At 31.5% G+C, this 144,179-nt stretch overlaps 3 protein-coding genes and 1 long non-coding RNA gene across 8 annotated transcripts; 2 read left to right on the forward strand and 2 right to left on the reverse strand.

Annotated features, from left to right (window-relative positions):
• Nucleotides 1–4,961: 4,961 nt before the first annotated feature.
• On the forward strand, nt 4,962–29,557 carry LOC139526619 (cGMP-dependent protein kinase-like). Its single transcript, XM_071321781.1, has 16 exons — nt 4,962–5,858; nt 11,441–11,517; nt 13,120–13,234; nt 13,368–13,442; nt 14,608–14,696; nt 16,118–16,191; nt 16,693–16,769; nt 17,586–17,740; nt 20,414–20,491; nt 22,266–22,326; nt 23,410–23,470; nt 25,372–25,803; nt 26,119–26,225; nt 26,837–26,914; nt 27,999–28,133; nt 29,341–29,557. The coding sequence occupies exons 1-16, from the start codon at nt 5,355–5,357 to the stop codon at nt 29,482–29,484; spliced, it is 2,262 nt and encodes a 753-aa protein (XP_071177882.1). The 5' UTR covers nt 4,962–5,354; the 3' UTR covers nt 29,485–29,557.
• Nucleotides 29,558–32,178: 2,621 nt separating this feature from the next.
• On the forward strand, nt 32,179–56,674 carry LOC139527124 (cyclic nucleotide-binding domain-containing protein 2-like). 2 transcript variants are annotated; one of them, XM_071322400.1, is made up of 15 exons: nt 32,179–33,935; nt 40,705–40,822; nt 42,501–42,575; nt 44,227–44,315; nt 46,610–46,683; nt 47,368–47,444; nt 47,878–48,032; nt 48,599–48,676; nt 50,585–50,645; nt 51,275–51,335; nt 52,555–52,941; nt 53,505–53,581; nt 54,057–54,131; nt 55,109–55,255; nt 56,218–56,674. In XM_071322400.1, the coding sequence occupies exons 1-15, from the start codon at nt 33,532–33,534 to the stop codon at nt 56,362–56,364; spliced, it is 2,025 nt and encodes a 674-aa protein (XP_071178501.1). In that variant the 5' UTR covers nt 32,179–33,531; the 3' UTR covers nt 56,365–56,674. The 2 variants fall into 2 exon arrangements, with proteins under 2 accessions (XP_071178501.1, XP_071178509.1); XM_071322408.1 differs by lacking the exon at nt 32,179–33,935 and adding an exon at nt 39,803–40,071.
• Nucleotides 56,675–76,201: 19,527 nt separating this feature from the next.
• On the reverse strand, nt 76,202–77,536 carry LOC139519217 (uncharacterized). The gene is made up of 2 exons (XR_011663536.1): nt 77,280–77,536; nt 76,202–76,721 (listed from the first exon to the last, which is right to left on the reverse strand). It is a non-coding gene; the product is annotated as an uncharacterized lncRNA (long non-coding RNA).
• Nucleotides 77,537–101,927: 24,391 nt separating this feature from the next.
• LOC139526628 (centrosomal protein of 41 kDa B-like) lies at nt 101,928–132,811 on the reverse strand. Of its 4 annotated transcripts, none has more exons than XR_011665162.1 (12): nt 132,691–132,811; nt 132,533–132,596; nt 124,499–124,546; nt 112,747–112,808; nt 112,064–112,112; nt 110,839–110,995; nt 110,334–110,476; nt 108,720–108,787; nt 108,181–108,295; nt 105,722–107,834; nt 104,115–104,861; nt 101,928–102,751 (listed from the first exon to the last, which is right to left on the reverse strand). XR_011665162.1 is itself a non-coding variant. In XM_071321791.1 (12 exons), the coding sequence occupies exons 1-11, from the start codon at nt 132,772–132,774 to the stop codon at nt 104,147–104,149; spliced, it is 1,098 nt and encodes a 365-aa protein (XP_071177892.1). In that variant the 5' UTR covers nt 132,775–132,810; the 3' UTR covers nt 101,928–102,751; nt 104,115–104,146. The 4 variants fall into 4 exon arrangements, 2 of the variants coding, with proteins under 2 accessions (XP_071177892.1, XP_071177898.1); XM_071321791.1 differs by having other exon boundaries at nt 104,115–104,268; nt 107,649–107,834; nt 132,691–132,810; XR_011665163.1 differs by lacking the exons at nt 124,499–124,546; nt 132,533–132,596; nt 132,691–132,811 and adding an exon at nt 118,336–118,730.
• Nucleotides 132,812–144,179: the final 11,368 nt, after the last annotated feature.

Consider the following 144,179-nt stretch of genomic DNA (forward strand, 5'->3'; position numbering starts at 1 on the left):
AACAACGAGCACCTAAAATTAATTTACGACAGTACACAAATACAGCATAACAGAATTATAAACTGCGTCACACGAATGCATAAACGCCACAAAAAGTGAAGTATTTCATAGAAGTTGAATAAAAAATCATCAAAGATACCAGTCTTGTAATATGAGCAGTCAACATAGGTTGGCTGTATATGTGCATGTGATATACAACCGCTGACTATATTATCTTTAACCCCTGCCAATCACTTAAATATTCTTTTTGAAATGTTATACTCGTTGTGGGACGATTATGAACATAAACTCAGGTCTCCAAATATCTTCTACAAAAACATACAAGTCATTGAACTTGTTCTCATTGGTTGATAAAAAAAAAATGTATGATTTCAACAACACTATTTTGAAAGGTAACAATTTTACTCCATAGCTGCTTAACATTCCTTTCATAGGATGAATTTTTAAAAGCCTTTTACAAAATTGAAAACAAAAGTTATAATATGCCACATGTGGAGCAGGATCTGCATACCTTTCAGTAGCACCTGTGGTCAACCCCAGTTTTTGGTGGAGTTCGTGTTGCTCAATCGCATTGTTTTGTTTTGTGTACTATTGTTTGTCTGTTAGTCATTTTCTCTTTTATCCGGGACGTTGTCAGTTTATTTTCGACTTAAAAGTTAGAATGTCCCTCTGGTATTTTTCGCCTCTTTGTTATGAAAAACTTTGGATTCAGATTACAGAATATATACAACAGTAGTGTTGACTTGGTATAATACCGATATAATGAATATACGTTGAGTTGATCGGCAGAATAACGCATTTTACCACGTTACTAGTTTCATGATTTGCCTTTATCCAGATATAACTTGTTTAAGTATTAAGCTGTAAATAGATACTACAGCCACAAGGAAGAGATACACGTGCCTTGATTTCACAAATAATATATAAATGTAGGGTAACTGCAAATACCGTCAGTATGAGGCATTCCATGGAAACATATGACTGCGCTTATCCAATAAAACAATGTTATTTTTCAGAAGCGAATAAAGCTTAAACGTTCGTAATATACTGTGATTATAATTGTGTACGCCAGATGCGCTTTTCGTCTACATTCATCAGTGCCGCTCGAATAAAAAAAAGTAAAATTATCAAATAATGTTGGTATACCCGTAATTCCGACTTGTTTTGTCAAATACAGCTACGGTAATCAATCCCTGGGGTTAGAAAATGCTTAGTTTTCATTTTATGCCTTAATGTAAGTTTTTGAGATTTGACTTGATAATCCGTCAGTATATGTGTTGTTGTTCTGTGTGTTGCATTCTGTGTCTACTTATATATTATTTGTTTGTTCGATCTCTGTGATGAATGTTCTTGCATGTGTTTTGTGTTGCATTTTTGTCACGTAGTTTGTCATTTTATCGATGTTTTTTTTTAATATTGTCATAAAGCGTGAGGTTTGGCTAACCATTAAACCAGGTTCGACCCACTATTTTTTCTTGAAATGTCTTTAACCAAGTCAGGAATAAGGCAGTTAGTATCAAATAGTTCGTTTTTATTATGCGTGTTGCATGGTACGTCTGTGTTTTTGTTGAACTTCAGTGTTCATATTCTACATTTGTTTCCCTCTTATGGTTGATAGGTTTCCCTCGGTTTTAGTTTGTAACCCGGATTTGTTTTCTCTCATCCGATTGACGACTTTTGAACAACGATATACTACTGTTCCCTTTATTCAGTATAACATAATTGTATTTGAACTATAATATATATCATAAGAACCATAGTAAGGTATACATGTTTGTTAGAGAAAACAAGACCTGAGTGCTCAGTCTTATTTTCACGATCAACTGATAAAATGTAAGTTATCGTGATCCGGTCAGTTTCTCAGTTGCTACGTAAATAAGTCAAATTCATGTTTTGTATAGAATCATTTGTATGTGTTCTATTCTGTCTGGACGTGTCACCTGACTTTAATAGCATGATTGTTTACTTTTACAAATTGTGACTTGGATGGAAAGTTGTCTCTTTTGGCATTCATACCACATCTTCTTATATCTATATTTAAGTTAGTACATAATCTTTTATTCAATTCTTCCTAAAAAATATATCATGTGCATAATTGCATAATATATAGGCTTGCACTAACACTTCTCTCAAAATTTCATTGAAATTTATACTATCTTATGCATGTGTTACATTTCATAGTTCAAACAAAATTAGAAGATATACGTTTTGAGTAAGTACCATTTTCTTTATATATTGAAAAACACACAAAAACGGTTTAAGGCTTCACAAGGAAACGATTAATATTGCTAGCCTACTTATGTCTCTATTGGACAGAAATTACATCCTTAAACAAGTAATACTGTAATACATTAGTATTCAAATGACATTCGGGAGATCAGTTTGACATTCGTTATCTCTCGGTATTGTTTAATGTATTCTATATAGATATCAATTTTCAAATTTAACCTTTTTGTTCCGCCTTCAGGGATTTTATGTTTAAAGCCTTCACATCGCATTTCAATAGAGACATCAAAGATAAAAGTTTTAATCACATATTGAGTTTCCTGTGTCATAAACAATGGTTAATATAAGGTGTGATTCAGTATTTTGTTTACATAAGATGTCGTATCAAGTGAGTAATGTGAGAAAATAGACGTTTTTAACTTTTAATTATTAAGCTGAGTTGTTTCTAAATAACCATAGATTTGTGTCCTAATATGAAAGCAGTAGAAGATACCTAAGGGATAGTCAAATCACAAGTAGGAAATTTACTCACAATGCCATATATATATAAGAAAAAAAGACAAAAAGACAGACAAGTCTACAAAATACAACAGTGTAGAAAACTAAAGACTACCAATTCGGCAGTATAGCTCAAGTTAACCCATGCACGTCAAGTGGCAAAAGTGTATCGCATATTTAGGACGAAACCAAATGAACAATAAATGAAAAAAGGTTGTTTTTTAAACTTTGTTGAATAAAAGGAGATGCGTAAAATCTTAGCTGTCAGTTGAAAAAGAGAATGTTGAATATTTACAGAGGTTTTGCATTGTAACAGGCCACCTTCGCACTACAAAAAGAATTGTCGCAATGGTTTTTTAACCGAGAAGAGAAGGTGACACTTTATCTACGTGAAGTACATCCTTATATATAAACCGAAGTGGACAGCGTGTTCATACATACAACACAATAATACGGACACACTCTTCTATGTTTTCAATGTATTTGCTTTCTTTTAAAATGGTTCACATAGAGCTGTGTCTCTTATTCATTTTCCGGGCAATGTACCTCATAACTATTTAGAGAATATTGAACTGTATTCTAACTGTAACTGTTTTGAATATTATTGTATACGTCCTCTAAGAATCATTTCGATCGTTTTTGTTTTTTCGTGGCTTCGATCTTTCTGTTTGAGGTTAAAAATAAAGGCTACAACGGTATTTAAGTTTAGATAAAAATGGTTAAAATGTTTTGTTAATGTAAAAGCAAGTAGCGTAGTGGTGGTGACAGCAATTATTTTTTAAATGACAATTTGTGTTTTAAAGAAATTTTTATATTCTAATGGCCTTCCTTTGGTTTAATTCAACTTAAATTAGTATGAAATCTAATCCTAATTAGGCGTATCTATAACGGATCGTCTAGTATCAAGTCAGGTTGACTTTTTGTAAGCGAATTACAATTTTTGTATGTCTCAGACAAATTATAATTTTAATTTGAAATATTTTTCCTGATAAGATTTCAAATTCCTATGAAGGTTTATAATTGCGGTTTTCTGTAACTTATCTATAATAGTTAAATATATTTTAAATATGTTTCCGAAATTTGTTAGGTTGTTCTTTATAAAAATACGGAGATGTGGTATGATTGTCAATGAGACAATTAAGTAGAGTTCAAATAAAATGGATGCAAGCTAATTATTGTTATAGCGGAAGTGTTCCTGTTGTCTATTTTACCGGTTGTTTTAGTGCATATGCTCCTGTTGTCTATTTTACCGGTTGTTTTGGTGCATGCGTTCCTGTTGTCTCTTATACCGGTTGATTAGTGCATGGGGTGTGCCTGTTGTCTTTTAAACCAGTGGTGTTTGTGTGTGTTCCTATATCGGTTGCTTTAGTGCATGCGTTCCTGATGTTTATTAAAATGGTTGTTTTAATGCATATGCTTTTGTTGTCTATTTTATCGGTTGTTTTAGTGTATGTGTTCCGTTTGTCATTTAAACCGGTTGTTTAAGTGCATGTGTTCCTGTTGTCTATTATACCGGTTGTTTTATTGCATGAATTACTGTTGTCTATCATACCGGTTGTATAAGTGCATGTGGTCCTATTTATTATATCGGTTGTTTTAGTCCATGTGTTCCTGTTGTCTATTATACCGGTGAATTTAGTGCTTGTTTTCCTGTTTATTATATCGGTTGTTTTAGTGTATGTGTTCCTCACAACGAACAGCAAGCTATAAAGGGCCCCAAACATTACTAGTGTTTGTATTTTCAAGTATCGTAGACTATCTAAATTACAACACACACATTAATAATTCCTAACAAACCTGGTTTCTAGCCTTCTATACGATAACACTCCGTTGGTTATGTACTTTATAAATGAAATATTTTAAAGTCGGAAAAAAATGTTAAATAAACTGAACATTATGTAAAACTATATAGCAATCATTTTCTTTATCATTCGACCCAATTTGTCAGAATATAATATTAAAATATTGTTACAAATGATATGCTTGTTAAAGGTTTTCATTGGAAATTATATTTTGAAATAAAGCATTTAAATCCTAAATATAAAGATTTGCACAAAAATTTATAATTGTTTGGATTAGTCAATTACAATGTCAGATCAAGATATGTGGACTAAATTAAAAGTAATAAGTTTTAATATATAATTAAGGTTTCGACCTTGGTAGAATTTACATGAGAAAATTGTCTAAGATTTCACCTGTTAATATGTAATTTGATCAAACGGTACACATTCGGATTTATCTAATGATCGATCCTTGCGCTACTATCATTCCGAAATATTGACATAACTAAATCTCAACAGTGATACAAACGTGCCATTTTATATCATTTGATATTGTACTGTCTTTTTATTTCGTTAAAAGTAGAGAGATATATGTATATATACACATATAGGTAGTATAGTACTAACTCCACTGAAGGTGTTACATTAGTGGACATTTTAAAATATAATGGTTTTTAAGGACTTACAATATTTTTAATTCAAAGAAGAGGGAGAAATGTTAATTAAAAGTAAGTCGATCTTGAAACTGTCATTTTGAATTATGATAAGTATGAAAGCAAATATATGAAGGTCTATATTTGAATAAGAAAACTTACTGTTTGTTAAAAGAGAAGCCAAAGAGCAAATAAAATGTCAAATTTAGAAGTAAAGAAAGGAAATTGTGTTTACAAACGGGTATCGTTTGACCGGGATTGGCCCGAGCAATACAATAATCAGAACAACAGAAGTCGACAATCTGTTAGGAGAAGTGTTAGTGATGATAGAAGTTACAGAAGTGGGAGTTTCCCTGATGGGTCAACACCTATAGGTCGTCGATCTAGATACTCAGAGAGTGACAGCACTGTAGATACTTCCCAGTCTAGAGGAAAACGTAAGAATCTTAGAACCACAAGAAGTGACGCAGAATTAGTCAAAAAAGATTTCCAGGCTCAAAGAAAAAGGAGCCACTGGGATTTACTGAATGATAAATTAAACGGAGGAGGCGGAATAGATAAATTTAGTGAGACTAAGAATAAGTGGGATTTTCTTCAAGGAAAAGTACACTTTGTTGGTGTTTTAAGACGTATAATGTCTAGGGATTTGATGGAAAATAGAAAACAGAGGCTTGCAAAGCAAAAACAGGATGCTGCTCAGGTCAGTTCGATTAAAGGCTAATAAATATTATAAATACAAGCAGAGTGAAAATGATTAAAATTAGGAAACATAGTTTATATAATTTTAGAAAAGATTTTTAATAATATCAATAGATATAGGAGGATGAATATTTGTTCCTTTTCAAATAACTTTTTTTTTCTTAAATGGTCTATAAATTTGATATTTATATACTCTTCATGTGATAAAATACCATTCAAAGAACATCTAACTTAAACAGTTTGATTACAATGAATCATAGTGGTTGACAGCAGCCTTCTAGGAGAATTTTGTGGAGTTAAGATATTAGTTCGAAGCCTGCACTTAGCAGGTGCGTTCGATTTCAATCTCGATTAAGTAAGAGTTCCAGTTTTCATGGCGAAGGTCGGTAATTCTCTCAAAGCAATCCGGCTTCCTCCAGAAATAAAAGCTGGTGGCCACCGTATATAGCCGTTATTGCTGAAAGTGGCGTTAAACACCAACAATAAATTAATCAAAATCAATGACTGTCTTACACGTATGAAGTTTGATGTGTATTATAACGTGCATACAAATAGTCCAAATAATGATTTACAAAAACCCTTAAAGAAAACTAATAATTGATGTTGGCATATCATAGGTTTGTGTGTAAGTTTCATGCTAATGTGTATTAACTACATAAATTGTCATTTCGATAAAATTTAGTTGTCCAGAGGAGTAAATTGGTGTTAATAATATGTTGTGGGTATTTTCAAATCAACATAGTCCCTTTAAATTTGACAGAGAATTGTCAAGCATACTTTGAACAAGCAGCAATCTGTCAATATTTATTTAAATAATAATTATTTACCATGCAGGGACCCTTTTAAATTCTTGACGTGATGAAGTGTCCATTGCAATAAATACTTTCCTTGAAGTCGTTTGTACCTCAATTATAAATATGTTTGAGTGAAACAGTATAATTCAATAATCTCTCTCAAGGCCTCCTCTAATGTTAAATTGGTGAATCAAACTCTACAATTTTCTTTCAATTCAAAAACGTTAACATTTAACCCACACCTCGATATTGTTCGTTATGCTTATATGCTGTAATGCAATTGATAATTGTAGCAAGACTATATATTTTGGATCTTATCTGATTAAACTTGAGAGGGAATTTGTAGAACTTAATTTTTATGTTCCATACGTTTGTCCACTTTGATGATAAAACTAAAGAGTATATACAAACGTACTAACATTAGTTCTGGTATCATGGCTAAACAAGTGGAACATGATTGTGTGATATCTAAATGCTAGGATTTTTTTGTATTTTTTTGGAATTTGGTGTTGATAATAGGTATTTACCTTTATTCAAAACAGTTCTAGACTTAGTCTGTTTTAAGAGCCTGACATATCAAATTGACAATATAAATTAAGGAGATGTGATATGATTGCCATTTAGACAACTAGCCACCAAATGAAGATGATAACAATCTTACTTTTTTTCAAAAAATCTATATATTGGTTTTTAACCTTATGTATTTAAAAAGAGTGGTTTCCGTGTGTTGATGATAATTTAGTAACGGTGTTAACAAATGACAATAATACATAGGGACTTTACTTTTATTTTATGATAATGAAATCAAAAGCAACGCTCGTTGCGTTCATGAAACCACGACAACACATTTTGAAAACTATTCTGCTCTAACTATCTTTACATTATAAAGCAAAAAGCAAAGAAAACAAATTACTAGCAAATTTTGTTATTATTTTGAGCAATAAAAAGAGAACCATAAGCCTTCACTCATGGCCATAATGTTTCATGAAAACCATTTTGAATTCAACTACCCCGGTATAACAAATACTAAAAACTATAGACATTATAATAAGTGTTTAGTTTCATTTCCGTAGATATTGTTGACAAATTTGATGTCATCTCTTTATGAGTGTCGTTCATGTAGAATTCTATAGCACAAAAAATAACAAATCAGAGAATCGACAGCAATCGGAAACATTCAAGAAGAAGAATTCTATTATTTTTACATTATATTAAAATTTCATTAATATTTAACAAGCAAATTTGATTTATTTTACATTTTATAGAGTTATCTGTTTTTATATAATTGAAGTGCCATATTTCAATTACACAATTCAGACAAAATATTGTACAATACAAACTTGAAAGAAAAAAAAATGTAATTAACCTTTGTATTTTGCTAAATTTTTATAAAATTTAGTTAAGAGAATGGTATTTTATTTGGTTCTACTTAAAATTAGACTGGTTATAACTATACAATATTGCAAGAAAAGATATTTATGCGTACGTGTAATACATAGCCAATTAATCTCAGTTTATATTCAATATAGTTTTTTTTAACTGACACAATGATAGCATTTTTTCATTCATTTCCCCAAATTACTTTTAATATTTTCAAAATAATAATACAATGTATACTATATATACTAGTATATAAGGTTAACGAGCTTGTTTTCGAGCTACACGTTGTAAATTTTGACACATTTTGTAATGCTTACACAGAAATGGGCATTACTGGTTAAACAGAAAGAAAATTAACTATTAGAATCTGGAAATGAACTATTCAAAACCCGTTTAAGGAAAATTTTGTTCTCTTACAATCATTTAGATCGGATTGATAGCTGTTTCATGCTTTCATATTAGATACAACCGTGTTCAAAGGTCCTACTTTCCTTTAGAGAGATAAACAAATCTCATTCTAGCGATCAAGCCCTGTTTAGGAAATTACGGCTTGTTATTTCTTAGCCATGAAAATTTGTCAAATTGTCTGTTGAATATTTATAAACATGTAAAACCGTCCAGCCCACAGCATATTTTCGACTTTCTTATTAATTATAGCCATGAAATCTTGTCAAGTTGTCTTTTGGATTTTAATAAACATTTGAAAAACCGTCCACAATCTATTTTCGACTTTCTTGTTAATTCTTCTACAAACAAGTACTTCTTTTTAGAATATTTAACATTAAGCCAGCCTTTCGTAAATAGTATTTGCTATTCATAGCCCAACTTTAGAAAAATCCATCGCCTTTGTAAATACAAATAAACTGTCTTTAAATATACCCTTTTGCAAATACCAATTATTTAAAACAAAGTTGAAAGCTTCCTGTTTTTGAATAGTTTACAAAAATATTGATTAACATATAGGAAACTCAACGATATTTTATTTATTTTACTAAATTGTTTGCTTGTATATATATAAACAGCAGATATGATTAATGTAATTTAAGTGGACATATAATACAAACCAAGTATAATGGGTGTGCCATTGATTTGTCTTCAAAGTATACTCATTCTAAAATAAGACAGACGGTTTTTCGCAATGATAGAACAGAGATATTTGATTTCAGTAGGGTTTTTTTCGTATTGTGGAAAGCCATATGGTTGCCTATAATTGCTTAAATCCACTTTATTTGAAATTCGGCGGATAGCTTGTTACATTACTAGTTAATTTGTACAAAAACTACGGGACGGATTTATCGTGCTATCCCACAAACCATGTTATATCCGAAAGGAAACAAATTACCCTAGTAAAACACAGAATTCTAACACCGAGTCGACCATCCCTTTTCTTTCACTTAATTCCTGCGTTTTAGGGGGCAGATCCAGAGTATGTAGAAACGAAGTGTATAATTCTTTACAGCTGTATACAATTTACCGAAAAAAGGACGATTTTCTTTAAAACAATGATAAATTTTCCAAGCAAACCGATAATATGAGGCAACACACCCTAGCACAATACTTTTGCAGATGAATAAATCTTGAATTTTAGTTGATTTGATATCTTATTCTATAAATGACATCACATTTTTCATGAAATTTGTTTTTGTTTCATATTTTGTTCGTAAACAAATAATATTGACTTGTTTTTTTATCAATTAGAATGATGTTTCACAGTTTTTAAAGTTAACATCTTATAAACAAACCAAATAAGTATGTACAAGGATGCCTAGGTTCATTTGATTTGATTTATTCTTAAATTTGCAATGGTTAAACATACATGTACTCCAAAATCCCTAGACAATAAGAAAAAATGTCCCCCTTGAAACTTTAAGAAAACATCTATTCAAAGTGTTATAACTAAATTCTCCGAGCGAAATTTTAAATTTCAAAAAATAATAAAAATTTTATCCCTCTTTTCAACTATCAGATATTATTGTATCGAGGACAACTTTGAGTATCTAATCCCAGGTTCCAAGTGCTATTTGTCCTTGATATAAACATTTATTTTCTTTGATCGGTGTCCTTAATATTTATTTTGACATTTGTGATCGCATTAAGAACATTTCCATTGGAAATTTAAGAACACAATCAAATTAAAATGCACCTATGCAACCTTGTAAATTTTTGAGTGGTATAATTTCAACAGATCTGGAACGAAAAAGTATTCAAGTGTTTTCAAGAAACGTTATTTAAACAGTTTCAATTTTTTTTTAACTTTTTTATGGTTTGATGTTTCTCAAATTATATGTAATTTGAAATGAAAAATCACAGCAGTTGTCATTTTTAAATACAAATTATTAAAAAGATAACGACTTATATAATATATTAAAATTTTAATAAAGATATAATGCAATGTTTCTACAATTCGTTCCTTGGTTCAAGTGACACTTTACACAATGTAGTACGTTTGGATTTCAAATGTAAATATTAGAATGAATGAAATATCTATTACAATCATAACATGAACATTATGTAAGCAAATAAGTAAAAAAGATTTTATCAGATAAATTCGAGTCTTAAGTATTGATCATCTGTGATATACATTGACACTCAATATGCAATAATAAACTTTAATTTCGTTAAAGTACTGGGACTATTTGATAGGATTCTCTGCGACAACGTTTACAGGCATTTCAGATGATACATGTATCTATGATGTTCATTGACAAACATTATACATTTAGAAAACGGTACTGTCAACAATAATATCAGTTGAAATGTATCAGGATATGGGGAATTAAAATTGATTAGACCAGAGAAAGTACTAGTGATTTTGACTAGCTATGTAAAAGAAAGGGGACTTCTTATTTCTTTAAATTCATTTCTAATATATGTTCTATCAAAGTCTTGTGTCCAGTTAGTACTTGTAACATTTGTTGAAGTGTTTATGATTCCTGGTAACTTCTCCGAACAGTAATTCATTTTTTTTAAATCTCTGTACATGTGCAGTTTCAATGACTCTCAGTAGTCGGCTTTCTCCATTTCTATAAGGCAGAGCGGACTTGTGATTTTCTAATCTTTCTTTAGGTTAAAGATTGGACTTTTGGATCAAATGCATTTCTGGCATGAAAAATTCACTTTCAAACTTCTGGGTTTTTGATTCCAGGGTGTACAAATGTATTTTATTCTATTGTAAAAAGGTTATTTTTTATCAGACAGACAGCACTTGTATTTCGACAAAAGAATGAAAAAAGTTTCAACCTTTATTATTCAAGGTTATAGGTCCAACGTATAAAACCGATCATTTTATTTTATCATTAGGACAACTGGAACCAAAAATTGTATATACATTTTACCAGGATAGAACATTCATCATGATTCAGTTAACGAGTTATCTATAAAAAGTTAAGTCTTTCTATATCTTTTTCAGGCTTGTCTCCATTTATTTCGACTTGCTGGTAAAATGACAGTTTACTGTATACGTCTGATGAATATGCATAGCCTCAGGTCAGTTGAGTAGAAGTACTGAACTCTCTCGTTATTTTTTGTTGAACAAGATATATGAAGGCACATTGAAACTGGGTATATCATCGGATGTTTTAGTGATAAATATGAGAAGAAGGACACGGATGTAAAAATAATCCTCAAAAAGACCAAAAGAAAATGGTGCTAATTACTACAGATCTCCGTAAGGCCTTCAACAATGAGTAAATCAATACTAGTATAGAAAGTTACAAAAATCCCAGGGATGACAAAATGAAACTATACCAGGGTAAATCTACGACCTTAATTATGCTAAAACAATAAACAAAAACAATTTTGGCAGATATCAATCAAAGCCAGTGTGCATCGATTGCTGCATAAAACCTAAATATATTTCTTGTCATTTATTATTATTTTTTAATAAAATTCCGAATGGTTTATAAAGTATTCGAAGCAAACTAAATTTTTTAAATACAGGACAAGGCATTCACAATACACTCAAGTTGGAACGCATTGAAGAACCAAAGTTCTCTTAACTTTCAATTGACCCAATCTCTATCTCATTTTCATTGTATTTTCCGTGACAAAACAACAGCAAATGATATTTCTCAATAAATACATTAAAAGTATATAATAATTTTCCACTAAATGGGACAATAGAAAATAAATAGCATACAAATCACTAACATCTAATCCTTCTCCTAAAAATGCAGACATTCACTCAAAGACAAACAGTACTCATTCGTGGGATGTTTAATTGCGATTAACATTTCTTTTTTTGCCTTTCTAGACCATTAAGGTAAAACACACTTTTAAATATTTTTCTGTGTAAAATCGAAACATCGATGATTGAACTAATATGTGTCTGTATATTTCCGACGCCCCGATAAAAATAATGTAATTGTTATCCAGTGTTTACTCTTTTCCTTATAACCTTAAAGACACCGACGAACTTATATGGACAAAGGGGTAGGTTCAGTAAGACCCCTTTTTGGCCCCAAAATATAGCAGTTTTACAAAATTGTTAAAATGTAAACCTTTAGTTATTTTTTGGACAGTAGAATGCTTCTGCTACATAAATATGGGCTGTTTTTGACAATACAATGCACATATATCCGGTACTAGCACCATTAAGTCATGCTAAATTACTGAAATCCTCATAATTCTAGCATTTTAGTTAAATTTTAGACGGTTTTCGTGTAAAACGAAAGTGGCCGCATTCGTGTTCATCCTTAATATTGAAATGTACGTTGTCTTTTATGATAATACATAACATATATAAAGGTTGCGGATGAACACGGATGCGGCCACTTTCATTTTTACCAAAAACCATCTGAAAAGTGACATTTTTCGGCATATTAGGTAGATTTTTCATATTTGAGCTTGAATCGGATCGTTTTTATGACTAAATCTGTTAAAATCTTTCACATAAACTAATTAATTCAAATAAAATAGACACTTAAGTGTTTAAAAAGTGGTCAAAATCTTTCGTCAGATGAACCTGAAATTTGAGGCCAAAATCAGTCCTTACCGGACCTACTCCAACATGCATTGTGGTTGTTCAGGCCATCGATATTGAGAATGTAACTTATTCCACCGTAGAATGATATTTTTTTTGCATTACAGGAATAGAGAAAATGACGACGAAGTATCACCCTTCATTAAAGGTCTACATTTCAGAGATTATGATAATCCAATAGACCTCATGTTTGATCCCTCAAAGTTTAAAGCTAATAAATCTGTAAGTATTAGGAATCAAATCTTAATATTCATAAGCTTATTGATGACAGATAAAGTTTTGAGTCTTCCAATCTTTAAATTTTATTTGTGTGGTGTTACCTGGTATTCAGCACCATCATGTTTATATATTGTAGATGCGTTTAACAGAAGAAACAAAGCGGATACTAAGTAAAGAAAGCCAAGACAGAACTACTCATGATATTTACTCTGTAAGTTTATAAATATCACATAGTATTGATCCATTTGAGAAAAATTATAAAGAATAATAAGCAAACAAATAATAATATACAAAAGAAAACAAAAGTTGAAGGAATTATTTGCCATGGACATTACTTTTCCAGTTGAAGTGCGCTGATAGAAAACATGTTTATATATTAACATGACTTGTTTTCATTCCCTATAAATGATTTTGATGCAATCATAATTGTTATGAAGCTGTAAAGAATTATGAGTTTGCCACTAGTTTCAGTGAAAGCAACATGATCATTAAATAACACAGAAGAAACACACGGCATCTTATATGTATACGAATACAACTAGATTGTTCTTATCTACGACCAATATACTCTGTTCATCTTGCTACATGTTTTAATTAGCAAAATGAAATCTACGACCACTACCGATAGGGACTCATTCAATGTTACTCTGTTTCAATGAGCAACATTGAACTGAGACCGACTACTAGTACCACATGAAGGGACTCGTTCAATCTTACTGTGTTTTGTTGAGGCACATTGAACTGAGACCGACTACTAGTACTGCATGAAGGGACTCGTTCAATCTTACTGTGTTTTGTTGAGGCACATTGAACTGAGACCGACTACTAGTACTGCATGAAGGGACTCGTTCAATCTTACTGTGTTTTGTTGAGACACATTCAGTGAAAATTGAGTCCACTTCTACTTGTAGGAACTCGATCACTTTCACTGTGTTTGATGGAGTAACATGGAATGATTTCGACTACTAACTATATTGGAACACGTCCCATCATACTGTGTCAAAACTAACAACAGTAACTTCTACTCTGATCAGCAATCTGATTGTGACTTTTGATAGTTTTGCTACCGTCGAGTATGATAAAAAGATATATAAACTCCTAGTTATGGAATGAAATGTAAAATATTCTTCTGGGTCTTACTTAATAATGAGGGGCGTAAAGGGGGGTATCTGCACGGAAGAACGCGAAATAAAATTGCCATTTCACGATGAATGAACAATTAAAAATGTCTTGCACGTTGATCTTTTTACCGATTTCACGAAACACGGTGAATAACGAACCTTTTTCACGGCTGCACGTGAAATAAAAATGGCAAAACAAGTTGCACGAAAAAACCCCTTTACCACCCTCAATAATGTTATGCTTATTTTAACTAGGCACAGATAGCTTTTAGGAACATTAGATCTATATCGGATTATCCCGCTAGGATGCAGAGGAAAATAGCAGAGGTTGGAGTATATGAAAGGTACATATTAACTTAAAAAAATGGATGACTTCGAAAGAAAATTGACGTACACTAGATAGACCTTATACGGTCAGAAATTGGTATTCATGTTTAGAATTTTTGAAGGTAAAATTAACATATGAGCAACAATCTATCTCAAAACATTATTTTATTGTAATATTTCGATCATAAATGCGCTGATTAAAGTAAATATAAAAAAGAAGATGTGGTATGATTGTCAATGAAACAACTGTCCACAAGAGAACTAATTAACAGTAAGCTATAAAAGCCCCAGAAATAACAAATGTAACAAAATTCAAACGAGACAACTAACGGCCTATAGTTTTAGTATCTTTTACAGTCTAATGTTGTTTGCGTACATTCAATTGCACCAATAAAGAATTTTACAACAAAAATTTCTGGTCATCTATCTGAAAATTAAATATGTTTGTACATTTAATAAATAACCAGACTTTTTAATCTTACACAATACATTAACATTAATGAAAGGACTTCAGACTTTTACTACTTAGAGCTAAGGATAGCCCTTGACATTGCTCTCGCAATTAAGTTTTGTTAAATGATCTATTACGTCATAGATATAGACATATTTATTCAAATTATAACAGATATGACAGATACCGTCTTGTGACATCAGCAGGATAGCATTATATAGAATTGAATAGAATGTTGTTTTTTTATGATCTCATTCGATTTTATTTTTTTTTTAATTGAAGGGTTTAAAATATGGGACTTCTTTTCTCGTTCCTTTTTTTACCTACCTATCATAACTTCATTTATCAGTGAAATGATATTGAAACGGTCATTCTCCTCCTCCAAAATCCACATAAACGTGATTTAAAAATTGATATAGCTGTATAAAATATTTTCCTGTACGGCCTTGATATTTGTGTTGTTTTCTGTATTTCTACATCAAAACGAAGCAAATCACATAAATTTAATTAAGGAGGATTGACAAGGCCTATCACTTAGTTATTATGTAGTAGGTGGCTGCTTTTTGCTTTATTTATTATAAGTTATTGTTCAGATCTAAATGGTACATTTAATATATACATCTAGTCAAGAACGAAGAATCAATCGTGTTGAAAGTTCGTTGACAATTTACTTTGTAATATTTAATTATTTTACTTTAATTGAACTTCGTCAGAAAAGAATAGTTTATGTCACAGTCTTGAATCGGTTTGTACAGCATTGATAACATAGTGTGTTCTTTTAAATACTAATTAGTCTTTAATTAGTCATATCATTTTAAAGTCCTTGGAAAAGAATAAAATGTGAAATACGAGTAGTGCGCACTACAGTTTAATATGGCTCTTTTACCCCAAACATCGCAAATTTTGTACAACACATCATTCATCAGTAATTCTATCGTAATCAATAAAAAAAACTTTAAAAAAAACCATGTATATGATTTGTTTTAGATATGAAGCCAAGAGAATCATCGTACGACAGGGTCATCCTCCATCTGCATTTTACTTCATATTATCAGGGGATGGTAAGTGCTTAAGCGTTGTAATATATAGATATGTTTGTATATAATACAATTTTAAATACTTTATATAACGAGCACCCATATTACTTGAACGATTACCTTCAAATTGCGTGACAGCGAAACACGAATCGGTGGTTAAAATTTGTTTCTTGCAATCTTTTAGTTTTTGCATTTCCATACAAGTAAAATGAGATGTGGGGGTAGATTTGGTGTTAGTTGGACGACAATCCATCAGAAATTGACATAAATGATTCACTAGACAAAAACGGACGAGCTTTAAAACGAGAAGGGAATGAATTCACACAGAGACGACAAAGTTCGAACAAATATCTTGATTTCCACATCTATGTCCCGAAATTGTCTAAACGATAAAACAGACTATTCACACCAGTAAAAAAGGATATTATTCGTTTACATGGGAACAAAAACCTAATTATATCTATATTATAAAAACTTGTTTGTTTAATTGTACATATTCAAAATCAAAATCTTACTTTATTACAGTTGTAGTTATGAAGATGGACGAAAGTAATACATATGCACGTCCAGTCCTGCATTTGTCCAAGGGAGACTCTTTTGGTGTAAGTATAAAGTAATACATATGCACGCCACTATTTAATTGTCTAGGCGAAACTCCTTTTGGTGTGTACGTTTGAAGAAATACATGTGTACGAACCGTCCTTCATTTGCCTACGGAACACTCTTTTGGTGTACGTTTGAAGTAATACATACGCACGCCCCGTCCTGCATTTGTCCAAGAGAGACTCTTTTGGTGTATGTATGAAGTAATACATATACACGTCCCGTCCTTCATTTTGATTTAAATATGTAGTTATACATATGTACGTGCCTAGCTGCATTTTCTAGGGACTCCTTTGGTGTAATATTAAGTAATGCATATCCACGTCTCGTCCTGCATTTGTCAGAGGGAAACTGTGTAAGTGTGAAGTAATATACACGCATGTAATACATATATTCACATCCTGTGATGAATTTGTCCATAAAAACTTCTTTGGTATATGTAGAAGTACTGGATTCCACAATAACCAACACACGTTCACTATTCGGTTGAAGTCAGATGAACTGACATTACATAAATAAACTCATCATAGATACCAGGATTCAACTTTTATACATATAAGACCAATATTTCGTCAAAAAAGACTCACTAGTGACGATTAAATCAAAAGAGTGAAGAAAAAAGCCCCAAAAGATACGTAGTTTGATAGCATTCAGAAATTACGTCTAATAATTTTGTTGTTTCCGTGATTTTTTTAGTGTGTTTGATAACCTAATTATATTCCCGTGTGTGATTTCTTCTGAAGAGATTATGTAGTTAAATTTTGAACCAGACTGTCCTCCTAAAATTACAATGAATAATGTTTTGATTTTTCTAGGAACTGGGAATCATACAAGGAACAAGACGAAAAGCTACCATTATATGCCGTGAACCAACAGAATTACTAAGCATTTCAAAGAAGGATTACCAAAATATATTCATGCTTGGTGGAGTTAAAAGTATAAATGATCCTGATCAAGACCAGTTTCTAAAGTATGCTAGACTACTGGACAATAGAATACACTTTCACTTTCACTTTATTGGCACGTGGTACTTGGGTTAAATGAATGCTATTTTTCAGGAAAAAACATTCGAACGTTTTTATGTTTTTTTTCTTGTTTATGATTTTTAGCTATTAGTACAGGCCGTTGAAAGAGGTTTTCTGATATCTATGAGAATATACATTCATAATTTGTCTGGTACTGCTGACACTTGAAACCCTCTGGAATTAATGATAGGGTACCAGTTCCTAGCTGGTGTTAAATTATGCCCGCGTCACACTGTCCCGATTTTTACGCCGATGGCAACACGATAATGGAAATTTTCAAAATCGGGACTGATCGTATCCAGATCGGGCTATTCGTAGTGCCATCTTTAACCATCTTTAACCATCGGCCACTTTTTCTAGCCTTCGGGGACAACTTCGGGAAGGGTTCTAAATTTTTTAACATGTTAAAAAATCCCCGAAGGTGCGTCCGATGTTGAAGGTTCGTATTGAGTTCGTATCACCATCCTCACCATCGTAATGTCACCGGGAATGCATCTTTGCACATCGTATTGCATTCGTGTTTCCATCGTTTCCATCGGGCAGTTTTGACATTGCGATGTCTACACGAATGAATCACGAAGATACCCGCAGGTCTTACGATGGCAACACGACTTCGTGAAGACCTCGTAATCCCGTCGTGTTGCCATCGAATAAGAGTACGAAGGCGACAAGATGGAACTACGACGGCAATAAATCCAGCTAAATGTAAAAGTTAATTTTCGCGCTAAAATACATTTAAAGTGCCATGCGCGATATGCACTGGTCAGTCTAATACGACAGTTAAGAAAGACGTTCACAAAATATGGAGCTCATATCATATGATTCTATGAGAACAAGAAAGGCGACAGCGTTGTTTCTATTAATTCAAATGGAACAAGAAGAGCAGCTATTACAGGCTCAGGATTTACTTTTACAAGTAAAATATTATTTTTTGTCAATTTTTCATATCAAGTGACATAATGAAAATCATAAACGCGCCTCGTACACCAACACTGCAGGTACACGTATATAGGGAAACCATTTTTTTCTGATTTTTTATGTATCGTCTGAGTTGTTGTCACACAAATGTTTACTCCATAACCATTTTGTTTTCTATATGTCATAGTTTGCCGCATTTGTTGCTTTCCCCACATCCTTCCTTTTGTCTATATTATTATGATATTCTCCTGGAAAGAGCTCTTTTTTTCTTCTTAAAAGGGATCAACGAACCCATTACCTTACCTTTAAGATAGAGCAGTAAACATGGGCATAATTATGGGTGATTATTCAGACTAGTGCACACATTTTACAGTTCAAACAAGGCAATGCCGAGCGTGGCATCCCCTCGTATATAACATATTGGGGACAAATATGGACACTATATTTGTATATGACACATGCAGAAAATTGTAAATTGAATATGCATATTTGATACATAAACTATTTTTTTAGAAATCAACCAAAACATTCAGTAACTGGAAATACCTTTAATATTGTCTTTAGAACCAGCAGGTTAAAAATGAGCAACCAATTTCCTGTGTATTATGCTATTTCAAGGAGAAAAAACAAGTCCATATGCATGACCTTGACCTTTGGTCTTGAACGTAAAAAATGTCAGATCATTACAAGGAGGAACAATATACCAAATGTGGTTAAAATCTTTTGAAGCATATTGGTTTTAGAGTGTCCACAAGGGCGATATTGCCTTGTAATACAACTGCCACTGTGACCTTGACCTTTGAACTTTAAAGTCAATAGCGCTTAAGATATTCTTAACGAGTAACACCATACCAAGTTTTGTGTATTTTGGTTCTAGAGTGTCCATAACAATTGTATCTACACGCAACTTACATGTAGTAGGCGAGGGGATAATAAACTAAGTTTTATAAGAATTAGACAAAAAGATCGATTTCCCGCCATGCATGGCAGACTTGTACAGAAACGATATGTTGTCGAAATTCTGTTCGTATCTTTTAGACATCGTATGGCCATCGCGCCATCATCGTAATCCATCGTGTAGCCTTCGTAATCCATCGTGTAGCCTTCGTGATCCATCGTGTAGGCTTCGGCTGAGATACGAAGCTTAAATACCCGTCTTCGGTTAACCTTCGTATGTCCATCTATTGCTATCGTATATAAGTTCGGCACCATCGTATAGACTTCGTTATTCATCGTACTTGCTTCGGTCACTTTTTGGTATTTTAACGAGATCGGGACCAACTTCGTACGAACTTACAATTTTCGCATTCGGGTGTCTATCGTATATAAAAATCGGGACAGTGTAACGCGGGCATTAGTAGACCTATATATAATGTTAAGTAGTTATTTCCATCTCACCAATAACAATATGAATCTGTTTGACAACAAAATACAGTTTAAAAAAAGAAGTTATGAAAGGATACATTTTGATTTATGTTTTTTTTTAATGTACGGTGATAACTTAAAACATACTTTAAAATAAGAAGCATCCTTGTTCGTCTTTTGATCTAAAGCATTATTCTAATGAAAAGAATATAAGGCATTTGACTCTCTTGTTGTACCAGTTATTTAAAATAGCATTTATAATTCAAAAATAATATATGTCTGTCTGATTAGGAATAATGTGATATTCCAATCATAAAGAATATTTCTTGTTGCAGAAGTTTGTCATTTTTACGTGGATGGCCTATAGATCTCATTAAAGAAATAAAAGATAAAACCATGTTTCACTATTATAAGTAAGTAAACATATAATTGAAAAAGAGGGACGAAAGATACCTGATGGACATTCAAACTCATAGATCGATAATAAACTGAAACCACAATTGCTACAAACAAAGAAAAAAACCCCGAGACAAATAAAATTACACATGACACAACATAGAAACTAAAGACTAAGAAAATAGGACATAGATATTTTGTACAACGAAGTGTTCATATCATATTCAATATTATGAATGAACACGAATGCGGCCACTTTCATTTTAGACGGAAACCGTCTAAAAATTAACCAAAATGCTAAAATTATGAAGATTTCAGTAATTTAGCATGACTTAATGATGCTACAAAGCGATATGTGTGCATTGTACTGTCAAAAACAGCTCATATTTATGTAGCAGAAGCATTTTACTTTCAAAAATATAGCTTAAAGATTACAGTTTCACAATTTTCTAAAACTGCTATATTTTGGGGCCAAAGAGGGGTCTTACTGACCATACTCCTTTAATTCACTATAGATTCAATGGACCATAATGATAATTGTCACAGTTTTGTTAACCGGTTTTGCTCTGAAACTGACACACAAATCTCGAGTTGGTCTTTGTGAACGAGTTACACCGGTTTGCGCGAATTCAAAAGTCGTCTATTCATGATTTTCATTGTGATATGGTAAAATTAAATTCTTGTCTTTCGATTTTGCTAATGTGCTTTGTCTGTATGCCTTTTTGTTTATCTTTGTTGATACATTTGGTTGTTTGTTGAATTTTAAACCTGATGCCTTTTGTTATCTATTATTCATGTGTTTCTTTGCCTAATTATAGTTATCAAAGGTACCAGGATTATAATTTAGTACGCCAGACGCGCGTTTCGTCTACATAAGACTCATCAGTGACGCTCATATCAAAATATTATAAAGCCAAACAAGTACAAAGTTGAAGAGCATTGGGAATCCAAAATTCCAAAAAGTTGTGCCAAATACGGCTAAGGTTATCTATTCCTGACATAAGAAAATCCTTAGTTTTTCAAAAAATTCAAAGCTTTGTAAACGGGAAATTTATAAAAAATGACCACATTATTGATATTCAGGTCAACACCGAAGTGTTGACTACTGGGCTGGTGATACTCTTGGGGACGAAACGTCCACCAGCAGTGGCATCGACCCAGTGGTGTAAATAGTTATCAAAGGTACCAGGATTATAATATAGTACACCAGACGCGCGTTTCATCTACACAAGACTCATCAGTGACGCTCATATCAAAATATTATAAAGCCAAACAAGTACAAAGTTGAAGAGCATTGGGAATCCAAAATTCAAAAAAGTTGTGCCAAATACGGCTAAGGTTATCTATTCCTGGCATCAGAAAATCCTTAGTTTTTCGAAAAAAAAGCTAGCGTTAATAAAACCAGGTTAAATCCACAATTTTCTACATGTTGTACATACTAAAAAAAAGTCTGTACCAAGTCAGGAATATGACTGTGGTTATCCATTCGTTTGATGTGTTTGAGCTTTTGATTATGTCATTTGCTTAGTAACTTTCCGTTTCGAATTTTTCTGGGAGTTCGATATTTATGTCTCACAAATCGAATATTTACACGTTGCAATGTCCCATGATGCGTTTCCCCAATGATCACTGATCGACTGGGGCAGTTCATCAAGATATTGAAAGTAGAAACTCTTCTCTTTATATTTGAATTGTTTCAAAAACTAAGTTTTGCATCTGAGTTTATACAAGGCCTTGTTGAGACAAAACGTAAAAAAACACATTTGTAAATATATTTTTTTATTTTTACAGGAGAGGTGATATAATAGCAAAGGAAACGCATTATTTTGATTGGATCATTGTTGTCAAATCTGTAAGTAAACACATTGCTATAAATGAATTGTTGAAAGTAGGTCTGCTTGAATACAAATGTTTTTGGTGTTCACTATTTACATATTTGTTCATTTGTTTGTATCTTATTCAATATTTTACGCGACTCTCAGTGTCCTTCACTTTACCAAGACGCACAATTTTTATTAGTGGCCGAGGTTTGTGTACCCGAAGAAATCATATACATTCAGTATAAAAATTGGGAAGTCTTACCAATAAAAATTTAAGTCGAATACAACTCACCACGATCAGATTTCAAACTCTCAGTTTCAAAGTAAAGAGGCTAGTAAACACTGCAGATAAACTTCTTCAGCCACTCGATCACCAAACCTCCACTATGTACGTTGTTTATAATACTGGAAACTGGGAAACTTGCTCAATAAAACTCAAGATAGCTTAACTTTAAAAAGGATAAAATATTCATAGTATCCCTGTGGTAGTACAGGTCAAATGTAAAGAAGGCAACAGTGGTATACCGCAGTTCAAAAGTCATTAATCGATGAGAGATAACAAATCCGGGTTACAAAATAAAACCATATATTAGAAATTGATATTTTATTATATGGTTAAATTAGTCTTCTATTATTTGTCTCTTTTTCTTTTTTAGCCAAGTCGTCGTCAGCTTATTTTTGATCTATGAGTTTGACTGTCCCTTTGGTATCTTATGTCCCTCGGCTTATCAAACCTAAGAGCAAGTTGTAAATGGCCCCAAAACAACTAGTGCAAAATCATTAAAAAAAAAAAAAAATAACAACGGTTTAATCTGTATAAAAAAAACCCGAGAAACACTTACGAACCACATCAACAAACGACAACCAATGAACAACTGTTGTTAGGTGGTGTAAGTCCATATAAGCATATGTTTTTCATAAAAAAATAATCTTTGAATGATGCATCAATTACAATTTACTCTAGTTTTAATGAAAAAACTTTCCTGGATTATTGCGAATCATTGAAAGCTTCCTGGTCTTTCCCTTTACTGTTTTAAAATATGCTTATGATTAATTTGAAGAATGCATTAAGTGTCTTAATATTTAATAACAAATATTCTAACCCTTCATTTCAGGGCAGTATAAGTGTACTGAAGAAACTGAAAAAAGTTTCTCCATTTGAATGGAAAAATAAAGGTACAATTTTGTTTCTTGACTGACATTCTAAATACCAGAAAATTTATAGATAACGGCATCAACTTTAACCTTAAGCTTTACTTACAAACAGATCAGTTATTTAGATACAGGTGAAAGGTCAAACATTTTAAATATTAAAGCCTTTAAGATATCATGCCGTTAAAACACACACACCTTCTTGTACAATACAAATTTGCTTTTTTTTTTGTATTTATAATGCAAAATGAGCAATAGCGCATGGTTTTCCATACCCAATAAAACTTTGTACTAAAACAATGTTTTCGGTAGATTCATCATCAAATATTTCTTTCTACATAAGAAAATGTCTGTACCAAGTCAGGAATATGACCGTTGTTCTCCATTTATTTGATGTGTTTAAGCTTTGGGTTTTTCCTTTTTCTAAGGAACTTTCCGTTTAGAATTTTCGTCGGAGTTCGTTTTTTTGTTGTTGGTTATTTTACTTTTTTGACATCTGCAAATAACAAAGTTCAACAATTATCGAAGTAATTTTTATAAGAAATTAAACAAAAGAAAAAACAGTCTATCCAAATAATTGTCTAAGAAAGTTGACTCCATTTCATTTCACATTTCTGTGTGGTTTTATTTTAAACAGCACTTAGCCGTTCTAATGTCATATAGTACGTGTACATGTTTACGAGCTCAGTGAAAACTTGTTGGCAACATATATTTTTCTAAAATGATACAAATATTCGTTTATTACGTGTACCGTTCACTTATGTTTATCATTTTGGAAATCAGCAGGTGTTCGGACTTTGTTTTGTTATACCTGTAGATAAAGTGTTGTGCTCACTTTAAAACTATTTCATTGCAACAAATCGATTTCGCGTTCTGTTTTAAAATACAAATTTCGCTTAATAATTGAGCCCATTAGGGGCATTAGAGTCGTCATTACACATCGTGTACTCATTAGTAATAATTAAGAACTCAGAACTCGCCAGGTTTTAAAAAAAAAATAAAAATCTGCTAATTAATCAATACGGTTTCCCCTGTGTTGATATTGAGGATCACATCATTAGTATACAAAGTGTATTTATTTAGCCAAAACTCATTCAAGATGTCAGGTTTATAACTTCATATGTTGATTCACTAAACAATTTAAATGATAGAGCAGCAATATGCAAAATACGCATAAGTGCTCATCCTTTAATGATTGAAAGGGGAAGACATCTTAATATTCCTAGAGAGGAAAGATACTGTCCCGTCTGTAAAAATGAGGAAATTGAGGATGAACAACATTTCTTATTAAAATGTAATAGATTTACCTCAAAGCGAGAAATATTAGAAAATAAAATAAATGTTATATTTCAAATACAACATTACTGTTGATGAAAAAATATCTCTATTGGTTAATAATAGCTCAGCATTATTACTTAGACTGTCTTCCTCTTTCATATCAGAGTGTCTAAATATAAGAAATAGTGATCTTATATGATACATCATTTCGTAACTTTTCATAATAGCATGATATGTTATCATGGAACTTTTCATTCTACCATGTCAATTATTATAGTTATATGTAATGCCATAGGTCTTAACCATTTATTGTTGATGAGTTTGTGCCAATAAAATATTTGTATTTGTATTTGTATAAATAGGGACATCAGATGCGACTTTCGTCTACATAAGACTCAATATTCATTCATTTTAAACCAGGTTCTCCTACAAAGAACACAATTGCTTTTAGATATTTTCCATTTCTTTTATTTTTTAAGAGAACGTTTCGGTCCTTTCAAATTTAAATATATTTAAATTACAATAAACCACAACAACCATTTATTTAATTACATTTCTATTATAAACACTAAATTTGGAGTCAAATACAAGTTTGATTTCTACAATTTGAAGGTTAAACTGCCATCAATAGCCTTTATTTATTTTAGTGAAAACAGAATTTGTGTCTGAAAAACAGAAAAGAGACATGGCCGATCAAAAAGATATGAATAGACGACAAGCTTTAACGGAGTTAAATATACCAACAAGAAATGCTCAGACTGATGATGAATATTTAGAAGAGTTTCCGGGAAAATATAAAATTTTTAAACATCCAATAAATGCAATTGAATATATAGACATGACTAATGGCAAATATATGGAGTCGGTACCGGAAGTGCCCAGCAACCGCTCTAGTTTTAGTTTACCGGATATTGCATCAGAAAACAAAGGAACAAAGCATAGTCGCAGCTCTTTTCAGAATATACAAACATTATATTTACCAACTCTGTCCGAAGACACAGAAGGCTCTGTAGACTATGCATATAATACTCGACAAAATAAAAAAGAAGTTGGTACCGGAAAATTATTATTGAGTACAGGTAAAGTTTACTCCTATTTAAGCCAAAGATATTTTTTTCAACTCATGTTAAACGTATATTCCCCTGATTTTTAAGTTGAATTATCATTCAAATACATTTTTCCGTTCACCATCAGTTTTACAACTGAAGACATAATCTTTGTGTATTGTTTAGAAACACAATTTATTGCCCTTTTTAAACAATTGATTTACTTGTAATCTTTAAATATTCCTATTCACCAATTTCAAATTCTACTCATTGTGTTTGTTGTTTGAAAGCTGCAAACATCATTAAAACCATAAATCTATTTAATAAAAATTATGAATACCATTCTAGATACAAGAAGAAAGGAGAGCATTATTGAGTTAGAAAGAGAAATGATTGGATTCCAGGAAGAAAAATTAACATTTAGAGATGATATAGATACTGGTATCAAACGAAAGGTAAAATACTAGACATCTATGAAAATGTAACAGTTATGTGATATTTAATAATATACTCTTTAAAAGTATCTAACAATGTTACATGCTTTTCTCTTTTTTTATATATAGATTATACCGTTGGTTTTCACGTTTGAATGGTTTTACACTAGTAATTTTGGGGCCCTTTATAGCTTGTTGTTCGGTGTGAGCCAAGGCTCCTTGTTGAAGACCGTACACTGACATATAATGTTTACTTTTATAAATTGTTATTTGGATGGAGAGTTGTCTCATTGGCACTCATACCACATCTTCCTATATCGATTGAGAGTAGATGCTCCCTGTCAATGCACCTTCATACGTTTAAAGTAGCCCTTATTTTCACTCCTATATCTATCCATAAAACTCCTTGACTGGCATTATTTCCATTAGAGATATTCTTGATCGAATTCGCCTGAAACATATGCACAAAAGCCTTCTTAATACGAATACAGTATTAGCGTGTCTTTAAATGAGTCAAAAAGGAAAAGAAAAAAACGAGGAAATATATTTATAATAGAGTACCACAATTATCATGATAATGCAATGATTCTTATGATAGAAGACTTTATATTTAGAAACTGATTATTTTTCAGGATCCAGACCATATCACAGAAGCTGATTTAAAGCCAGAATTTGTTAATATACAAACTCTAACTAAAGGTCAAGTATTTGTAAGTATGAATAATTTTGATCTTTTAAATATTAAAATAACAATTGAAATGAGCTGGGAAAAATAAAGATGATACAAAGGTTAGACCGAATTAGTCAGTCAAAACCATAACAAAAAGACAAACAACAACGTACATGGGAGTACATGCAAAACTTTAGATAGAGACTTCCGAACTCTGCTTTAAATTGTGTTTGGTCTAATCTGCCTTTCATCTAAGGTAATGCATAATCTGCCTACAAGGGAATAAGTACAGTGAGTTCATGCTTTCATTAAATAAATAAAGTTGACTTTGCCTACAATTATGTTAGTCATTCGATAATAACATGATAGGATAGTTTTAATCAAATTGATGAAAAAGCTTACTCATTCTTTTTCAAAACAAAGGGAATGTGAGATAAACCAATAACATCGGCAGAAATGAGTATTTGGCTTATTACGAAGTGCACTACACTCGAGGAAAATTGTACAAAGTATACACAAACAAAAATAAAATGTAATTAATCATTTGTTGTTTGCTTTATGAACTGTGTCAAATAACTCTTGTATAATAAGGACGACAATATGATAGAATGAAATTCAAAACAGTGTGGCTGTGGCCATTGATTGACACATTAAATCCATCCATTGACTGGGACAATTTACATGAACGTTTATCTGTAACGACCACTGTTCACGACGTACCTACGATAGACATTTAAACTGTGGGGTCACCAAAGGTTTCTTAACGCCTTTAATTATAAAATAATTAGAAAAATCAATCAGGAATAACCTTTATGTTTTGATTTATATAATTGATATAAATCAAAACATCGTGTTATTTCTGATTAATTTTTCGAATTACTTTATTAAGGTGTTGAGAACCTTTGGTGACCCCATAGTTTAAGTGTCTTTAAAAAGTACATAGTGAGCAGTGGTCTTTAAATACAAACGTTCACCTAAATTGTCCCAGTCAATGAATGAATTTAATGTGTCAATCAATGGCCACAGCCACACTGTTTTGAATTTCATTCTATCATGTACAAACTATAAGAAAGAAATATTTTTTTCGCATCGTATAAGAACACAATATTCTACTCTGGTTACAGGGATTAGCAGATTTGATATTAGAACCTCAGCCAAACTTCTGTGTTGTAAGCAATGGTGCTGACTGTATCTTGATAGATAAACATTTTTATATGCAACATACAACAGATCATCTGAAAAACAGACTTCGGAATGAGGTGAAATATCAATGTAAAAAAAGGAAGATGTGGTATTATTGCCAATGAGACAACTCTCAACAAGAGACAAAAATGAAACAAAAAATTAACAACTATAGATAAACGTTTTATCAATAGTTTGTTTTAGATGATTTAATAAAACGTTTTGTTACTGCTTGTGGACGTTTCGTCCCCGAGGGTATCACCAGCCCAGTAGTCAGCACTTCGGTGTTGACATGAATATCAATTATGTGGTAATTTTAATAAATTTCCTGATACAAAACTTTCGTAAAACTAAGGATTTTCTTGTCCCAGGAATAGATTACCTTAGCCGTATTTGGCACAACTTTTTAGAATTTTGGATCCTCAATGATCTTCAACTTTGTACTTGTTTGGCTTTATATCTATTTTGATATATGCGTCACTGATGAGTCTTACGAAGACGAAATGCGCGTCTGGCGTAATAAATTATAATCCTGGTACTTTTGATAACTTTTTGTCTCTACAACAAGAAAGTCACGTAGCCCGACATGTAAAAAACTATCGGGTCTTATTGAATGGTGAAATATGAGGCATCATGAAATTTAAACAATTATAAAGGATACATTCATCATTCAAAGTCTGTAAATTAAGCACTACATATTCACAGATGGTCACAGAATAATGCATATCTTGATCAAATGTGTTGCTTGTAGTTGCATCATTCAGTGTCCTAGTAAGTTAAAACTATAGCTAATAAAAATAAACACTTGCGTTTTAAATAAAGGCAATAGTAGTATATCGCTGTTCAATAGCCATAAATCTGAAACAAATCTTGGTCAATAAAAATACTGAGGGAAACACATCAACTTTACAAGGAACACAACGGAACAACAAAATCACTGAACTGTTACAAAAAACAAACACCAACATTCATTGAAACGACTATGTTATAACAACTACTATATTCAAGACTTGGTACTGGACATTTTTAGAAAAATGTTGGGTCAAACATGTTTTAATGGCTAGCCAACCTCCCGCTTAAATGCAATGCAACAAGAAATACTAGTTTCCGAAAGGGACAATACAAAACGATAATGAACAACAATACAACAAACAAATAAAAAATGTCGATGCAATCAGTGTCGTACAACTAATAACTGTATTTTGGATTTTTGTGTAATGCTTTTGTTAATTAAAATGCATATACATACAATATATCTTTAAAACCCAGTGTGTCTTTTTTCAGTTATGTCCCTATCCATCAGAGGAAGAGATGCAATCACGTTTACAGAATACTGTGGACTGGGAGTCTTACCGAAGTGATATTATGTTACAAACTGTCAACACTGTAAAACCTAAACGTCCAACCAAACAAGTTATTCATGTATGATACTTCATTCAAATAGTTATTCATATTTGAACTATGCCAAATCTATTTATTGTCATAAATCATTTAAACGCTTGTTATGAAATGTTAGTTTTTATTTGCCTTAGTGTCGCACAAATAAAAATTATCTCTAAAGCTATTGATATGAAGTAAAAGGGATCTGTTTATATATATCATCATAAGTTGGTTTTAATTCATATGCAAATCACTTTTTAAAAGACCGAAATTTAGCAAAAAATCCATGCCACCAACAATTAATTATTCAATTATCATAAAAGCATACTTATCATACGTTAACCAGGATATATTTACACAATATATTCTGTTTATAATTGCCTATCTCTTGTTTAAATAGTAAGATAATGGACGCTTACATTCAAATTGTCTATAGATTCTCACTAGAAAATGTTACTTTTTAACAAAAAATATAACATGCAATTATAGGAATTTGTGTTAAAAAAATTAAAGGAGCAAAAGACACCAAGAGGTCATTCAAATATTATAACACAACCAGTAACTGTTTTAATACTGTTAAAACTACAGTAAAGGATTGACAACTGCGAATATTATATTGTATAATGTAACAGCTGTATACTTTATTATCAGCCAAAATTCAACTAATTTGTTTATCCCCTTTGTAAATTATTTTTAATATATAGAGCAACGACTTCCGTATAATCAGTGTGAAACTGTCACTCTAAATCAAACTCTCTAAGGGTGTCATGGCGATTACCCAAGGACGAATTTGAAGCACAGAAATCAAAGAGCTTCTTTTACACATTAAATAAACTCGAAAGTAGTTATAAATATGCAAACCTCTCAAGCCAAGGAAACAAACAAAAACGGAGGAAATTCTTTTGAACTTCATCATAGATACCAGGATGAAAATTTAGTACGACAGATACAATCGAGTGACACTTTGTGTTCGACTGGATAAACGTTTCATGCTCAGTATGCATTACTCGCTATGATAATTACAAATCTGTCAAAATGTCACAATATGCAAAATACCATATGGTTATACCACTATACTGGTGAGTAAAGATCTAAGTCTGCAAAATATGTGGTAAGTGCGTTTAGACACCCACACATCGCATCGGTCAACCAATTTGCAATGGTAACAATAATTAACAATACATAATGGAATCAGACTAAACTATACAATGGAATTTAATGCGAGTGTCATTCAAGTGAGGGGTATAGCTAGCTTTAAAACCAAGTTCAATTCACCATTTTCCACATATTAAGAAAATGCCTGTACCAAGTCAGGAATTTGACAGCTGTTGTACCATTCGTTTGATGAGTTTGAGCTTTTGATTTTACCATAATTTTGTATACGGACTTTCCGTTTTGAATTTTCCTCGGAGTTCGGGCATTTTGTTATTTAAAAAAATTAGCCCTAACTGTTATAATGCAAAATAAAAATAGTTTTTGACGTTGATGTAGATAAAAGATATGTTATTTGAGAATATGTTATTGAATGCAAATAGTTCCTTGAATTGCGTTATAACCTCTTCAGACATTACAACTGAAATTTTTCTATTGTGTTGTTTTATTGGCGTTTTTTCAGTGAGTTGAGTTGTATTATGTGTATACTACAATCAAATCCAATATCTGTATCTTCCTGATTTTTTACAATTTTAGAACATACTTTACATTTTAAAGTATGTTTGTTTTATTTTGAAGTGTTTATGAAAGGTTCGATACCTGAACTATTATGTGACTAATTTGGTACATGCATTTTATAGATTTTCTAGTATTTGAATGTAACTGTTGTTGTTTTCGACTCATTTTATAATACCAAGAACATGATCTCGTCGTTTGAATTACTTATGTCTGAATTATAGAACACAGAGACATACCATGATGTACGCAAATATGTGGTTTATTTATTTTTTGCCTTTAAGTTACTGGTAAATCTGACACGCTTATATCAGTTTCAATGATTTCAACGTATTGTAGCTTTTCTCTGTCATCATATTCAATACTAAATATATAATTCAGAGGCTGTATAGGAATTTGAGAAAGATGTTCCTCGAAAAGTTTCGACTTGCTGTTGTAAAAGTAGACCATGTGTATAAAAATAAAATCACAAAAATACCGAACTCAGACGAAAATTCAAAACGGGAAGTTCCTAATCAAATGGAAAAATCAAAAACTCAAACGCATCAATCGAATGGATACCAACTGTCATATTCCTGCGAAAAGAAACACTTTGAAAATATCTAAAACAAACAAAGACTGGTAAAAATTTATGAAAATGCTAATATTAGAAATTTCGATGAACTTTTCCATGTACATATGTTTGTATGATTGCTAGACCTTTTGGTAATTCCTCTCACTATTAGCAAGTATGATGAACAATATAACACACCTTTTATTAAGAAGGATAGGGATGGGGTTAGTGTAATGTATAATAAATGATTAAAAGTGAATGCATTTGATGATCTCCCCCAAAGTATATGTCTTATCTTGTTGATACCAGCAAACAGATACCTCAATAGAGATTATGTAAAATACTCAACAGACTTATTCTAGAATAAAGAGTCTTCATTCAACATTCAAATGGTGAACTTGAATATAAAAATAGTTACAGAAACACATCCATGTGAAAAACGTATAATCATAGTTGAAGTGTAAATCTGTAATAGTAGCGGTAGCGTCATTTGCCAACTTGGATTAACATTGAGAATGGAAATGGGGAATGTGCCACAGAGACAACAACCCGACCATTGAGCAGACAACAGCAGAAGGTCACCAACAGGTCTTCAATGCAACGAGAAATTCCCGCACCCGGAGGCGTCCTTCAGCTGGCCCCTAAACAAATATACTAGTTCAGTGATAATGAACGCCATACTAAACTCCAAATTGTACACAAGAAACTAAAAGTTAAAATAATACAAGAAAATAAACGACAACCAAACATGAATTGACAGGAAATGTTGACCCAAGAATGCAATTCATGTGTTAAAATATTCATTCAAATAAGAAAAATTGTGTTATACTGTTAAATACAGAGTATTTTTAAATGATTACAAAAAGGAATACAGGCATATTACGTTCTTCATTTCAGTGTGAACAGTTATTTCATAAATGGTGAAATAAGGGAACTTCAAATTAACTGGTGTGATACATTAAAACAAAAATGAAATTTTATATGCTTAAAAAACGCCAAAAAACTCGTAAGTACCATTTGAGAATGGGTGGGTTCATGATAATTATTTTTATCAATAAATTATTTGAAAAAATATATATAAAATCATTGACGCATCTGATAAACTCATAAAATTCATTTTGCACGTAAAATTAAACAGGAACAATAAAAAAAAGTATCATGTTATAGACACCTGTGAACCGTGTTACTCTTTGGTAATTATTAATGAGTTAATTTAAAGATTTATGTTTTCTTAACATGTAATCTTAAGGCATTTACAAATTAAAGAATAATTTTGCTAAATCTTTTTCACGAGAATAAAAATGTGAACTTGACATTTATAATTGACACTACCTGATAGGCGATCTTATCTCTAATGAAATATACTTCGATTCACATGAAAGGCGAACCTTTAAGATATTTTCTCTTTATAGTATTGCGTACCTAATTTTCCTAATTAAACAAGTCAACACAGTGATAATTTATTCACATAATTTAACTGAAATTTTCTCTTTTTAAATTTATACTTTTACTCGTTGAATTTTGAAAGTTCTTCGAGCCAAATGAATTTTTAATGACCATAAAAAACATTTCTGTCTTTTAAATGAGAAATTCCTGTTGTTGCCCCACATTGGTATTTCATTACAATACCTTTGGTTAACAATTGTTTTAATTACATTCATTTGTAACGAAGGATAAACAAAAACGAAATCATAAACGACTGTTGGTTTTAAGTAACTATTGTCGAGTTAAAATGCACGGTAAATTAGCTTCTTTATCTGCAAAACGTAATATAAGTTACAATTCCTAACCTCCGGAACTAAAGCACATGGAAATTATAGAACAAAACATTAACTTTTTAACATTATTTGGATAATTATTTGATAAAGCGTACAATGGCAACATTGATAATGTCCAACAAGAATGATGGTGATCAATCGAAACCGTTTTCCTACAGCCTGTCTTATCTAAAGAGTGTAACAAGGAACCGGAAAAATAAAAAACCTTTAGTTGAAACTTCATCACCTTGGAAAGACAGCTTTCACAATCCCCTGGACACTTTGGAGGAACAGAGTGAAAATTCATCCAGCACCCAACCAGATGATTCACCTAGAAATCTGACTGAGTTGACCAAGAGCAAAACATATTTGGAAATAAAAGCGAAATTGATTCAAATTGCCAAATCGAGAAAGAAAACAGTGGACAATTATTATTCCCAACACTTCCGGAACAAAAGATTTCAATTAGCTGTAAGAAAAGTGATCATTTGCCTACGGTGGACAACATTTTATCTTTTGAGGTAGGTTAATCATAAGATGATGAATTAAAATCGTTACAAGTATTTAAACGTTAAGAATAAATTTAGAAATGATAAGTTTCCATTAAGCTTTATAAGTGAGGCACCACAAGTAATATAAAAATAATGCAAAGAGTAAAATGAATCGCAGGATTAATGTAGTATAATACACAAAAACAATGTATACATCTTATGTTTATATACATATTAGCATCGGCGATATTTTTGCGACGTTTAAGATCGACAGATGTTTCTGGCATCGTTGGCTAGGCTTAGAAATATACTGTATTGACATTAAAGAAGACCAGGCATATATATCGTTCTTGTAACATAAATTGGATTTTTTCCTTTGATGTTTTTATGAAATAATTTGCTTAAAAAGTGTGGTGAGGGAAAACCATGGTATATTATATGCAAATTTATGTTGTACCATACTTTGCTAATTAAATATGCAACTCGACTAGAATCCAAAGGAAAAAAGGCGGAGCTTCAGCCATGGTATAACATATTCATTTTCATGTTATTCCATGGCTGAAGCTCCACCTTTTTTTCTAAATGTATCCGCCTCTAAAATATTTAGGAAACTGTAAAACGTACTAAAAGGTCAAGATCTTCATTTGTTTTCATTTTATAAGAAAAAGCAATAAATTATGTGTACCACATTTCAAGAAACCCTTTTCAAACTACATAGCATTGTTACGAATTCCCTTAATTTTGGAAACAATTACTAAATGTTTCTTTTTTCAGTTTTGGAAAAAATAAAATATAACACTATCATTTACTTTGCGAAAATTCAATTCAAATTCGATTTAAAAAGGGGGTACCTATACAAAAAGGAATAAATATCGGCTACAAATATCTGTGAAAAAAACATGATTAGGGGACGTACACTATCTACGCCCCTGGATCCGCCACTGTTAAAATATTATTTTATCATTAAAATTGTGTTTTAATAAATAATCTAATAAAATAACGGAAGAGAAGCATTATTCAATTAGATGAAAATTCTGTAAAATATGATTAATTTGTATGATACATTGAAAACAAAACAAAAAAAAAATTCTTACCGTCATTAGAATAATCATTTAATCCTTGTCGCTGGAATCCAACATTTTTGTTTACCTCAGTCTGATGACATTATGAAATTACCTGCGCCTACAATCATACACGGGGCGCAAAACTAAAAACAAATCGGGGGAAAATCCGACATTTTCTTTACTTTCTGCAAATTCAGGGGTTCTATTACATGAAGTACACAGACGATCATACACGAAGCGCAAAAGTGACTTGCGCGAGCTTCCATTTCATTGGATAAAACTGTAACGTGATCAATTTCCAATATTAGTTGAAGGTCTTGAAGCTGTCAATCATTTTATTTATATTACAAATTTTATATACCATGTGTCTTACTCATTAACATATTTAAACAAACTCATCCTTCGGATTCGTTTGTTTAAATATGTTAACTCGTAAAAACAATGGTATATATAGTACTTAATCGAATTTCACCAGCCCATAGTCGGCAATACTTTGTTGACACAAATTATCATTAATATGCTAAACTCAACAAATGAATTGTTAACAAAACTTTTATTTTTTTTCTAAATACTAATGATTGTCTCCCCCCAACGATAGATAACCTTAACTGTATTCGGCTAATCCTTACAGAATATTTGGTTCTCAATGCCGTTCAACTTTGAACTTTGTTAAGCCTATATATCAACCTTTTAGATCGAAGCGCGCTGGTGACTTATTTTTAAACGTGACGCGCGTATGACGTACAAAACTATAAGCCTAATGTCTTTGCTAAGCTTTCACATGATATATATGACTAGATATTCAACACGTTGGCTCTTTATTAAAACGAATATATGTTTACCTGTAAGTATGTATGTGTTTCAGCTTTCAGTTGCGGTATAACGTCCCAAATTGTTCCGTTAATTGAAAACGCTTGATTTTGTTAGTTGTTCTTGACTTCATCTTTTTGAATTTGCCTTTGAGATTTTTTTTGTTATATTCTTTTCAATATACGACCCTTGCATATATCGGACTTATTATCTTCTCATACGCGCTGTATCAAGAAGTCACTACAACGCTGTATTTGATATATGTTCAACTTTATAAATCGGTATCCCCAATACAAATACAAACGTATCAGCTTTTACTTTTACTTTTGTTTTAGATAGAATTAAAATTAGCATCCCTATTATTTATGCATTGCAGAAAACTCATCAACATGTAAAACATTCGAACATGACCACCAATTTCAGATAACCTTATTTGTATTAGTAATGAATGTCCATAAATGGTAAAGATTCCAAAAGAGAGACGAAAGATACCAAAGGGACAGTCAAACTCATAAATATAAAACAAACTGACAACGCCATGGCTAAAAATGAAAAAGACAAACAGCACATATGACACAACATAGAAAACTAAAGAATAAACAACGCGAACCCCACCAAAAAACTAGGGGTGTTCTCAGGTGCTCCGGAAGGGTAAACAGATCCTGCTCCACATGTGGCACCCGTCATGTTGCTTATGTGATAACAAATCCGGTGAATATTCTAATTCGGTAGGTCACATTCCTGAAAGGGAAGGGGACTGTAGTTACGACGAAAGCAACATATCCGATATCATTTATTAAACAGTTATTCCATAACGGTCAACCAACTCGTGATGGCGTCCGTAAAATTTACGAAGGGATGATTTCATCTTCACCATTTGGAACTCTTGGTTTAATAGCTTCCTTGTCAGCAGCAAACCTCTATCAAGAAAATCATAATAGGAAACGCAAGCACGGGAATATCGTATCAATTGGGAGATATATACCCCGTTTGCAGGTGCTGCTGGAATGTTGCTACTTAGAAATGGAAAGTTCACAATTGGAAAGCTGGAATCATCTCTTTTGTCGTAGAGTTTTGTTTTCAACCGACCCTCATTGTCAATTTCTAGATGTACGTCAAGATATGAGGCCGACTTAACTGTATCTGTAGGATCCTTTGTCTCTAGCTCGATGGGATAGATTCGTTCCACATAGTCACCAAATTTTGAATTATTTAGTGAAAGAACATCATCTATAAAGCGGAAAGTAGAGTTAAAGGATATTGCTAACTTCTTGTCTTTCTTCCTAAGAAGTTCCAAGGAGGCATTTAAGGTGATACCCAACACCTTCACCAAAATTAATTTGGCTCGTTTACTTTTCAAAATTTTTTTGACAAAGTATTTACTTTGACCCTTTGACAGAAATATAAAAATTTCAAAAAATTTGAACCAACCAATTTATCAGAAAAATTACACTGGTTACATAGCAGTTTGACTAACACTAATTTTGATAATTGAGAAGCTTAATATTCCCTAACCAACACAACGTAATTAAAACGTTCAGCTGATTTTACAGAGTTATCTCCCTGTAGTGTTAGGTACCACCTTAAAAATCACAAATCAATTAAAAACACCATTTTCTAAATAAATATTGACCGACAAGCAAATAGCTCACAGAGTGATAAACATAAAATAAAAAGAATGAGCAACACGAACCTCATTTAACAATAATGGGTGAACTCAGTTGTTACCAGAATGACGATCAGTTGTGTTTCTATCTGTTGACAAAACATTTCAGATGAAATGGCATCTACCATTTGATTTGTACAATCATGTTACTAATACCTTATCTTAATACAATACCAAATTCATAAACTATTGTTCATGTTAATTCTCGAAGCCACTCACATGACTGAATATCAAAGTTTAAAATACACCAGCTGGCTTTTTTCTTGACAAGCTATATGCAATACCGTTACCGTTAGTAACATTTATTAAGAATAAAAAGACAACAAATGCAACACAGATACCAAAGTTAGTTCAATTTTACATTCCCATATTATTTTTATATCATAGGTTTTCGCATCAGCAGTTTATTACGATTTTAAATCTAATTTCTGTAAACAGATCAACATTAACAAATTTGCGAAATGCACATTTTATTTAAATATCGTGTCGTTCGAAATATAATATCCTTCATTCCTTTAATAAAAATATGCTACTTTAATAGATAAATGAATGTAGTATTATTAAATCCTGGCAGTTTAGCGCATACATGTCAATTCAATTGAAGTGTCTCTGTGGCGTCATACACATGTTGGAATTAACATATTTTACCAAAAATGACTATGTTGCACATATGTTTGTTTTACTAATTCAAACACAAGCCAATTATTAACATACAAGATTTGAACTTTCGAGGTGGAGAAAGCTGCACAAAACTGTCATATTCCTGACTTGGTACAGGCATTTTCTTATGTAGAAAAATGGTAAATTAAACCTGGGTTTAAAGCTAGCTAAACCTCTCTCTTGAATGACCGTTGCAACAAATTTCATTATATTGACAACGATGGGTGAACAAAGCACACTTTTTTAAACAACAAAAGTAATTAATTACATTTTAAAAATCAAATGCAAAATTAAAACAATTAAAAATTTTGATAATATTTAAATTGAAATAGATTAAATTTGATGATTATTAGTAAAATATTTTTGTAGTAATAACCGATGTAATTTTAAAGTCTTTTTGACTGCAAATGAGTTAAATACAGTGCTGAACTTGAATTTTAAAGATTCAATCATTTGAATGGAATAACAAATAAAGCTGCATGTCTTATCAGACTTAGTCATTAGGAGAATTCGATTACGTTTTCATTTTCTAACTATTGTGGAGTGCTTACAGTACAATAAATTTCGAAAACCGATGAAATATGAATGTAGTATTTGTTTTTTATATTCTTAACAAATAGATTATACTATGTAATTATCTATATTTTTTTGTTTTCTGGTTATTATGTTAACAAGGTTGTTGAAAAGTTATGTTACGTAATTATCGGTAAAACGTCCAATGGATAAATTCTGCCAATGACGTAAAATTGAATTTAAAAAAAGCAATTAAATTTAATCATTGAAATAATTGTTTGTTTGCCTGGTTCATCTATCAGCTGATTATCACAACCTGAGCAAATGTTATGTATACATGGGGATATGGAATATACGTCAATACACAGCAACCCAACAACATATAAAAAACATTAAAAAAATCGTTTAGAGAATATATATTTGTTTAACAAGTGTATACAGTGTGCTAAATATAAAAAAGAAGATGTGGTATGATTGTCCACAAGAGACCAAAATGACACAGACATTAACAACTATAGGTCACCATACGGCCTTCAACAATGAACAAAGCCCATACCGCATAGTCAGCTATAAAAAGCCACGATATGACAATGTAAAACAATTCAATTGAGAAAACTTACGGCTTTATTTATATAAAAAAATGAACGAAAAAAATATTTAACACATAAACAAACGACAACCATTTTCCTATTCATCTGCAAAAGAAGAAAAATGTCGCGTTTATGAAAAACTCAGTTTATAGTTGATATACATATTGGTTTTCAAGACGATAATATTGTTCTACAGTAAAACCTGATTTAAGAGACCAGTAAAGGTAGAGAACAAAAGTGGTCTCATAAGACATGGTGGTTATTTAACACAGGTTCAATCTAATAGAAATGCACTACAGATAAATTACTACAAAATTAATGGTCTCATGTCAAAGGTTTTTGCTTAATACGGTCGGTCTTTTAAGCAGGTTTGACTGTATTGAAATTAACAAATCGCGTTATTTTGCACTTTAAACGAATGATATCTATCTATATGTAAAACATAATGATAAAACTAATTACGTATTTCCTTAAGTGTTTAACAAATTACGTTTTTCCTTTTAAATGGCCATAAAGCTTCACATTTTTTGTTAATGAATATGAATAAAACGACGTCATCCGAGAAAAATCCGGTTGATAGCTAAAAATTAAGATGCAATAAAAAAAAATATCAAATAAACATGAATTTCAAAAATGACACATATTTTTATATACCTTTTAACTTCATGTAACCGTTATATGTGTGAGATATTATTAAATATTTCATATTTCCTTTATACTTCAATCACTTTATAAAATATCATTCTGGAAATGAAAACAGAAGGAACTATGTCGAATTTACACCTAGTAAAACAAAAAAAGGAAAGGGCGCTAAAAATATGTATGGAGGTTGTACTAGCTGTCCAAATGTTACATTTTAAACGGTAGGTATATTTATTTAATATTCTTATAATCAAATCTTACAACAACATGTAAATGTATCAATTCCTTCAAGACGAAAATTCTCCTAATTCCTTTCACGGATTTGGCTATAATTTTTGGACCTTTTGGATTATAGCTCTTCATCTTTTATATAAGCTTTAGATTTGAAATATTTTGGCCACGAGCATCACTGAAGAGACTTGTATTGCCGAAATGCGCATCTGGTGCAAGAAAATTAGTACCGTTAATTTTATTACTACCACTGGGTCGATGCCTCTGCTGGTGGACTATTAGTCCCCGAGGGTATCACCACCTCAGTAGCCAGTACTTCGGTACTAGCATGAAAATACGGATTTTTTGTGTTATTAAAATTTACTGTTACAAAATGATAGAAATTATTATGAATTAAGGAATATATCTCCCTCATGCAAAGCTCTGATTCCTTTCACGGATTTGGCTATACTTTTTGGACCTTTTGGATTATAGCTCTTCATCTTTTATATAAGCTTTGGATTTGAAATATTTTGGCCACGAGCATCACTGAAGAGACTTGTATTGTCGAAATGCGCATCTGGTGCAAGAAAATTGGTACCGTTAATTTTATTATCATAATTGTAACAAAATCATCATTTCAGTTCAAAGGATACAATACAAGAAGCAAAAAGGTTGTACACTGAAATGCAATTGAGAACATCAGATTTTGAAACAGTAGATCTAATGTTTGACAAATCTTCATACAAAGCCAAAACTGCTGTAAGTAAGAGTAGTAATAATTCGCATCAAAGACAACATAACCTAGTACAAATACAAAGTAAAGTGTCTCATTTTATCAAATTAATGAAAGAAACGTAACACCTCCAAAAATGTCGACTAACTATTAAGGTGTCAGACCACCAATTGAAAATCTCTATCTGTTCAATCAAATTACAAATAAAAAGTTAAAGTGTCGCATGTTATCCAATTAATAAATGTTATACATCCAAGAAAGTGTCGACTACTTACGCCATCGGCTTTCCGTAATATAATTATATAGTGTCGACTTATTTTTTAAGTATACTATATAACTTCTAATAAATAGTCGAGAAATCCTATCGTTAGCTTACCAAAATGTTTCTAGTTTGTCTACTTAAGCTTTAAACTATCGATGTACTCTAATACTATCTATCAGCTTATCGTAATACTAACAATTTTGTGTCTACTTGTAACTGCATCGCTATACTATAGTACTTTGAATCGTATGTCGACTTATAATTGTATTGGTACACCTCCAAATAAGAGTTGACAAATCTTACTGTCAGCTTATCATAAAATCTGCCATCTAGTGTCGAGTTATAACTCCTTAATATAAAATGAGAAAACAACAGAATATACTCAACATGCTTTGGTATAACGCGAATCATAAATATATTAATATCTTTTATAAAACATCATAGCAAATGACTCGTCTAGTATAGCAGTCCACCAAATTCCCTCACATGACGTCTTATAAAATCAAGAATGAGCATGGGGAATGTGACAGGGAGACAATAATCCGACCAAGGCCATCAATGGGTCTTCAACACAGCGAGAAAATCCAGTAATCGGGATGGGCTTCAGATGGCCCCTTAACAAAAAATGCGTACTAGTTCATTGAAAATAGACGTCACACTAAACTCCAAAACAAATAAATGAACTAAAATGAAAATACGTACATGATTGACAAAGGCTACATGCTCTTAACTTGGGCCGGCTCAAAATGTGTCCGATGTCAGAATATGTATAAAAGAAACTTAGCAAAATGAGAATGAAACATAAATTAACAAAAGACTACAAGCAGTTACTGACATCAGCTCCATACCTCGATTAAGCTGATTGAATGATTATGTCTTCATCATATGGAAATCAAGCACTATTCCTGATGTTAAGGGTTTAGTATCATACCGTCATGAAATATATGAAAAGAACAACCCGTATCATGCCAACCACTGATTTTAGAACCAATGTGTTCACTTCCGTTGGAAAGACCCTTGGTCGGTTTGTTGTTTCCTTGAAATATTTCTCATTTTAATTCTCAATTTTATAATGTAACGATCATTTAATTTAGTAAACGTCTTGACTAGTTTGTGATATCGAAAACCCACAATGTAATAATTTTGAGTAATACAGAGATTTCTTTTCGATAAAATCATATACGTTGTTACATACACGAGCGATTCCAATTTTTTTTTAGATATATAAACACCATAATATGGTGACAAGGGTACGGCATCATTTAGAAATTGATTGTTAACAACAGGAAATGAAAAACCATCTCTTATATCGTATATACATGTGCGACATGTCTTAATTAATATTAACCTTTATGTGATTATAAGGTTAACATTTTTAAGGAAACACAAAGTTTTGTGTGGTGTGACATATGTTAATGAATTAATTTTTATTTGATTTTCAGGTTAGAATTTCAAAGGAAACAAGAAGAATACTGATGAAATCACCACACCAGAGAACGGACGAAGAAGTATTTAGGGTAATGTTTAGCATATAATTACATTAGATGCATGTTTCATTATAATACTTTATTCTGATTGGCTAACTGCACATCACGTGTTATTCCTTAATCAATTGCATTACACAATGCAACTTTTCATTCATGATGACACGAGGTCCCACAATAAAGTGCACAGGTAAATGAAATAAAAACTTTATAAAAGGCGTGTTTTCATGATCCTATAGGTAAAAATGTAATTATAAGTATTGAATGCTTTTTTTGTAACTGTATAGGGTTGTAAAAGCGTTGACCGTGCGCACATTTTTAGTATGAGCGCTTCCGTGCTTCATACAAAATGCACTTCGGTCAACGCTTTTACACCCCAATAAATTTACAAAAAAGAGCATTCAATTCTTAAATGTTATGCAAACATTCCATTGCTAAAATGCAAGATCATTATAGATCAGTGGTGAACTTAGAGAATGTTTAACAAAAATTCGCAGCCTAGAGATGTAGCGTTAATTGCATTCCTCGATAGACATGTTTGAATATTCTATTTTTTTGTGACACAGATGTGACTCAACAGGGTCGACCGTGCAAGAACTTCAAGTCGCGAAGTAACTACGAGTTGCCTCATAATTTTGTAGTTTTTTATGGTAGTGGTTTTAAAAAGGGATCTTTTGATAAAAATTTGCATTAGATTTCAAGTACTTTTATCATTAGCACTTAATTTAGTTCCCACGATATGTCAACAAGAATAAGTATGAAATAAACATGGACTTGCTGATTTATTCATAAAAAAACTATCTATCTTATTCTAAGGTTCACAATGTAGAAGGAAAGGTGTCGCTTTATTATTACTCTGCAAGATATATCTTGAGAACTTAATTTTTTCCGTTGAGTACATGTGCATTGTATTCGTTTTCAATAAAACTTGATTTACTTCATAACACTGACGCTTGACTATACTGTATGAGACACGTGTTAATAATATAATATTTATGCGACAATGCATCATTTGAGAGTTTTTTTTAAACCGTTGACTAAAAGTTGTGTAAATATTGCTATATCAATCACCTATCCTTTGGCCTACATTTATGAAACATGCAATCATCGCATATAAATAAATAAATAGAATTATAATACTAACCTTTGTCAAAATAGTATTTTACACAAATAAATGAAATTACTTTTGAATTGGGAGATTGTTCAAATACGTATTTGAATGAGAAGAGTATTAAGTGTATCAATATTTTATGTCCATCAATTTCTCTTTTCTGGTGCATTGTAATGACACTATCGATCATCAAAGGTCACTTTGGGTTTTACAGTAGCGATACTTTTGATATGGTCATATTTAGAACAAATGTGAGATTAATAGTCAGTATAACACAGCATATACACCTGTATTGATATTGCTGGTGAATTATTTCAAAACTAAAACAAAAGAAAGACGGGCCAAATAATAATCATTAAAATCCCAAAGGTACCCATTCCATAAATTGTACCATTGATGCATTGAAACCAATATCATTTATCTGTATATTTCAATTACATCAGTAATGTTTAGTGAAATGAGAGATTGTAAACAAACTGCTAATTAAACAAAATCCAAAAAGGAACGGTAATGGAAGTATTATTGAGTTTTGTAACTTGAGTACTATATAATGCTAGACAATTATTTATTTAGGCACAGATAGCATTGGGAAACATTAAAGATATAGCCCAGTATCCGTTCAGAATGCAGAGGGAAATAGCTAAATTTGGCGAATATGAAAGGTAAGTTTTTTCTTGGTGTTAATACTGTTCGTACAAGACTTGTATCTTTTTAACTATTGTAGAAAAAAATACTGACAAATTTCAACGAAGTATTGAATGCAAGCTTAAAGAGTTTTAATCGCTATCAAACCAAGTACAAAGAACATTTTGAATGGGGCACAAAAGTACATCTTGTTTAAATATGTACTACATCATTTGATTTTTCATCACATTAGTCACATTCGGGAGTATACAAATTAAATGTTACATTCTTACTTGTTAAATCCATTCTATATTAGGATATTAAAATAGAGTAATTGAAATAACTTTCTATAAGCTTGTTTTCAACCAATAACTGAAATATTGTGTTCAAAGTACACAAGGAAAAGTACTATTAGACGAGGAGCGGTAGAGCTGTATGAAATAATTTAAAAATTAATACGAGAATTTAACTTTTTTCCAACTTTTCAAAAATAAAAAAAATATGTTGTTATCGTCGTCTTCGTGATGCATTGCACAAAGGGTGACTTTAGGGTGATCTAACAGTAATAAAGGGTACTCCCTGTTGATATAAAAGTCTTTAAATGTTTGAAATAAAGATTTTCTTTATTTTTTTTATAGATTTTGTCCTTAAGATAAATAATGAAACTTTTTAGTTTAAATAAAACGTTGTCCAATAATATATTGCTTTTCTTTATCAAACTTTGTTGATTTAAGTCCAAATCTATACCGATCGTTACAAGTAAGATGGTAACATTTTAAAATGAAAAAAATTAAAGTTGGTATGCGGGAGTAATATAAACAGCGGTACTGAATAACTAATGAATAAACTCATCATAGATACCAGGACTAAATTTAATATATACGCCAGACGCGCGTTTCGTCAACAAAAGACTCAACAGTGACGCTCGAATAAAAAAAGTTAAAAATGCCAAACAAAGTACGAAGTTGAAGAGCATTGAGAACCAAAATTCCTAAAAGTTTTGCCAAATACAGCTTAGTTAATCTATGCCTGAGGTAGAAAAGCCTTACTTTTTCAAAAAATTCAAAAATTTGTAAACAGTAAATTTATAAATATAAATAAAGGCAACAGTAGTATACCGCTGTTCAAAACTCATAAATCCAGGGACAAAAAACAAAATCGGGGTAACAAACTAAAACCGAGGGAAACGCATTAAATATAAGTATTGTGATTAACCACATCAATGACAATTCATGTCAGCACAAAAAGTGCTGACTACTGGGCTTGTGATACCCTCGGGGAAATAAATCTCCACCAGCAGTGGCATCGACCCATTGGTTGTAAATAAACTCATCATAGATACCAGGACTAAATTTAATATATACACCAGACGCGCGTTTCGTCTACAAAAGACTCATCAGTGAAGCTCGAATCCAAAAAAGTTTAAAATGCCAAATAAAGTACGAAGTTGAAGAGCATTGAGAACCAAAATTTCTAAAAGTTTTGCCAAATACAGCTTAGTTAATCTATGCCTGAGGTAGAAAAGCCTTAGTTTTTTCAAAAATTCAAAAATTTGTAAACAGTAAATTTATAAATATATCCATATCAATGACATTCTACCTTTTTTTAACAGTGTATTGAAGGGATTACATGTTTCAAAGTAATAATATAACTTGTTTTTATTCTGATATCAGTAATTTACTTTACAAGAACAGTATTGTTAATAAAGATATTTGATGGGTATTAAAATATCATCTATTGATATTAGGCATATGGAAAAATGTTACATTAGCGTGAGATTGGTGTACATATATTTTTTTCATCAAATTCCAGACAATGTCATAGGAACTGCAAGAATATTTCAAAAGGGTTATTAGATAACAAACTAACAAAATGACTAAATGTGCGTACATGTGATTACCTTAAAGCATCAAATATGCATACAGATGATTACTTTTTACGGAATCAAATAAGTGTAAATGCTATTATTTTTTATTTATACAGATGAATACTTGATGGCATTGAATATGCAAAACATGATTACTTTTATGTTAATGGTATTAAATACGCTTTAACAAGATTAATTTTTATGACATAAAATTGAAAAAAATATGATATAAATATCTATCAAATGAATATATAGTGTCTAACTTCTGTCGTCTTGATGACTATATACCTTGCAGAACCTACTAATTTGAGGTAATGTTTAATTTGTTTAAGGTCTGCATGCGTATGCCCACTGATAAAGAAATAAAAACACACACTCTTCCCATGACAATGTTTGCTTCGTTTTACTTTAAAATGTTAGATATTCTTTTATCCAGAAATGTAATTATGAGGACATTTTTTTCAGTTTTGGAGGAAGGAGAATTATACTTCGTCAAGGTCATCCACCTTCAGCAAGTTATTTTGTTCTTTCGGGTGAAAGTAAGTAAAAATTAAAAAAATGACATAGTATAATTATATTTTAGTTCCTTAAACAATAATATTTTGAGAGCTATGTAGTGCATTGGAAAACAAAAAAGACTTCTTCGAGGTGTAGAATCTGAAAAGTTTTCATGTGCTGTGGAAATAACAATGACGTTGCTTGAAACTTACAAGTTTTTATTACTTCATTGTGTACCCCTTTTACATACTATAAATGGCTGTAGTTTTAAAATGAAATATTCTTTTATTTACGGACAATGTGATTGAACATGTAAAGAATGACAGAAACATTGAAATCAATATGATGGTTTGCTTATTGCCCAAAATACAAAGTATTCAAAATATTTTAAACAGACAAACAGTCACATATTACCTTTACATTCAAGAACACATTAACAGTTTAAAAACATTCTTTTTCTAAATTTTATGATATTACTAAACATAAATTATGAGATCGAATTTGATATTGTAGAATAATTTAAATGCAAAACATTCAATTTATTTTTCAGTATAGCTTCCAATCTGTTAAATGATGTTCATTACATTATCATGAACCTAAAGGGTTGAAATGGTCTTGTTGTGGTTCGAGCAATTCATGTAAATAAATTAATTCAATCTAAATTGCAAAACTCTTTTTACTTTCACTAGCCTTCTGAAATGTCATTGATTTTAATTTTGTTTCAGTGTTTGAACTCATTTACGAAACATCTGATGGGAAACCCAAACTTGGCCAATCTATCGTTAAAGGCGATGAATTTGGGGTGAGTTTGTTACATTCAATTTGTTAACTTTGCAAGTTTCCAACAATACAATTTGTATATCATTTGAGATTGGGGATTGGCTGATTGTATTCCTAAAGTCCACATAATCGTATCGCACAGTTCTTTTTTGCGAAATGCACTCGAAAATTCGGATCTAAAACTATAAATTACATTTTTGATAAAAAAAAAAAAACAGTTTTACAGGGAGCAATCTGAAAAAATACTGTTCAGATCTTTCGGAATTCCCGTGCTTGTCAACGAAATCAGAGAACTATATTTTAATTAAATTGTGCAGGAAATAAATTTCATCAAACATTCATTTCAAAATGTTTTAATTGCTAAATTTTACTACAAAAAGTCAATTCGTATATATAAAACAGTGGTTTTTATCTTAATGTTAACCTTCTATTTTCAATTTTTGTATGAATTCTAGGAAAAGGCCATTGTAGATGATACTCTTCGAGAATGCACTGTAATTACTAAGGAACCAACCGAATTGTTATCACTGAAAAAGAAACATTTCCGGCGTATATTTATGCTAGGAGGAGGGCTTTGTGTTTTAGATTCAGAACAGAAACAATTTCTTAGGTGAGAAGTTTATACCAATTTTAATAACAAGATTGATTAAAGTAACACTGTGTATAGATATAAGAAGATGTGGTATGAGTGTCAATGAAACAACTCTCTATCCAAGTCACAATTTATAAACGTTAACTATCATAGGTCAAGGCATCTTTGTGATCTTCATTATGCAGGATAAATAAGAAATAATGTTTGTCTCGCGGGTACTTAATCTCAATCCCTAAATTTCAACGTTGCTGATTATCAATTATAAGAATTTTTAATTTGCAGAATAATTCGTACAATATAGCCTCATTTTTTTTTCAACTGCTCGCCCATCATGGTAACGAAAGTGACGGTGACCCTAAACGCACGAATGATGTTCACTAAAACAAATGTAACGAACTCGAACGTGGTCTAACCTTTTTTATTTTTTCATATAGTAGAACGTTTTTTATGCATCTTCATAACAGAAAGCGTTAAATTTTGAGACACAGTATTGTGAAGCGACCCTATTCCCTTAAGCTGAGAATATCCTTCCGTGGTAAAATTCGTACATTTGATATCAAAAACCTTGATTCCTTTCTTTTCAGACACTTACCTTATATGAAAGGATTTCCTATCGATAAATTGGAGGAAAACTCGGAGAAAGTAAAAACGCAATATTTCAAGTTAGTAATACAATGTAGAATATGTTGGGTTCACTAATTGTTTGATAGGGAATATTGGTATTGTGTGTACTTCTTCGAACTTTTGCTTTCGGACTGGTGGATTTTCATAATTGTGATGCAGTAATTTAATCATTGGCCTTATTCGTACATTATCTACCGCGAACATATCTGAAGATAGATTTTTTCTTGGTTTCTATATGTTTGAATTGTTTCAGTTTTACAATGAGGGGTGTTTGGTAAATTATGACAGAATTTGATATATATAGCGTGCAATTTGTTAAATGACTCGATTGTGTCTAGGAATTCATAAATGAAACGTTACCGAAATATGACAGCAAATTATGCTAAAATCGGTACTAGAATCCAACTTGAACTTGTTATGATGTATAACTAATTTCCCTGTATTGAAAGTGTCGTTGTGACTTTTAAATGAAAAACTATAAAAATGCGTATGCTTTACTTTAACAATACATGAGATCTTTACCCTGTCAACGCAAAAGATCTCAGTCCTGTTTAAGTGCGTGTGTTTTATCAGTTTCTGTTTGTTAACCTGATTGGTCTCTTTCTAATCGATTAAACTGTTATCGCCTTAATTGAGGCCTACAAAGTGGGTGTAATGATTTCTGTCATGTACTTTCAATTATTTATTACATGTTTATGACAGTTTTTCTTTGTGCGTTTCTCTGTGTTGAATTTTCATACGTTTGTTCGTGCTGTATTTCTGTTGTAATTGTAGCCAAATTTTGTTTCATTGTCACATAAGCGGGAGGTGTGGCTAATCGTACAATCAGCTACAACACACAATTTATTTCTTCATAATTACATTAGATGTATGTTTCATTATAATACGTTATTCTGATTGGCTAACTGCACATCACGTATTATTCCTTAAGCAGTTGTATCACACAATAAAACTTATCATTCATGACGACACGAGGTCCCATAATAAAGTGCACATGTAAATTAAATAAAAACTTGATGTAAATCGTGTTTACATGATCCTAGCTAAAAAATGTAATTATAAAAATAAGTATTGAATGCTCCTTTTTGTAACTTCATAGGGTTGTAAAAGCGTTGACCGTGCGCACATTTTTAGAATGAAGCACTTCCGCGCTTAATACAAAATGTACTTCGGTCAACGCTTTTACACCCCAATAAAGTTACAAAAAGAAGCATTCAATTCTTAATTAATATGTCCTTTACGAAGTCAGGAGCATGGCAGTTGTTATCAAATGTTGGTCTCTATGTATGTTGGCGTTTGTTTTTGTTGCACTTCAGTGTGTCTGTTGTTCCTTTGTTTTCTCCTTCAGTTGATGTGTTTTCCTGGTTTTAAGTTTGTAACCCGAAATTGTTTTCTCTCAATCAAATTGTGACTTTTAAACAGCGGTATGCTACTGTTACCTTTATTTATACATGCACACTATTTACTTCCGTGTAATTTTTAATTTGAAACTCGCCATGATATAGACTGTTTGCGCTGATGCCAATCAACTATTTTGAAATTATGACTTCCTCTCGCAGCAGTAAATGCATAGGAGATTGATTTTGACATTCATAATAATTGATATACCGTTGAAATTCATTTCACTATTCTAAAGTGTATATATTTGCAATGCAATGGTTCTGACATCTTCAGATTTCATTTAAAAAGAGATGCAACATATCACATTAAAAAAGTTATGGTTCTAACTCCCTCCTTGTATAGATTTTATATTCTTTTATTACCTATTCAATTAATTCATCACATATATAATTTTTTCAAATATTTATATTTGTTTTATTACTCACTCACAGCACTCTCAACAAATCTTATTTTAGAAGACACTTCAGAAATTCAGAAATCTTATTCTTTTTCGGGGAAATTTCCAACCATAATGACCATTGATGATATTGTCGATTATTTTGTAGGAAAGGTGATATGATAACTGATGATACTAGATATTTTCCATGGCTGATTCTTGTCAAAACGGTATGTTAAACGGGATATAAACTGAGTACGATAAAAAAATTATTAAAGTTTGTATATCTCCAAAGTAACAAAATGAAAAATTCTATTTCATGGGATTTAATTATCGGTGTCATTTGTTAACACAAAAGCTGCCTCTAGTGGAGCAGGACCTGTTTATCTCTTCAGAGTAGTGTACTTTAAACCGACACACTGTTTGTTTGTCTTTTCGTCGTTTCTATATTTACCATGTAGTAACGGTTGATGATTAAAACACTCATTAAAAAAGAAACACAATTATTATATTAAATTATTATAACTGAAATGTCAAAAATCAATGTTTTCATACGTACTACATGTAAGATAACCAATTTTTTGTATAATAATATACATCCATCAATGAAATGATTTGAGACCCTTAACTCAAATGAGACCACAAAATCAACAAAAAACACAATAAAACCTTCAAAAAGCTAATTGTATATGTGTAGTATCTCCATGGATTTTTTTCTCATATGCATTTAACCCATATCCCATTTAATGGGGAAGCACCAGTGTCAAATAGTTGTTATGTGGTCATGGGACAGAATTACTGAAAGAGTTTTTTTTTTTTTTTTTATTAAAATATAAATCAAGTAGTCAATTTATTTCAGGGTAGTGTCTTTATTTACAAACGTTTAAAGAAGATAGTTCCTTTACACAGTAACCGCAAAGGTATGTTAGGCAAATTAAGTATTTTATATGGACAATCGATTACCTAGACAGGTATGAATGCCAATTCGAGAACCCCATTAAAAATATCAGAAAAACTAAATATATATTGACGTTTGGGTGCATCATAACCACAAAGGTGTACAAAGATATCAAAATATAGTATTATGTCAAATTATTTTAAGGGGTGTTATATTCACTGCTCTTACATCCGTTGATAACGCTATTGGTGGACTGTTAGTCCCCAAGGATATCGTCGTCTCAGTTGGTTTCTCGGTATTGACATCATATACAACAGATTTTTCTTATAATACTCCATTGACAAATTAGGAAATGTTTACCAAACTGCAGGTAAAGTTGACTTTAAATTGATTTGATGCATCCCTGTTGATTAAATAGCTCTATACGTATTCAAGTATTTTGATCTACATCAAGCGCTTTCACATTGTTAGGTTTTATCGTTCGTTCCTAGTGGGCTAATCAAGAAAAGGGCTTCGGGCGCAATACTTTATGGCGTGTTATTCTTATTTCCGGTACAATTGAAATCAAATTAATCCAAAAATGTACTCATTGTTAGTCACAACATCTTTTTAGAAATAAAACACACAAACTTTGGAGCGAAAACATACCAAATTGCGATAATCAAGGTGAGTGAGACAAGGTGCGTCAATTGAGAATCATATCTTGCGTTGGATATCTTGACGGCTTGAGCCAATTTTATTATATGTCTATAGTGTAAGCATATTTTGCTATAAATATCGAGACGGAGAGAGACAACTGTATCTATTGGGTAAACATATCTTGCAACTGTTTTCATATGCTTTTATCCCTCAGCAAAATTAATCATTATGACGGATTTGATAACTTTAAGAAAATGCGCAATATTTTTACTGATCCTAAATACTATTGAAATATTTCTCTCTAGATGTTTTCACTCTTAGTATATAATTTGAATGTCTAAAAAAATACATATATTATTGCAGATTTGTTTGTAAGGAGTTCACCCTTTTAAAATTTAACTTGAAGTTTTGTATTTTTGATAACTACTATTTTGTTAGTTCTGTCATTTTGTTTTTTAAATTCTTGACATATTGAAAAGATCATTTTAAATTGTTACATATGTAAAGCCAGCCTATCTGAGAGGCAATACATAATAAAAGCAATGAACAAAATCCTAGAGAGAATACGTTGAAACTTATGGAACGTGATATATCAATTTCAGAAACAGTGCCACATGTAACAGACCAGAAAAAGAAACCAGAAACTCAAAGTTCTCTAACAAGAAGACAAATGTTAAATGATATCCATATACCAGTTAGAACAAATGTAGAAATTGATCCAAACGTTGTAGAAGAGAAACCAGGACAACCGAAGAAATTTATTCATCCGTCAGACCGACACTCAGAAAGCTCAAAAGATTCACAAGACCGTCAGCAAAACAATGACACTGAAAATAACAAATACTCATTTCACAGCATACAAGATCAGCTTTTAAAACGGACAACTCCTCCTCACTTTGAACCGTTACGATCAGCAACGTCTAGAGGAAGTATCTCGTCAGGGCTTACTGGTGTTGAATCAACCACCAATAACGTGCAGTTAGGTGACGGTATGTGCTTGATTTTTGCCTTTGCTCGTATTTTGGCGTTTTCTTAATCTAAAACAATGTGATTTTGAAAAAATGGATTTTATAAATTTTAAGATGTAAAAAGGATATCATAGTAGTGATATGCGACTGAAACAAGTATGAAATGTTAAAAAACATGTTCATCTTCAATGGAAGTGTTTTACTTTTTTTTTTTTAATGGCACTTTAAAACTATATTTTATTCCTTAAAAATAGGAACATTTTATGACAACATGTGTTTTCCGTGACAACGTTACAGTCACCGAGCGTCATACTAATCGTGCATCGGTCAACTCTTTAACTTTCCAAGACATAAAAGTGGCAGTGTTTAGATGATTGCAGGTTGCTGCAAACTTCCTGCAACAATGCAGCTTCTCGTTGCAATGGGGCAGCAAGTTTGCAGAAACAGTTATGTTTGCAGCAAGTTGGACGGAGAATTGAGAATATGGTCTCAGGTAGAATGCAGAAATCTTTTTTCATTATATGATTGTAAGAATTATAAAACAATGACTGAGCGTGATTATGTCTTACTATATTTTTCTTTAGGCCAAAAAAGTATTCATGAAAATGACGATGATGATGTTAAAGTTCATCAACATTTCTGGGAAAAAGCTCGCAGTAAGGTAAACAGATTATTTTGAAATTACTCAACTTTAGTTCTCTTTCCAAATACTCAAATATTGTGTCCTCATTCCAAATACACAAATTGTAGTAGTTTTAATCTCAATCTATCCTGGATATAAATCGAGAAATGAGACCGGCTTAACTGTGTCAGTTGTATCCTTTATTTCAAATTCAATATGCCCAATTGTAGTTCTCGTTCGAATGACAAAACTGTAGTTTTTCTTCCAGAATAAAAGACTGTAGTTCTTATTCCTAAAAACACAAAGGAAGTTATCATTCAAAATACCCACCTAGAGTTCTCATAAAAATTAAGAAAACCATATTTGACACTAAGCCTAGTCTGTCTCGCATTAAGTGAATATATATTTCTGTACTTTATTAGTAATTATTCAATCATTAATGCCAATATTTAAACAAGAGTTGTCTCTCCTAGACAATTCAATATTTTAATATTTTCTTCTCTTTTAATTTAAGGCTGATAGACAACACGCAGAAGAATCAAATACAGACATTGTCCATGTTCATACAATCACCAACGGTCAAATTTTTGTAAGTTATCAACTTTAAACTTGGTTCAAATGAATCAAAACGTTTTGCTGTACATTGTATTTTTATTTTAAAATTTGGATTACCTGTACTATTTTGGTTGTGGCGTCACGTTGTCATCTTTTGACAGTCTTCAACAGGACGAAGTTCATATCATAACTAAACCAAAGGCATGTTTTGAGAAGAATTTCTCTTCGGAACCATCTCGCGATACAGAATAGTCATAAAAGATACCAGAGTTATAATTTTTTTGGTACGCCAGAAACGCGTTCTATGTACACAAGAATCGTCTGTGGCGCCCGAATCATTGAAAATCAATTATAAAAATTAAAAAACAACAAAAAAAACGAACTCCGAGGAATATTCAAAACGGAAAGTCTCAAATCAAATGGCAAATTTAACACAGCAAACACCTCAAACGTATGGAAAACAAATGACATATTCCTGACATGGTACAGGCACTTTCTTATGTTTAAAATTGTGGAATTAATCTGGTTTTATAAAATATTTCTTGATTTTAAGAAACGATCAAATAAAGATTTTTGATAATTTTAAAAGCGTCAAACGTCATGTACGATGACACACAGTCGTTTAAATCTACGTCATTTGAACTCTTGATTGAAATTGTCATTGGTAATCAAATAAAATTGAGAAAGGAAATGGTGAATATGTCAAAGCGACAACCACCCGACCATAGAGCAAACAACACTGTCTTGATTGAATTTTTCGAGAAAAAAAACTAAGGATTTTATTATCCGACGCATAGATTACCTTAGCCGTATTTGGCACAACTTTTTGGAATTTTGGGTCCTCAATTCGAATTCTCTTCGACTTTTTGCTTGTTTGTTTGGTTTTTTTTATCTGAGCGTCACTGATGAGTCTTATGTAGACGAAACCCATGCCTGGCGTATTAAATCATAATCCTGGTATCTTTGTTAATTAATTTTATTTTACATAACATTAGAATTATTTTCTGACAGGGTCTGGATGATATAATGGTTGATAAGCGGACTGAACAGAGACAAAATTTTAGTGTATTTAGTGGTGGAGCTGATGTTATTTTTATAGACAAATATTTCTTCAAGGAAAATATGACGGAACGATTTAGAACCAAACTAGTAAAATATGTAAGTACTGTGAATAGGTGCAACTATGTTTGTTAAAATTGTGTGTGTTTTATTGTTGATCCGTTTTTCATCACTTAATTTCCTGCCGGTTATAATCTACCTTTTATAAGTGATGTTTTTAATTGAAAGTTCTATGTCTGCGTAAAACAACCGTATGCCTTTGAAGTTTATTAATATATATGTGTCAAATTGTTTTACATGCATACACATAAACGACAACAAAACTTAAACACAGTCAACAACATTAGTGCAAAATCTTAGATATTAAACATCATATTGCTATCAAATTCAAACATCTTATAGACATTGATTACTTTGTGTCTTCGCCGCCATATAATGCATAGAGAGATATTGAGACTGGAAGAATCCAAGGTAAAAGAATTACAAGTAAAGGTTTGTACGATGCCAGTTTATTAAATTCGCATGATGATTAAATGCGCCCTACTATACACTAGGCATCGTTTGTCTGTAAACAAAACTTTTCATTATTGAAAAAACTAAGCCTTTAAATCAGTTCAGTAAGTCTACCTCAGGAAAAATTACCTTAGCTGTATTTGGCAAAACTTTTAGGAATTTTAGTCCTCAATGCTCTTCAACTTTGTACTTTATTTGGCCTTTTAAACTTTTTTGGATTCGAGCGTCACTGATGAGTCTTTTGTAGACGAAACGCGCGTCTGGCGTAAATATAAAATATTGATCCAGTTATATATGATGAGTTTATTTGTCTGGCCGTTCAGAAAAAATATAGGTAAGTTCAATGTATCAAGTCTTAAAAAAATAATTTCACATGGGTTCATTTGTTCTGATATATTTGATGAAATTTTATTAGACCGAATCAACTAGTTTTTAATTTTATATGCTACATTGCAGTATATAAACAACTATAGTTACATCATATGGGCAGAGGGAATGGTTTGTTAAATGATCTTTTAAAAGTGTTGCTTATTTTTTCTATTTTATAGTTTTGTCCATATCCTTCTGACGAGGAACTACAAGAAAAGTTACAAACTGAAGTCGATTGGAATGAATATAGAGTACGCACATTGAACAATACATTGTTTCTATTGGAAAAGGAATCTCGACTAAGGAAATCACAGAACTTTTTTTAATTTGATTAAAAACATTTTGAGTTTCAAAAAGAATCATTCTTGTTCATATAAACACAAAGATACTAAATTCAGGTTACTGGTGAATTGAGTGGAAGACTGTTTAAGATAGTTGATAAGAAGAAGCAAGACAAATATGTACTGGACGTGACATTTGATAGAACGAACGTTTTTAGGTCTAGCATTCTGAAGCGCGTTTAAAACTAAATAGTTTTTAACACTTTTTTAACAAAAAAGATTAGTTTTTGAATTGCCTAGCAATAGAACCTTAAAATTACCGAACAAAAATGCTAATAAAGAGCGACACAGAGCAGGCTCGTCTTCATGTTCAATACAAATCTTTAAAAAAAATATTGTACTGTAAAAGTTGATCTCGATAATAGTGTGATGACATATACCCGACCTGTTGGGTTACTCAGAGAGGATTCCTAAAATACTAAAGGTATATTCAAAGATATTTGGTCACAATCATTAAGATTTGTCGTCTCTTTTCTTTGCTCAATATTCTATGTTGCTTTTCATATTGCAGTACTGCATAAACATATAGATTACCTTGTTGGAAACATGCGTGGTTTTTTCTTCATGTGAGTCCTCCTTCCTCGGCTGTTTCAGCGTTGTCCACTACAACCTGCAGATATGCGCTGACTGGGTGATCAATTCCCAACCAGAAACTACATGGCTATCCATCCCTGCCTCTACCCCTTACTGCTTCCACTGTTCAGACCTTTTCCTCCACCACCACATTTGATTATGTCTCTGCCTCTTTGCACAAGTTACCAATCAGCTAACTTCTTTCCCCTCCAACAATACCAAGTGCTCTTAATGCCCTACACATAGTCTGTCCAGCACACCCTCTGCTTCCAACTTCCAACTTTCACTGGAAACAACCAAACCCTTCATTCATTGTCTCTACATTCTGCAAGTATTTCTTTCGTTGGCATTTTCTATTCGTTCTTCCCATGGCACGGTTAGTTCCAGCAGGGTTGCCTGTTTTGTTGAAGCTGGCTAAATAATGATGGCAGGTCTCTGGTTTGTTACAGCAATCTGTACTAACAAAACTAGAAGGTATGATTCATATAATGATATTTTCTTAAAATGTTAACAGATGAACGACATTTAAGTTTTGTGATTGTCAGCCTCCCATTTGTTAGTACTTTCAACAACCTTGTCTGTTCACAAGTAACGAACGTCAAGGTAGCAAAATGTCGACTGTTTGGAAATTATCGAGAATGTCCTATTCCCTATCATGATATAACTCATTCGCACGGCGGTGTATAAATGTATAGTAGAATATTCTTATCCTGTTTACCTAGCCTGTCTTATTCTGATTAACAAATATTCTATTCGGAAATAAATATAAAAAATTAGTAAAGAAGGCTTTCGTTTTAGGTCAAAAGACTAAATTTTCAACGGAATAACAAATATTATCATTTTTTCAAAATTTATTTTCATAAAATTGATGGATCCTTTATATGAGTATTTCATAAATTGCATTGACTATCGTTCCCTCATTTAGAATATATACTGGCAATTTTTGATAATACCAAACCGTAATTGGTAGCATTTTGCTAATTACAGGATTTTGAAAGTTTTTATATTTTATTTCTCATTTTTTTGTGCTATTTTCACATTTCTTGATCGGTGTGAGAAAAATATTTCTCGTCACTATAGTGAAATATCTGTTCTCGGCAAATGATTGGTCGGAATTTAATTATGACGTAAAATTTTCTTGGTTTCTTCTGAATATTTCTATTGTGACATTATGAAAAAAGGTGACCATGCCTGATGACGTCAGATATCAAGAACACAACTATCCTAAAATCTTTAAGAAGGAAAAATAAAAGTCATTATAGAAACAGATTCCACCACCATAACTCATGTACTACGATATTTCTCCACTCTCAACAGCAAGCCTCCCGCTTGAAATAGTAAAATTTTACTATCTCGAGTGATGAAATATCGCCACACACTTGTTGCAGTGATGGAATCTATATATCCCTGGGTTCCATTTTTTCTACCTATAACATCATTGGTAAGTTAATGAATATCTAAACTTTTGAAAGTGGACATCCAAAAAATCTCGTTCGCTTTTTTTTTATTCTTATAAGCAGATTGATTTTAAGAAAAAGATTTGAAAAAAAGCAACAGTAGTATACCGTTTTTCGAAAGTCATCAATCGAAGGAGAGAAAACAAATATGTGTTACAAAACCGAATGAAAAAATGACAAATAATGGAATCACGTTGAATGCTAAGAAAAAACATCGATCACATTTATAACTGAGTGTTATAAATAATCTAAAAATATTTGTACTTTATAAAATAACAGTTGCAGTCATAAAATTTAAGTTTATGACAGCTAAAAATGTATGCATTCTTTTACATTTTATATTTTTTGAATGAATTAATCGAAATAACGCCGTGATTCAGAAAAAAATATTCTTCCAGTTATGTATGGATAACATGTAGATTTACTTCTAGATGGTTTCAATGTATTTGTGCTGCGAAATAACATAAGATTGTGCTTTTACTGATTTAGTTCTAAAGCCTAAAACCCTTGATCATTTTCCTCTGAAAATCTTTTGTCTTTTCACATCTCGTGAGTAATTTACAAGTAAAACGGATAATACAGTATTCGGCGAGCATCATAAATATTCAGTAATATTTTGTCTTTCGAATGCAAATTAAGCTTTTTTTCTGTAAGGAGGGATTATAGACAAGAAAGAAAACCTGACTTCACCCGAATAGAATTAGTTCGAAATTATTGATTTCGTTCAAATCGTATTACTAATTCTCTAGTGTCCCGGTGTGAAGTTATTGAATTTGTTATTTTTGTATATAAATTAGAAGCCAGCTTCACTGGTTTAAACTTTGATTTACCTGGTTCAGGAAAACGTCATTCTTCTAAACCCATCAATTAAGGTAATGCAATCGTGCGATAGAACTTGTCTTACAGAGGTAAATGAAAACTATTTAATGAATAAATGGTCAACGACCAAACACCTAGTCAACCTTAATGTCTTACAGGAATCATGCGTATCACATAATTTATATATTTGCCATTTATTTTAGATTACTTTTAATTAGGGATTTATGTAAAACTTTCAATTCTGTAATCAGTTGTCATAAACTGGTGGGCAATGCAAAAAACAAATATGGCATATTTAACTGAATCAACGACTTAGAACTCTTTTTATCCAATAATTTAAATGTAATGTGCTAGTTTTTATAGGTTGTGATACGATTCTTGTTTAGCGTACTAAATATAAGTGCTTTGTTAATCATTGAATGACGTACAGTGACCTTAATTTACTTGCAACAACTTCATTTGGGCTCTATTGGATATTTGTCTTATTGGCACTCATAACACAGCTATTATTTTATGGGTTAAAAGTCCGCTTATCGAAACTTCCTTATTACGTCGAATTTTCATATTTGGAAAAAAACTACGGTTTAAACAATAATCACGCATTAGTTCAAAATAAAACTTCGCCTGTCATTAATATATGTAGCACACAAGACCACGATGGTCATGTATCGACGATTAGATGATTCAGAGCGGGGGCAGATATCTTGTTGATAACTAGCCAAAGTGCGTCAGTGGTGACAATGAAGTGCGATTCACTTTATAGACTATATGTTCAATGTGTTCATGTTCTTGTCGATGTAGACGTAAAATCTTGTGTAAGAAACTACTATTCATGTTTGTTTTAAGGGAATTACCAAGAGTACAACCAGTTTAATTTCAAACAATCATGGTAATAGTGATTTCATTTCCAGCCATAAATGTTGCTAAATAAAGGCACCAGTAGTATACTGCTGTTCGAAAGTCTTAAATCGATAGAGAGAAAACAAATCCGAGCTACAAACCAAAACCGAGGGAACCACTGTAGATAGGCTTGGACATAAATACCGTTCATACATTCATGCAGGAATTGACCCTATATATTTACTTTCCATTAAGACCGTTAATAATTTGAAATTGGTTGTTGTTTGCTTCAGGTTCTAATTCTAAAGACTGAAAATCATGGAAGTATTGTTGGAAATGCAAAGACTACTTGATAAGTCAGAACGAAACAAATAAAGCAGCAAATTTATTCCAATGCTGTGAATGAGAGCACGTTTTAGAATAGATCACCGCTGATGGTTTTATGGAGTGTTTTGTTTTCATACATTGACTAATAAATAAAAATAAAATCTCAATATAGTTGCATATCTGTAGATTTTCAACTTGCTATCATGCATCGTAAAGACCATCGCACTTCTACTCAGACCAACACCTAGTTCCAATCGTATTTCTGAGTCCGACCATACCTGTCATAAAACCATGCATCAAGAATTACAACCTATAGAGCGTATTAGTCACCTCAATCTTAGAGATTTAGAGTCCAAACCTTTCGATTCCTTTAATACATCATCCCCATACAAATCTAGTTTCCCTAGTTATGTCATAACTAGATACCTTGGCATCATAAATAATAACAACTCAAAAGTTGTTTGCCAAACACCCAATATATCCGAATTGGCCAGTCTATCAATTGGCAAAAGACCTTACTGATGGGTGTTGTAGACTATGCCATAAAATTGCTAAAACGCGGGCAAGATGAACCAAACTATAAACGTTTTGTGAATGGCTATTAGCTGTTTGTTCATACAGAAGTAACCCCGCTTCTTTCTCTATGAATGTGCCTGTCACAAGTCAGGAGCCTGTAATTCAGGGGTTGTGGTTTGTAAATGTGCTACATATTTTTCGTTAATTTTTTATCTATATATTAGGCCGTTTGTTTTCTCGTTTGAATTGTTCTACATTGTCATTTCGGGGCCGTTTATAGTCGACTATGCGGTATGGGCCATGCTCATTGTTGAAGACCGTACGGTGGCTTATAGTTGTTAATTTCTGTTTCATGTTGGTCTCTTGTGGAGAGTTGTCTCAGTGGCAATCATACCACACCTTCTTTTGTATATCAACATGTTATGATGTATAATGAGTACACGAGTGTCAAACCCTTCAAGAAGACTCGTTCGGTTCATGTTTTATATCTATTGAAAGTTGTTGTTCCATGAGACAAATCCTGAAATCAATTTGTTTATATAAGCAAAAATCATAGCTTTGGATGTCTCAGTAAAACTGTAAATAACACAAATATCCATACATCAATTACGTAAAGATGTTTTACACATTAAATCCTTTCTTCTATTTCGTAATTAACATAAAAAAAAAATCCCATCTTTATACTGGATACCTAACTTTCACAAAACAATAACCTATACCTATAGAGGTCGTAAAGATTTTGTATGTTACTTTGGAATATCAACCAAAGACTCTATCGGATACCTTAACTACATACGTGTCATTACAAACAAGTCTTGGTCTTCCAAGTGCTCCTAAAAACCTTTTTCTAAATTATTAACATCAATGTCATCAGCAATAAAAGTCGGGCTTGAAAGTTATCGTAAAACTGCCTATTCAAGAGGTAGCGTGAATCCGATGTGAATACTCAAAAATTTCAAAAATCTTTTACTAGTACACACAATCAGGAATATTACATCTTGCAAATGTATTAAAAAATTTACCTTGCTACTTACTGCGTCTGTTTGTTTTGTTCACACATTGTTTTCAATTCAATGAAATGTTATGCGACTGTCATACATGTGAAAGGTTTTGCGAGCTGTGAAACCAGGTTTAATCCATAATTTTCTAATTAAGAAAATGTCTGTAACAATTCAGGAATATTAAAGTGTTATCCATTCGGTTGATATGTTTGAGCTTATGATTTTACGATTTGATTGGGGAATTTCCGTTTTGAATTTTCATCGGAGTTAAAAAATATTGTTCATAGAAGTACAAAATAAATCCAGCTGTAGTGGTGAAATGTTTAGTACTTATTGGAATACCGACTGTGTATGTCTGCCAAAATATCAATCCACCACTCAACAGAAACTTATTGTTAAAATAAGTCCAGCATTTTGATGACAACATGTGTCGGTGCATTTGTTGAAGGGTCATAGTGATCCTTCACAAAGATAATTCATGACACTTATATTATGAAATCATAGAATTTCATTATATTGACAATGATGTGTATACAAAACAAAGAGACATAATAATAATGAAACAGAAATCATACATAACCTAAAGATAAAAGGAAAAACCATCTTGAAATTTTTAAGTTTCATTTTCATGTATATTGATGATTTCCTGTCATATAATAACTTTTTGGCGTGCATCTATGATGAGCTTATTAACAACCCCTGTGTAGATGCAACTTCTGGTGAAATTTCCTCTCCGAGGGTATCAACAGCACTGTAGTCTGCACTTCTGTGTTGACATGAATTGCCAATGCTATGGTCATCATGCACTATGACTTAATTTCAGAATAGTTTTCTTAGGGTATGAAAATCTTTCGAAGATTTTAATTTTCGTCGTTTTTGAGTTGGAGGAGTCCACCAGTTTGCTTGATGAATGATTCTATCGTTAATGCCCGCGTCACACTGTCCCGATTTTTATATACGATGGACACCCGAATGCGAAAATTGTAAGTTCGTACGAAGTTGGTCCCGATCTCGTTAAAATATCAAAAAGTGACCAAAGCAAGTACGATGAATAACGAAGTCTATACGATGGTGCCGAAATTATATACGATAGCAAGAGATGGACATACGAAGGTTAACCGAAGACGGGTATTTAAGCTTCATATCTCAGTTGAAGGCTACACGATGGATTACGAAGGCTACACGATAGATTACGATGATGGCGCGATGGCCATACGATGTCTAAAAGACGTCGTGTACAGCTTACGATGCATTTAAATTATAGGCGGGAAATCTGTCTTTTTGTCTAATTCTTATAAAACTTAGTTTATTATCCCCTCGCCTACTACATGTAAGTTGCGTGTAGATAAAATTGTTATGGACACTCTAGAACCAAAATGCTCAAAACTTGGTATGGTGTTACTCGTTAAGAATATCTTGAGCGCTATTGACTTTAAAGTTCAAAGGTCAAGGTCACAGTGGCAGTTGTAATACAAGGTAATATCACCCTTGTGGACACTCTAAAACCAATATGCTTCAAAAGATTTTAACCACATTTGGTATATTGTTCCTCCTTGTAATGATCTAACATTTTTTACGTTCAAGGCCAAAGGTCAAGGTCATGCAGATGGACTTGTTTTTCTCCTTAAAATAGCATAATACACAGGTAATTGGTTGCTCATTTTTTTACCTGCTGGTTCTAAAGACAATATTAAAGGTATTTCCAGTTACTGATTGTTTTGGTTGATTTCTAAGAAAATAGTTTATGTATCAAATATGCATATTCAATTTACCATTTTCTGCATGTGTCATATACAAATATAGTGTCCATATTTGTCCCCAATACGTTACATACGAGGTGGTGTGCTCGGCATTGCCTTGTTTGAACTGTAAAATGTGTGCACTAGTCTGAATAATCACCCATAATTATGCCCATGTTAACTGATCTATCTAAAAGGTAAGGTAATGGGTTCGTTGATCCCTTTTGTTAAAAAAGAGCTCTTTCCAGGAGAATATCATAATAATATAGACAAAAGGAAGGATGTGGGGAAAGCAACAAATGCGGCAAAATATAAAATATAGAAAACAAAATGTTTATGGAGTAAACATTCGTGGGACAACAACTCAGACGATACATAAAAAATCAGAATAATGAAGAAAAAGTTGGTTTCCCTATATACGTGTGTCTGCAGTGTTGGTGTGCGAGGCGCGTTTATGATTTTCGTTATGTTACTTGATATGAAAAATTGACAAAAAATAATATTTTACTTGTTAAAGTAAATCCTGAGCCTGTAATAGCTGCTCTTCTTGTTCCATTTGAATTAATAGGAAAAACGATGTCGCCTTTCTTGTTCTCATAGAATCATATGATATAAGCTCCATGCTTTGTGAACGTCTTTCTTAACTGTCGTATTAAACTGACCAGTGCATATCGCGCATGGCACTTTAAATGTATTTTAGCGCGAAAATTAACTTACATTTAGCTGGATTTATTGCCGTCGTAGTTCGATCTTGTCGCCTTCGTACTTTTATTCGATGGCAAAACGACGGAATTACGAGGTCTTCACGAAGTCGTGTTGCCATCGTAAGACCTTCGGGTAACTTCGTGATTCATTCGTGTAGACATCGTAATGTCAAAACTGCCCGATGGAAACGATGGAAACACGAATGCAATACGATGTTCAAAGATGCATTCCCGGTGACATTACGATGGTGAGGATGGTGATACGAACTCAATACGAACCCTCAACATCGGACGCACCTTCGGGGATTTTTTAACATGTTAAAAAATTTAGAACCCTTCCCGAAGTTGTCCCCGAAGGCTAGAAAAAGTGGCCGATGGTTCTACGATGGTTAAAGATGGCACTACGAATAGCCCGATCTGGATACGATCAGTCCCGATTTTGAACATTTCCATAATCGTGTTGCCATCGGCGTAAAAATCGGGACAGTGTGACGCGGGCATAAACAAATTATTAAAAACGATTGTATTGGGTTCTGGTTGTGGTTTCATTTTTGTTGTACTGATTTGAAATGAAATCGTCAAAACTTTTTTTTGGAGCAAATCGGGTTTTTCTTGAACTAAATAATTTTAGATTCACTTAATTGTTACAAATGTTTGTTGACTGATTTTCTGTATAGTTTTTGACGATTTCAAATAGTTATTGTTTTTTATGCCCCACCTACGATAGTAGAGGGCCATTATGTTTTCTGGTCTGTGCGTCCGTTCGTCCGTCCGTCTGTCCCGCTTCAGGTTAAAGTTTTTGGTCAAGGTAGTTCTTGATGAAGTTGAAGTCCAATCAACTTGAAACTTAGTATACATGTGCCCTATGATATGATCTTTCTAATTTAAATGCCAAATTAGAGTTTTGACCCTAATTTTACGGTTCACTGAACATAGAAAATGATAGTGCAAATTTCAGGTTAAAGTTTTTGGTCAAGGTAGTTTTTGATAAAGTAGAAGTCCAATCAACTTGAAACTTAGTATACATGTTCCTTTTGATAAGATCATTCTAATTTTAATGCAAAATTAGAGAATTCATTCCAATTTCACGGTCCACTAAACATAGAAAATGATAGTGCAAGTGGGGCATCCGTGTACTTGTAATGGACACATTCTTGTTTTTAATGTAATTTTAGTGCCTTAAACATATTTCTTGATTTCATTTATTTTGTGACGGCGGTAAATGATTGGCAATGGGTTTCTTACAAAACAACAGCGAGATCTTTTTTTATTTCACGAAAATAAGAACTATTTATGTTTGTTATGTTGAAACATTGTTGTCAATATATTGAAATTTTATGCGACTGTTATACAAGTGAGAGGTTATGTTATTTTTAAGACCAGGTTTAATCTACATTTTCTACATAGGGAAATGGCTGTAGCAAGTTAGTAACATGACATTTTTTTCAATTCGTTTGATGCGTTTATATCTTTTGATTTTTCCAATTGTTAAGGGAGTTCCTGTTTTGATTGGAATGCCTAATTTTTTTATTTAACTTTTTTCAATAATTTCACTTGCTGAAACCCTTCTCATCGCCTGAATTTTAAAACTAAAATCAATATTATATACAGAGATATCTAAATATGTTTATTGATTTTGGTATAATATATGACTAAAATTAGTTAAAAAAAAAAAAAAGAACTTTTGTCAAAATTACTTATGACTTCTTCCAAATCCAGCAGTTGGGCTATAATGCTTATATAATATATAGCCTTAATTTACAGCAATATCAAACTTATGATTGCGTTTTAATGTAAAAGCTATATGATGTGTAATAATTTATGAACGAACCAATTATTATCCTTTTTCAATGAACCAGGTTGTTAATACCCCGGATTGCGTTAAAATATATTTTGATACAATTCAACTGCTAATTTAAAGAAACTAATAACAATATTAATAAGCAATTGTAAGCCAAGAAACTACAACTTTAACAAATCATGTCACAAATTCAAGAAAAAAAATTTACACAGGGAAAGGTAAATCCTTAGCCAGGTCAAAGTGAAAACTTTTTTCGTGAATTAAATTAAAAATATTGTTGTGTTCGATTGTGAATTTATTATTTACTTTCAACTTTATTGTGACTTGGGTCATGTGACTCAGGCTATGTATGATTTTTTCAAACGAGAGGGTTTTAGACTTGTTAGTATATAATAAATTAAAAAATTATCATTTCTAGTATCTCCTAATATACAATTTGAAGAACTCTCAAACGGTAAAAATGTCAGCAAACTTAATATAAGATGGTAGAACAATATCCTGATCATCAGAAATGTATGTTTGTCTAAATAAATTATATAGACCCCACGTTTTCCGTTTATTCTGAAATAAGGAATACATAGGGAAAAACCCATAGCTTAACCAAGTAAATATCTTACAAATATATAGCAATCTTAATCAAAGAACTTAACGTAGAGAATTGACACAAGACACTATTTAGTGTAATAAACATGAAATTGAGACGGACAAAAGTATTGCAGCAAACGCTTATTTGAACAAAAATAGGATATTAGAGGACCGTATAAAATAAATTTCATTATTTTGTGATTTAACATTTTACAGAACATTCTAGACAGTAACCATTGCCCTGCCTCGGACAAGGGGGCGTTGTTTAAAAATTATCGAAGATACAAGGCTTATAACTTGGTATGCAAGCAACTCTTTTCGTAATCATAAGACTGTTCAGGTGCGCTCTAACCAAAAAATATAAGAGCAAAAACGAAAAATTGAAGAGACTTTAAACCAAAATTTCATAAAGGTTGTGTCAAGTTTTCTATGCCCGAAAATGAAAAAAACCTTAGTATTTTGATTAGTAATTCAAAATTTTATAACAATTTGAGTTCATAGAAAATGACCTGACTGGATATACTATTGTGGATGAAACGTTCACCAGCAGTTGCATTGATAAGTGGTTTTAAATCAAATATACCAGACATGTTATTGATACGCAACCAGCGCGTTTTGTCAACATAAGACTCACTAGTGGCGCTCGAATGCTTGCCATTAGTTGAAAGGCCAAAACTAATACAAAGTTGGTGTGCACTGGTAACCAGTAACCAAATATTCCATGATTTAAAATGTGATCAAGATCTTTTCTGTTCCTAATAATCCAAAACTCATTAACAATAAATTTACTGAAATCTATGCACGAATTACACTAAAATGAAGTCAAGTTTAGCGTTTGATAGTTCATTGATAACATTCTTGCGTATCACAAACAAACAACTTGTAACGTCTCATCTCATTGGCCGAAAGATTCAAATACAACGTACAACAATCGTAGTGTGCACGTGAATTGACAGAGGTGACCGAAAATGACATGTACTATGTTACTACGAACGTAAATAGTTTTCAAATCTTTGGTCAAAATAATTAAATAAATATTTTGTGAATTTCAAATAGTGGGGTCGAAAACTGATATTTTGTATTCTAATTTCTTTATGCATGCCGCAACACAATCATTTTGTATCGTACTATAAAATATATTAGGATAAAATAAATTACATGTGCCGATTTTAATTGGATGAACATTTATCTTTTAATTTCATACCGTTAGAATAGCATAACATTGTTGAACTTTCCGCCAAAGTAATATGTAATATGAATGCGTATTTAAAATGAAATACAAAATCATCAAATGGTATAATAGACTGATAAACGAAACATCAAGAAACAAAGGATGACTAAATGCATGTACAAGAAGGAACTCACCTTTTTATCAATACATTTACATGTAATGAATTACGCTTTTCAAAACTGATTGTTTTCTATGTTTCTATTTAAATATTTACATTATATAATCTACATTCGTTTTTCAACCGAGAATAGCAAAACAATTAATTATAAATTCATGAAGTATATCGCTGGAACTTTATTAAGTTCATTTTCTTCCACTGTGCCGTGGTTTGTCATCTCCATTTGTTCTAAACAAAGCATCATGGTTGGTTGATTTTTTTTTTAAATCGAGTAAACTGTATCAGAAAAAAAAATCACACAATCCTATGTCAAATACCTTAAATTTGCGAAAGAATATGAATAGTGAAAATAACACAGACCCATTTACTAAAAAAAATAGAGCAATAATTTACCCTTTTTTTACTTTTTTGGAATCGAGCGTCACTGATGAGTCTTTTTGTAGACGAAACGCGCGTCTGGCGTATATACAAAATTTAGTCCTGGTATCTATGATGAGTTTATTTAGTATGTAATTTGGTTATTTAAGTAGTTAAGTACAGTTTCATTTTAAGTACAACGTTAATTCATCGAGCCCATTTAGCAAAAGAAAGGCAGGATGACGATTATTTTGTTTTGAAAAAAATTAAGAGAAATTAAAAAAAAAAAAGGCACTGAATAGACAGAAATTTAAAAAGACGGGATTACAACTAGAAAATGCAGGTCAAAAGATCAATGTTGGATAAAAAAAATAAAAAAAAAACGAATTCAAAATTTTGGAGTAGGGGTAAAAATTGCTGGATTTTTGGTTTATTTGCCATATTGCCATTGGTCAATCAATTGTTACCAAATTAATTTTAAGAGAGGGGAAGGGACAGTGAAAAAAATATATGAATATAGTTTTTATCCTTCATTGACCTTTTGATGTCCCTTAATCCAGAGAGGAGACAGTTGAATTAAATATTTCGATGTGAAAACTGTTGAGATTTTAAAGTTTAAAATTTTAATATTGCACACAATTACAAAATCAATCAATTTTACATGCACATGCATAAAAAGCTAAAATTTTAATTGGGTAATCAAGAACAGAATCATGTACGCGAATACGACGATGGAAGCTTTTAACGACCTTGACCAGTTACGTGAATATTGATCCGTCCATTCAACGTTATAGTACGTTTGTTATATTTTCGTAGGTGTGAGGTCGAAGGTTTGAATTGACCAATGAAAACGATCGTTCCTTAAAGAGTTAATCTAAAAAAAGTTTGTTTGACTGATTATGTCGCACGACCTTTCGCTAAGCTTGGTCGCAATTAGGTGTATAGTACATGTCAACACTCATTAGTACAAATTTCACATCAACCTAGGCTTGTTATTTGTTACGCCACCCGCTTTTTTAGTCTATGAAAGACTCATTAGTGGAACTGGATTCATGCGAATAAGACAAAGTAACAACTAATTCATATTTTGTCGCCGGAAAAATGAATGTAACACCCCAAAATCATGTTTTTACGCCGCAAAAGTCAAGGAAACCCCCCAACATTCATATTTTGCCATCGTATTAAACAATGAAACACCTGACTATAGAACCCCAGTGAAGAAATACAGATTGTCCGTTTGAATAAAATAACTCTTTTCATAATTCTGTTGTTTGTACATATATACTAAGAATTTTAGAAAAACCTTTTTACTCGATTCATAACCATAGAAGGTCCCAAGAGAGCATTGCGTCAAGTATGTACAAATGGCGGAATTGGCTTTATTTACCAAAATTGTAACAATATAAAAAAAATAAAGTATTCAAATATCATGTTAACAATTAAGAGTGTGATAGTTTGATATCAGATGTCATACATAATTAGTTTAATATTATCGGTGTTGACATGAATATCAATAATATGGTCATTTTTATAAATTTCCTGTTACAAAACTTTGATCTTTTTCGAAAAACTAAGGATTTTCTTATCCCAGGAATAGATTACCTTAGCCGTATTTGGCACAACTTTTTGGACTTTTTGGTCCCCAATGCTCTTCAGCTTTGTACTTGTTTGGCTTTACAACTATTTTGAACTGAGCGTCACTGTTGAGTCTTATGTAGACAAAACGCGCGTCTGGCTAAATTATAATCCTGGTACCTTTGATAACTATTATAAGGCACAGATCCATAAGAAGTCTAAAAAATCAAGTTTTCGAAGTTATCAAAATTATTAACAAATACGGTCATGTTTGTTTGCGCGCCATCCAACTTCCGCCTGCGCAATAATATCGGTTTACTTTTTGTTTAAACTTTTTTTTGGATTTGACTTCATCATTTTTTATCTCGAGAAAACATCAAAACATAGATAGTAGAAAAACCAAAAACACATATCTTGTGTACCTTTATCTATAGCAAATAAACTCAGTACAGATACCAGGATTAAAATTTTGTATTTGAAACCGACTCGCGATTCGTCTACAAAAGACTCATCCGTGACGTTCAAATAAAAAAATAATAATAAGGCCAAATAAAGTACGAAGTTGAAGAGCATTGAGTACCAACAATTCTTAAAAGTTTTGGCAAATAAAGCTAAGGTAATCTATACCTGAGGTAGAAAAACCTCATTATTCTATAAATTCGACGTTTTGTAAACAGTTAATTTCATAATTATGACAATATCAATGATAATTCATGTCAACACAAAAGTGCGGACTACAAAGCTTGTGAAACCTCGGGGAATAGAAATTCCACAAAAAGTGGCATGGATCCAGTGGTTGTAAATTAACTCATCATATATAGCTGTTTTGAAATCTTGTATTTACACCAGACGCGCGTTTCGTCTACAAAAGACTCATAAGTGACGCTCGATTATATGTTTATATTGCTATGATTTGTTTTAATGCAGAAGAGTGACATTTTCATTCGGATTGAACTAAACTTTAAAATTTATTATGAGAACTCGTATACAAGTTATAACATGATATTTCATTGAAAAAAGTTAAAATTTATAAATAATCCGGTAGCTACTATTCCTTGACTGAGAATTGCAAATGTTAAACGGCATAACCGTTAGAAGTTAAAAGTTAGAAGTTGAATGTCTTTTCCGTAATACCTCCATATTATAATTCAAACCTGTCTGGTTATATGTTGATGTGTGTTTAATGTAAATTCCATTACGGATGACTGGCTCACTACTTTAACCCAAATGGGTGTCTTTTGAGGTCATCGTCAGCATTTTAATTTGTAATCGAGAAACCTTGTAGCATTAATATCAATAGGAAATCAGAAGCATTCATCTGTTATTCATGAAAGTTATTTGGAATTGATGCGCGTTAATTCACTTGAATGAGTGTCACAGTGAAAGTCTCGCAATCTATCAATGTTAGTCGTATTTACAACACCTGGAGTTTAATATAGAACGGGTAATATAACAATAGCTGGATAAAGTTCAAAGGGTATTACCAATGTGCATCACCGCACTGCAGCTAAAATAAATGAATCTAAGCCTACCTGACGATCTATGGTTAGATTAGTATGTGTCATCACGCGAAAAGTGTACTTGTATTATTTCCTGTTATGGAATACAGTGCATTTCAAAAGGGAAAAAATGTTAAAGAACTAATTCAAATGTTTCTATATTCTTAGAATATTTAAGAACAATTTTTGTATTCATAGTTTGTCGTTAAATGTGGTAGAATTCGTTTTTCACTTTTTCCATTGCGTTGCGTTTAATCTAATGTTTTACCACGAAAAGTCTCAGTCTCGAATATTCACCATTAATGAAAGAAAGTTATGCCGGGAAAATTTTATGAGTTTCTTATCTATATACTGCTTTAATGTATGAACAATAAAAACAGTTCGATTTTTTCGCCGTCGTTAGGTTTCAACTTCATTTGTTTTATTAATTATACCTTCTTATTTTTATCTTATTTCCTTCAAACCCGATACAAGTACTTTTCATTATTAATGTTCAACCTTAAAAAATCCTTACAATACAATTGCTACACTTTTGAAGTGGATAACATATTTATTTAGAATAAAATGAAAACAAGTATGTTATAACAAAAAGTCGGGATATTCAAGCTTAATGAGAAAATATTTGCCTCCATATACGACTGTAATGATATGAGTATTTATTACGAATTACCTAATAATATAAGTTCGCGCGTGTATCATACATGAGGCAAAATTTGCATGTAATATTTTAGTTCGATAATGTTTTTGTGCAAATTCCTAACTATTAAAAGTATTAGTAAATAAATCTTACTATGTCTTGATGCACAGCATTTAAAGCGAATCGAGGATTTTCAAGAGAATTTTGAGAAAAAAAGGGGTGAAGTGATAATTCGAAAACTTGATAATGCAGTGAACGATTGATAATACACGTATGTAATGAAAATAACACATTATATTTGGGTTGTGCATGGCACATTTTTATTCAAATACCTTTACCAATAATATATAAAGCCAAAACAAGTATTTTCCATATAACAATTTATTTATTGTAGACTATGCAGTCCATTCGCACCTTTAAAGATTGAAACATAACAAGTTTTGCAAACAGAGAAACTGGTAGCAGAAATAGAACAGAGTATGCATTGTAAAGTGTTTTAACGTCTGTATGATATTAACCTCTAGCATATCAGAATAACCACATAATGCATGTTTCTAGAGACAGATTCCTTACCAGTGGTTGTCTTTGATTAAACCTTTATGTTCTCTGACCTAAATAGAATTATGGGCTCATGTCAGATCTTTGAAAGTCTCCGCTATATTCACTTAGATCTTAACTTGGCTTCTACACTGTTTTGAATTTACCGACAGTAACGATGAGTCCTGTGTAGCAAAACACGAACGTCTGATGCTCTATTTGATAAACCTGGCATCCTTAGTGGATTTTTTTTCTTAATTAGATTCGAAGGTGATTAAGAGCTTGACATATAATCATAAACATTTGTCAATTTGTCAATTGTTAGGAAAAAATCATTTTATTTGTCTCATTAACGTGGACGTGATTCGTTGGCATATGTCCTACATCCTTAATTGCCCCATTTCTGTGCTATGTTTTATGAATACTATCTCAAACAATTTGATTATGGAATTAAAACTTGCAGCTATGCGTTAGCCCCAAGATCTGAAAACCTTAAGACCCTTATAACAAATAAACGGTATGACTTCATTTTATTCTTTTAGGGTTATTACTTTACAAAGTTAAATTTGGCAAAGGTTATCAGAACAGGAGGAATAATATAAATTTGGAAAAAACGGTACAAAACTTCAAACCATATGTTCGGGGTTTTTTTTTTGCACGTCCGTTTATGTCATTTGATATGGGACTTTCCGTTTTGAATTTTTATCGGGTTTCGATTTTTTCGTGATTTTACTTTCTATGCTTTCCACTTTGGCAACTAAAAAGTTTGGTTCTGCTCGTTCCTGTTGAATGAAGAATAATCCATACACGCGGGTCAAAAAACCTGTGTGCGTTTGTACTTGATAAAAAGTTTGACTTTAATAAACATGTCAATTTTTCCAGAAGGATTAACAGAAATCAAAACAGTTTGATCCTAGATTTTATAAGTTTACCAAGATCCTTTTCTAAATTACAATCCCTTAAAGCTGTTTTCTTGCATATCAATAAGGATGAATATCAAAAAAGAGCGATTTTCTCTGAATCGATTTGATTTTTGAACTGTGGTATACTACTGTTGTCTTTATTAATCTTCAATTGTAATTTTAATTTCGATATTTTAATATAGAAAAATAATATATTCAATATTTTCAAATAAATTACTCTATTCATGTAATTAAAGGATATCGTGTTTTATATTTTAAAGTTATTATCTTTCATCACTATTTCAAAACATATAGGAAGAATGTTGATTATCAAACGATGTAATATTGAGAGATAAAATCAATTGAAATCAATGTATATAACTTTATGTTACACTATGAAAAAAAGTTTAAAAGGTTACATATGTATTTTTGCTTAAGTCACTAAGTGAACTAAACAACAGATGCTACCGACACGTATACATACTTTTATATTACAAATTTATTATAGTACAAGAAATATCAATGATTTGCTAGAAATCTAATATTATAAGTAGTGTGTATGCTTCTGCCTTTAATTGAACTTCTCTGAAATTAAGCACATTAGATTTATTGGGGAAAAGTGTTCGTTCTGTAATGCCAATTTTTCATTTTTAGAATATCTCTGTTTAATAATATGCTGATCTGAGAAAAAAATTACATCCTTTACATTAAAAAATACCATATGAGAAAATAAACGCTATGGATATGTTCACCTGTGTCTATCTTGTACATGCTACCCTTTCCAAGCACCCGCTCCTTTTGGAGATCATGCGAATACCCTAGTGTTTGTGTATTACCTTAATTCGTTTTTTATTCAATTTGTGGGATTTATACATCGGTTCACTATTTTTGCCAAATATACAACAAACAAATCTTAAAAGAGAATTTTCAAGATTAATATTAAGAACGTTTCAGAAAAGAAAACTCCATCCTAATAAAGCTACAAAATAATATTTAGTTGCAATGATATTTTGCAGAGATGTCAACAACAAAAATGTTTTTTTTAATGTTTTGATAAATTAAGAACTGTTTCAAGTAAAATATCGGTCAACAACAATTGTATGACAGATGATCATGAATATGTTTCATATTTCATAGTCGAAATTCGGTTCTCTTTTTTTGGTTTAAGACACTTTTGTGACCTTATCATGTGATTTTTATCATCATGAGTGGAGCAGGATTATAACCCTTCTCATACACTAGTGTTTAATCATATACTTGAAGAGAATTTTGTAACGCTCTTTGGTTTTTAGAGTAGTGTTATCTGAAATAATGTCATCTTTTCATTTTTTTTTTCTTTTAACAATTATGCTTTTTGTCTTATTCTCCATTGTCCTTTTGTAATTTTCTTATTTTTCTTCAAAGATCTGACTTGATTTTTTGTTATTATCATTAAATTATCATGTCCAATAAAGGCTTATCAACTCTTTTATAGCATAAAAAATTACATCAAACTCTTTTTTAGTGAAGGTTTCTTATAATTGTTCAAACCGGAAGTCATATTGTTGTAGTTATTCTCTTGTTTTCTTTTTGAAATTTATACTGCAAGGAGACAGTATTAGGTTTTACTATGAAAATACTCAGCTATACCCGCCACATTAAAATGCACTACATAAAGTCAATAGTAGTATACCGCTTTTCAATAGTTATAAATCGAATTAACTGTACCAAATATGGGTCACAAACCAAAACCGAGAGAACACATCAAGGAAACAACGGAACAACAGAAACACTGAACTGCTACAAAAACAAAAGCGAAACATACATAGAACGGACTGTTGAATAACATCTACCAAATTCCTAACTGGGTACAGGAAACTATAAGAACAAATGGTGGTCACTAATCGTTATCAAAGGTACAAGGATTATAATTTAATACGCCAGACGTATGTTTCGTCTACATAAGACTCATCAGTGACGCTCATATCAAAATATTTAAAAAGCCAAACAAGTACAAAGTTGAAGAGCATTGAGAACCCAAAATTCCAAAAAAGTTGTGCCAAATACAGCTACGGTAATATATTCCTGGGATACAAAATACTTAGTTTTTCGAAAAAATAGTTTTTTTAAACAGGAAATTTATTAAAATGACCATATAATTGATATTCATGTCAACACCGAAGTAGCCGGGACCTCAAAATTCCATTAATTTATTTCCACATATTGTTTAGAAGCATAATGGTGTTACGAATGACAGTTTAAATGAGCAACGACTTATAAATGTACTGCTCCTCTTTCTTCCCTTGCATTTAGTATGTGTATTATTTCATCATCACATAAAAATCGTTGTATGTTGAGTAGTTGTTGCATTCGCAATCGTTGACAATCATACCACATCTGTTATATGGAACTGTATATCTTCCTATTTGTATAAGTTGCTGCATCTTAGAATTTGAAGGCAAGACATCATATTTTGAAATACTCTTATGGCAAAACTTATCAAACTTCAAGCAATAATACCATTCATCAAATAAGCAAAGAGTTTAACCATTATCTTGCAAAACACCTTTATTTTGGTTGATTCAGTAAACTCAGTTTCAGGAAGAAATTGAAAAGTAAAACATATACATAAAAATAAATCTTTAGTAAGTAAGTTTATGTTACACAAAATATTCGTATCAAATTATATGTATAATTATACTTGTATGCTAAAGTTCAAATTCGTTCTGTGAAGCAGTTAAGGATTTTGTTTTACTATCCAAATGTTGAGTAATCCATTTTAAGTCTGTCAAGAAATCTGTTCTGACACGTCTTTTCCGAAAATTCTGCTATATTGACTGGAACTATCATGCCTTTCCGTCTTCTTCTTGAATGTTCTTTGTTGTTGTATACCCTCCTTCAATCTTTGATTGCTGCTCGATAGCCACTATAAATTCACTGGCTTTCTGAGCAACAATCAAAAGGTGAGAAGAAACTTTGTCACGTGACTCGACATGTGCTCTTAGGAGACCACCGTGTTTGGGATTCTGTCGATGCACGGTAAATTTCTTGCTGAATCAATTCCTTCATTAAATCGCCATAAATTGTCATCATACCAGTAAAGAAACATCCATTGCAAACAAGCTTTCTGTGAGAACTATATTACCTGATTCAAACAAGAAGCAATTAAAAAAGCGACCACCATGATTGTTACACCACAGTTATGAATCAACCAAACAGCTTCAAAACTTCTTATTAAATGTCATATAAAAGAAAACTAATCAATAAAATGTAAATTGAAAACGACATGTTGCACTATTTTGTGTAGCGGAATTATTTGCCACGTTGGCAATGCGAATTCTGCAAGGTGCCAATGATTCAAATATAATTATTCAAATGAAGCAAAGAAGATTAAGGTAGTAATTGATTTAATAACGAATGAAAAGTAAATCTGTTTGTAACATCAAATTTTACCGAGTCGCAATATTCGATTTTTGATAATTCCATTTGGTCCTCACAGCTTTTAATTAATAGTGCTGTGAAAATAATGCATTGGACAGATATAACGATACTTTTCTGACAGAGCATCGGTGCAGTATCCACTTTTCGCAAATTAAATCACAAGATAATATGTTTCACCATTTTAAAAAGATCCTAAATGTTGTTTAATAAACTTTTTGTAATATTTTTTTTTCATTTTAAAGATAAATTTAAGTGAACTCACCGTGGGAGCGGACTCAGCACGTCTTTCATCAGACGACATCTCGGTAAGACTGTATACCTACTTATGATGTGGACTGACGACACATGTTGCAACGAAACCTTGCGCTTTAGCGACTTTTAATAATGAGATTTATTCGTTGCTACAGCGGGTTTTCTGTTTGAATACGTCCAAATCGATTGCTCCTTTTTACTTTTTATTCATGATCTCCTAATCCGTTCTCTTTCTGTTGGTCGGCTGTTACTGTGTTGCCTAGGAGATTTTCACCTGAAATAATTACATATTTTAATCTCATAAATGATACATACATTTTAACTTTAAGGAAGGTTTACTTTTGTATAAGATTTTTCACAAGTTTGGAGGAAAGTATCAACATAAAACAATTTACTGTGAATTAGCATGTTTACTTTATTATTCCATAATTTGATGATTTGTGGTCAATAATGAATTCATAAGCTTTGACAAAGAAACTAAAATTAGCTGTTCCGCAATATGTTGTACATGTACTACTCATGAACCCAACAGTTTTTTTTAAATTTTACATGATATTTAATTTTACCAGTGTACCCTATTTCATTAAAAAAAAAAGGTTTGTAAAACGTTTTTGTGTTTATACCATTCTTAATTTGCACCTTTTTTTTGTTGTTGAATATCCTACTTTGAAATAAGATTTTAAAACCAATAGACAGTTTAAGATAACGAAGACGAGCTGTCAGGACTTATGACTACATTAAAAATGAGAGATGCTTAAAAAATAGGAAATATATTACAGCCAGTTTTTTGTTTTTTGAAAATGCTTACATGTTGTATGGAACCTTGTTAATGGTTTACTTCAGTTATATATAAATGTTTAGTTTTTATTTATATACTTTAATATTTCGGGGAATTTTCATCAATAAAACCAAGGATTACAATATATGTATATAATAGCATTCAAATATAATCAAGATAAAATAAGAATGTTTACATGTCAATGAAAAAAAATTTATACAATAAAAATTCAATACTAGTATCAATCGTGTGACCCTGAATTGAAAAGACGTGAAGTCACAACAATAGGAAACCATACTAGCTTATTTAAATAATTCAAAGGGATACAGATCATCACAGAAGCATATAAAAAAAACTTTCCTCATACGAATTATATTTTATAATTGAAAAATAAGAATAAAAGACTTTGTATTCTACATAAATCAATGGGAAACAGCTTTCCTTGTACCAACAGATGGTTTCAGCATTTCTAACAATTAATTTGGATTTACATATACTTATGGAAAATGTAGTATTAAATATTTTATGTGCATGTATTACCAAATATTCCTATTAAAGTTTTTCATATCAAAGTATCATAAGAGCTTAAAGTTCGAGAACTTTCCGATAAGCTATGGATTTTTGCAAGTAACATTTTGCGTTAAAATTTCATGTTGCTGTTTATAAAAAAATATCTCAAGACCTTAAAAACATTGTTTGAACTGTTTTTGTTTTTAGCATTAAACATATAACATAGAAACAGATTTCTCTGCATCAGCTGTATTCTCGGAGATTGGTTTTAACATGAGAATTAAACTAAAACCAGCCTTAGCAAACCCAAGGACAATTCTTTTCCTTTTGATTTTTATACAAAAAATCAACAAGTCTCTAGAGCATTTTGTTATTATGTTGGCAAGTTGCTTCATTTCTGTTCTTTTATTCGTATTTTGAAAGAAAACATAGGAATTGAGGTGGATCGAGGTACTTTAGGTACTAGAGAAATATTATTACAAATTTCTGGAAATTTTATCGTCATTTTCAATATGATTCTTTTATTTCAAATTTCTATCTTTGTTGATAAAATCACTCAATGTCAAATGGTGAGAATATTGAACATAGCATTATATGTATCATAGACATGATTAATCATATGGTTGATATGGTCTTATTGAGTTCCAATTTGCTAAATTGAAGAGGCTCTTATTTATGAAATATTTTAAAAGGAGAAGGTATGCTATGGCAGCATTTTTAGTAATTATCACAAATGTATTTAAATGTTATACTTGCATTAACATTAGAAATTGGTTTGTCATTAAATTGAACTTTTATCATATGGTTTTTTTTTAACTTTTTGTCACGTTTTGATATCTAGAAACGAGCAAAAACCTTACCAAAATATATAAGCGACATGAGTTTTAACAAAGATATAATGATATCAGAGTTTCGCAGTTGCATGCTAATATATAATTTTACCGAAGTGATTAGTAAAATACCTTTTTGAGCAGATACGTCAATTTAAACATTTAAAACGGCACAGCGACAACACATACATTTGCACTTCAATGACATTACTATTTTACCAAAATTTATTAAGAATTAACATAATTTTGACAGGGTTAGAAAATTATAATAGTTTGTAAACTTTAGAGGCATTTTTCATTCTGATAACAAAAGGCTCTTTTCTAATGCGACGAGGGGAGTTTAAAACGACATTGACTACCAATTAAGGTCTAGCACGATCGGAATTTTTTTTCTAAATTTCCTTTTTATTTTATACTGGTGGTCATTTAAATAAATTTTATTTAATTCATAAAATGTGGAGAAGATATCTTGGGGCTATTAAATACCATGGCAATGAAATATCATGGAAAAAGAGGGAAAGCGAACAGCAAAACAGCATTCTACATAACACTGCACACAAATATAAATATATCATCATAAATAAAACAGTATGTTGGTATATTATCGTTTGAAACACGTATGTATTATACATGCAGTTCGACAGAGACGAGGCAACATGACTCTCCCTGTTTGGAGTTCGTGTGATTACCATGGTACAGTTTTATCATCTTGATTTTGTTTTTACGATTTTTTAACATCACTTTTAAAATGTTTCTTGTTTTAAGCAAAATATTTAGCACAACATATCAAATGAAACATACAATTTGTTTTTCGCTCATCTTGGACTTAATTACAGCAAGAGTTGAAGTCTTAACCAAACGAATGGGTCGGTCAATGTTTTTTCAAATCAATTTCCCATTCATTCGTTTTATATTCTTTATTGAAATTTAACATTATTTTTTTTAATCTCAATTCAATTCACCAAAAACAGAAAGAAAACAAATTGAAAATAAAAAATAATTTCTAGGCGTTATTTGAACTACTTCGTTGTTTAAATAACTTTTTTTCTCAAATAAACAATCGGACTATTATACAATAAGATTCACAGATGGAAATAAAATGCAATATCTAAAAGATTTCTTTAAAATGTATATTTTATACAAAAAAATATTTAAACTTTGTATACAGTGTTTGGGATGAGGAGCAATCTTAGCTGAAGACGTACAATTCCGGATATGTTTATTAGACAAAAAAAATACATTGTGGAAAAATAACGAGCGTTAATATGAAGTCAGATAATTTCATTGTAATGCTATATGATAATTTTATCAAGCAAATTGATTCATAAAAATTATACAAAAATAAACTCATTATGAAAATCAAACTATTACAAATAGGGAAACAGCAGATAATGCATACAAATGATTATTGAATAAGCAAAACTATAAGATAAAAAAAGAAACTTTTCTGTACCAACAATAGTTTTCGTTTTCTAAACGTCAAATAGTATTATTCTTTTTATGATCAAATATTAATACAGCTCAAAACCAATTTATCCAATTTATGACAGTTTTTCTGTTTAGTTTTTGAACATCAAACTTTTTTTTTTCATCACATTATTTGTTTGTTTCGACTTTAAAATAGTGTATTCAGTATGATTGAAATTGATATAATGAACATTCAGTGTAACTTAATTTAAATCTCAAAAATAATATGATACTAAGATATTTTCCTTGAAAAAACGAAAAAATACTTTATTATAGATTCTTGTACTCAACAAAACGATAAAAATATCCATCCTTTATATGTGGCCGCCTTTTATAAATAGAAATAAAAGAAATCATGTTGCTAACTAATAAATAATAAGAAGTAGAAAAAAGAAAAATAACTAGTACGTGCTCGCATCTAAACTGCCAGATAGCATGTAGGATTTAAAATGCAAAATAGTCAGACAAACTTATACACGTATAAGTATTAATTTTAGTACCTGCTTTACATCTTTTCTTGAGAGGTACTCCATATCAAAATGTGACAGGATCAGAATTATTCCACCATGTTTTACACACCTTTATTTCAACAAATAATACTCTACATTGACAGCAGATTGTAGTACTGATCGATACTTGATCAATCATATATAATTGTATGCATATTCAAAAAAATGTAATTTTAAAACCCTACAGTATGCCTGGGAAGTGAAGCAAAATTGGATGGGAAATTAATAGAAAGTCGACAAAGATGACAGACCTACTCATTCAAACAGAAAATCCGTTTTTCGTGTCTAGAATACGGTGTATAAAAGCTGGTCATTTAAAGCGGTTGAAATACATTCCCAATTTATCCCTTGTATCGTCGTAAAAATAATATAATCACTTTCTTGTACATATAATATATATAAGGAAAAAAATGATTAAACAAATTGCGATTTCATATTTATTTTAAGCTCTTTTCCTCAGAAAATCAAAGTATTTCTCGCTTTTTTTTATAAAAATAAATTGGTAATACAAAAACGTGTCTTTTTAATAATTTATGAAACTTACTTTTAAAACCTATAGAATGAATGTCAGCGAAAAAGATAGTTTAGCATATCAAAATCAAAAGAAGGATTGGGATTTTGTATTGATTCATTCCTATGGTTTTTTTATTTCCCTTTAATGCAGCAAATACATAAAATTGTTGTACATAACACAATAAAGAAGTGTAATCGGTATAAAAACGACAAAACACTTAAGCAAAGACATTTGAGATGTCACTTTATTTGGCCCTGTAGTCTTTATTTTGAACTTAGGGTTTTTGTTCCACTGGGGAATGGATCGTATAATTGAGTGTTGTTGTACCGTCAAGTGCATGACAAATAGTAAAATAGAAATAAAGCAAGTGCAGTGTAGTTTATTAACATGGCTTGATGAAGTAAAATCTATGTTATGGCAATTTATATTATTCCTTTGTTTTACAATTAAAACATATATAATCCCCAGTGTGTCTTTTAGATAGTTAATATTTAGAATTACAAAAAAAAAATAACAGGATTAGCAGGAATAACCTAAATTTTTGGAAAGTACAATAGAAAAAACTAACATAGACAAACAATAACTAACACCACGTGATCCAGCTGTCTTAGTGCAGCCAAAGAAGATTGTGGGGTTTTACGTGCGCCGAAACACCCCCGTTGCTTATCTGTACAACATGTCTACATATTGAATATTCAAAACTTGTTTTACAAATTCGCAGCAACAGCTGACATTTTCAGTTTACTCAAAAAATATGTTTTATTGGAAAGAGCATTGTACAATGTATTTGAAAAGATACAATCTCGCGTATTTTTCTTCATAACTACATAGCATATATCGAACGTAACGTGCCAATAAAATGTATTTCTATTAATATCAGGTAAAAATCTTACATACTAAAAATTGTAGACTTCAAGCTAATTTTAACAAGTAAACTGAACAATCATGAATCGTTACTGACTACATAAAGTCAGCATCAAGTATTTGATATTCTCTTTTTTTTCTGATTTACTCATTCTAAATTAGACTATACATAGTATTATTCTGCTTGTTTTATTTGTAACTGTATTTTAATTGCATCAGCATCACACGTGTGGTTGAACATCTGATGGTCAATGAATCAACAAATGATAATAAAGGCAAGTGTGGTGTTATCATCTATAAATAATATCAATACTAACTTGATCAAATATGTTTTAAACAATTCTCAAGCTGTGGTTCAACCATACATGGTAGAAGTTTATCACTGTTATATGTGTTGTGCTGGAAATTATCTATAAATTGTATTAACTTGAAAAATATTAGAATTATCAGCATATAATCTTTTTTTATATTTCCTACCAAGCTGGTGACAGTTATATATTAGCTTGTACATGTCTACAGTAAAAAAAAAAGGAATATTTATGTTTTAAAGTCACTTCCAGGTCATGGACTTCTGGTTGGTCTCGTCTTGGAGTGTCTACTAAAATTAAATTGTATAATCGAAGTCCTTATCGTCTCCAATTCGTTCTGACTCAAGAATTAATTATAGTGAGCGGAATACAACAACAAGATTATTCGGACAGAAGAGTCCTTAACGAAATATATGTTTAATCTTTAAGACTTTAATCGTCAAAAAGATATATGAATGTATGTATATTAAATTTTAGTACCGCTGTTTTAAGTATGTGTCTGTTGTGTTGATAGTTATTTCCTGTTTCTATATCTTCCATGCCTGTTTCATTTTTTCCGACTAGAACTTGTTCTTTTTCTTCTGAATTATCTATATCTGGCACATTTTTTCTGTCATTTTGTTCATCATCTAATGTACGCGTCTCCTAAAAAAAAAAGATTCAATACCATATATACTACTACTTATGCCAACTCTTATACGTCATTTCCGACTTTGTATGGGTTCGGAGGAGTTGCGGCTCAATGAAATAGGCCTCTGCCATTAGAAATATATATATTAAATACATCACTACTTCTAGCGATAATGGGTTTTATTTTAATGTAGCCTGCTGCTTCTATATAACTTGGTGTCTTATACTTAACGTTCCCTTACGTCCCTCGTTTTGAAAACTCCCCTGTGAAAAAAACGAAAAGCTATGAGTCTGTCTTAGATACGTAAAAGGTTTTTTTCTAAAGATTCTAATGGTTACTGTTTGAAATTCAACACTGAGTAATGGTAAGGGTTTAAGTAAATATAATACTAGTACTTACATAGATACATGATAAACAAAAACTGCTGTTAACAAAGTTTAAAACAATTGACAATATTCAACGATAACCTTATATATGCACAACAATTAAAACGTTTTAAACGGAAGGGGTTATTCCGTTAAAATTTTATTTAAAATAATAGGAATCAAGAGCATAACATTTTGAGTTTTGCAGAGAAACGACATGATACCATTTTTTCTTAAACTTTCCTGTACCAAGTCAGGAATATGGTAGTTCGTTTCTTAAACTGTTGGCGTTTGTTTTTGTTGCACTTCGCTGTCAATATAATGGTATTTGATGCAACTGTCATACAAGAGAGAGGTTTAGCTAGCTTTAAAACCAAGTTTAATCCACATCTACATAAGAAAATGCCTGTACCAAGCCAGGAATATGACAGTTGTTATCCATTTGTTTGAGCTTTTGATTTTTACCATTTGATTAGGAACTTTCTTTTTTTAATTTTCAGCGAAGTTCCTTTGTTTTCCTCTTGTAGTTGATGTGTTTCCTCGGTTTTAAGTTTGTAAGCGGGATTTGTTTTCTCTCAATCGATTTATGACTTTTGAAAACCAATATACTGATATTGCCTTTATTTAAAGGTACCAGGATTATAATTTAGCCGCCCCCCCCCCCCCCCCCCCCCAGACGCACGTTTCGTTTTCATAAGACTCATCAGTTACGCTCAGATCAAAAATAGTTATAAAGCCAAACAAGTATAAAGTTGAAGAGCATTAAGGACCTAAAATTCCAAAAAGTTGTGCCAAATACGGCTAAGGTAATCTATTCCTGTAATAAGTAAATCCTTAGTTTTTCAAAAGATTCAAAGTTTTGTAATAGGAAATTTATAAGAATGACCATATACTTGATATTCATTTCAACACCGAAGTGCTGACTACAGGGCTGGTGATACTCAGCAGTGGCAACGACCCAGTATTGTTAATAGCTATCATAGGTACCAGGATTATAATTTAGTACGCCAGAAGCACGTTTCGTTTTCATAAGACTCATCAGTGATCACGGTCGTAGATCGAAACTGAACAATACAGAATCTTGAGCAAGTAATTTATTGTTGTACAGTTAGCCTTTTGATATATCACGTTAATCATAGTGTTCTATCATAGTTTGTATTAAGAAGAGTTAAAATCATAAATATTGTAATTAGAGAGTGATTAGATAGGTCATCAAGGAGAATATTATAATCCTTTAATAAAGACACCATTTCTAGTTAATCTTTAATGTATATCATCGATAACGCATGTTTAGAAGGCTTTTATTCCACACAAACAAATACTGATTCAATATTGGCTGAACGAAATCCCATGTGGTTTTCTTGTAATATTTCATAAGGGTCTGACACTTTTTAAAACAGACGGAGCTACTAATTCACGAGGGACAACATATAAACCAATTGAAATTGATCAATATATTAATTACTTTAGTACATTGAAAGTCAGCGTTGAAATCACAGGCACTTGTCTCAGAAAAAACATCCATATATACCTTAATAAAACACAGTTATATTAAGGTATATCGGGGGGAAGGGGATTCTTAGATAAGTACCTGTATTGTTACAGGTTAAACTACTATATATTTGCAAAGTAAATAATGTTTACATATTTTTCGTTTTAGCGATCAGGAAAGTTGTTAACATTGTATTGGATTGAAATAGAGCAAAACAGCCTCTTATAATTCATTCTTATATTAGTTGTGGAATAAGATATAGTTTTTAATTAAGTATCTTCTTGTTTTTGAATATCAGGATCCGAAGTGTGTGATTGGTTCCTATTAACAATTGAAACAATGATATGAAAAAGAAAAAAAATCGAACTTGCAGTTTTCATAATTTCTTAATCTATTCTGGAAAATCTCTATCTTATGAATCTGGAACTATTTCCGGAATAAATTCCATAAATATAAAACTACACGTGAGATTACTACGTAAACCAATCAGGCAACGGACATATTAAGTTATTTACTTCCGGTTGGAAGAAATGATTCCATTGTTATCCCGGGGAGAGATCAATATAAGTAACAATGAATTCCATTACAATATTTTATGGAAAAAACCAAGATTTTTTTTCAAACCTTTAATTTATAAATCATTAATGGTTTTTCTGTTGCTCTGTAATTATTTCAGACTTTTTAATCTTCCTAAGCAAGTACATGACCCCTAACAGAGAAAGTCAATATTTCTTGAATATGTTTATCAATTTGAATTAATAAAGCCTTCGTTGATAACAGGTGAAAAGCAACTATTGTGTGATTTTACACTTTTTAAAACAGTTTAAACATTGAGAACCAAAATTCCTAAAAGTTTGTCAAATACAGCAACGGTAATCTATTCCTGAGGTAGAAAAGCCTTAGTATTTCAAAAATTCAAAAGTTTTGTTAACAGTTAATTTATAAATATGACCATATCAATGATAATTCATGCCAGCGCAGAAGTGCTGACTACTGGGCTGGTGATACCCTCGGGGAATTAAAACTCCACAAACAGTGGCACCGACACAGTGGTTGTAGATAAACTCGTCATAGATATTAGGATTACATTTTGTATTTACGCCAAATGCGCATTTCGTCTACGAAAGATTTGTCAGTGACACTCAAATCAAAAAAACTTAAAAAGGTCAAATAAAGTACGAAGTTGAAGAGCACTGAGGACCAAAATTCCTAAAAGTTTTGCAAATCTAAAGTAATATATTCCTGAGGTAGATAAACCTTAGTTCTTACATATCCATCGCTGAAATTATTTCTTGATCAAAATATGTTTTGCCTTACAAATACGTATCCTAAAAATACTTATGCTGATTAGGATTAGAGTTATGAAAGACAAATCTGACAGATTCTAAATAACTATATGAGGTTAAAGGTCAGCTTTAATTTTAAATGATAGAACTGAAGTCAAAGTTACTTCTCAATCAATAATACTACCAATGTTTATATATGGTACAGACATATCGGGTTTATTTTAAGCTTATTTTGGACCAACAATGTTTCCAAACTGATTATTTAAGAGACTATTCGCTAGTTAATGATTGAAGTTTAAATAAATTAGACTATCTTAAATAAAGAAATTGTACGGTAGATCATAAGTTTTTCCTTTGTTTAATTTATATGTTTACCTGAGCAAAGTGAGTTTTACAGTTATTTGGGTATAATACCTTGTTGTTCCATTAAGGAGCCATAGGAATACAGTGTAGTAGATTTATGGAAGACAAATCGATCAGAGATTGCGAATACATAGTAGTTCATATTCAAAATATAATTCAATCTTGTAGTTCAGTTCAGCTTCAACTTAAAAGTATGTACTAAACCTTACAAATCTAAGTATTTGTTACTGCGTGTTTTCTCTTATATAAAAATATGTACGCAACTATCATTGCAAGCTTCATTTTAGCGTTAGATCTACTATTGATTCGTTTGATGTACAATACAATTTATAATGTTATACAAATACCTCTTGAAAACTTACCTTTAAACATTTATGCATTTCTTTTCAATTTATCTTCATATCTGTATTTGTGTTCTGAAAAGGAAAATTATACTAATATGAAATATTTTGATTTCCTAAAGTAAACATCATATGTTGCAACCAATGAAGGATGCATGTAACTGAAAAATTTATGTATGTAAATAGAGCGAAGTAACACCTCACATTCTCGTCATTTCTTGTATAAAACAAATGTGTTTGCGTTTCTCATTTTGAGTCCGATGCGAACATTTCAAATAAATATCAAATATCACTCTGGTTTGCAAAGATAGTTTTAGTATATTTGACTGGTACTAAATTTACGTGAGTGTTCAGTGATTTTTTTTTGTGGTGGTTTAGAGTCAGGGTGTCTGTGTCCTATGCATGTTCTCAAAACAGTTATTTCCCTCTGAAACATTAAAAGTGTATTCAAATGGGAAATACTCATACACTTGTCGTACTCATATCAATCACGGCTTATCTAATAATCTTCTAAGATCAAGAATGGAAAATTGCATATGGCAATGATTTTAAATTTTACTTTTAACTTTGGACACAACGGATAACAAATGTGTACATACTAGGTCGTCGGTTGTGGTCACTCATAGTTATATGTTCAAACCTTAACTTTTGATGTCTTGATGTGTTGTGGTTGATGTCACTTTGGCTTACTTTTCCATATAATATTAAATAAATATTTTGTATATACGACAGACGCGCGTTTCGTCTACAAAAAACTCATCAGTGACGCTCGAATCCAAAAAAGTTTTTTTTAAAAAGCCAAATAAAGTACAAAGTTGAAGAGCATTAAGATCCCAAATTCCTAAAAGTGTTGCCAAATACAGCAAAGGTAATCTATGCCTGAGGTAGAAAAGCCTTATTATTTCAAAAAATTCCAAATTTTGTAAACAGTTAAACGACCCTTCTTCTTTTTTATGCTAATTCCCGAGGAAAATATAACAAATGCACTTCACTGAAACATTGATTAAACATTGATTCGTTATCACAATAAAACTGTGCAAATATATTTCTTTACATCAAATTTTATAAAATATACGTCAATATATAAGATAATGTATAACAACGTGTTATACTTCGATATGGGCAAATATAATCTTTCAAACTTCTCATTTAAAATTCATAAAAACCGATGATTAGTTGTAAAGAACATTGTCAATATGACATCCTCCTACGCATGTCTGGGACAATTTTAGTTTAACGACTTTGAACCATTACGAACTGTTATTAAATGCCAATTTCATGGTTTATTTTCAAAAGATGTTGGCATGGTTATAAATTCCTTGTAAAAACCCAGAAGTAAAATGAACTCAAATACCAGCAATACTTGTAGTAGACCCCAACTCATTGTGGTCATGGCAGCTTGTTAAATGTGAAAATAAATATGTATTTTCTGTAATTATCTTAATCAAATCATATAAGATCGAACATTTATTGTAACTTTGTAATTTTCATCACCTTTTGGGTCACATGTGGACGTCATTGTTCTAACTGCTCTTGTGGATAAGTGATTCAGCTCGTATTCAAAAACGCGTCAATCTGTTACTTTTCTAGTTTTCCTCGTGCATAGTTATATACAAATCAGGAAAATTGATAAAATCCGTAAACAAAAATGATCGGAATGTAAAAAATCAACATGCATGGCGTAACATTGGCAACATATGTTTAGGCTTTTAATAGAACATAAGTATTATATAGATTTTCACATAAGTATAATCTTTTTTGAGAACAATTTATATGTTTTTTTATCATGTTCAAGTGATATTATTCAAAAATCCCCATGAGATTGTTACCATAATACCAGAAGTATGGATGGAATATTATGTCTATATTTGGAAAAAAACGCCCATGTTTTCAAATGTTTAAATCCAAAACACATTCCAGGAAAAAACACAAAATGCTAAATAATTTAAAGACTAGACCCATAAAGAAATGCAATCATTGGAGGTTTTAAAATCTAACCCTTAAAAGGAACGTAAGAGGCTGTCTAACATGTGGTGGAATAAAGCAATGCAATCATTGGAGGTTTTAAAAACTAACCCTTAAAAGGAACGTAAGAGGCCGTAACAACGTGTGGTGGTATCGACCAATAGGGTAGACACACAAGAAGATATAAATCTCTGACAAAAATCAAAGGAAAAGCTCTTAAAAAGATGTTCCACAAATAGTATTGCCGATATGAAACCGATAGACACAATAAAGACAATCTGTAGAAAAAGCTTTATAATTACAGTTCCAGATATGATATAGACAAACTCACATAGGAATACATCTATAAGCAAATGTTCCATATCAAAGCTGCATTGTTGTTGTTGTTTCATTAGCGTACACAACATAGACAAACCTGTCATAAGAAAAGATGTACCGGCAACAGAGCTACAGCTTTAACAGACATAACGAACAGTGGCTAAGCTATAGTATGAAAGTTCTAAAGGGAGAGTTAAACGTAATCCCGCGTCAGAGGCAAACTCATTATAGGTTATAGGTTAAAAGACAAGTGATTGGTAGAGAGTTCATAAGCAGAGTTGTAGACTCTTGAACATTTATTTGTTTATTTGTATCATTATTTAGAATGAAACATTTTATAAATGAAAATATGTATATGTGATCTTCAAAATTGGAAATAGTATATCTAGAAATGACTTATGAGGATCAAATACGACAATTGAATACTCTGGGGAAAGATAAATTATCTGAAAATTGAAAAAAACAATTGCTTAGTTATAATTGAAAGAAAAAAAAAAGTAACTGCACATGCTGAAACCATCAAAAACTCTAAACTAGCTGTCAAACTATGGTTCTTTAAAGTTCCATTACTACAGGTTAAGATAATATATTTCATAAACCATCCTATATAAAGAGAAAATAAGCATCATTGAATGTGAGAAGAAGGAGTAAATAAGGAAATATACTACATACCAACAAAATCTTGTTGAAAATTTACTACACCACCAGCTTCTTGTAGACGACAAACGAGACTGAACAGCACCAATTAAGATTAAGATATACAAGTGACCATAAAAAATAATGAAAATGAAAACCCAACTGATATTTCATGCAATTACTTCTGAATATTTTGAACGCCAGTACTAGCAGAACAGTCTTAGAACACCAATGCTCAAGCGTAAAGCAGAATCTGCACAAAAGTCATATAGCCTTTTTGGTTAGAAAACGTTACTCGGTCCTCGTAGTACAAGATTTCGACTCGAACGAAATATCAAATCCAGTATTTTAATTGGTTTATTTCTGAGTCCGGGTAAATTATATGACTGTAACCCATTTTGTACAGGCTATATGTTCATTTATATGAACAAACAAATACGTTTTGTTGAAAATAAAAATAAATGTAAGGAAGTTTACTAAAAAAACTGTCACTGTTTTAATAAACAGCATACTGGGGAAATGATACCATATAGTTACACAGTACTATCGGATATCCGACATGCCCATGTGCTGTTTTAGTTGTGCAGTGCTATCTAGAGAACCATCCAGAACAAACAAAAAAATGTATTCCATTATAGATCCACGTGGACTGTTCGATGTGGTTTCTTCGAATGTTTGTTTTAGAAGAAAACTTATTCCAAGGAATTCAATGTCAAATAAGACATTTTGTTCTTTGGAAAGATGTCGTTATTAATTTCTTTTTATATTTCATCTTCAAAAATGAAATGAATTTTAGGGGGAAAAGGTTATAAATTCAACACCAACTTACCTTTCACATTGTAGAATTCTTTGTGACATCATAAATAGAGATTTAAATGCAGTTTAACTTACGTCAATAAAAATATAAAAGTTCATAACGCCAATAATAAATGGGAGTTTTATCAATTTATTCACTATCTGGGCCACATCGTTTGTATGTACACATTAATTAGTATCATTTAAATCATAGTTCACCTTGTATTATCACCTGGGATAGGATATTCAAACTTATTCAAAATTCAATAATTTTCGACAAGTACCTTGAAAAATATATTTTATAACTTTACACACGTGGGTGTAAGGTCCAGAGTCACAGACGTCTTAAAAATATTCAATATACTCTTACATGTTTGGGCGTATTCAAGGGCTTGTAAAGTGTCCTTAGTCACGGGCCTCTTATCTACGCAAATTGTCTATAGCTAAGGGAAGATGTCTGGAGTTACAAATTATATTAGTATCCAAAGCAACATTTACAAATAGATAAATAAAGGCAACTGTAGTATACCGCTGTACGAGTAGATACAAAGTCGTATTCCAAACTATAAGTAATATATGTGATCTGGAAAGGTTATTTATCAGGACAAAAGGCAATTTTTGGGAGGAAATATATTTGAATATTGTGGTTAGGATAATAAGAGATATACATTTTTTCTATTTTAAAAACTTTTACATTTTTATGTTTGCATTGCTGTTTTGTTTTAAAGGGGTAAACACGAACTTAACAAATAACTGACCTGTTGTCTGTACACATCAATTTTCGTTATCAGAAACTGAACAACAATAATCGAAGTCCAAAATTAAAGAAATACTTTTATATACATATAGATAGATATCGCAATACAATTTATTTTTAAATAATGTCCTTAATTTGTGTATTTTACCTTAATATCCAAACTAATATTGTGTCGAATACTTCAATATTTGACACAATAGAAACACAATCCATTTACGTTACCTATTTACTTCTCTTTTGAAATTCAAGATTAATATGAGATTGAAAAAAAAATCTTCTATCAATAAAAAATGCACTTTAAAAAATATTATTTATCATGATCTTTTAAATATAATTCATTGATAGAACAGCAAAAGTTAAAAATTATAAATGCTTGTATAGTATGATTTTTTTAAATATAAAAATAAGAAAATATGATATGATTGCCGGTGACACAGCTAGCCATCAGATACCAAAACGACGTTTTAATTTCAAATAATAACACATTAATTTTAGTCCTTCATATTATACTTTCTAATTTTAATGATTAATAAAGGCAACAGTAGTATACCGCTGTTCAAAACTCATAAATCCATGGACAAAAAACAAAATCGGGGTAACAAACTAAAACCGAAGGAAACGCATTAAATATAAGAGGAGAACAACGACATAACACTAAAATGTAACACACATATAGACAAAATCCCACGAGAATAACAAATATATAAAAGTAATTAATTACCTTGTGAAAAATCACCATCTTTCTGTTATCATGTTTTATCCTCATATCTAAATTGTAATGCACAGAATTTTTTTCAACAAAAGTACTTTTCTTTACACATGAAATTGGAAACAAAGTTCACCTATTTATTCACTGTACATTCTAAAGGAAAGTCACTATAGTTAATAAAGTAATTGTTGAAGAGAATCCCCTTCAAAAAGATTAATACCTTCATATTTCTACCGGGTTATCAATAGTTTAAAACTGAATGTCCCTATAGGTGATGCATTCATACTCATATTGACTGTAAAGTTTAAAAGTGAAAAGCATCAACACCTCATTCAGAAACAAATTTCACGCCCTCTTGAAATTAAAATAGAAGTTGAATATAATTTTTCCTATTCTAACTTACACAAATCCGTACACATGCATAAAAATTCTGTTCAATGTGGTTCTCTCTGAATTTATAACTCGATAATAAGACTCAAGTATATGTAAATATTCCAATTTATTAAATTTTCAGTATGAAGAAATTTAATATGTCGTTGAACTGTAAATTAAACTGAAGCAAAGGTGATTACTTCAAAAGAGCAAACAAAATCTATTTTAAGTTAAATCATACCTGTGTTTTCATGTCTCTTTCAACACACCCAGAAATATTAAAATGACGCTGCATATGGATAATAAATACGCAATGCATACCAAATAAGCATGAAATCGTACAACCTTGATATTTTCAAAACTATACTGAAGTTTGGAACATTAATTTCATTTAAAAGAGGAAATTGGATCAACATTGTACCACAGGAAATATATATCATTAAATCAAATAAAAACTTTAAATATTTAATAACACCTAAATTGTTTAAACTTTTATCATTTGAATTTTATGCAGGCGAACATTTCTTGAAAGTTTGTGAATTAAACGCAAACATTACGATTTTGTGAATAAAAGAAAGTGTAGGGTATATGTGTATGAGACAACAAACAAACAAAATTCACCTTCACATGTGGTCATAAACATTTGAAGTACGATATTCGTACTCAAACTCAGATTTCAACCAATCAAAATACTGCATGAATTTGGTGTTACGAGTACACATTTGGACTCCTAACGCCTGAGAAAAGTTGTGTGACCGTAGGTCCGGGTGATGAGCAAGGGACAAGCGTCTATACAATATATGTATGTCAAGCTCAAACCTAACAGCATTAAGGATTTTGGTATTAATGGAATACATTTGCATGGTGGTCTATTCAATTTATTTTTGAAATAGGTTTTATTTATTATACGAGCGATTCTTGGGAGTTCTGTTTGCATAAATACATTGCAGAAGCAAATACATTTGCTGTTGCTTTGCTTTTACAGTACAACTAACAAATTCGATTGATGTCCGAACATTGGTTAATGGATATCGTTTTAAATGTAATAAAATTGTCGTTAGGTCTAACTCATTCTCAGTCTAGACATATTGTGAATAAATTTAGAACAGACCACCAAAGATCTCTCATTTATACCATGTTCCATGTTTCCTGAAAAGCATAACCAAAATTCTAAGTTATTGTTATCTTATTTTAAATTAGATTTTTTTTTAAATGGATTTTTGCAAAATATGTATAAAAAAAACCGCATCATAATATTTGTAATGTAATTCTCGTTACTCATCGTCGTCTCCCTCTTTTGTCCACTTAACTCCTCGAAAAGGTTTCTGATTTACAGATGATTCACACATTTAAGGTATGTGTGTTATAAGTAGGTTTGTTCCATTACTAAAAACATGAATTTTGTCATCAGAATTTCTTTAATTGTTTATTTTTATCTCTCGGGTAATGAAGTTAGTTTTTGTTAATGAAATATAACTTTAACGTGCTATTTCACAAGGTAACAATCTACAGGAAAATATATCATCTTCCTCGGACACATTATTCTGACTCCAAGCCGACCAGTATTTGATCTCGCTCCTTCATACCGGGTGCTCAGCGGAGAAGAAGGACATCCAGCACTCGAGGCAAACATGCTACCACGAGACCACTGAAGCGGTAAATGACATTTGACATTTTGCCGTGTAAACCAATATGTTTTTAATAAAATAATTATCTTACATAACACAAAGGTACATTAAGTGTTAAGTACCAATGCAACAACAACAAAAAACGAAAACAACGTTCGTAGTTATGTTAAGGCGGTCAGTACGGATCTTTACGGCAAGCCTTTATTTAAAGAGAGCTAACTCATTTTCGATGATATATTTAAATAGTTATTTTTTGCTGCGTTGTATCCTTATTTCGAGTAAATTCAAAGAGAGACAACTCATTTTCGATGCAGTTTTCAAAAATTCGGTTTAAACTTTCTTATTGCCAATATAATCATTTTGCTTGATCATATATTAAAAATTTGAAATTTAAAAAATAAACAAATTGAAGATCTTGTATTCCATTGCAACGTATATGGGGTTTAACTGCAACAAAATGAGCTGTGTTCATGACTAGACTATATCAATGTACCTTCGTTACACTAAATTTATCTAACACCAGAGCTAATTTCTTTTATGTTCCTAGAAATCGCACCCCAATTTGTATACTTTAAAGTCCTAATGTGACATAATTCTGAACAGAACAATCACATAATCTGACTTAAAAGCGCCAGAAAATCTCCAAATTACGCAACTTATACACATTTGACAAATTTTGAGTATTATCCCAACAATGTGCGCGAAGGACAACGTTAACAATAACCAAAGTAATGATGGGAGTAAAGCTATCTATTGACTTTTGGATATAAATCAGTTTATATTTGTTAGCCACATCCATCAATTCATTTGACATAAAAAAAAAAATATGCAGTTATTTTGTAAATGCTATAAAAATGTCCAAACTAATCTTTCATACAAGTTATCTTTCTAAATGTCTTCTATATTCATAAGAATCATACATCATTTGGATTAAAACATCTTATATTCAGTAAAAAATATGTGAAAATATGTGAAATTACAAAACGTTGTTGCTGCGACTTTACTGTAAGTGTTGATCACCACCTTTGCAGTTATTCAAAACTCTGAACAAATCACAGTTTGCGTTATCAAGCAAAAATGTTCAACTGGTCAGAAATTTTAGCAATCTGCTGTAAAACACAATAGTCAAGTCTTGAAAGTGCAAGCTGATAAAAGAAAGCATACTTACAATCCTATAAGACTTTTAATTTCACTTCAATTAAAAGTTATTAAAAATCAGTCTCACCTTTTTATACAAATTTTAGTGTAATTGTCATGCTAAAGGTGATAGTTAGAAATTTTTAATTGTTAAACAAATGTCCAAACTAAGCTTTCATACAATTTTTATTTCGAAAAGTCTTCTATTACACGGAGGAGAACGCCCAAGTCTGAAGGAGTTGATATCATGCTATCAAAAGGAGCTCAGAAAACTTTAATTGGATAGGAACCAATAAATACCAGAATCATTATGACAAAATTCAAGACCACACATAAAACAATATAATTAAACATATTTCAATGCTATGCTCCTACAAATGGCACAGAGGACGACATCAAATCAGGATTATATCATGCTACAAGAAACCCACAGGAAATGTAGCTCAAAAGACATCACCATCTTAATGGGAGCCCAACAAGCTAATGTAGGAAGTGACAACAGCGGTTATGAACAAGTGATGGGAAGACATGGATTAGGAGAAATAAATAATAAATTGTTATCACAGAGATATGTCTCGCCTATTTGTTATTTTGATTATGCAAATGTTGAAATCAAAATAGCAATACTTTAACATCTTACACAATTTATGAAAAATATTCAAAGTCAATGAACCATGACTGAGTTACATGGCTAAACAATCTCTATGTAAATAAGATGTGCCAATGCTTATACAACTCATACAAAATACCATCATGACCATTGACTTATAATAAGTCGTTCCCAAATCTAAATACAAACATTAACTAGTAAACTATAGAAAACTTTCAAAGTCAATAAGAGGGTGGGGCTATATAATCTCCTTGCAAATGCCAATAAATTTGCATACCAAATATCATTGACTTAACATTAGCAGTTCATCTTAAACTGATATAATCACAAACTAATACATGTAAACTAAGATAAGTTTCAAAGTCATAAGACTGTGGGGTGAGGCCAAATATTCTCCATGGAAATGAGATGTCCCAATGCTTATACAACTGAATACCCATTAACATTGGCCTACCACTAATGGTTATAATTGAATTGACCTAATCAACTAATACATGATAACTCAGAAAAAAAAATTCAAAGTCAATAGACCATGATTAAGGGGGCAGAGCCAAATTATCTCCATTGAAATGAGATATGCCGATGCTTACATAACTACATACCAAATATCATTGACCTACCACTTGTAGTTCCCCATAAACTAGACCTAATCACAAACTAATACATAGTTGACGCCGCCGTCGCCGGAAACAGCATACCTATGTCTCGATTTTTGACTCCGTGAAGGGGAGATAAAAATTGAGAGTTTCTGGTCAATCACTGTGCAAATCACAATCTGATCATTGGTGGAACAGTCTTCCCACATAAAAAAAAAAGCATCTACCAATATGGGTATCTCTAGATATGAACATTGGAAACCAAATAGACCATGGCAGCATCTCCAAGATGTTTAGGAGGTGTTAACATCATTTACGAGTTAAAAGAGGAGCAAACGCTGCCACTGATCATCAACGTATTGTGGCAAAAGTAAAACTGAAGTTGAAGAAACACCAAATCATCGAATCAAAAGGTAAACGAATTAACATGTCAGTATCAAAACAAAGAAATCAGAATTCCAAATATAGTAAAAAAAATCGCCTCTAAACATTTGAGAACGCAACAGAGGAAAGTTACAAAAGAAGATCACTAACAAGAGATTGAAAAAAGTTTAACGACAGCTAGTGAAACATTAGTTGGAATGAAAATATTAAACATCAGGAATGGATATCGCCAGAAACACTTGTAAAAGAGAAAGAAATGAAAAATTAAAAAAAAATCTTGAACAACAGCAAAACAAACAGACTAAAGAGAGCACACTATAGCAAACAAGGTTGTCAGAAACAGTGCAAGGAAAGATAAGTCGGCATTTATAGACAAACTGACAGAAGAAGCAGAAGAAGCAGCCGGATAAAACGACATCAAAGCTATGCGTGACAAAATAAAACTGCTGACTGGGAAAGGATGTAAACCAGTAAAAAGTAAAGAAGGAAAAACACTTAACACACACGAAGAGCAAATGGAACGATGGGTTGAGCATTTCAAGAATGTGCTAAACTATGACCCACCTATAAATAAAGCTGACATTCCACCCTTATAAGTTTTATGGCAGTTGACTGTTACAAGAGTGCACACGCTGGAATGTCTCGCCTTCTTTATTAATCATTGATATTATGATGATAGTCCTAAATATGAAACTTTATTACAACTGTCACATAAACTTAGCATGATCCAAGAAAACTAAACATTGACCAATGAACCATAAAAATGAGGTCAAGGTCAAATGAACCATGCCAAGCAGACATGTACAGCTAACAAATATTCCATACCACAAATGAAGTTGACCTATTGCTTACAGTTTAAGAAAAACAGACCAAAACACAAAAACTTAACACTGAGCAACGAACCGTGAAAATGTGGTCAAGGTCAAATAAAACCTACGCTACTGACATATAGATCATAAAATATTTCCATTCACCAAATATAGTTGAACTATTGCATATAGTATAAAAATAAAAGACCAAAACTCAAAAACTTAACTTTGACCACTGAACCATGAAAATGAGGTCAAGGTCAGATGACATCTGCAGGCTAGACATGTACACCTTACAATCATTACATACACCAAATATATTAGACCTATTGCATACAGTATAAGAAAAACAGATCAAAACAAAAAACCTTAACTATCACCACTGAACCATGAAAATGAGGTCAAGGTCAGATGACACCTGACAGTTGGACATGTACACCTTATGAGATATGGACTTGACCACCAAAACTTTACCTTGTTCTCTGATCCATGAAATGAAGCGGAGGTCAAGTGAAAACTGTCTGACGGGCATGAGGACATTGCAAGGTACGAACATACCAAATACAGTTATCCTTATAATAAGAGAGAACTTAAAATTACAAAAAAATCTTAACAGTTTTTTTAAGTAGTCACTGAACAATGAAAATGAGGTCAAATACATTGGACATGTGACTAACGGAAACTTCGCAACTTGAGGCATCTATATACAAAGTATGAAGCATCCAGGTCTTCCACATTCTAAAATGTAAAGCTTTTTAGAAGTTAGCTAACGTTGCTGCGGCTGCCAGATCACTATCCCTATTTCGAGCTTTCTCCAACAAAAGTCACTGGCTCGACAAAAACCATTTAAAGGTAAAACCAGAATGTGTCCATAGTACACGGATGCCCCACTCGCACAATCATTTTCTATGTTCAGTGGACCGTGAAATTGGGGTCAAAACTTTAATTTGGAATTAAAATTAGAAAGATCATATCATAGGGAACATGTGTTCTAAGTTTCAAGTTGATGTAACTTTAACTTCATCAAAAACTACCTTGACCAAAAGCTTTAACCTGAACTTCGTACTATCATTTTCTATGTTCAGTGGACCATAAAATTGGGGTCAAAACTATATTTTGGCATTAAAATTAGAAAGATTATATCATGGGGAACATGTGTACTAAGTTTCAAGTTGATTGAACTTCAACTTCTTCAAAAACTACCTTGACCAAAAACTTTAACCTGAAGCGAACGGACGCACAGACGGACGAACAGACGGACGAACAGAGGCACAGAACAGAAAACATAATGCCCCTCTACTATCGTAGGTGGGGCATAAAAACAAGAAAGCGATTAAAATGGATATATACAATATATGTGAAATTACAATGTTGTTAGGAAGTAACCATGGGAGATAATCAATTTTTCATCAAAACGTTTTCAATATTCAAAATAATACTGATTTTAAAAATTGTAAACGTATAGTAATTTCTCACATATTTTACTAAATACATTTATAAGATGTTTTAACTCAAATGATGTTCGATTCTTATGCATATAGAAGACTTTTGAAAAAAAAACTGCATAAAGCTTAGTCTAGACATTTTTAAAGCAATTATAAGTTGTCATGCTAAAGGGTATACTACCTATACCCTTTAGCATGACAGTTACAATAAAATTTAATTCAAAGGGTTAAGACTGATTTTTCATAAAATCATTGAGGTGGAATTAGTCTTGTAGGATTATAAGTATAAAACTGAGAAAGGAAATGGGGAATGTGTCAAAGCGACAACAACCCGACCATAGAGCAGACAACAGCCGATTTTGTTCTATCACTTGCACTTTCACGACTAGTTTTGTTTTATAAAACTAATTGCAATTAGTCAGAAGTTTGAATAAACTGCAATAGGTATATAGCAACACTTGCAGTCATGTCACAGTAATAAGTTTCCATGGGAGATAATTCAAAATCGTTGATCTTATCTCACTTTTATACTTCAAGAGAAAATATTTAACTTGAGGTATATTTCACCATGTATTTGAGAGGTTAATTCAAAGCTTAATAGTAGAATGGCTAGAACAAGAATGTGTCCATAGTACACGAATGGCCACTCACACTATCATTTTCTATGATCAATGGACCGTGAAATTGTAGTCAAAGCTCTAATTTGGAATTACGTTTAAAAAGATCATATCATAGCCATAGGTTACATGTGTACTACGTTTCAAGTTGATCAGACTTCAATTTCATCAAAAACTTACTCGACTAAAACCTTAAACCAAAAACTTTGACCTGAAGCAGGACAGATGGACAGATGAACAGAAGGACAGACCAAAAAATAATGCCCCCAAGTTGGGCATATAAACACCATTTTATTAGAAAAATATCAAAAACTTAAATTTGGACATTTTTTAGCAAATCAAAAAGCGACACGAATGGTCCTGTCTCAAAAAGTTGGAAAATCTGCAATTTCAATTACACATGTGGACACAGACATGATGGTAGTCTCACATATCAAAAATCAGCTCAAAATCTGGAGGCGTATAGAAATAAAGTCTGTGATTTTCAACAATTTTCAAAGTTGTAAACCCCTAATTTTGGCAAAAAATAGCGGAGCGGAACGAAACTTAAATTTGATCTGTAACACATCATGAGTACTCACATACCAAAAATCAGCCCAATATCTAAAAGCGTTTAGAAAAGTCTGTATAACTGTGATTTTCAACAATTTATCAAAGTCTATAGCCCCGTAATTTTGGCAAAAATTAGAAGAGGGGAACGAAAACTTAAACTTGATCTGTAACTCATCATGGTTAACTCACATAACAAAAATCAGCCCAATATCTGAAGTCATTTAGAAAAAAACTCTGTATAATGGTTTGTTGCGGAATGACGGAATGACGGAATTACAGAATTTTGGAATTTTGGACAAGGGTAAAACTATATAGCACCAACAACTTCTTTGCAGGGCCATAAAAACCAAGATGGCAATAAAGACAAATGTGAAATTCTCATGGTTAGTAAAGAAAACCAAGTATGCATCAGGTCAAAATATGGTGTTCATAACTTAATAATGAAGATAAAGACCACACCAGTGCAAATGTGATATGTTCATGACTTATTGATCCAAGACCTAAATTATTTCATAGTGCATTTCTTTTAGAACATAAATGAAAATAAAAAAAATCCCACCTGCGCTTTCTCGACGAAATTTTTACAGTGTGTTGTACTACTTTTGGGACAAATTATATCAAAATTATAGAAAACTTCAAGGGCTCTAACTCAAAATATGGACAATATTATGTTTAGGGCATCTTGAAATCTTTTGACAGCTTCCGAACTCCGAAGTGCTAATTTTCAACCTTTTTCACCTGGACCAAATCACTACTTTCCTTTAAAATTCTGGACCAAAATTTTTTTACAGTGTAATTTCACCCCCCTACTTGCAATTTGAGGCATTAAACATGGAGAAATAAATTTGGAAGGGGTATAAAAATTAATGGCAAGTAACCCACTGTCAACACTAGGGACTATATTCGTGAACAACGAAAATCAAGGGACGACAATTGTGGTCTCGGACCTATTGAGGACCACCAAAATCACACAAGGACAAATATGATATATCCATGACCTATTAATGACAATCTGGATTACATTACGCAAATATGGTTAAGTCTTGGCTAATTAATAATGAACTAATAGATGAATGTATCAAATATGTTACATGCTTTATTATATGTATAAAATTAATAAATAGTATTCTTTTATTTAAAGTAATTACAAATTACGAATGTTCAAAAAATATTCCCCTCACCCATGTTAATATCAACTCTGAAATTGCAAAGTCGTTTACACTCATTTTAGTTGATATTAGAAATTCTTTTGACTGAAAAAATATTATTTCCAAATATTTTTCCTAAACAATTCAATGAAAAATCAATTCAAACAAATATATCATTAAAATAACAATGATCTTAAATTTCATATATTGTGTAAGAACACTCAGATTTAGTATAAATTTTAGTATTATTGATAAAAAAAATGTGTTCATATCAAAACCATATCATTTCTTGTGTATTTAGATCTACATGTATACAAGTATTATTTACAAAGTAAATTATTCATAGAATGACCATTTTATGGCTGACAAGATATACAAATTAAGATAAAGCACTATTCTGGACGGAATAAATATTTAGAATGTCAACCTTGACACATGTGTATATTTATATCTGTGCTAGCTGCAGTATTCACAAGTCACTGAAGAATAGTTAAACTTTTGGGAATTTTTATTTGGTCTGCAAAAGTTCTGTCCAAAAAATATTCACACAAAATATAAGAATATTTTTTAAAGTCAAAATGTGTTGGTCAAAGTATCCTTCGTTGAAGTCACAATAACATATGAGAGCAGTCCTGCAATAATGCAAGATATTGAAAATGAATTGGTTCAAGTTACAACCTGAAAACGATAAATACTGCAGAGTTTTTCTGTGAACACTTTGGATTCCAATTCTCTCTTCATTCAACCTACAAATAGAAAAACACATTATTATAAGAACTAAACCAGTATCTATCCAAGACTCAATAATGAAAGCCAACTTACGCTGGGGAAACTTTTAAAAAGTATATCAGAGAAAAAAAAATTTGAACACAAATAAAATGATTTTGTTTCTTTATAAATGGCAATTAGATATTTCATAAGCAAGTTCAAATAATTTTCCCTTTCAGACCATCAAACTCATGGCTAAGACATAATTTGATTTTAAATAGGAATGTATTGTAAATTTACATATTTCATTATGTAGCAAGAAAACAAGTACAGTGACCCAAATTTATCTCCTTTTCTAAAATCAAATTGAAAGAGATTTCATTTCAAAGTTTTATCTTTAATTTTCTTTCTTTTCACTGATAAGTGTTAATTTCCATGCAAAAACCATTACTAAATATAACAATTTTACACAACCTTTAGCCTGAAAAAGAGCTGGATGACCTGTAAAATAGCTTACAATTTTAGCAAAAGTATAGAAACATTATACCATTTCTTATAAATTCTAATTTAGATCCCAATTCTACTATTGCAAAGTAAGGGTTTTTGTTTTACTGGAAACTGTATGATGACTTTTTCAGTAAAAGTTTTTTTATTTTATTGCTTGCTCAATCTCTCTTTCTCTTTATAAAAAGTTATTCAGCAAAATTTTTTTTTTCATTATCAAACCCTTTTTAAAATAATATGAAAAGTAACCCTAGTAGTTTTTCTAACATTAGACATTAGACATTATTTTGTTATACCAATCATGGGCCCTTGTCGGGCAAGATACAAAAACATCATAATACAATGATTATATAAACATTAGTGAAATATACAATACGTAATTTTATTTATTTTCTTTTGTTACATCTTTTGACATCGGACTCGGACTTCTCTTGAACTGAATTTTAATGTGCGTATTGTTATTCTTTTACTTTTCTACATTGGCTAGAGGTATAGGGGGAGGGTTGAGATCTCATAAACATGTTTAACCCCGCCGCATTTTAGCGCCTGTCCCAAGTCGGGAGCCTCTGGCCTTTGTTAGTCTTGTATGATTTTAAATTTTAGTTTCTTGTGTATAATTCGGAGTTTAGTATGACGTCCATTATCACTGTACTATTATGCATATTTTAGGGGCCAGCTGAAGGACACCTACGGGTGCGGGAATTCTCGCTACATTGAAGACCCATTGGTTGCCTTCGGCTGTTGTTTGCTCTATGGTCGGGTGGTTGTCGCTTTGACATATTCACCATTTCCTTTCTCAATTTTACAAATAATAAATTGATAATATGAGCAATGTAGGATATAATTATGGTAAGAGGCATTAAAAAGGTCAATTAATGGCAATGTGACAATACGTACCCATTCATTCTCAGACACACATGGATGTGATATCATTTAAATGGTGCTCTGTGTGAGGAGACTGACCCTGACATATAACTTTTAGGTGTACCCATACTGGAACCTTTACCCATTCTACTAGTGCTGGCCATGGTACTGGCATTGGACAAACGACCTGACAAAAAAAACAAACACGGTAAACAAATATTTCTTCTTTTTCTCATGACTTAATTGTAACAATCAATTATCTTCACAACATGAAAATCAGAAGTTGTATATTTAAAGACTATACTATTTAGAGAAAATCTGTGGTACAATGTTCCTATTAGGATGTAATATTTTTTATGGGAACATCATATAAGTATACACATCTGAATATCAGTATCCTCATGTGTACCATATTTATCCTATAATTACAACAACAAAAATATTAACAACCATACAGAATAAACCATAAAAGCTGAACCTTAAGAATGTACATATTCAAGGGGAGATTAAACAATTTACTGTCTTTAAAAAGTTTATATGGAAATAAATGCATCAAAGATACCAGGATTGGAATTTTGTATTTGCGCCAGACGAAAGGATTCTATTCGGTGTTTGACTAGAATCATATAAAACATTACATATAAAAATACCTAGATCCTCAGACAACTCATTCCTAGGAACTATATTATTAGTCCACAAAGCCTAACCATGCATATATCAAAACTGTCATGAAGTTGTATTAATTTTACATGCAAAATCTCTCACAAGCCTAATAATAACCTATATTCAGGTCAGGGTTGGCAAAGTATTACCCACCTGGGAATTCCCGGGCGGGAAAACCCGGGTTTTCCCGGGCTGGGCAATACTCCCAGAAATGGGTATTAGTGGGCATTACTGGGCAATATGATTTTTTAAGCTTATCTTAACACAAAATAGTAAAGACTTGTTATAGTTTCATAGTATAACAGCTAAATATATACTTTTTATACAGATAACCATTGACAGTCATTTCTAGAAAATTCAATTTCATTCTCTTCTCTATTAATTTTATATATAGACAGAATACAAGATTTGCACATTTAAAGATACCTTTTAATTACCAAGTATTGTTTCAATAGTCCAAACTTTGAAAAAATGCATTTTATTGCAGTGTTTAAGTGAATTGTGAATTTTAATTGTTATACATTCATATTGCTAAATAAACACCCTACAGGGTCATGCCATTAACACTTATAAAATTGAAAGGACTGATTATTGTTAAATAAACAAATCTATGTTCTAATCTGAATAATTACTTATTAATTAGTGACAGTACATATACATTATCTAAATGTGATGTTTCTTTAATACATGTAATTGTTAATTCTTAATAGGAGCTATATTCATTTGAAAAAAAATGATTTATTTGCTTTCTATTTACAGTTTGCCAATCTAGACAAATGCTAAACAAACAAAATAGGGTATAAATATCTTATTAAATGTATTGCATTTGTGTTTATCACTGAATCCTCTTTAAAATTCAGACAAATATTTTATATTACCCAGTATTGCCCAGTATTACCCACTAAAACCCAGTAAAACCCGGGTTTTCCCAGTATTACCCACTGGGTAATACTCATAAAACCCGGGTTTTTGCCAACCCTGATTCAGGTTGATTGTTGTTTGACATTCAGTTACAAATATTTCATGCATATTCAGAACAACCTATATTTAGATCGGATTATTTTTTTCTATTTCAAATACTTTGAATAATAAGATCAAAGGTAATATGAAAGAACATACACTTGGTTAAAAAATCTGTTGACATAATTAACCTACATAATCCTGATTAATACACTAAGAGCTAATCTATTTTTAATCATGTTAAAGATTAAACTACAATCCATCACAATAACAATTATAATCCACCAAACTTTTAACTTACTGTTCTTGCCTAAAACAAAATTGCTGCATTAATTTATTAATTCTTTTAAAATCAATTTAAAAACAGCAAAATAATCAACCTAAATAATGCTCCTTTTCTAATTCTCTCAAATACAGATAAAACCTGTATACATATACTTTATATGTATAGTTTTAATTGAACACATGCTGGAATTCTGTTCTATATTTATTCAAAATATGAATTTATATTCAAATTAAAGAAAGTTAACTGAAGATGGCAATTATTTTAAGTACCCTGTGCTTGGGAATTGTGAGTCATCTCTGGAACAGATTTAGGGGCACCATATGAATCTTAAAGTTGGTACACATTAAGAAATATCAGTGTCACAGATGACTGCAAATATGTCATATTGTCAGTCAAAATCTTAGTCTCTTTTCCTAGTAACTTGCCACCAAATTAGACTACCCACCAGATATTTTAATAACAAGGGCATTATCACAAGTCAAACATTCGACTAGTGTAAAAAGAATTGCTAACTTTTCTAATCCACCAAAGCACACCCCTGTTGCTGTTTTATTATTTTTTATAGTATTTGAAGACTCCAATTGAAAAGGACAATTATGGGTCATATTCTTAGATCTCTATCACTGCAAACCTGCACTGCAGAATACCTAATCAAATAGTTAAGCCATGAATATGATCTGTATAGTTAAACACAAACAGGTCAGAATAAAATCAGCTCATACATATCAAAGAGCAATGAATAAGAAATTACTTATATTCATCATCCTACTATTATGTCCTGAAACAAAAATACAAGTACGGTAATCACACTCTTACAATTACTGAAATTATGGAATTAATAGAACAATGTTGAATGATTTGTGAAAAAGAAATGATTCAAGATTTTTTTTCTAGTTACAGCTATTAGACTTTTCATATCATTCACAGCTAATCAATTTCAAATAGCAACTCATTGTAACACATTAGACTGGAACATAAAATCAAGAAAGGGAATTAGGTCCTTACAAAAGAGAAAAAATAATCAGTTTTCAAAATTTTATATTCTTAGTACCAGGTACACTGACAAAACCATCAGAGGAAGCACATCTAAAATAACTTAGAACACAGGTTCAAGAAAAATTAACAAATTTCTTGCAGCATTCATTAAAATCCAAATGTAGCATTGCTATACCATTTATATTTTAGACAAATTGCTATACAGTACCAAAGAGAGTTTTGAAATTGTACATGAGATACCATGGATTTAATACATTGTACCATTAAACATCTCAATGTATTTCTATCTATTGCAGTGACAATCATATCAAAGATATAGAATGATAATCACTTCTATCAGTGTATCTAAGATATAAGTTTGGAATCCTAGTTTTGCACAACAGTAGAGCCAGGCAGAATACAATGACACTTTATTTATTGGATGTTATAATGGTACATCATAGGATGGCATCATTTCTTGACACAGAGCATAAAAAATTGAAAATCTATTTTGCATTCATAAAAAAAATCAAATTCAAGAAAAATATAGCTTCAGTCTGAAAAATGGTCATATAATCATGTATTGTATAACGCCTGGTCGTACTGATGCAATGGGTGTTTGGCCAGGATACCAGGTTATTAAAATACGTCTGTGATTATCTCCACTGATATACAAAACTTACTTCCTGTACTTCTATCTTGTAAGGCATTATCTAGGTACATATTTAATCGATCTATATCATGTTGGTCAAAATCTTTCTGTGAGGCTGGAATAATTTGTTTTGGTGGCTTGGCTGCTTCTGTAACATTTTGATTTGGTGTACCAGTAAAAAGACCTTCTGGAAATGTTTTGTAGGCTATTCTCATTCCTAAAATTAACAAATACATATATATAGTTGAATGAAAGGATTAAATTTTAACTGTAAACAGTTTTAAAAGTAATATAAATGTATGTATGGGCAGCATTTAAGAATGTTACTTAAGATTGGAAGGACAAGGTCAAACATGTACATATGAAGTTTTTTCACCTAAAAAAGTTTATTTTTTTGTTTTTCTACCAGATTTTATAAACAAAAATGTTTCAACGGCAGACACAAGGTAATAAGTTTGCACTCTTTATTGAAAGAAATTGAAGGTATTACCACTATAATAGAAAACATTCTTTTTTGAAAGAAAATGAAGGTATTACCACTATAATAGAACATTTTAGCTTACCCCCTGATAACAAAAACAAGTTATCATATCCCCTTTGGACTAGAGTTGTAGCTGCATTCGGTGCTAATCTTTCATCTTCATCACAAACTAAAATTATTTTTCCTGGAACATTTTTCTGCTAGAGGTTAAGGGATAAATCTTTATAAAGACAATTTACATAATATATATTATCAAGAAATGAGATAAATTCATCTAAAATTTAACTGATACCAGAATGACTTGACCATTATGGAAAAATTGTGTCATTAATGACAACAGATGTATTCCATTTGTAATAGCATAATCTTATCACAATAATTCATGATCAGAATTTTACTTTTCATGAGCAATAACTAGCTGTCTTGGCGAGGCACCAAACTTTATGTTTTTTTGGTAAATCTTGTTTTCTGTGTTGTGTTTTTCATTGATCTTACAACAATGATGTAAATAGCCTTTTTTTAGTTAAATTTTTACTGGTGATTTTTTTTTAATCACCCACTTGGTATCTTCTCAATACAATACCAATACAATAAATGAGTTTGTTTCAGATAAAAGGATACATATGCCAGCATGTCTTTTGTTTCAAAATTTGTGGCCCTTGACAGGTAGGCTGTTGGATAACTTTTTGCTGAAAAAAAAACATATGATACATTAGTAATTACATGTAATGTATAGCAAAGGTGACATAAATATAAAGAATATAGAGTGTAATTTACATATACCAAGACACAGACTTGAATAATTTCTAGTCTCATACCAATATTGTTATATCAGACATATAAAAACCTAAAATATTGCTAGCAAATCTTTAAAAAATATATCCCTTCCTTCCCATAATGCAATGATTTAGCTCTTGATTAATAGAAACACTTAAAATTAATTTGAATAAAAACAAACCAGATGCTCTGCAGGACCCGGCTTTATACGACCACAGAGTTTGAACCCTGAACAGTTGGGGAAAGTATGGATACAACATTCAAGCTTGATACAGCTCTGAATTTGGATTGTGATTTAATAGTTGACACAACATAGGTTTCTGACACAGAATGAATGTGGTCTAAGAACTTAAAATTAAAAACTTAAAAATTTTAAATTGGACATTTACCTAGTATGGTACATTATCCTAAATCTAAATATATGGTTAGATTCAGCATATCAAAGAACCCCAAGAATTCAATTTTTCATGATATCAAATAAAGTTCAATTTTGGACCGTTTAGACCTCAATGTGGACCAATTTGATAACCAGTCCCAAATATCAAAAATCTAAATACATGGTTAGATTCAGCATATATCAAAGAACCCCATATATTCAATTTTTGTTGAAATCAAACAAGGTTTAATTTTGGACCCTTTGGGCCCCTTATTCTTAAACTGTTGGGACCAAAACTCCCAAAATCAATCCCAACCTTCCTTTTATGGTCATAAACCTTGTGTTTAAATTTCATAGATTTCTATTTACTTATACTAAAGTAATGGTGAGAATACCATTAAAAATGCTTATTTGGGCCTATTTTTGGCACCTAATTCCTAAACTGTAGGGACCAAAACTCCCAAAATCATACCCAACCTTCCTTTTGTGTTCATAAACCTTGTGTTTAAATTTCATAGATTTCTATTTACTTTAATTTAAGTTATATTGCGAAAACCAATGTGTCTTCGGACGACGACAATAACGACAACGTCATACCAATATACGACCGCACATTTTTTTTTGCTGTCATATAAAAATTGAAGTGTAAAATGGCATTAAAAAGAAACAACTAACACTAATTCGGATCCAAACACAAAATAGGAGGTTCAAATTGTTTAAAATGGCATTAAGTGGTGATTATTCTAAGAAACTTATATATAATAAATCTCAAAAAGGAGTTGCTGATACAAAAATTGGAAACCAGGACAAATTGATTAAAGAAAAAACCCACAGACACCCTATCTTTATATACCATGTGCTTTAGAAAACAGTGGGAATTATAAACAATGGTAAACAACAAACAGGAAGACAAAAGAAACTCTTTGTGGGATAATACTATTACTACTATTTCACATGATCAGAACAATTTATGTGAGATTATCTCCCTTTACATGAGATCATATGAAACTGATAATAATCATCTTTTAATTGGATATAATATCACAGATCAGTATAATTCATGTCAGATTATCTCCCCTTACCTGAGATCATATGAAACTGATCATAATCATCTTTGATTCGGATATCTAACAGTAAATATGGACAACCATCATCTAGTAAGTCTGGTTTAGGGGGAGCTGGTTGGGGTTTGTCTATATCTATCTCTCCAACACCTCTAACAACTCTACAATTAAATCAATAACATTGGTTTAAAGAAAATGAATCGGATAAACCTCTTGTGATAATTCCATAGATGTTATGAACAAATTTTTGCAGTCTGCCTTCAGCAGAAATTTTTAACGTTTTATAAAATGAAGTTTATCCTTTGTGTATCAACTTTTTTTTTTTAAACGAAATTTTTTGATTGACATATTATGCACCTTAAAATAAGCTGTGTCAGATTGATTATTTTTTCTATCTAAAGTTTTCTTTACTTTTTTGGATTTTTGATGATTGAAGTCAAGAAACTTTTATTTGTAGAGATATGTTGACATAACAATCATCTGAATTGATAAAAAAAAACCTTTAATGGAATGTAAAACTAACCCCTGCAATGTAGATCTTTTTCCCGATTTATCTGGTTCACCATAATCTCCTTCAGTGAGAGCTAATGATGGAGCCGGGCTGAGTCTATGTCCGCCTTGTATTCTCTGTATCTCCATATCAGCTGAGTCAGGTCGTGTTGACAACGAGTTACCATTGTCTGTAAAACAAATATATTACAAAATCAAAAAGATTTATTTAATTCAATTATTTTCAAATGAATTGAATTTTGCTACACAACTTGTCTCAACTAAAGACTGGTTTAGAAATAAAGCTTCTTTTGTTTGTAGTTTTAATCAGCTATTTCAAAAATATGATGCATGCAATCATCATAGACAAAATACATAAAATAAAATTGAGAATGGAAATGGGGAATGTGTCAAAGAGACAGCAACCTGACCATAGGGCAGACAACAGCCAAAGGCCACTATTGGGTGTCCAAAGGGAAAATGTTTATTTGGATCAGGATCATTGGTTTTGTAGTTTTTGCTAGGTAACCCCTTTTACGATGATATCAAAAAATCGACAAACTTTTTTGATACAACCAATGATAAATTTTTAACGGTTCAATCATCTTCTGAAACTTTACCTTAAACTGTCTGTTTTGTTTAGACAGATCTATAAATATTGCCCAATCAGCTGCTTTCTGCTTTTAAAAGATTTTAACTTTTGAGAAAACAAAGTGGTAGAGGTTTTATTGAAGTTTAGATATATTGTTATTGCAAAGGCAAGTTTTGTTGATTTTCCGGACGACATCAAAAGTTCAATCAATGTAGGATAAAAAAAACTTAATTCATATATTTTTTTACTAACCCCTCCTAAACCCCCCAACTTCCCCCTCCCTTGTTAACTTAATTTGTGAAAAATTGATTGACCAATAAGGGTATATAAAAAATCGATGTCAATTAAACAAAACTTGCAGCAATTTTGACACCCCCACCCAAACTATTTGAATTAACATAGGCGGATCCAGGGGGGCCCCCCCTTTTGTTGGAAAAATTTGGTTGATTATATAGGGAATCATTGAAGCATGACTGGAGCGGGGCCCCCCTTAGGTCAGTCAGCCCCCCCCCCCCCCCCCCACCCCTTAGGAAAAGTTCTGGATCCGCCACTGATTAAGTTATTTATCCTTCATTGATGTTTTTATGTCGTCTCTTAGTTGCATACCAAACAGATAACTTATGTGAGTATTTACTTATAGAACTATACCATATGTGTAGGTACTTACTCATAGAACTATTACATGTGTCTCTTTGATATTCCCATACCTTAGCAACCTGAAAATAAAGGAAATTTAAATTTCTTAATAAGTGTACATTTAGCATTGCCATGTAAGTAAGAAATAAAGCAAAATTTACCAAAATGTAAATCTAGAGGGTATTTCACTCAAGTACCTAAAGGGATTCTTTTTTCAACATGATTTCTGCTCTTAGTATAGCCTGGTTAATCTTTTATTTGATAAATTTTCTTACTTGCAACATGTAGAACCATAAGGGAATAATAGAATACCTATATTCAAAGCTTTCAAACATAGAAAAATATTCATGAATGTGCATAGTGCATGAGTTAAATATCAGTGTCGTTTGGTTATGTGACGACTACTTTTTCGATATTAGAATTCTTTGATTAGTTTTTTTTTTAATACATTAACAATGGGTTTATAAATGTAAATAATGAAGAAAATGGAAGGAACTATATTAAGTTTTTCTACACATTCACAATTTGCTTTAATTGAACATCATTGTCAACACCTATTGTAGTTACTGATGTCAGAGGAGTGAAATTATGACTATGGATTAACATTTCTTAAAAATCGTACTATAAAAGTGTTTGAATATGAATAATAGTTTAAAATATATATTCATACATAGTTACTTTACTTAAATCATTGAAAACATCCATGCAACTTACCAACTGAACAAAAGTAGCTGCTTTCATCCGTTTGAATATTTCATCTTTTTTAAATCTGTAATCTGCAAAAAAGAATCAATGTAAGTACTTAAAAACATTTCTAAGGCAGATTTAATGAAAGTGATTCTAAATATCTATAAATACATCTAGAATTCAAGCTCAACACTGATCAGAATGTGTAATAAGAAAGACTATTGATAGGAAGAATTAATTTACAATTATATAAAGGACAGAGTTTAGCACTCATGGGATCTTCATGTCAACAAGAGAATAATGAACAAGTGTTTATCAATGGGATATGGTACTTGACAACCTTCACCAGTCAAACCAATTTTACTAGATAAAAGTAGAACACCAGCTGGTTTGTACTAGACATAGAGGAACACAAAGAACGTCAACTATTTGATATTTTGACAAATTTTAGTAATAGTACGTAGAGTTCTGACATAAAAGTTCAGTTTCGGTCTTCTTAGGAGAATTCCAACTTCTTTACTATTAAAACAATCTGATTAAACCAGAATTTCAGTCATTGCTTTGTTACTAGACTCTTTATTTGAATGGTCTGTACAGTAACTAATATTCTGTTTATAATGATTTAGTATGTTCAAAATAGCAGAGAACCAAACTTAATTGTACCCACTCAAGTATATAAAAGCTATAACGCCCTAATCATCTATATTTTTGCATCTTTCTATTTTAAATTATCTGTGGTAGTTCTGAAAGCTTCCTTTAATATCCTGCTTTAATCTTTATCATGTTCACTTAAAACTATATTCAATAAATAATTTAAAGGTTTGAATTATATTTTAAATAGTTTTAATGAATAATTTTCTGGATGATTCTATATAATCAATTTTAGAATGCATAGGTAATATAAAGATAAATAATTTTCACTTTTCTAAAAGAAACTAGTCATTACAAGTGTCAGAGAAATTATCAAATTTAGAGATTAGTATTATGTATCACAAAACTAATCTTTGAGTTTTTACTTTTCTGACCCAATGCCATACAACAGGTGACACTGATGGAGCAGGAACTGCTCACCTTTCAAGAGCACCTCAGTTGACCCTGCCTTTGTTGGGACTCATTTTGCCTCATTTTGAAATATTGATTTTCATGACCAGAAACTTATTTTACATAAGTCATGTAACATTATAATATTGTGTTAAAAAGATGTTTTAACAAAATGCTATCACTAATCACATATCTGACTTGAACATTTATTTTGTCAAAACCTCCAGTTGAAATCTTGAACATTTTGTCAGCTATTCCAAAAATCTCTAGTTTTGGTCAATTAAGGGTATACCGGTACATGTCAACATTTTATTAGAAAAGTGATAAAAACAGTTGTATTTCATTTTCTTTCTTTTTGCACGTCTATTCATCAACTTGAAACATCGGATTTAATATTCTGGACCAAAAATAGTCTTATTCAAACTTTCTACATAGATATAAATAATTTCAATATACATTTCTCATGGGACACCCATGAGATCTATCAAATAGTTGAATATTAATTTCCCCATAAAAAAGTATGATAAATTGCATTCTATTATTAAAAATCTTTAAATTTCATTTTAATTTTAAATCCAATATATAATAGCTAACATCTGGCCAAGGTCTGATTAACTATTCATTATAACATTAAAAAACAGTTGTCAAACCCAAAAGCCTAACTAAATCATAGTATATTCAGCAATACAAACATGACAAAAGGTGCCACTAAACAGATCAGAAACTGCTGACCTTTCCAGAGCAACAAATATGAAAAAGAAGATGTGGTACGATTGCCAATGAGAAAACTCTCCACAAGAGACCAAATGACACAGAATTTAAGAACTATAGGTCACCTTGACGCCTTCAAGTTCCCTTTGCTTTTGATTTGGTTTATTTTTCTTTCTCTTTGTATGAGTACAGTTTTTTAGACCTCTAAAGTCAGTTTTTCTTCAAGCCATGGTGTAATATGTACTTACTCAACTTACAACTATTTTATAACCCCTCTTTTGTATATCTATATTTTTTTTGTAACCGTGTAGATAAAATACAGTAAATATTGAACTTGTCTCAATGTATTCCGGCCAAACAATCCACAGTTCCTTTAAATACCATTTCAATAACAATTTACTTTCAGAAGTCAATATTTAAACCATGACCATTTTGAAGAAAGTTCCAATAAACACAGCTTCTTCTAGTATGTCTACAGTATAAAGAATGCAGGGGCATTAAAGTAAACATGTGTCCTAGTGATTATAGACTGAAGTGGTTATAGGTAATTAAACTGACCTAGGATCAATACCAATTTTCACAATTTGTTCATCTTCAAAAGTTCAAATTAAATTTTCAATGGATGTCAAAATAAGGCTAATGGAACAGTATGCTAAAAACAAGAATGTCTCCCTAGTACATGGATGCCCCATCTGCACTATCATTTTCTATGTTTAATGGACGGTAAAAATGGGAGGGAATCTTTAATTTGGCATTAAAATTAGAAAGATCATGTCATAAGGAACATGTGTACTAAGTTGATTGGACTTCAACTTCATCAAAAACTACCTCGACCAATAACTTTAACCTGAAGCATGACGGACGAGCGAACGCATGGACGAACACACTGACCAGAAAACATTATGCCCATAAATGGGACATAATAACTATGAATACCAAATTTCAGGATGCTCTGGTATATTATCCCTTAGTAAAATAAATATGACCAAAAAAGGTCATACAGGGCCAAGTAAAGAATATAGGAATTCAGTATCTACAAGAAGTTGATGAGTGATGAATAAGAATACACATCAGACAGAATAGCATGCTCATATGAAGTTTGAAACCAAATTTCGGGAAGCTATGATTATGAGTTCTTGAGAAAAATGAAAAAAAATTCATGAGAGGGACAGATTGAAGGATGGATGGACAAACAGTGGTATAACAGTTTTATAAAAATGTTTACTGTGTTGCAACAACAGTTCTTGCAGTGAAAGTCTCCATTGAATGCTGGCCTTTGCATCCCTATTTCTTACATTTACTGAAGGAAATCCAAGAACCTTATCAGTAAATTAAAGGACAATCAATTTATAGCGATCACAATAATGTAAATTTATGAATCATAAAATATGTGTTCCTATTGGTATAAAATATCAAAACACTGTCTTCAAACTTGATTTTTTTAACAAATCTTCATTGCTAGGGTGTTTAAATTACAAAACTAAAAAAGTTTAAATTACTATTTATGAACAAGTTGAAAATCTGAAGGATTGTTTGCTTTGTACTTACTTTCATATAAGTAAGATTTCCATCACGTTAAGTTCAATATTTTCAAAAGGTATAAACAGATGATTTCATTACAATCCAAATAGGTATTTGTACAACAATAGAAATTGGAACACTCAAAAATTAAATTTTATAAGTGGTTTAGGATAATAAGAGTTAAAAATCAGTCATATATTTCTGCTAAATGTAGTAACAAAAAAAGACCAAAAAATGAAACCATACAAAATTAAGGAGGGTAATAAACAACTTACTAGACGTAGACAATAGGTAACTGTGTCTGTTGCTCTCAAAATCACTCATAGATATCTAACATAGAAGTTAGGTCTGTTCCAATGAATTATGACCCAATTTTATATCTTCTTTTTTTTTTCGATACATGTACAATATATTATTAAAATTGTATATAATTTATGGTGATATATTTACAACAATAGAGTTTCTCATATGAACCACTGATTTTGAACAGAACCTTTATTTCACTTTGAGTTATTTTTTTTAAATAGTCCTTTATAATTGCAAAGCATCTAAATTGTAAACAATTTTTAGGGTCTGAAAACACAAAACAGGATATATTTAGATTGCATTGTACATGGATTTTTTTTTCATAAGAAGTTTTTAAGTCTGTTTACTGCAAAAACAATTAAAAAATGTCATAATGAGTATATATAGCACTATAAGTGATCATTCTTTCAGGTAACCTTGTATAAAATTCAGTAAAAAAAAATTAATTAGTGACATTTGAAATAATTTGAATTTTTAACTAAATTAAGAAAAAAAGTTCTGCAATCACAAAAGATGAAATCATCAAAAGACATACAGACCCACAACTTCAAGTATTCTTAGAAAACCTGAAGAAAAGTGTTTATTTAAAGCAAACTTAAGCTACAGCAACAAGAATTCTACAGCTATGATCTGGAAACAGTTCTCTCAACACTTTTTACTGAAACTTTTGAACTTCTAGGTGAAATTATAAAGAGAAACCCATGACAAATCTTTTGGGGTTTTAGTCTTTTTTTTGCCGTTTAGGATCTATTTCTTTGATAGGAAGTTTTTAAAAAGATTGGCTTTATTTCAAGATACTAATAAAAAAATATCATCTTAAAATAAACAAGATACTATTCTGAGTGTACAGATCCTTTTAGATTGCTCCCTTGAACTCTTTTAGTACTTATTTCTTTTCCTATATTTCAAGCACTTAATTGCATGTATGCTGATATTTGTAATGACTTTTTAACCCTATTTGATTAAAAGCATTTATTCTGCACATTTTGTACTGGCTTCAAACATATTTCACTAACACCTTCAACTCTTGGCAAATTTAATCAACTTGTACTTTGAAACAGTTTCTACCCATTAGTGATAAATTTAAATAAGTACATCACTGATTACTGTCCCCAAAATCAATCAATTATACAGATTTTCTTTCAATTAAATCACTTAAGTAGATATCAAGGAATTTATAACACTATAAACTACAAGTTCACCATGTTTATGTGAAATTATAGTTGTTTTATCACTTTGAAACTAAGAACAGAACACACCTACATATATTAAATTGAAATGTTTACTTGTCAACAGTATTTGTAAACATTCATTTATATAAATTAAATTCAACCATAATCAATAAAATCTATCTGAGTTTGAATGAGTCTTAAAAAGAATAAATACAAAACATGGCTATGATCATTAACAGGTAGGCTACAACAGTTTTTCAAATGTCAATGGTGTATCTCCATACAATCTTCCCCTAGCAACACTTGACTCTTATTGATGTTTTAACTGAAGCTGAGCAGGAGCAGTCAAAACTAATTGAAATATTCATTTTGCTAGCTTTTCTGAACTTTACAAAAAAAAAATGTATTTCCTATCTGCATTTTTTTCGTCACATGGATCAATCTTAAATTCCAATGGATTAGATTTTCCTTTTCATTTAAATTTACAACTTTTTCTTTCTTTGATGGGAAACAAATTTGATATGTGCAATATAATAATATCAAGCTGTTAAATGATGACCTTTCAAAAATAACTAGTGAACAGCTTAACCTTCTGCAGTGTAAAATCTTTCAGTTTCAAATAAATTAAAGAATCTGTCAGATAAATTACAAATGAAAATTCGATTTTCACTTTCATTTCAATCCCACACTACAAAAATCACTTTCGGCTAATCTACAAGCTTATTTCTGTAAAACAAGAAAAACATCAGTAAAATCAAAATCATAATTTAGCCTATTTATTGAAAAAAATACTGGGAAAAGGGAACAATATTTGTAAAATCAAAATTCTAATTTACCTTAATTAGTAAAAAAATTAAAAACTTACCTTTGTGAAGTGATGTTAAAATTCTCACTAATTCTAATCTATTTTCTTTGAATATTTTTGGTCTCACAGGTGGTAATCTTGGAGACATATAACTAGTATTATGAGTTGCTAAATTCCCTTTTTTAGGCATTTTAATTTTTTCAAGTATTAGTTCTCTGTTAATTTCATCAATTTATTCCTTCATTTTCCTCATTAAAACTCAATATTGCATCTGCCCTAAGTAACAGCAAGTTCAAACCTTCACAAGTTAATTATGTCAATAACTGTATGCTGAAGGCTTTTAATCGTCACTTGTACATATTTACTTATATAACATGGCTTTCTTAAGCTGGTCGTAACAAAAATAAGTAAAATAATTTTGGTTCCTTTCCGATTGACGACGCAAAACCTCTTACAGCTGAACAACTTATATCGAAGTGAATGCCTACGATTTTATGATAAAGAAATTGTGTTGATTTATTCTGTTGTGTGATATATAAATGAAAAGCTGATTATGTGCTTTATTAAAATCTATATACCCATTAAATCTCTATCGACAATTCAAATCTTTTAAATTCAGTTTGAATGAAATGGTAAAGACGTTTAATTTGAATGATGGTGCCATTTAATTTTGTTTGTTCTCTACATCATTAACCATTATTCCTGTAATATTGTGAATATTCAATGACTTTTAACACTTTACATTGGTTACGTAACTGATACACAAATTATAACAATCAAAAGAGTAAAAAGTACAAAATTCAAGGTGTTTACTTGCCAGTATGTAGTCCAATGATGTAATGCTATTGCATATAATAACGGGCATTACTGCAATTATGACATCAGGAATTTCATTACCATAAATTACTTAATCAATTTTGTCCTTATAAAGATTTATTACTAAACTTTTTACAATAGTAAGATAGCATTCAATATCTTTATTTGTTAAATTGATTGGAAACATATATCAAGATAGTTCACTAAAAAGACATTTAGTTTTTCAATTTTTCGTAACTAAAAAATGATAATCTCTATAAAGACTGTTTTTCTCACTTTCATCCATACCCTATTGTTTATAGTGCGAGATTAAAGGTTATGTTCTATCCAAACATTTGTAATAAAAAATTAGTAATGTCTTATTAATCAGAATTGAGATATGACAAAAAATATATTGATGTTTTTAAAAATAATTTGCACTTGTATGATTAATAAAATAATAAAACCAGATGCTTCACAGGGCCCAGCTTTATACGACGGCAGAGGTCGAACCCTGAACAGTTGGGGCAAGTATGGGCACAACATTTAAGCTTGATACAGCTCTGAATTTGGATTGTGATTAAATAGTTGACACAACATTGGTTTCTGACACAGAATGAATGTGGTCTAAGAACTAAAACTTAATCAAAAAGCTGATAGCTCTGAGGTGGAAGAAGGTGAATAAAAGGTAACTTGAATTACCATAAAAGCAGCCGCACTAACCCAGCCTGAGTGCTTTGTTCCATTATCATTATGACATTTTTTTTTCTTCAAAAAAGAATGTGTCATAAGTAAGATTTCCCATTTCTACAATAATTTTCTATGTTCAGTGGACCGTGAAAATTAGGTAAAATCTTTAATTTGGCAGAAAAATTAGAAAGATCATATCATAAGGAACACATGTGTACTAAGTTTCAAGTTGATTGGATTTCAACTTCATCAAAAACTACCTCGACCATAAACTTTAACCTGAAGCAGGACGGACTGACAGACCAGAAAACATAATGCACATAAATGGGGCATAAAAATAGTAAGACTTGTTACATACCTGCCAACTTTTGAAAGTTCCCATGGGGGTTTTAGTGCGCGACAACAATTTTAAAGGTTACAATTTTTAGAAAAGTATTTTGCACGATCTGGATTGTCTAGAAAAACCTGTTTGTTGGTCTTTGTGAAAAAAAGAATACTACATTTTGCTTTAAATTATTTAATTGAATACAAAAATAACGTATAATATTATGTCAATAAATTAGTGAAAAAACTACTAATCAGTATTATCTTTATGGTAGTACTGCATCATTGAATTTTGTCAATCAGCCATGCTTTTATCCTTAAGCTGTGTAAGAACCCTCTTTGCAGATGAAAATTCACCTGTGGTAGTGCCATGTTCACGATTTTACAAGATGAAAACAACAAAGTTAAAAATCTAGCATGTTAGAATAATCTTCAGAGAAAATGTTTTTGATTGGCTTATTAATTTGATCATGCGAAACACAGAATTTGATTAGCTGAACATGATTGTTTTACCTTGGGTTACCTTGGGAACAAAATAAGGAACAGATGATTTTCACTAAATTGTGTTTTAGAGTTTTATTTGAATGATTTTTAATATTTTTTAATAAATGCAAGGACATATTATAAAACGTCCTTGATAAGAGTGAAGAGAATGAACACAGGGCGAACGTACTATATGGTTGAAAGAACTCAGGATGAACAGACCAAGGGCAAACATGTAAACAGGGCGAGTCGACCCGATCCAAATTCATGCATGCATACTACAAATATCTATATTAAAAACATCAGGTTACAGGTAAACAAACAATGTTCATATAGATGAGATGAAATCTAATAATTTACATAAATAAAAAGGTACATATTTACAATAGTGATTTGTTTTTCAATCCTAATTTACAAATAAAAAGATTCCGATGCTTAATCATGTGTAAAAATCGGTGTCAAGAATCAGAAGTTGTTATGAAATTGTAATGCACAGAAATGGATGCGGCATACAGAGATTGTAACGGTTGTAAAGTCGGCACCATAGGTTTTCAGAAGACTTGAAGTCTTCTTCCACAAAAACTTAAAATTTTTAAATTGGACATTTACCTATTATGGTCCAATATCCAAAATCTAAATACATGGTAAGATTCAGCATATCATAGAACCCCAAGAATTCAATTTTTGATGAAATGAAATAATGTTCAATTTTAGACCCTTTAGACCTCAATGTGGACCAATTTGATAATCGGGCCCAAATATTAAAAATCTAAATACATGGTAAGATTCAGAATATTGAAGAACCCCATATAATTCAATTTTTGTTGAAATCAAACAAAGTTTAATTTGGACCTGGATTTGGACCAACTTAAAAACCGGGCCCATAATCAAAAATCTAAGTATATGTTTAGATTCAGTATATCAAAGAACCTTAAGAATTCAATTTTTGTTAAAAATCAAACTAAGTTTAATTTTGGACCCTTTCGTCCCTTTGGACCTTAATGTAGACCAATTTGAAAACAGGACCAAAAATCAAGAATCTAAATACACAGATAGATTTGGCATATCAAAGAACCCCAATAATTCATTTTTTGATGCAATCAAACAAAGTTTAATTTTTGACCCTTTTGGACCCTAATTCCTAAACTGTTGGGACCAAAATTCCCAAAATCAATACCAACCTTTCTTTTTTGGTCATAAACCTTGTGTTTAAATTTCATAGATTTCTATTTACTTATACTAAAGTTATTATGCAAAAACCAAGAAAAATGCATATTTGGGATCTTTTTTGGCCCCTTATTCATAAACTGTTGGGACCAAAATCAATCCCAACCTTCCTTTTGAGGTCATAAACCTTATTTTTAAATTTCATAGATTTCTGTTTACTTATACTAAAGTTATTTTGCGAAAACTAAGAAAATGCTTATTTGGGCCCATTTTGGCCCCTAATTCCTAAACTGTTGGGACCAAGACTCCCAAAATAAATCCCAACCTTCCTTTTATGGTCATGAACCTTGTGTTTAAATTTCATAGATTTCTATTTACTTATATCAAAGTTATAGTGCGAAAACCAAATGTCTTCAGAAGACGACGATGACGCCAACGTGATACCAACCATATACGACCAAAAAATTTTCAATTTTTGCGGTCGTATAAAAATCTATTATAACATCAATACTCCTTTGCTGAATTACTCACCGAAAACATAAAGTATCAGACTTCTCATTCCTGTTGAGTATCTGTAGGATGAATTATTCTGACAAATGAATTTATAATTTCTTGATATTTCAAAATATGATAATTCATATAATATTCATTTCAAGTTACATTTGAAAGATATTTATTTTTTCAATTATTTCTATTTTACTTTCTTGAAGCATTAATATTTATACCAATTTGTGGCCTAATATTTGCTATTCATGAAAAAATTTTAAGGATATCATTCTAAATACCTCACACTCCTGAAATCTTAAAAATTAAATTCAAATAAGGGGATGTAACTCCAGTTAGCAGAGAAAATTAGTTTTAGAGGATTGGTATTGTACTTAAAAGTTACTGCGGCCCTAATACATTTCAGTTTTCAATTTGTTAAATATTTCTATAATTCATAACTACTATATATATATATGAAGTAAGGATTTTATGTCAGATTTGCTTGAACCAGTTTGTTTGTTTGTTTGTTTGGGGGGGGGGGGATCTGTGCCAAAATAATCTGAAGTTGCACTTTGACATTTATTGTTATATAACATTTTAAAGATATTTTACTAAGACACTGTCTTTAACAAACATTAACACAATCAACATACTTCTTTACTTGAAAAAACATACATGTTCATGTATCAATAATCTGCTGAAAAATTAATTTAAATACAGAACTTATTGGAAAATTCAAAACTGAAATTTCCTACCTTAATCAAATGGCAAAATCAAAATTCAAACACATCAAACGAATGGATAACAACTGTCATATTTAGACTTTAAACAAGCATTTTCTTATACAGAAAAAGGTGGATTTAACCTGGTTTTATAGCTAGCTAAACCTCTCACTTGCAAGACAGTTGCATTTTCCATATTGACAACAATGTGTTAAAATAACAAACCCACATTAAAGGTAAGGAGAGGCTGTCAGAGTGACAGAAAACCTAATTTTCCTGCAAAGGTCAAACCCTGTACAGTTGAGCATGGACACAACATTTAGGCTTAAAACCGCTCTAAATTTGGATTGTGATTGAATATTTTGTAATAAATTAATGTAAACGATATTTGCAAATCTGAAACCCCAACAGAAACAAGTTAAAATTAGATATTAACAGTCAACAAATATAAAATACCACATAACATATGTGACATCTACCCTCATAACACACTTTAAAAGACCATCTTATAACTCATTAATAAAACCATTTCTGTTCAAAGGGAAATAACTCAAACTTATTTTCATAAACTAAAATTAGATATGATTAAACCACTACAATGATATGATGTTAAAGGCTCAACGCCACAATTAATGACCCTGCTTTTCTTTGTCCTCATACAGTTGTTTAGTTCCTTTAAAATATATTTTTCCTAATTTATTTATTTCCCTTTCTCATTCATTTCTTGCTTTTATGGGGTGGAAATGAAAGAAAAGATAAATGGAAAAATTCATAACAGAATGCAATGAAACTAACTAAAAACATTAACATGACTGTTTATTTTACAACCAAAACACATGAAAATGGTGAACTTCCCATTGGGGCGTGTATAATACTGATCAATTTTGGTAAACACCGGAATTTTTTTCTGGATTTTGACAATATAAAATAAAAAAATTTAAAAAATTTAAAAATTGCCTACCTACCGACCCTATTTTTTAAAAGAATGTAACTGGAACCACATATATAGTTTTATTTGACTTGAACAAGGGTATTATTTACTTAATGCCACCTCCATTACAGTGGAGGCATAAAAAGAGCAGGCAGGTTATATGGATATTTCCATAAATAGACTAAACAGTAATGTAATAATTTACAAAGACAAATAAAGTACACTATAACAAGTATATATATTTAGAGGATAAACAACATGATAACCTAGAATATCAATCTTAAACTTTACATACTTCAAGATAGACATCATCAAAATCACAAGGTGACACTTGATAATTTGTTTGAAATCTAGGGCAACAGAAACTTTCTATCACTCTTTTTTAAAGCGAAATCTATATCCTAGAACATGCTCAATTAGCATGTTGTGGAGAGACCTACCCAGATGTAAATATAAATGACCATTACAATAGCTGCATATAGATTTATCCCATCATACATGAATTGAATAAAAATTCCAGAAATCCTATGGTCATGAAAATTAATAAGAAATTAACCATCAGAGCTAGACAGAGGCATTATCTCTAGCATATTTGCCTAAATAAGCTACAAGTATATAGACTTACTTTTTCGTATATCTTCAATCTTTTCCATATACTTTGTGACACTGGAACCTAGTAAAAAAATAAATATACATGTAGTTTGTGAAAAATTACAATAGCAGACAGATTTTACAAACATCCCTAACTCTTGTTGTAAACCCAGTAATGTACATGCTGCATTGCTTTGTCAGAAAATAATATACATATATTGCACAGTGAAAAAATGTTTCTAGATCTAAGATAAGTTTGAAGAAGGATAAAAAATAAATCCGTTTTTACCATTGTTTGAAGGTAGAGGTGTCCGACCGATTCACTCCCTTAAAATAAGGATGTATGTAAAAGTAGCCATACTCAAAACACAAAATAGTGCTTTTGATGTCATTGTTTACTTATACTAACCAACAAATTAGCAAAAAATGAAACTTTTGGTGAAAGATAAATATATTAAGACCATTTTGAGACCAAATTTACTTGTCTATGAGTTTGCATTCAAAAATTGATAATTAATGATTAATGCACTCCATGGAAAACTTATTTAAGATTTCCAGAAAATCAAGGGTTATTTTTAGTAGTACTTGATTTCCAAAAGACTATTCTTTTTCAGAAGACTTTAAACAAATTTAAAATGGGTTGAAAATGTAGAAAGATTATACATTACAATTCACCTGTCCTGGTTTCTATGAAGTTAAACTGAAGGTAAAATATATAAGGAAAGCTGTGAAAATAACAAAATTTGGTGGAATAAATAGGGATTTTGATTTGGTACCATGATCTGACACCTAGCATGCCTAGATTCACTGTATACTGCAATCTTAAATTGTTCAATAGCAGTACATCAACGGTTTACTTCTTTGAAAATATCTGCAAATTTTGAGACAAATTTGCATATTATGTGTGAAGACTGTTTATAATGTTAGAAAAATATGTGATTTATTGCATTATCCAAAATATTTAAACAAATATGAAATATTTGTGTTTTTAGAATATATTTTTTAAGTTTATCTTTTAAGGGGAGATAACTCTTATTGTAAAAGCTTTATACTAGAATGGAAATGGAAACATTTTCACTTGTAGCAAGAATTCAAGTTTGGTGACACTATTTTTTATATTCAATTTCTTAAAGCATATTATCTTATTTCTTTTTCTTCCAATATCTACTCATATTCTATTTCATAGATTACATTTCATTCACAGAAAGTGGTTTTTTCAGGAATAATCTATGCAAATTTGTGCAATCTCCTATCTTTCTTGGAGATATTTGTAGCAACTTGAAAACTGGGCTCAAAATCAAAATCTCAATGAAAACAAGTGTCATGAATACAACAATAACTACATGGACTAGCTGATAGACAATACTGATTACTGCCAATACTGGCCTTTTCTACTATATAAGCAGGAACATATATACATGTATTTAGATATAGATCTACTTTTCCCAGCTATAAAGTACTAATAAATAATAAAATATGTATATAACGTAACGGTTCCCAAATTGCACTGAGTACCCAAATTGCACCTATTTAGCAAAAATAGCAGCGGACATCTTACAAGATTTCCAAGAGACTACACAATTTGTATTTTTATGATTTGATACTATGCACATCTTTCAACATAGGTGAAAATTTTTAGATATGCACAAAACGTTCACAGTATTTATCTATAGATGAAGTGTTTACTGAAAAAAGCAAAATGTACTGAAACGTCGCCATGCGACATCATCAAAAAGTCATCTTTTTAAAATGATCAAATGCAATATGTTACAAGTACCCATTTAAAAAATCAAAGCGCTGTAAGCGCTGAAGGCAGTTAACCAAAAACCAAGTTCTCAAACATGTAGGGGTAGGCAGAGGATTTAGGGGGGTGCCCCCCCCCTTTTTGGGAAAAAAAATTAGTTGCTTATATAGGGAATCACTGAAGCGTGACTGGAGCGGGTCCCCTCTTAGGATGGTCAGTGGGCCCCCACTTATGAAAATTTCTGGATCCGCTACTGGGGGTAGGGTGACCCTAGGGACTTCCCCTACATTTCATTTTATTTGTTATATTGTCCCATACATGAATATATATGGTTTAGGGGGGGGGGGGGGGAATCTCATTGGTTTCTAAGTTCTCAAACAGGATGGGTAGGGTGACCCCAGGGACTCCCCCTATATTTCATTTAATTAGTTATATTGGCCCATACATGAATATATATTGTATCGGGGTGGGGATCTTGACCGTTTCCAAGTTCTTAAACAGGAGGGTTGGGGTGACCACAGGGACTTCCCCTATATTTCATTTGATTTGTTATATTGTCCCATACATGAGTATATATGGTTTAGGGGTGAGGATCTTGACCATTTCCAAGTTCTCAAACAGGAGGGTGTACAGTGACCCCAGGGACGCCCCCTATATTTCATTTGATTTGTTATATTGTCCCATACATGAGTATATATGGTTTAGGGGTGAGGATCTTGACCATTTCCAAGTTCTCAAACAGGAGGGTGTACAGTGACCCCAGGGACGCCCCCTATCTTTCATTTGAACTGTTATATTGTCCCGTACATGAATATATATGGTTAATGGTTGGGGATCTCAACGGGTTTCAAATTCTCAAACAGGAGGGGTGGGGTGACCCAAGGGACTCCCTCTATAGTTAATCTGATTTGTTATATTGTCCCATACATGAATATATATGGTTTAAGGTTGGGGATCTCGACCATTTTTAAATTATAAAACAGGAGGGTTGGGGTGACCCCCAGCGACTCTTCCTATATTTCATTTGATTTTTCATATTGTCACGAACATGAATATATATGGTTAAAGGGTGTGGATCTCGACCGTTTCCAAGTTCTCAAACAGGAGGGTGGGGTAACTCTATGGACTCCCCCTATATTTCATTATATTGTCCTATACTTGAATATATGCAGGGGCAGATTCAGTCCGGGGGGGGGGGGGGGCGTGCACCCCCCATAAATTTGCAAAGCATGGGTTGTTCTCAGCTTAAAGAATATTCCGATAATTTTACCTCAATATTTTTTTAGCCTCGCTCTGCTCGGAGAAAATTTAAGTTAGCACCCCTCCTAACCTAAAATCCTGGATCTGCTCCTCATATGGTTTAGGGGTGGGAGCTCGACCGTTTCCAAGTTATTAAACAGGAGGGGGTGGAGTGGCCCAAAGGATGCCACCTATATATCATATGATTTACTTACATTCAGGTATATATAATATAGTTGCATTATTTGTGAAAATAAAGAAACTTTCAGCTACTTTAATTGACCCTTCAAAACTGAGATAAAAAAAATAATCCTTTGAAATTGCAGTACTATGTTTACACTTTAAAAGCATCTCACATGCATTATCATCATTTATCACTGATAAAGAAAATTTAGACTGTGACCATGAACATGTATATTGTTAGATATGCTGTTCCCAGCTGTCACGTTGTATTGGATTTTTAAATTAAAATTTGTCAAAAAGAATTTTGAGTTTCTGCATAAAATATTTTTTTGCTTTTTCTTTCTTTTATATATATCTTTTGATTTACAATTCTAGTGTTTATATTCATTTACCATGCATAGATGTATTTTTTTCACCTGCGTAATTGATCGCCAAACCCGGAATTACCCTTATCCGCTTCCGGGATCGGATCCGATATTGTAAAATTTTGTCTTCACGGCCGCCATTTTATGTTTTTACAATGTTGTTTTTGTCAATCAGGTACGATTTTACTCGAATTTATACAATATGTGTCGGCTATTTTCTGTATAAAGCTAGCGATTGAACAAAACGAACATCGCTGTCATGAATAATAATGATAAAAATAAGTTTTTAGCTCGTTTAATTGGGAGACTTTGGTGAACATGGTGAAAAGGTAATGGTTTGCCAAGTTAACTCTTATTTTCTTTCAAGTGGAAGGTGACTACGTCGGGCGTAGCTAGAAACCAACTATCCTAGGCGAAATTCCACTTGCAAAAGTGGAAGGTCGCGGATCTCGGACCACTGCTAATTTGCACACCTGCCTCCAAATTGAAAAGATACGAACATTTCTTTTTCTAATTTGAAATTGCCGCCAACAGCATGAACAGTTGAACTTATTATATAATAGACTACTGACGTAGTTGTACTACGTATTGATGACAAACAATATTCCTACGACTTTTGCCATTTGGGAAATCTAAACTACTTGTCTTAAGAGATTTTCGGCGATTAAATATTTCATACAATTGTTCTTTGACATCTTGGCCGAAAGTACAAGTCATAATGAACTACACAAGGGTTCTTAAAGGGAAACTTCGCAAAAAAATCAAAAATTGATATTATATCCATTCTGTATAAAAATGCTCAAATTTATAGATATTAAAGTTTTATTCCGCTAAATAAGAGATCACCATCGATTTTAAATTTTTATTATCAGTTCTGTGAGCTCCGCCATCTTGTCACCTTCTCCGATGAAAAATCCCGATATGTCTATAAACCACAAAGGAACAAAACTACAGTAAACGATGTAGTCGTAATTGCGTGTCGATATCTTGTCAATCGTACGGTTGTTTTATCTGACTGACTAACTTGATATGGAAAATGGTCTTATTTTTTTAAATAACCATATAGTCTGTTATTTTTAAACTGATAATATTGTAATTAGTTAAAAAGTCAAAGTTCAAATCATAAATAAGTGTTCCGTGGAAATTGTTTTCGAAAATCTAATTCGTTCATAATTCTTTAAAGTAATAAACTTTATTTAAATAACATTCGGATTTCCCTCATCTGATCACCGGCATGGCTAAAGGTATTACTCCCAAAGGTATTGGAAGGGGTGTAAGGTGACACGTGCAGGTATTCAATCGATTTCCTGTCCGGCGGGCTTGCAAGTTCATGCATCGTTTCACTTCTGTAGGTAGTGATCAGTGTACACGACCGTAACTTATAACTTGCCATTTTAAACTATGAGGTGCATGTATAATACACATTTTTGTCTTGCGTGTCCGAAAGTGATATAATATACTAGTCATTGCTGAACTCATACGCTAGTTTATAAATAACATTTCTGGTGTAAAGAATATTATTTATAAAAAAAAAATAATACAAATTTAAATTTTTGAAGAAATACAAATCTATTTACATATTTTTCCAAGGATTAATTTGGGAAAATGTAATATATACTCGTTGTCAATAGTTTAGGACAGATTGGAACATACCAGAATTATTGATTTAAAAAAATGTGCGCACTTGTCGACGATTCGTGTATACACACGCCTGGGTAGAAAGTTACGGAACTATAGTCAGTAGCGCAATTTAAAATATGTATACATTGAACATAAGAAAGAAACATACATTTTGTGTAAATTGTGGTAAAAGTTTTGTAAATAGACTAGTCCACGTATGCCAACAGTATGTAATCAACGAATTCGATAGACTATTGTATACCAAAAGAAGAAGAAGAAAAAAAAGAAACAATTTGATTTAAATACAGGTCAATTTATAACTTGCTTTGGTTCATCGAAGTTAAGAACATAGTAAACTCACAGATTTATATATCAATTAGATTGTTCTCGAATAAAGGACGAAATTCGTCGTCATCACAATTGTTCCAACATTCATGTAAAATATATGCAACTGGACGTACACTAATAATCCCCAAGGGATGTGAATATTTTCAAGGAAAACTATTGAGTATCAATTTCGGGATTTATTTTCTTTCTTGATATTCAATGACAGCAATTTAAAGAATAAACTGCTTGTCGGATATTTGTCCGCTTTAGGGGTATTCTTGCAAGTTGAACAGACTTATAATAACATTCAAAACTAGGGAAAGATAACATTAAATTCGTTGTCTTTTAATTTTAAACATCGTTGGTCAAATAATTATTTAAGTATATATATACGTTGGGAGACGACGATTAATATAGTAGTCTCAGATTTTAATAAGGACGTTCCCGATTATGAATAAATTTGGTTGACGTTTTTCACATTATAGTAGTCTCAGATTTTAATAAGGACGTTCCCGATTATGAATAAATTTGGTTGACGTTTTTCACACTTGAAAAGAATATCTATTCGTAATTTTTCGATTCCATTCCATGAAGATCCTTAAATTTCCTGTCAACTTTTTGAACCTCTTAAGTACAAAAGTAATTTTTCTTTATTCGTACATATTATATTCCGCTTTGGTAGAGTTATCTTCAGATAGTTTCAGATATTAATTAATACATGGCTTTCAAAAGTCTAAATGTAAGTGTTCTCGTACATGATTTTTTCGCCTAATAAAGACAAATAAAAATGATTTAGTAAAGCTATTTCTAATTTCTAAGTCCCCCTTTTTTATGAGACATAAATCAAGGACAAGACTTGTATATCATTTCATTCTGACATATGAATAAAGTTTCCCGTCTTTAACCGAAAATTGTGTATTTCTAAGTAAATTAACTTATTTGAATTCAAATAAATAATAGCACCAAATATAATTAAATAATTCCACGGCAACCAATTTTTATTTGTCACCAACTTGAATATGTATTTTTAATGTGTGTATTAAATGCTCCCACTGATCCGAATAGACAGTCACACCTGGCAAGGTGTGCCCTAGAGGCGTGGTTAAATACCGAAGTGCAAATAACAATTTACCTTTCAACAAGCCATCTACGAGTATTGCCACAGAACCGTGAATACACACATCGTATAAACCTAGTCATAGCAGAGATAGTAAAAGGGCAATAAGAGTACACCAACATATTGTCTTTACAGATTATTGTACTTTAATTTGTTCACCTTATTAGTCCGAAAATGCATTTATTAAAAATAAATTTATAACTTTTTGTGTTGTCTACAAAAATAATTCGAATATATACGATTAACATAGATAATTTATCTCACGAATGAGTACAATTGAACGTCTGTGCGTTTTATCTTCTTATTATCGGATGGTTATTAGATAAAGCATAAGTCATCGGCGCGCTTACGATTACGTTAAAATATGATTAAAAACCAAGACTTTTAATGATTGTATTTTAAATCCCGGCATGCAAAAATCAGGAGAAAACGTCACGACCTACAGGAAGTAGTTGATATTTTTTCATTAATTATTGAATTTCTCCTTTATTACTGCACATATAGCGATAAAACTTTGTGAATATATATATTATGTCATAATGAACATATTTAATCCATAAGTAAAAAATCGTGAATTTTCCCTTTAATAAGCACTACTTCCTATGTGTAACTTTAAAACTTTTGGATAAATCGACGATCATTTAAGGTTTTTCTGATCATATTTTTTGTAATCCAGAATAAAAAGTATTAAAAAAGTGTTCAATTAGTTATATATAACATAGTATCGAGCTAGATAATAACAATGGCAAGTATTTCAGCATTTATTGGGAAGAACACAAATCTAGGGTGCTCGCATAATGCAGCTTAACTGCATAAAAACGAAGAGTAACCATGGACTTATATCCAATTGTTCAAAATATTTGAAGAAATTAAACAAAAGCTCTGTTATTCAACTTTAGACGATGCGAATTTAAGCATAGATGCAATTTGGGTACTCCTCATTTCAGAATCATTGATGGTTTAGAGGTCAGTTTAGACCAATTTTTCTATGATTCCATATGGATTAAAAATTGAATTGGTATACCTATATAATAAAGAAGGATACGGCTACAAAATAAACACAGAATGGACATTATTGTCTTTATCATAAAAAACGTAGGTGAAAAAACTGTCAAAATAGGTGCAATTTGGGTACCGTCACGTTACAACAACTAAAGGTGAAAATAGAAGTCACTGGGAGTTCATGTGTTAGTAGCAAAATAGGCATTTTCATCCGTTATTTGCGTGTTTTATGCCTTAAAAAATAGGCATTAGAAAATTGTAAATAGGAAAAAAGGGGGGGTCCATGCCCCCAAATACCTGTGGTATTTTGAAAGTTGATGGTATTTAAATTTTAAGTTTCATATTCTAACACGGACTAAATGGTACAAACGATTGATTTAGATATAAGAATATATGCTTTTGGAAGTGGTAAAGTGTTAATCATGACAGTTAGCTTTCACGTGTCTTTGTTTATTTATGTGCATTCCATACCTGTATCAACTGTGGCTCGAACATGTTGGTACTTGGGATTTACTGGTATTTTCTTGTCCAATACCTGAAGAAAAAATAACACAGTAGAAAATTGGTCTATCTGAATTTATTGAAAATGTAGAATTTTAAAAATATGGCTTTATTCTATTACAACTTACATTCACCGGTTTTGCTTTCGCCGTACTGACGGAAGACATTTTGTACTGTTTTCGTCCGTAACCCTTCGTGACTGCAACACGCATGCGTTGAACTAAAACTAGCGGGTACTTTTAAATTATGATTATTGACACAAGACTTTTATGACAGAACTTTATTCAGCATAATTATATTGAGTGACGATATGACACACAATTTTCTAAAATTAAGTGTCAATCAGGAAAAACTCCAGCTGTTATAATCGATTTGATATAATATTTCAGATTGCATTAGGCATATAGTAGACTACTAGTCTCGAGAAGGAAAAATTATAATTCAAAGAAAATATTAAAGGGTTAATAAATGTTTCAAATTTTAAAAGAATTTTCAACAGGCATTATTCATTTAGGTTTAGTAAGTCTGATAATTCAATATGATTAAAGATTTTAACAGTTTACAGGGCCGTTAATTGCCTGCCCTGTAAGGGGAGACAGTTTATTATCGCCGAGCGGAGCGAGGCAAAAAATATTTGGACCCATTCCATGCAGACAAGGATATTTTTTCAGGTCTTCCCTTGTATGCAATGTACCTCCCAAGAATACACGACTTTTTTTGTTACATTTCAATAAATATGCGCCTGGAATATATTAAAAATAGTTATAAACCAGAGTTAGATTACGTGTCCCAGTAGAGTAAGATTTGTTTTCCCTTTATCCTGCTTTATGACTCTTTACAAGATATCTTTACTTAGGCCTAAGTTAAGGGAAAATTTTGCAAAAACTTAAAATGAAAGCCCCCTGAAGTTGGTCATTTTTGTGGTTTATCCGGCTTATTTGGCTGTCCAAATCGAATTAATTTTGACTTCGTTTCAAAGACACAATTTTCAAACCTTAAAATGAAAATGCATACTCAATAAGTAACTCATAATTTTATCTATCAAGTTCAAATTAACGAAACGTAACTATGTGTGTATACACCAAAAAGTTTTATTCTGGCTTTGTCAAATGCTAAGGTGATTTTTTTCTGACTGGAAAAATCCTATCTTTTTAGCACTTCGATGCATTCAATATTGCCAACATTGTCACTTCTACGTATGCAGATGCAACAGTATTTGGTAGGAAAATTTTATGTGTGCAAAGGAGTAGAGTTGGGTACCGACTGTTCAGATCCTAATATTGAACACACCTGCATGAAATTATGATTAACCACCTTGGTGTTTTAACTAACAACCAGTGCTATAAAAATTATTCATGATCTTTACCATTTTTTTTTCTTTTCAGTGTTTTTTTTCTTCCATGTTTTTTTTTCACGGTCAGTGAGCCCGCAATAGGAGGCAACTGCCTATACTATACATACCTCTATATGTAATTTACGGCCCTGGTTTATTTCTACTGCAATTTTTCGCTTAAAACAAAATGCCTACTCAGTAGATATCTAATATAGTTTATGAGATATAATCTTAAACATAAATTATGAGATATAATCTGATATAAAATTAAAGACAGAGATATAATGTATATCATTAGTTTATGAGATATAATCTTAAGTACATATATATATATAGTTTATGAGATATAATCTCAAGTATTATATAGTTTATGAGATATGATCTTATAGATATCTCAATATACCGCCAATTTTGTGTTAGAATTATTATAAGTAACACGTGAAAAGGAGGGGACAGGTGAACTTTGCGCTATACATTCAGTTGTGGATCCGGGGGTCAGCGGGTCGGGTTGGAACCGCCTTTTTAAAAATTATTATTGCTTTTGAATAGAGAAAAATGGTTGAAACCCTCCAGTTTGACCTGGGTTAGCATGAACTCTCTTTTAAAATTGGCTGGATCCTCCCCTGCCGTTTGTTCGTGAAAATGTAAAGCATTCTCATCGTGCAAATGTAGGCAGTCCGTCTCATAGTATGTTTGGTAAGTAAAAGAATAAATCTTCTTATATATATATATAATTACATTAGATGTATGTTTCATTATAATACTTTATTCTGATTGGCTAACTGCATATCACGTGTTATTCCGTAAGCAGTTGCAATGCTCAATACAACTTTTTATTCATGATAACACGTGGCTCAACAATAAAAACGATAAAAAAAAAAATATAAAATTCGTGTTTTCATGATCATAACTAAAAAATGTAATTATAAGTATTGAATGCTTCTTTTTGTAACTTTATAGGGTTGTAAAAGCGTTGAACGTGCGAACATTTTTAGAATGAAGCGCGGAAATGTACTTCGGTCAACGCTTTTACACCCCAACAAAGTTACAAAAAGAAGCATTCAATTCTTAAAATGCAATAATGAGTTAAATTCATCCTTGCTTTTAAGCTTGTGCCGACTACAGTTACTTTTAAAATTAGTCGAAGAATCAATAGATGTAACATTAAATATTATTGTATGAGTAATAAATGTTTCAAAAAGAATTTTCAACAGGCATTATTCAATATTTACTTTTAGTAAGTCTGATAATTAAATAAGATTAAAGATTTTAACAGTTTACTTTCTACTGCAATATTTCGCTTAAAAGAAAAAGCCTGGCCTACTAGATTGAAATCGAAACTGAGCAAGTTAATTAAAACAAAATATTAAGAAAAAACACTCAATTGGCTAAAAGCTCATTTTTCAAATTAGAAAAATGACATGAAGGGTAAAAAATGAACTTTTTTAAGTTGGTTCATTAAAAAGTTCCAGAGAGAATCCAGGGTCATACTATTATACATGTTTTCCAGAGTCACAAAATTGCAATTAGAACCATGAATTATGTCTGAGACTACCAGCATTGTGTATTAGGAGACTGATAGGTCTGATAGCTGTAGTTGTGCAAATTTATTTTACGTTTGCGCGCAAAATTTTCCATGTTTTCTCGGCGTCAAAACTCGAATACGCCGGTTTGCACGAAATTTATCTGTTGAAAAGGTAATTCGTTTGCGCAAAAGTTACCAAATGAAAAGTAGATCTAACCATGCATGTTTGCACAGTTACAAAAAAAAAACACCATTTTAAATCGCTGAGTTTAAAGTATATGTAAATATTATAACCAAAGTCTAAATGAATTTACTATAGGTGCACATTTGATTCCCATCGATCCATTATAATGCATAATGTGAAATAATATTTGACAAAATAGCAGAATGTATGACAAGGTTTACTACTCAATCTTACTTCACCTGAGATTACCCCCAGTTTTTGGTGGAGTTCGTGTTGCTAAGTCTTTAGTTTTCTATGTTGTGTCATGTGTACTTTATTTGTCTGTTTGTCTTTTCATTTTTAGCCACCTTTGGGAATTTAGAGTTGTGCCATTGCACATCGTAAATAACTATTTCTATTTTGGCATATCTTTGTAGTCTTTGCGCCGTGTTTGGAAATTTTAAAATTGTACCAGCTTCTGTGATGTTCGCTTAAATTGTATAAATTTCAAGATTTTAATAGTGTCTTAATTTGAATTGACATGATTCATTTGACATCGTGCTATTACCGAGGAAGGATATCTGTTATCCGAAATATCTAACATATTGTTCGTTTTATTGTGTTCTTTGGTGATGTTGTACCCTTTTAGACTTGTTATATATTATATTTTGTAGTGTTCTGAATCATGATATGATCCATTGCCCCGTAAGATTTATCGTTGAATAATTATTCAGTCATTATATATATATATATATTATTTGATAATCTAATATAGTTTATAAGATATCTTATAAAATTTAAAGATATCTCAATATACCGCAAATTTCGTGTTAGCATTATCATAAGTTAAAACGCAAGAGGGGGAGGTGACCTCGCTATACATTCAGTGGTTGATCCATGGAGGTCGGGGTTGGAACCGCCTTTTTTAACGATCATTAATGCTTTTGAATAGGAACAAATGGTTAATTGAAACCCCCTTTAACCTGGATTAGAACTCTCTTTTTTTAAATGGGTGGATCCTCCCCTGCCATTTGTTCGTGAAAATGTGATACATATCAGCATTCACATTCGCACAAATAAAGGTAGTCCAGTTGTCTCATAACATGTTTAGTAAGTAAAAGAATAAATCTTCATATGCAATAATATATCGTATCCATCTAGTTGGTTCATCCTTGCCATTTAGCTTTGGACTAAATTTACTTGGAATTAGTCAAATACTCAATAGATGTAACAATAACACCTGCATCTACAGTTGTCTTTCTTAGTATAATACATTTATTTAGCAGAATTAAAAAAAATACGGATGCCATTGGGTAAAACGTAATTGTGTATTAGTTATATAATTTCAGGAAACTCGGGTATGATGTCTTATAGATCTATATTTTATTTGTAAGTTTAAAAATAATACCACTTTGTTAAAAATCACTCTGATCCAAACCAAACATTCTCTGAAACTGACATTATCAAGATGCTTGATTTCTTGATTGACAACATATTTGACATTACGTTTGGAGTACGTGTTTTTCGACAGACTGTCGGAATTGCAATGCCCGGGGAACTAATCGTACCCCTCTTCTTGTCGACTTGTTTCTTTATTATTATGAGGCTGACTTCATAAAGGAACTTCTTAGCTAAATAATACAAAATTTGGTGACTATGTTGAACGAATCTATCCCATCGAACTGGAAATAAAAGATACTACAGATACAGCTAAGTCTGCCTCATATCTTGACTTACATCTAGAAATTGACAATGAGGGTTGGTTGAAAACAAAACTTTACGACAAAAGAGATGATTTCAGCTTCATAATTGTGAACATCTATTTCTATGTAGCAACATCCCATCAGCGCCTGCATACGGAGTATGCATTTCCCAATTGATACAATATTCTCGGGCTTGTATTTTCTATCATGATTTCCTTGATAGAGGATTGTTACTCACAAGGAAGCTATTAAACCAAGAGTTTTAAATGGTGAAGTTGAAATCGTCCCTTCGTAAATTTTACGGACGCAATCACGAGTTGGTTGACCGTTATGGAATAACCGTTTCATAGATGATATCGGATATGTTCCTTATGTCGTAACTACATTACCCTTTTCACGAATGTAACCTACCGAATTAGACTATTTACCGGATTTGTAATAACATACGCAACACGACGGGTGCCACATGTGGAGCAGTATCTGCTTACCCTTCCGGAGCACCTGAGATCACCCCAAATGTTTGGTGGGGTTCGTGTTGCTTAGTCTTTAGTTTCCTATATTGTGTCTTCTGTACTATTATTTGTCTGTTTGTCTATTTATTTTTAGCCATGGCGTTGTCAGTTTATTGTCCATCTATGAGTTTGACTCTCCCTCTGGTAGCTTTCGTCCATATTTTTTAAGATTTTGAAAAATCAACACAGTTCAGTACGTCAGTTCAGTGCCGGATTAAATTTTAGATTTTTAATTTTGACCAAAGTTTTAAAATATCAATATTTCCAAATATTTGAAATTTTTTGAAGTTTTCACCAAAATGATTACAATTCTAAAATTCTAAACGTCGTTATTAAATATGTTAGTTTAGATATTTGATCAAACTTTAAAAGTACTAAACTTAACGTGCAATTTTATTTTAGTGTAATTATTTTGCTTTTTGAAACTTTGCTTTTTTTAATTATTTTGCTTTTTGAAACTTTGCTTTTTTAATTATTTTGCTTTTTGAAACTTTGCTTTTTTTAATTTATAATTAAGATATCAAAAAAAGAAAACGGGCGAAAAAAGGAATACCTATAAAGTTCAAAATAGAATAAAAGCCGAACGAAACGAAATAAAAACAAAAAGTATCGAAACAAAATTATATGAACAGTTACTGTTACTTAGAAGTTAATATATAAGATAAAACCAGAGGCAGACAGTTGTATAAGCGGTGAAAAACTGAGTAACAAATATATATTTTTTACTGAACTTTAAGCATTAAAATGGCTCAATACACGTGTAATCTCTCAAAGTTGGTTGCAGTTTTTCTGTTCTGCTTTACGACTTCTCAACATATCTGCAATCATGACGGCAGATGCTATTTGAATGTACATTTTAATCGATCATCTGATTCTCTAACATTTTAAAATTATCAATAATTTCGGTTGTCATAAATTGTTGGCATTTAAATTTTCGGCTTTTGAGCGTTCCTGGCGAAGGTTGATCCAGAAAAGCGCTTCGGACACAAGCAATTTTTAACGTTTTGTTTTCATTTTTTATGATACCGATTGCATGACGATCATGTGGGAGGTTGTTGATATCTTTTTTACACTACTAACCGCTATATACGCTGAATTTAAGAGTAAGATCGAATATTAGTGGCTTGGAGCCATGATACTGTTAGACAACGTTTGGACTGATGCTTGTAAAAAGTATATGGATTTACCATATGTGTAGCTCCATTAGGGATCCGAAATCCGCCTGTTTTTCAAAATTAAAAGGGAAACGGGATTGTTTTTTGTATTAAGGTTCGTCATAACAAACGGACAGAGTGTGGCCATAAGTATTCGTCACTTGAGATTGTATAAATAACTACATTTAAAAAATATCATGATATAGTATGGGGTCATTTTTGGTTTGATTTAAGCAACTTGGTACCAATAGAAGCAGAATTGTCACAGGTGTATTTGTTATTTGGTGGTATTTTTTGTGGATCATTTTCATTTTTTCACAAGATAAACACAAATATTATTTTCTGTTCAAAAATTCGCTATATATTCAACAAAATTATATTATAAAAATTTATTGTATGTGTTCACATCAAGAGAAAACACCTGCAGACAAAACTATTTCCATATCAAACATACTTTAGACAATTCTACGTCTTTTTAAGGCCTTGTTGATAAAAATCCAATCACAAATGCCCTCACAATTTTTTTTTTGAAAAAGTGCGTTTTTATAAAAAAAAAATATATTGCAACAAAATGCAAATGACGAATACTTTTGGCCATGTACTGAGAAATTTTTAAAGCATGGCATCCACTAAATATGTAAGAGTTAAATGCATTTTTTGTTTCAAAACATATAGTCTTTTTGGGGATTTTGATGGTATTTTTTTCTTCCCCTTTCTGCAGAAGGTGTAAAAAATTTAAAACCTGAACTTTTTAAAATTTTGAATTGATAAGTGTTACACGGAACACAAATGCAAATGTGCAATTATTAGTGCAATAGAACACACACTGAAAGTTTTATTATTGTTGAGCGTAGGTGGTCGAGTGGTCTAGCGCGTCCGGCATAGTGTAGGGCGATTTAGTGCTATGATATTTCAGTAGCATGAGTTTTAATCCCGACCAGGGAAGAACCATCCAAAAATTTACAGATCTAACATAGTTGGGCTGATATTTATCTATACGAATCTACCAACCAGTAAACTTAATAGGTATTGGATCATCAAAATTGACAATACTACACAAACAGGAAAAATTATATGAGTCTGAAAGATTGTGTAACAATACCGATAAATAGATGGAAAACAAAACACTAAAAAGTGTTGAATATCATTGCACAAAGATGGAAAAACTGAACAAATGATATAAATTATACAATAATTGCAAATATTTCGGCTCAACAAATGGCCTTCTTCGGTGACAAAAGTTTTAACAATAATGAGATATAATGTATATATATATATGAACCAACCTTTCTTGGGCATAGTCGCAGGCATTAATCTTGAGCAAATATAGTGGACTTCCCCACAAGAAAAAAACTCTAGACTGATATTAATAGTCATGTTTATCATTCCTTAGATCATCATTCTTACTGTCGACAGATTCTCTCCATCCATCTATCTTCTATTATTTCTGGAGAGAGAGAAAACTCACAAAATTTGTAAACAAGAATGCACACGCTGAAATGTCTCGCCTTCTTGAGAAATCATTGATATTATGTTGATAGTCCTAAATATAAATGTTTCATAAACAAAACATCAACCAAGAAAACTGAACATTGACCTATGAACCATGAAAATGAGGTCAAGGTCAGCTAGCTAGATGAACCATGCCAGACAGACATGTACAGCATATAGTTGACCTTTTGCTTATAGTTAAGAAAAACAGACCAAAACACAAAATCTTAACACTGAGCAATGAACTATGAAAATGAGGTCAATGTCAAATAAAACCTGTGCGACTGACATATAGATCATAAAATATTTCCATACACCAAATATAGTTGACCAATTGCATATTATAGTATTAGAAAAAAGACAAAAACTCCAATACATAACTTTGACCACTGAACTATGAAAATGAGGTCAAGGTCAGATGACACCTGCCAGCTAGACATGTACACCTTACAATTATTACATACACCAATGGTAGTAGACCGATTGCAAACTGTATAAGAAAAACAGACCAAAACACAAAAACTATGAAAATGAGGTCAAGATCAGATGACACCTGCCAGCTAGACATGAACACCTCACAGTCCTTCTATACACCGAATATACTAGACCTATTGCTTATAGTATCCGAGATATGGACTTGACCACCAAAACTTAACATTGTTCACTGATCCATGAAATCAGGTCGAGGTCAACTGAAAACTGTCTGAATATAGTTGCCTTATGTTACGAAGTTTCTCTCTGTCACTTATCCCTGACCTCATTTTCATGGTTCAGTCAGTGACTACTTGAAAAAAAGATTTTTTGTAATGTTGATTTCTCTCTAATAGGATAACTATATTTGGTATGTGTGTAACTTGCAACGCCCATCAGACAGTTTTCACCTGACCGCGACCTCATTTCGTGGATCAGTGAACAAGGTTAAGTTTTTGTGGTCAAGTCCACATCTCAGATACTAGAAGCAATAGTTCCAGTATATTAGGTGTATGGGAAGGCTGTAAGGTGTACATGTCCAACTGACAGGTATCAACTGACCTTGGCCTCATTTTCATGGTAACATCAGTGGTCAAAGTTAAGCTTTTTAGTTTTGGTCTTTTTTCTAATACAATATGCAATAGGTCAACTTTATATGGTGTATGGAAATATTTTATGATGAATATAACAGTCTCACAGGTTTAATTTGACCTTGACTTAATTTTCACCGTTCATTGGTCAGTGTTATTTTTTTGTGATTCGGTCTTTTTTCTAACTATAAGCAATAGGTCAACTATATTTGTTGTATGGAAGGATTGTAAGCTGTACATGTCTGCCTGGCATGGTCCATCTGACCTTGGCCTCATTTTCATGGTTCATTGTTCAATGTTCACTTTTCTTGGTTTAGTCCGTTTCTTAGAAACTATAAGCAATAGGTCAATTATATTTAGTGTATTGAATGATTGGTGTGTACGTATTTCTTGCTTGGTATATATGACCTTGACCTCATTTTCTTGAATCATGATAAGTTTATGTGATAGTTGTAGTAAAGCTTTATATTTAGGACTATCAACATAACATCAATGATTAGTAAAGAAGGCAAGACATTTCAGCCTGTGCAATCTTATTTTGGTTTAAACAGGTTCTAAACATTCAAGGGCAATAACTCCTAGAAGGAATCAATTGCAATTTCTATCATGTTAACTTTTTTTTTTTATCTTGTCATGTTGGTCATTATTGTTGTTTAAATAATCTCTATATCTAAGACAGATTCTGCAAAACACATGCTGCTCATATTTGTAATTTATAGTTTCAGTTTATCACTAAAAGTTTTCAAGATTGCATCCCAAACTGCAATATAATCATGATAATAACTTCTGAAAGGAATTGTCCTACAGTTATGGTAAAAAAGGAAAATAGGTAGATCTTGGTATTCTGAAATTATCTGCCCTGTGAGATTGTCTCTAAAATAAAGATAATAGATTTTACCTCCATGTTGTATTTTAAGCTTTGATAGCTATATTGGTTGGTGGACTGGATCATCAAACACTGTTTTAAAAATCAAACGTGATTGTGATCTAGTTTAGTTTGAAATGGCACAGTAATTTCAGAGAAAAATTAAAAAAAATATTTAACAGCTTACAGACAATGGACACCAAGTGATAAAAATACACGGGGGGTAACTTCCTATTATTGGGTATACGGGGATGTGCCAAAAATATGGGTCATAATTTTGCGAGATTTTATATGAAAATGACCCTCCTTTTTAATGACATCCTATATTAAAATGCATTTACGTTTGATAACTGTATATTGATTTGGGGTATGATCTACATATCATATATAAATATGCTATTGATATGCACCAAACGATGTCAATTCATATATAAAAACTTAAGGGTAGCTGGTATATTTATGAATTATGAGTGATGATAAGTTAGTGCTTATATAAGCATGGGTCATATTTTAAATATTGTGTATAAGTATAGGTCATTCTTTCTTAAACATTTATATAACTATCGGTACTGAATTTCAGTGAATGTTATATTAAAATGGGTACGTTTTTTGAGGCAAAAATGGCACACCCCTACCAAAAAAATATCGAAGTTACCCCCCGTGTAAAAATAGTTAACCTTACCTTAACTGAGGGGGGGCAAGGGGGGTCTCAATAACAGCAAAACAGCAAATTGATTTGGCTCATAACAGATAACAAGGAATTAAAATGGACAAAAACAGATAACAGTAAATGAAATATTAAAATAATATGGTCTTTGACAAATCAGTATTTCTTATTACGGATATAATCCTTTGTAATGCATTCCATTTTCTATGACTATGTTTTTAGTATTAATTTATGTATCTAGAATGTGTTTAAATTACTACTGAATATATTATAATATTTTTTATATTACGCTCGTTAACGGAACGTATTATGGTATATACTGTTGTCCGTCTGTTGTCAACATGTCGGACATTAACTCAAAAACTCTTTAACCAATTTGCATTAAACTTTTGGGAAATTGTTTATATCTATTAACGTGAGCTCCCTTTTTTTTTTTTTTTTTTTTTTTATAAATTTTAGATTTTAAGTTTCTGGGTAATGGGTTTTTATTCAATAAAATTGGTGGTTTTTTTTCAGTTTTCTGATAATATCTCAAAAATGCTTTCACAAAGCAAGGAATTTTGGTGAATTGTTTATATCTATAAACATGAGGTCACTTTCAATTTTTATAAATTTTAGATTTTACGTTTCCGAGTTAATGGGGTTTTATTAATTAAAAAGGGGGGATTTTCCAGTTTTCAGATATTAACACAAAAATGTTTTCAGCAGTTCTCATGAAACTTTGCTGAATTGTTAATATCTATTGTTGTAAACTCCCTTTCGATTTTTATTAATTTTAGATTTTATGTTATTGAGTTAAGGGATTTTATTCATTAGAAAAAGGTGGTATTTTCTAGTTTTCAAAAATAACTCAAAAATGCTTTCAGCAGTTCTCATGAAACGTTGGTGTAATTTATTAATAGAATGAAATTCATAACAGTGTAGCTATGGCCATCCATTGACTGGGGAAAATTAGATGAACGTTCGTCTGTAATGCCCACTGCTCACGACGTACTTATCATAGCAATTCAAGTTAAACTGTGAGGTCACCAAAGGTTCTAAACGCCTAAATAAAATAATTAAAAATACTAATCAGGAATAACCTTTGTAATTTGAAAATAAATAAAAATTAAATTGCCTTCAACACGGAGTCTTGGCTCACAC

This window comes from Mytilus edulis, chromosome 1, assembly GCF_963676685.1.
Source record: "Mytilus edulis chromosome 1, xbMytEdul2.2, whole genome shotgun sequence".
NCBI classification, from domain to species: domain Eukaryota; kingdom Metazoa; phylum Mollusca; class Bivalvia; order Mytilida; family Mytilidae; genus Mytilus; species Mytilus edulis.

Coding starts and splice junctions, on each gene's coding strand:
- LOC139526628 (XM_071321791.1), bottom strand. CDS start 132,774: ATGCGTGTTGCAGTCACGAAGGGTTACGGACGAAAACAGTACAAAATG. Junction 112,809..124,498: donor GATTGAAGATATACGAAAAA/GTAAGTCTATAT, acceptor TCTTTTTTGCAG/ATTACAGATTTAAAAAAGAT. Junction 104,269..107,648: donor ACAAGATAGAAGTACAGGAA/GTAAGTTTTGTA, acceptor TTTTTTTGTCAG/GTCGTTTGTCCAATGCCAGT.
- LOC139526619 (XM_071321781.1), top strand. CDS start 5,355: ATGTCAAATTTAGAAGTAAAGAAAGGAAATTGTGTTTACAAACGGGTA. Junction 23,471..25,371: donor ATTTGAATGGAAAAATAAAG/GTACAATTTTGT, acceptor TATTTATTTTAG/TGAAAACAGAATTTGTGTCT. Junction 26,226..26,836: donor ATACTGGTATCAAACGAAAG/GTAAAATACTAG, acceptor ATTATTTTTCAG/GATCCAGACCATATCACAGA.
- LOC139527124 (XM_071322400.1), top strand. CDS start 33,532: ATGGCAACATTGATAATGTCCAACAAGAATGATGGTGATCAATCGAAA. Junction 52,942..53,504: donor TAACGTGCAGTTAGGTGACG/GTATGTGCTTGA, acceptor ATTTTTCTTTAG/GCCAAAAAAGTATTCATGAA. Junction 54,132..55,108: donor TCACCAACGGTCAAATTTTT/GTAAGTTATCAA, acceptor ATTTTCTGACAG/GGTCTGGATGATATAATGGT.